The 143,553-nt window shown below is 47.7% G+C and overlaps 2 protein-coding genes across 3 annotated transcripts; both read right to left on the minus strand.

Annotated features, from left to right (window-relative positions):
• Nucleotides 1-19,712: 19,712 nt before the first annotated feature.
• LOC147662719 (uncharacterized) lies at nucleotides 19,713-63,834 on the minus strand. 2 transcript variants are annotated; one of them, XM_086950948.1, is made up of 4 exons: nucleotides 63,726-63,834; nucleotides 63,292-63,377; nucleotides 62,353-62,433; nucleotides 19,713-22,287 (listed from the first exon to the last, which is right to left on the minus strand). In XM_086950948.1, exon 4 carries the CDS (start codon nucleotides 21,593-21,595, stop codon nucleotides 20,114-20,116), a length of 1,482 nt encoding a protein of 493 aa, XP_086807074.1. In that variant the 5' UTR covers nucleotides 21,596-22,287; nucleotides 62,353-62,433; nucleotides 63,292-63,377; nucleotides 63,726-63,834; the 3' UTR covers nucleotides 19,713-20,113. The 2 variants fall into 2 exon arrangements, with proteins under 2 accessions (XP_086807074.1, XP_086807073.1); XM_086950947.1 differs by having other exon boundaries at nucleotides 62,353-62,439.
• Nucleotides 31,814-118,559, minus strand: LOC147662720 (uncharacterized). The gene is given in 6 exon segments (XM_086950934.1): nucleotides 31,814-32,073; nucleotides 32,076-32,099; nucleotides 32,102-32,566; nucleotides 99,597-100,316; nucleotides 117,206-118,082; nucleotides 118,131-118,559. Coding segments are annotated over 6 exon segments (2,748 nt in total). The 5' UTR covers nucleotides 118,533-118,559.
• Between the last annotated feature and the right edge of the window lie 24,994 nt (nucleotides 118,560-143,553).

A 143,553-nucleotide genomic window follows, 5' to 3' on the forward strand; every position in this document is an offset into this window, starting at 1 on the left:
GCCAGGCATTTAACACAATAAAGACTACGTTACCACATCATAACATCTGATATTTCAGTAAAGGAGGTATGCTTATCCTTATTCCATTTTAAATAGTCGAATTAATGGATGCTCCCGCACAGGTTTCCCATCAATAAAGTGTGGTGTATACAATGGTCGATCTACGTGTGTTCACCATTCTGTAAGACTCAGATGAAGACGATAGGTAGCTCAAGATATTTGCCAAACATACAGAGCCAAAGCATTTAACCGAGTGTGTCAATTTGACTAATTGTGAATGGGCATTGTGATCTGTAACATTTTAATAACGACATATTAGTGAATCCTCAGGCCCTTCTTTCTGCAGCGGCTGTGTCTCCTAATGATGGTGAGAAACAGATAGGATCCCAGGTGGACACTATGGGCCCGATTCACAGAATGAACTTAAGACTCAATCCTAAACTTACTACTATTTTGGTATTCACAGAATGCACTTACTCCTTTTGGCATTCACAGAATGTACCTACTACTTTTGGTATTCACAGAATTTAGGATTTTGTCTTAAGTTTGTCTTAAGACAGACTTAAGTTAGGATTTTGTCTTAAGTCTGTCTTAAGACAAAATCCTAACTTCTGTGAATACCAAAAGAAGTAAGTTCATTCTGTGAATGCCAAAAGTAGTAAGTGCATTCTGTGAATACCAAAATAGTAGTAAGTTAGGATTGAGTCTTAAGTTCATTCTGTGAATCGGGCCCAATGACGCCACAGTCAGCAGCAAACCGCACCCAACAAGCCTAGCACCAGCAAGACCCACCTAAAGTGCATCCTGCTCAACACCCGCTCCATCCACAGACACGCCATCGAACTCTGGAACCTGCTCGATACAACTTCACCAGACGTCGCCTTCCTCAAGGAAACCTGGATGAACGCCTCCTCTGCACCCGACATCGCCATCGCCATCACCATCCCAGACGGATACAAGATCACCCGGAGGGACCGCATCAACCAGACCGGAGGAGACATCGCCATCGTACACATGGCTGTTTAATCAGTGAATTTCTGCTGTTCTGGTCCAGCTAGCCCACATATGCGCCGAGACACCTTCGGGTATTTGTATGCGCAATAAAAATTCCAAAAATAAATAAATAAATAAAATAAACAAGAACACCATCCGCATCACGACCGACTCCACCGACACGTTCTCCGCCGCAGAGCACCTCCACTTCCAGTTCCACGCCGACCCAAAGACGACGCTCAGAGGCACCCTCGTCTACAGACCCCCGGGACCACGCACATAATTCAGCGACGACATCACAGACTTCATCAGCCTGCACGCCCTCCCCTCCGCTGACTACATCCTCCTAGGGGACCTCAACTTCCACCTGGAGAACAACAAGGACCGCAACACCGCCACCCTGCTGGACAACCTCGCCAACCTCGGACTCAAGCAACTTGTCAATACCCCCACCCACTACCCCGGCCACACGCTTGATCCCGTCTTCTCTTCCAGCAAGCACATAACCTTCAGCCACGCCACCGGACTCCACTGGACTGACCACAGCTGCGTCCACTTCAGCTTCAGAAGAACCACGACCCACCACCCGCAACAGGTTCCTCACAGGAGCTGGAGCAAGATCACCGCCGAGCAGCTCACCACTTCCCTCAGCCAGAACCCACCCGCCAGCACAACGGACCCCAACAAAGCAGTCCACAACTTCACGCAGTGGCTGACCACCTGCGCCGACGACCTCGCGCCGCTAAAGAAACCTCCCAGCAGACTCAGAAGCAAGAAGGCCTCCTGGTTCACCGACGAACTCAAGGACTCCAAGAAGAACTGCCGCACCCTTGAGAAAGCCTGGCTCCGCGACCAGACCACAGACAACATGACCGCCCTCAAACACGCCACCCGCAAGCACCACCAGCTTATCCGCACCACCAAGAAGAAATCTCTGAAGGAACGACTGGACAACAACTCCCACGACAGCAAGGAACTCTTCAACATCGTCAAGGAGTTCTCCGACCCCAGCACTGGCAACAACGACATCACTCCTTCACAAGATCTCTGCGACTCTATCGCCTCGTTCTTCCACCGCAAGATCGCTGACATCCACAACAGCTTCGACGCACCATCCACGCACCCTACCGTCGAACCAACGCCCCCCACCGCCACCCTCGGCACCTGGACCACGGTGACCACCGAAGACACAGCCCGCACGATGAGCACCATCCACTCCGGATCTCCAATTGACCCCTGCCCCCACAACGTCTTCATCAAGGCCGAATCCACCATCGCACCCCAACTCCGGAACATCATCAACACCTCCTTCAACACCGCCACCTTCCCGGAGAGCTGGAAGCATGCCGAGCTCAGCGCCCTACTGAAGAAACCAACAGCGGACCCCACAGACCTCAAGAACGTCCGCCCAATCTCGCTCCTCCCTTTTCCTGCCAAAGTCATTGAGAAGACCGTCAACAGACAGCTTGCCGCCTTCCTCCAGACGAACGGATCCCTCGACTCCTCGCAGTCCGGCTTCAGAGCCAACCACAGCACCGAGACTGCCCTCATCGCAGCCACCGACATCCGAGCCCTGCTCGACAACGGGGAAACAGCGGCACTCATCCTCCTGGACCTCTCTGCAGCATTCAACACTGTTTGCCACCGCACCCTAGTTCAACGCCTAAGCAACATCGGTATCCAAGAGAAGGCGCTGGAGTGGATCACCTTGTTCCTCGCCGGAAGAACACAGAGTCCGCCTCCCCCCATTTCGATCCGAGGCCACCGAAGTCATCTGCGGCATCCCGCAAGGATCATCACTCAGCCCCAACCTCTTCAACGTCTACATGAGACCGCTTGCAGCCATCGCACGCCAGCACAAACTCAACATCATCTCCTACGCCGATGACACACAGCTGATCCTCTCCCTCACCAGAGACCCAGACACCGCCAGAACTAGCCTACACCAAGGGATGAAAGACGTCGCCGAATGGATGAAGAACAGCCGCCTGAAACTGAACTCAGACAAGACGGAAGTCCTCATCCTGGGACAATCGCCCTCCGCCTGGGACGACTCCTGGTTGCCCCCCGCCCTGGGCACCACTCCCAAGCCAACAGACCACGCACGCAACCTGGGCTTCATCCTGGATTCCTCCCTCTCAATAACCAGACAAGTCAATGCCGTCTCATCGTGCTTCAACACCCTATGCATGCTCCGCAAGATCTTCCGCTGGATCCCAACCAAAACCAGGAAGACGGTCACCCAGGCACTCGTCACCAGCCGACTGGACTACGGAAACACCCTCTACGCCGGAACCACAGTCAAGCTACAGAAAAGACTCCAACGCATCCTGAACGCCTCCTCCCGACTCATCCTGGACATCCCCCGACACAGCCACATCTCCGGCCACCTGAGGGACCTGCATTGGCTCCCCGTCAGCAAGAGGATCACATTCAGGCTCCTCACCCACGCACACAAGTCTCTCCTCGACCTGGGCCCCAAGTACCTCAACGACCGTCTGACCTTCTACACGCCCACCCGGCAGCTACGTTCTACCAGCCTCGCCCTCGTACCACGTATCCGAAGAGCCAACGCCGAAGGCAGATCCTTCTCCTACCTGGCGGCCAAGACATGGAACTCCCTCCCCATCCACCTTCGGCTGACCCAGGACCATCTCGCCTTCAGGAGACAACTCAAGACCTGGCTGTTCGAGCAATAGCAGACCTCTTCCCCTAAGCGCCTTGAGACCCTTCCGGGTGAGTAGTGCGCTATACAAATGATATGATTGATTGATTGAAACAGATAGAAGCCCAGGTGGGAGGTTGACACTTTGATGTTGCTTTAAGCAGCAAGGGCATGGAGACACAATGCTTTACATAAGTCTATTTGCAGCCTAAGAGAGCTGCACACTACTTTTAAACATCCTCAGGGGGTGGCACACTGATTTTACACAACACTTGATGCAACAGCACAGCCTTGGAGAACAGCACACTGGTTTTACACAACACCTGACACAATGTTTCAAACTTCCAACCAAGGTCTCTAAGGAAGAATCTCCCCTTTCAACTGTTTTACAAATTTGGAGAAACTGTTAAAATAAGGCTCTTAAATGAAACAACAGGAATCCTTGTAGGATAAATTGGTGGACGAGGTTATCCCAGAAGGGCTAAAGAAGGTGAAGAAGAGGCCAAGAATCATAGAGAAAACCTCCTGATCCCTAATGCATGAGTAAGAGAAGAAAGCATGGCCGTGGTTCTCATGTATAATCCATCAGCAAATTGTATTAAACAGATTATAAAAATAAATTGTAGAATTTTTGAGGTTGGTGAGAAGAAGCTATCACTGTATCCATCAGTTTGAACAGAGGTCAGAACCTCAGGAATCCTCACAACAATGACAGACACACCTGGGGCCGTTGGTGTAGGTACAGACGTCCACCATACTTATGGTAGGCATTCTGACCTACTTGTTTCTCTTCAGGGACACAATGAAAAGACTGCCAGTCTCAAACAGAAAAAATCTAGGAAAAATGAGCTAGACTCCGTTGTAGAAAGCTCTCAGTGTATCTATTACATTATGTATTGTTTTTACAAAAAGCAAACTCTCACTTTAGGAGTAGTTCAGTTCAAAATGTAAGTTTATTTGGACCATTGTCCTTAAACAGATAAAACATCATAAAAACAATTTAAAAAAATAGATACATTTTTCATAAAAATGTTAAAATAATATATGACTTATATCTCACTAAAATAGAACACACGTGACTTAGACTAATCACAATTCAAATTTTGTTAAACTTTTTGCATAAAACTCCCCAAAGCACAAGCAATATCTAAATTCATCATTTCTGTTAGGAGGACACTTGTAGATAGTCTGTTATGTATACTGTATTTTTTAAAAATGAGGCATAAGATCTCTTTCCGTGGTTCTAAAAACGTTGAACAGTCCAATAAAATATGCATCCTTTCACATGTAGTTCCCAATATACACTCACAATTCCCAATGCTATCTATTGCATCCTTTATTACTCTAGTATTACAATAGCAAGGATTCAATCCAATTCTTAATCTTTGGACTTCTCTCCTCAGCCATCTATTTGGTAGTCTATCAATATAAGGAAAAGTACGTATTTTAGCCAGGATTGGGTCATAAACTGTACCGACTTTTTCTCCGCCAGATAATCTTGATCCTCAGCTCGAGATACTTAATTTCCAACATCCCTAAGTGCCCTCCTCGCTACCTCAATTTGGAGGGTCACAGGGCGTACATCCAATATCAGCAATTCGCCAACTATCCTAAGGGAATTTCTTACCCCTTTAGCCCATGATAGTTCCCTCATCATGGCTTCCCTCCTGTACCATTGCGAGACTTTATGAGCTGCCAGAATCTAACTAAGGCCATACAGACTGTTATCTTCCATGAAGTTATACATGTTTCTAACCTTACAGCTTGCACCATTGAACATTTAGGGAGTGAAAATAGATTTTTCAAAGCTTTTCCCTCCTCGGCGTCCCAACCATGTTTACCGCCCAAAAACAGTAACTCAGCCCCATATAGACATTGCGGAGGGACCATAGCTAAATATGTTTTTAAAACCGGCCTTTCAGATTTTTCTCCATAGTTTTCGTTAAATTTCTTTAGGCGGTTTATCGAGGCTGCTGACCTTATTTTTAACGCGTCAAGGTGGGTGGTCCATTTCAGGGTTTTGTGAAACCACATGCCCAGATACCTATATTTCTCTACCGTTTCCAGCTTCACAGAGCCTAAAAACCAGCTATACCTTATTTCCCTTCGCCCAAAACATAAAATCTTTGTTTTATCCAGGTTTACTACTAACTTTTTATAACTGCAGTACTCATAGAAGTTATTCAACTTTCTTTGTAACCCGATCTCTGTTTGGTCGAATATCACCAAATCGTCTGCATATAAAAGACATGCTATATGTTTCCCATTCATCTTAGGGCTTCCCCCCCCTTGCTCTACCTAAAATTGAGGGTAAGTCTGCTATAAAAAGTGAAAAGAGTTGAGGGGCCAATACACACCCTTGTCTCAACCCATTTCCAATTTGAATTTTCCCAGAGATATTCCCATCTGTGTCTAAAATAATCTGTGCCCAGTTTGCAGTGTGCAGAAGTTGTATTAGGCTCAGCAAGTCTCTAGGAATATCGTAACCTATCAACGTCTCCCACAACTTCCCATGGTCCACTAAATCAAATGCCGCACGGGAGTCCACGAAGCAACAGCACAACCTACCATTCTGCTCCATGGACTTCCCTGCAATGGACCAAAGTGCAAAACAGTGGTCGACCTTCGAATGGTCTATAATTGTTTGGAGAATTAAGGTCACCTTTTTTATGGATAGGCCTTATAATTGCGCCTCTCCAATTTTCTGGGATTTGGCCTGAGGTAAGTATCCCCTGGAACATTCTTGAAAAGAAAAAAGCCCACCACTCCGACCTCTTTTTTATCACCACGACAGGGAGATTGTCTGGGCCAGCTGCACGAGTCAAATTTAAATTAGTTATCATTTTTTTGACATTAGCAACAGAAAAATGATCCTCCATTTCTTTACTAACTCCAGACCATACTATTGAATTTAGACATTCAGTTTCTTTCCAGTCTCCATAGATTTCCCAAGTATATCGCCCACTTATTTTCAGGAATCACACATTTCAAGGCTCCCCTTACTTTACTTGAGCTCTATTGTACCAAGTTCCAAAACCCTTTCAGATCTTTAGACTCTATTGCGTTTAGCAATTTATCCCAGCAACTCTCTCTATAGCATCGTTTTCTATTCCTCACCAACATTTTATAAAGTCTCCTTTGCTTCTGGAGATTATACAACAATTCTACATTGTCTTTTATCCTTAATCTTCTTACCTGTTACCTAATAAAGGTGTTGGCTTTCTTACTTTCCTCATCAAACCATCCCCTCCCTTTCTTATATAATGTATTTTTCCTCCCACACCTGGAGTTTCCTTCTTTAATTTTTACCCTCAGACATTCCACTAGTACACTAATTGAGTTTTCAAACCAGGAACTGTCATATACGCTTGGGATATCTTCTACCAGCAACGTCTGTTGAACAGCTACTAGTTTTTCCAAATATTCCTCCCTGATCCGGGTTGTGAGTTGTCTGGAGTAATCAACATGGATCGGCAACACTGTATGCGTTTGTTTTTTCTTTAACTCACACATTTCCAATCTCAACGGGAAGTGATCGCTTCCTTCTTCACATAGCATCTCAACTTTTTTGATCAGCTCAACATTCCAAGCTTGTATATAAACATAGTCGATTGGGCAGAGTTGCTGGCCTGACTTAAAGTTTCGCTTTGCTGGTCTATCTACATCAAATCTACCATTTGCACAGACCAACCCCAAGGCCCCCAACATTTTACCTAAAGTTGAGTCATGTTCTGATATAACCCCTCTTGGAAATATTGCATTCTTAATTTTATAGAAGTGCAATAGATCCTGACACCATGGATCAATCCTCACAGGGTTTAACTTATGATTAAAATCACCCAGCACTAGCACTACATCTCTCGGATAGTTCTCAGTCAGGGTTGACAGATCTTCATTTAATTTTTCCATTTCTTCCTTGTACAACCTCTCTTCCCCCTTCTGAATGTACACATTTACAATAATAATACCTTCAAACCGAGGGTCTGGGTTCAACAATAGCACTCTACATCCTATAACCCATTTACATTTTACATTCAACAGTACCATTTTCTTGGCAATTTTGGTCAAAACCAACGTCGCTTGCCCTCCTGAGGGTCTACCCAAACGTCTTCTTACCACTACCTTTGTCTGCTTAACAAACGCTACACTTACCTGGGTATCGTTACACAGCCAGGTCTCTTGCAAGCACACAATTTTGCAGCTATCAATGATCTTTTTAAAATTTGCATGGTTATCCATTCTTTTTTTAAAATTTGTTTTTATTGTTGCATCAAGACAAAGAAAGTAGCATTATTTATACATTCGTCGGTGCAGCGTCAGCATTCAGCCCCATCCGACCGTTATCGCAACTTTTCCTTTTACTACATAACTTTCAACTCTTAGGTTCACAGATTGGATATTTAGAAGCATTCAATATATAAATTGCCGTATTTAGTTGTATCACTATAGCGGTCAAGGCCTTGCATCCCACAGTTCGCATATCTATTGCCCATGCCAGGAGAGCACGGGAGTTTCTAGAATCTTTCCGCTATTGTGTACCCCCATCTCCCTTCCCACACCTACTCCATATCCTCTTCCTCCTCTGAACTATCTATTTCTTCCTCCTCTGGCAGTGGCTCACATAGCTCCCCCATATATGTGTTCCATGGCGCCCATATTCTATTCCATTTACGTGGATTAGCTCTTTGTTGATATACCGCCCTCTCCACCATCATGAGCATATCCATGTTTCTGCAACACTGCGCTAAGGTCGGTGCCGCTGATGCCCCCCATTTTTGCGCTATGTCCCGTTTTGCTAACATCATTCCGATAACCACCCATTGCCGTCCGTGTGGTGTCAGGTTGTTCGGGCCCCATACATTCAGCAGACATACTCTAGGGTCAGGCGTGATTGGGAGTTGCAGAGTCTGGGCGACAGTGCGCGTTACGCGCCTCCAGTACTCTACCATGCTGGGACAGGACCACAGTGTATGGAACAGTGTGCCTTCTTCTCCCCAATTTCTCAAACAGTAAGGGTGATCTGCCCTTTGGATTTTATGTAGGGTAGTGCGAGTGTAGTACACCCGGTGTAGTATTTTAAATTGTACTATTCGGAATCTTGCCGAGATTCCAGCTTCTCTAGGCGACGCCATTGCAGCATTCCAATTCGTCTCATCCACCTCCCCGAACTCGTCCTCCCATTTTTCTTTCAGTTTCTGCAATGGGTCAGGCAGGTTATTTACCAGTTTGCGATATGTGAGGGAAGTGGCGCTGGCTTCCATGTAGTCTGTGAGTAGTCGATCTTCTAAAGGTGCAGACTCCAGGACTTTAGTGCCCGGCTCAATTGCAGACTAATGCATGTCTAATCTGTATGTATCGGTATGTCTCAGTAATACCCAGCTCGTATTGCTCTCTCAGGGTCTTGAACGGAACCACCCCATCCTTTGTCCACATATCACCCACCATGGAGATTCCGATGTTGTCCCATTGGGTAAAGCCCTTACTGTGTCTCAGATTACCCAGGGATTTGGAGTCCCACAAGGGTGTAAGCCGTGTAATCACACCCCCCATTTCAGTGGCGTTTGAGCTTTATGCCATAGTGTCACTGTGTGTTTAGTCGGACCGACCAGTTTTGCCGTCAATCCTTTGTTGTAGAGCGGAGCCAGAAGGGTGTTAGTGCCTGGTTGCCGTCTGTCTGCTAAATATGCCGGGTCATCTTGCGGTGCATGTACCCACTGGTTGATCACCTTGAGGTGGGCCGCCTAATAGTATAGTTCCAAGTTTGGGAGTGCTATCCCCCCACTGTACCAGTCTCGAACCATTTTCACCTGCGCGACCCTGGCCGGCCGATTTCCCCACAATAGGTCTGACAGCTGTCCTGATATCTGTCTAAAAAAGGACAATGGGACCATTGCCGGTGTGTTTTCCAAGACATAGAGGAAACGGGGCAGCGCCATCATCTTGAAAAGTGCCGCTCTGCCCAATAATGTTAACGGGAGGGTCTTCCAGTGTTGCACAACCGCTTTTAATCTGTCGAGCAGCGGCCTTAGATTCCTATCCTGGAAGGCCATGTAGTCTTGTGTGATTTGGATCCCTAAGTATCTGAAGGAGATGGTCTCCAGTAATAAAGGGCAGTCCCCGCTTAAGTGTGGTGGTGTTCCATGCAGCATGTAAAGCACCAATTTTCTCCAGTTGATTTTATAACCTGAAGCTGAACCGTGTCGCTCGCACAGCGCCAACAATACTGGAATTCCCTCTGCCGGGTCTGTTAGATATATTAACATATCGTCAGCGTATAGTGACACTCTGTCCTTCCAGTCGTCCCCGCATTAGCTGGGTGGTCCTGATGATAGTAGCCAAAGGCTCCAGTACTAAGGCGAACAGTAGCGGCGAGAGCGGGCAACCTTGTCTCGTGCCCCGCGCTAGCCGAATGTCCCTTGAGATGTGGCCATTTGCCGTCACTCGCGCCACAGGGTTTTTATACAGTAGCCTAATCCAAGCTATGAATTTTGGGCCGAAACCCATATGTTGTAGGACCGCGAAGAGGTACCGCCATTCTACCAAATCAAACGCCATCTTGGCGTCCAGCGAGAGGATTGCTGCAGATTCTGTCAATAATGGGGCCCTTGCCATCACACCATGCAGTCTTCTGAGATTCATCGCCGTACTTCTGTGTGGCATAAATCCCGACTGATCTGGATGTATTAGGTGTGTGAGGTGAGGCAATAATCTGTTGGCCAGTAGTTTCGCTAAGATTTTGCTTTCGGCATTAAGGAGGGAAATCGGCAGGAGGGAAATCGGCAGGTGGTTTGCCAGGTTTCGGGATCGCTACGATGGTAGCCATACGTTGGTCAGGCGGCAATGGTCCCTGTTGCAGACTTTCTACAAACACGTTGAGTAGGGGTGTAATAAGCGTTTCTGACATGGTTTTGTACCACTCAATCGGTATCCCATTGGGGCCCAAGGCTTTCCCTGAATGTAGCGCTGCGATAGCCGACTGCACCTCCTCAGCCGTTAGGTCTGTTTCTAGCTCTTCCACCTTGTCCTGCGGTAGGGGGCGGGTGGGCACTCCTATGAGAGCTATCTCTGCCATTTCCTGTGTAACTTCCAATTCAGGGGCACACTGTTTGGTAGTGATCTGCCAGTATTTTGACTATCAGTGAAGGACGGGTTTGCATCGCCCCCGTAGAGTCCTTCAGTTGTAGAATAGTCCTCTGCCCCTCCCGTTTCTTCTCTAGCCAAGCTAGGAGCTTGCTAGCTTTGTCCCCTAAGTCGTATATCCTGTGCGCTGTGGCCGTTATATGTTCCACTACTCTACGGCGTATAAGATCGGTATGACGTTGCTGACACAGCTGAAGCGTGTGCAGCGTGCCCCTCGTCGGATTAGCCATATGGTCTTCGTTGGCCTTAGCGAGTTTGTCTTCTAAGTCTAATAGTTCCTGTCTCTGGGTGCGCTTATACCTTGTTATAGTGGAAATAGCCTGCCCTCGAAGAACCGTTTTATAGGCTTCCCACAGGACAGAAGTGGATGACACCGAACCTTCGTTCTCAGTGAGGTAACACCTCATTGCTTTTTTAAGTGTTTTGGCCACTTGTGGTACCTTAAGGTACCCCGGGTAGATGAGTTTTTGGGACCGTTCTGGGTTGGAGAGAGTCCGTGTCAATGGGGAATGATCCGAGATGCCCCTCGGCCTAACCTGTACGTCGTCTACAGTGAGGAGCCCGTGTCCCAGTGTCAGGAAATAATCGATCCGTGATAGACTATCATGGACCGCTGAGTGGTATGTGTACTGTTGGTCGGTCGGGTGGAAGCGTCTCCAAAGGTCTATCAAACCCTGCGCTTCTAGGAAGTCATGCAGTCGGGAGTGCCCGGGAGTCTGTGTTCGTACCGGAAATCTGTCTAGGGTATTGTGTACCACCGCGTTAAAATCCCCTCCTACGATGAGATCCCCTTCCGGGAGCTCCAACAGAAATTTCCCCAGTTCTGGGAGAGCGACTGTGTGCAGTGCCGGCGGAATATACATCGAGAATACATTCAGCGGCCTCCCTTCCCACTGTCCAAGTGCCGCTGCGAAACGCCCCTGCGTGTCTATTTTCGTGGATTGAAGTATGTACCTGGAGGATCGGTGCATTAGGATCCCTGTGCCACGGGACCCCTTAGTAAATTCTGAATGAGCAATCATACGGTAGCCTTTCCTGTCTAGGGCATGTGTTGCTGTGCCTGTTAGGTGCGTTTCTTGTAGTAGGACCAGGGCCGGATGGAATCTCCTTATACTTTGTAATACCAAGCCACGTTTGACCTTGTCCCCCAGGCCTCTCGCATTCCAAGACATAAGTTGCAGAGGTGTCACTAGCCCCATCCTAGGTTCCCCCCTCCCTATGCCATTCCGTGTGGTGTGTGCCATAGCTTCTGTGGTTAAAAGTATCCACGTGCATATTAAGTGCGTTCTAGTAAATTGCCAGGATCTCGCTATACTTTGTCCTTGTGCCTCGTGAGTCCAATCTTGACTTGTGAAGCAGTCTAAAAAATGCAAAACCCCCCCCCCCCTTCCCAGCCCCCCTGCTAAACGGACTCAGAACTGCCCGCCCCCCCAACTCAGCAGAGTGCCTGACCCAAACCCAAAACACAGTACTTGCTCGCTGGGGTGAAGGACTCTCCGGAGTCGGCGGCCCCCCTCCTTGTCCACGGAGGACCTCCGCCCAGTGTCCTTGGCGGCCCGCCCGGCCAGAGTTGTATTCAGTCCACCATAATAATCACAGGAAGTCATTGTTCTTCGTTATCTTCATGTTCTTGAACCTCGCTCAGGGGTGAATGTAGATCCATTTCTCCACCGGATGCCTGGGAGCTCGGACGAAATCCATTAGTGCGGTGCTTGTTCGGTCTGTTGGAGCGGCGAGGTGGGCCCGTCGGTCTCCAACCCTCCAGCCAGTCCTGTGCAGCCTCCGGAGTGTCGAAGAACCATGTTTTACTGTCCGCCACTATCCTCAATTTGGCTGGAAAGAGCATTGCGTAAGGAATCTCTCTCGCCCTAAGTTCTTTTTTAACTTCAAAGAATGTCCTCCTCCTGCGTGCGACCTCCGCCGTGTAGTCTGGAAAGAACGCCAATGCAGAGTTTTGAATTTTAATTGGGGGTGAGTTTCTTGCCGCTTGTAAGATCGCATCCCTGTCTCTGAAATTGAAGAGCCGAGCAATGATCGGCCGTGGGGTTGCGCCTGGTGTCGGGCGTCCCCCCGGGACCCGTTGCGCTCTTTCCACTGAGAAAAAGGCGGAAAGACCCTTGGGCTTAAATACTTGTTTGATCAGTTCTTCCACATATAGGTCCATCACCCTTGTGTCTTCCGATTCCGGAACCCCTATTATGCGGATGTTGTTTCGTCTCGAGCGCCCTTCCTGCTCATCCAGCTTCTCACGCAGGTCTTTATTTTCTTTCGAGATCCGTTCCATACTGATTTGCAGCTCTGAGACATCCTCCACTAAGGATTTGGCCACTATTTCCATCGAGTTCACTTTTTCGGACATTTTGTGGAAGTCCGCTCGTATTAGTGTTATTTCCGTTGAGATCGACCCCACCGTCGCCTGCACTTGCGTCAGGTCCCGCATCACGTCCTCCAGGGTCACTTTCTTACCTCCCGCCGTGTCGGCTGCTTTGTTCGCCTGCGTTTTAGAGTCTGTTGGGGAGGATGTCGTTTTATCGTATGCGTACCTCTCGAGTCGTGACTGTGTGTTCCCTCCCTTTGGCCCTTTTCCCGCCATTTTGGTAATCGCTGCAGTGGCGTCCCGCAGCAGAATATCCGCTGTGAACAATATCCTTAGGGAGCAGAGTCTGCCGGGAAGGAGCCCCGGCGGAGGCTCGCAGCTTCTCTAGTTGCTTACGTATGTGTTTGGGCAGATGTATTGACCACCAGCCGATGTCGTTCCCTCTTCCTTCTACCAGGCCACCGGTGGGCACGACCTGCACTGTGCGTCGCTCACAGGGTGCAGACTGCTGGCGAGTCGTGCGGTAGGGGCTATATCACCGTATGATCCGCCTAGTACTCACTTTCGTTGCCGAGGCAGTGGAAGTTATCCGTGGCCAGTCCTTTGGATGTCGTCCCTGCCGTGCCCTCTTTAGTCCACTGAAAGTCGGTGCCGTCCGCGGTAGCTCCGGATCTCAGCCGGGTTCGCTCTGGCCGCCGCAGGGATGCGCCCACGGTCCGCTACTGTGAAGGAGCTTGTAGCGCTACCCAGCCGCCGTGTTCAGTGGCACAGCCGCCGGCGATGTAAACTGCCCCTCAGTAGGGTAGGATAGTGAGGCTGACTGCACCACGCTTCATTAGTAATGTTCGAATCCCTGCGTGCATGCGATGGGATGTGGGGCCATGGATGACTGGGTCCGTGCAGGATATAACGTTCGTGTAGCGGCTACTGCGCCGGAGTGTCGGTGCGCTAATGTTCGCCCCTGCGCCACTGTCCAATTTGTTGGCAAATCCCTTCGCCAGGCATCCCGTGGTCAATGACACCCTCCGACCCCCGTGTCACAATCAGGGTGCCGTGTCAAGTTATGTGGCCCTCCCGCGATACTGTGCCTCAGGCCCCTTGATGATCGGAAGTCAAGATGGCGGTTTCCGACCCGGGGTTGGTAGGTCCGTCCGCTGCCGTATGATGGCCTGGGTCGTTCCCGCTCCTCGCCGGGCAGCAGTTGACGATGTTTGGTCTCCCGACCACGGGTACCTGGATTCCGGCGTCAGCGCTGGTCTGTGGTCACGGCTTGCACTCGGAGCTCTTCCACGAGCGTTCGTTTCCGGCGCCTCTCCGCCCAGCCTGCAGCACTTCCTGTCGGCTCTCCGAGTCAGTCAGCTCCCCGGCTCCAGTTTCGCTCTGTGGCCTGTGCGGGCTTCGCAATGAACTCCACTTCCCTCCGTCGGATTTTCGTTTTGCTTTCTGCCGATTGTGCCGCCCGGTCCCGGGCCTCAGTACCTTCCCGCAGGGTGAATTTTATTGCCGGATTAGTAAACGGATCTGCTAGGAGGCCGCGTCAACCACGGACCTCGCCTTCTATGCTGCCGCCATCTCCGGCTGCTAGCCACGCCCCCGTTATCTATTCTTTTAAACCCATATATATTCCAGGATAACACTGTTAGGCTGTGCGACGACCCAGCTACCTAATCAATTTCATTTAGGCTCCTGTTTATATCATAATCAGGAAATGCCAAGGTTCTATATCTATTTCCAGCTAATATTGCTTCTTCGCCTAACTCCTGATCCCTATTTCTTATTGTGATTTCTATATCATCCTTTTCTTCCCAGCAGGCACCAATCATTCTGACCTGCCTTTGTCCCAAACCTACATGGGTTATTAGGAATGGTCTCTCCTGTGTAATTGATCCTTGCATTTCTATCTTTTTAACTAACCTAATACCTTCTTTATGTAAGTCTGGTTCCGCCCTAATTAATGCTGACTTAACTAATTCAGAATACAACAGAACCGTAGTGATTTCAGTCCCCTTAGTGTTCAAGGAAAACCCCACTTCTTTAAGATCTGCTGTGCCAATACTTCGTAAACTTTTACAATTAGCAAGAGAGAAAAGCAATTGGGATCTATTTAATGTCCTCACCTTTTCCCCCCCTTTTCCCTGGTCATTCGGCTCAAAATATAACCATAAATCTGAACTACCTCTTACATCTAACTCTCGGGGGATCCTTAATGGGTCCCTTATACTTATACTTCTCTCTTGGAGGACACCATTCTCGACATGCCCTTTGGTGCCAATACTTTCACCAACTTGCGGTCTCACTCCCTTCTTATTTACCTTTATCCCCTGTTCTGATGCCACACAATCCTTATCAGTACTATCTTTCTTGTTCTTAGGATCTCTTATGCTTTTTTTACTTCTGACTACCGTTTCAGGTTCATCAGAGACAGTTCCTTTACCTCGCTTATTTTCCATTGGCTGAGAAAACCTTACTGACTCTTTTTCACCCTCTTGTTCTTTCTCAGAAACTTCATTAATTGGTCTCTGCTGTGTAGAAGATCGAGTCCATCTAATTTTTTTCTTACCCTCCCACACTCGTGGACGTAGGATACGTAGTTTGAAACCCCTCCTCTCACTCCTTTTTTTTAATTATCATTGGGTATCCTACATACACACTAGGTTTAGACTTCTCGATCGGTATATTGGGTCACTGTCTACCCCCCTCTCGAAGTTGCTCTCCAACCGGTCTAACCATGGAAGGCATAAGATCTTTAATTTGTTTTAACTCCCCTATCATAATATTAAACTGGTCCCTTTGAGCCTTTTAAGGCTTCATTATTTAATACGGCTAGCTCGAACAGACCTTGCAAAGTATTTTGCAGTATCAACATCGCATCCAACATTGAAGCACTAGTAGTCCCCGTAACCTCAAAATTAGACACAATGTCCGGTGGAGTCAATTATTTTTTCCTGATAGGTTTCCGCTCCGTCCTCCATCTCATCCTTTTGAAGAGTGAATATTTCTTGAATACTCCTCTACCTCTATCCCCCGTTCATCCGCCTCCCTTCCTATCTTGTGGACACTCGGCGAGGCATATAGTCTTGGGGATAATCTTGGGGATGAGGACAGTCTTGGGTCCAACGATGCTCCGGAGAGATTAAAGTTTAACAGTACCCGTGAATCTTGTCCTAGACATACTGTATTTACTGAAGTTGAGCATACCATATTTGCAGAGGTTGGGCGATTTATATCCACACTTAGTTACCCGTCTTTCAGACTCTTTCCTTTGAAATGTTTCCCCACAAAGTCTTTAATTGATTTTGTAACAGAAGAACTGCCCTTTTACCTCCTTGGGCAGCACTGCTGCAGTACGGTATCCGGGGGTATTTGCTTCTTCAGTGGGGCTTTTTTACATGCTGTTGTCTTGCTATGTGCACCTTTTGTACCTCCCTTGACTAACTCTTTGTCCCTTTCTTCCAAATCCATAACTTCTCCTTCCGTTATGCTAAGATCAGGGTTTTGTATCTTTTTTTGAATGCCCTTTCGGGCTCTTGTTATGTTATGTTATGTTATGTTATTTTATTTTGTAAAGCGCACGGATGCCGCAGCCAAGAGGCGTCCCGGCGCTTGGGAGAAGGTAAAAAACACAACACGGGAGCTAGTGGCTAAAAAAGACTAAGCAGTAGAAAATAAAAAGGTCTTCAGAGCTTTTCTGAACGGGAGCAGATCAGGAATGGAGCGAAGGGAGGCAGGCAGGGAATTCCAGAGAGCTGCTGCCATCACAGCAAAAGAGCGTCCGCCCATCCTTGCTTTTTTAAAACGTGGCACTACAGCAAGATTAGTCCCTGAGGATCGGAGGGCTCTGGATGGCTCATAATGACAGATTAATTGGGACAGAATAGGGGGGGAAGCCAACTTCAAGATTTTAAAAGTTAGGCAAAGAGTTTTAAATTTAATTCTTTGCCCCACAGGCAGCCAGTGAAGATCCTGAATAGTGCGACGCACAGAAACAAACTTTGGAAGACCGACCAACATCCTGGCGGCCGCATTTTGCACCCGCTGGAGGCGCACTAGTTCAGCTTGATTGACGCCTAAGAATAAAGAGCTGGCGTAATCTAATCTAGCCAAAACTGTGGCCTGGACAATGATCTGTCTCGTGTCAGCATCAAAATACTTAAAGATGGGTCGCAGACACCTCAGGGCACCAAAACAAGTTCCGGCAACCCGTTTAGTGTGGGCGGTGAATGAAAGTTTATCATCCAACCACACCCCAAGGTTCCTAACTTCAGCCACTGGGGTGGGAGCAGGGCCTAATTCAGATGGCCACCACTGATCGCCCCAAAGCTCACTTTCCCTACCAAAAATAATAACCTCGGTTTTAGAGGCATTCAGTTGGAGGCGGTTGTTTGCCATCCAGCCCGCCACAGCTTTTAGCGCGGTCTGAAAAGAGGCAGCATCCATGTTGGTCTCTCCGTTAAGTGCCACCGCCAGCTGCGTGTCATCGGCGTATGACACCATGGAGAGACCAAAGCTATGGGCGACCTGAGCCAACGGTTGGACATACAAATTAAATAAGGTAGGGCTTAGGGCCGACCCCTGTGGGACACCCTGCAGGATCGGACGGGGAGCAGAAACAAAAGGGGGAGTGGATACTTTAAAAGTTCGATCAGTAAGAAAAGATCGAAACCACTCGAGTGCTCTCTCTCCAACTCCGGCCTCCTCAAGGCGATGGAGGAGGATCTGATGGGACACCGTGTCAAACGCGGCACTAAGATCCAATAGGATCAGTGCCGCCGTTTGACCTAGGTCCAACATTTTCCTGATGTTCTCGACCACTGCTAGAAGAGCCGTTTCGGTACTGTGACCCGCACGGAACCCATTCTGCGAATTATCCAGTATTTTCGCTTCCTGCAGATGGAGTGACAGGATGCGGTTAGCATGAGATTCTGCTAGTTTCGCTAGCCAAGGAAGCAGGGAAATCGGCCGATAATGTTCCGATTTAGTGGGGTCGAGGGCCGGTTTTTTTAAAATAGGAATGATGGTAGCCTGCTTCCAAGCACTAGGCACACAGCCGGTGTTAAAAGACAGCTCAATGAGACTGTGCATTGCCGGGTAGCAGCACTCTTGTACTCTCAAGGGCCAAAGCCTTCAATGCCCTATCCACCTTAATATATCCTTAATATCGAAAAAAGAGAACTCTGTACATGGGTCGTCTCCTTTGGTACCCCACAAAATTCAATTGGCGGTATTTTCTTTAATTTCGCCCACTCTGTAGTTTCACTCACCTCTGTTCCTCGGCTGAACGCTGCACGCTGACCGACTGCTATTTGCCAAAACAGAGTCCAAGGCTTCCTGCTTCAGTCCTTTGCTCCCCCACACTACAAACTACAAGTTCCTTTCATCGCAATTCACTATTTTCCGCGCTCTTATAAGCTTCTAGTTTTTCCGGTACCCTGCACGGTACCTCCTCGGTATTCACGGCGTTTCGCGTTTTTTTTTTTTGAAGCCTTCAACGCTGTTCTCCGCTCCACAATCCGATCTGGTCCGAGAGTGCCGGTCACGTGGTCACGTTGAGCAGCGTTGAGCAGCGTAATGCAGCGCAGCAGGGAATCAGAGCTGTAGCCTTCCCACTTTAGGAGTAAAACAAAATAATATGTTGGGCAACTGTGTGAAAAATGCCAGCAACTCAGCAAACTTTAGGTGGTTTTAGAGGACCTCCTGTTGCCCCTCTGAAGACACAGGGATAGCCAGGTCACTAAATATGGTGGACGGTAGTCCAACGGGGTAGTGGAAGTTGTTACGCCTGTTCCTCTGGCAGACTGTTGGCCACCTGTCAAACTATAAATGAGCAGGACAGTCTTCAAATGTAGCTCAAAATAGAAACATCACTAAAGAAAGACGGGCTGGATTCAGGGCACTCTATCAAAAATGCAAGAAAGCGTTATACCAGCCATAACAATGGTCCACCCACCAGCCCTCTTTAGAGTTGGAAGGATTGTCAGCCGTTGATCGGAAATCCCATTGGGTCCATCAATGGAAAACTTCTTCGAAAGAAGAAAGGGATCTTGAAGAAAACCCATCAGACATTATTAAAGCAGCGCTGTATAAGAACCCTAAAAAAAAAAGACAATATTGTATTTCACAAATTCATGTTTAAATACCTTGTATGGCAGACTGCTTTCAAGTACTCAACAGTCTGTGGTATTTTTATGGATTATTAACAAGAGGAGTGCCAGGATACAGACACATTTTAGTTTTCCTAAATTAATCAGCTATTGATTGGGTAAAAACGACTGAATTAAGTTCCTAAAACAGAAGTGAAGGCCAGATCTCAGTATTACTGGTAGTACTTCTCTCTTCATTAACACAGAAGGAGCAATAGTACCATCTCAAGCAAGCAACTGCTTCTCATTCTGAGAGATGGCATACTCGCGAGAGTTGTCCCCCCTAATACCACCTGTGCCAGACTCCCTTCTGAAAGCATACATGCTATCGAGATTTGACGGCTCGATTGCCAAATAAAGTAGGCTCCTTGCTGACATCACAAATTATCTTTATAGTTTAGGGAATTAATCACATTTAAGATCTCCTTCTATACACTCAGCAGTCAAATACCATGAATTCAAATAAATGTGTTGTTTTATTACATATCTAAAAGCATACATTTCGTATTAGTATGTAAAATCTAGTCATCACTGTGTACATTTCATAGCCTCATGATTGTTCTTGCTGTATCATAATTCAGTTCATGTTAACATTAAAGTAAATTGGGTTTGAGCCTGATACACACCTCTGAAGTCAGATTTTTTAAAGGCTCTTGGATGTCCATACATGGGTGGTGTTTGGATGTTTCGTTATGTATAATTAATACAGATCTATAAAGTATAGGGTTTCAAATTTATTATGCCACCAATGGCCGTAAAAACCACTTGTTCCTAAATATAAATTCTCCAGTTTAGAACTTGTTGCTGTTAACATGAAAGTACAGTGAGTAGGACCCTGGAGCAATTCCTTGTACTGTGTTATGTATACGGATGGGTGTGCTGAAGAGCAGTCTCATTGCGGATCCTCACTCGCTGGGTGGTGATGGTTTTTCCCGTGTGTGTTCGCTGGTGTCTTCGAAGGGTTGATAACAGACTGAAGCTCTTCACACATTCAGTGCAATGGTATGGTTTTTCCCCTGTGTGTGTTCGCTGGTGGCCCTGGAGGGTTGATAAATGACTGAATTTCTTCACACATTTATTGCAATGGTATGGTTTATCCCCAGTGTGTGTTCGATTATGTCTTTCTAGGGCTGTTGAACCACTAAAGCTCTTTACACATTCACTGCACTGGAATGGCTTTTCCCCTGTGTGAGTTCGCTGATGACTCCTGAGATTTGAGGAATCACTAAAACTACTTCCACATTCACTGCAATGGTATGGTTTTTCCCCAGTGTGTGTTCGCTGATGTTTTTGGAGATGTGATAACTGACTGAAGCTCTTCACACATTCACTGCACTTGAATGGTTTTTCCCCTGTGTGTTTCTGCTGATGAATCCTGAGAGCTGAGGAATCACTAAAACGACTTCCACATTCACTGCAATGGTATGGTTTTTCCCCAGTATGTGTTCGCTGATGTCGTTGTAGGTGTGATAACCGATGGAAGCTCTTCCCACATTCACTACACTTAAATTGTTTTTCCCCTGTGTGTGTTCGCTTATGAATCCTGAGATTTGAGGAATAATTAAAACTAGTACCACATTCATTGCAATTGTATGGTTTTTCCCCTGTGTGTGTTCGTTTATGTATTTGGAGGTCTAATAACCGACTGAATTTCTTCAGACATTCACTGCAGTGGTATGCTTTTACCCCCGTATGTGTTAGCTGATGTCTTTGGAGTTGGGATAACCTTCCGAAGCACTTCACACATTCAGTGCAATGGAATGGTTTTTCTCCTGTGTGTGTTTGCTGATGTCTTTGAAGAATTGATGACCGACTGAATGTCTTCTCACATTCATTGCAATGGTATGGTTTTTCCCCAGTGTGTGTTCGCTGATGGCTTTGGAGATGTGAAAACTGACTGAAGCTCTTCACACATTCAGTGCAATGGTATGGTTTTTCCCCAGTATGTGTTCGCTGATGTCTTTGGAGTAGTGATAACTGACTGAAGCTCTTCACACATTCAGTGCAATGGTATGGTTTTTCCCCAGTATGTGTTCGCTGATGTCTTTGGAGTAGTGATAACGGACTGAAGCTCTTCACACATTCACTGCAATGGTATGGGTTTTCCCCAGTATGTGTTCGCTGATGATCTTTTAGGAGTCCTAACTGACTAAAGTTCTTCACACATTCATTGCTATTGCACGTTGCTTCTCCTGTGGGTGTTTGCTGATGGTTCTTTAGTAGTGATGACAAACTAAAGCTCTTGCTGCATTTGTTTGATTCTTCTTCCTTGGTTAGTGTATCTGGGTCGGGTTTATATTTGTCTGCATCCCATGACTGCATTTTCTGAAGAGCTAACATGGTTGATAAAGCACTTGTGTTATTCTCACGTTCCCTGTATGTGTGTGGTATTTTGGATGCTTAAATTCAAATCTCACAATGACATTTTTTTTAACTTTTGGCGAGTAAAGATTCTTTGTAGGTGGGTATGTCTTTAGATTGCATAATGGTTTTGCATGTTTACGGGAAAAGATTAGTCTTTCTTCTGGTCGATGCAAATTGGTATAGTCTGTTGTAGATCAAATACCCTCTTTTTCCTTTATCCTTCAGTTGTCTGGCTTCACTCTATTGTGCTTTATTCTTGCTCCTGTGGTTTGGCCAGAAAGAGTTTACTATACACCTAGAGCACTGAATGGTGCTCTGCCATCATTACAGGAAGCGGAGCAATGCTGAATTCACCTCACAGCAATCCAATGATCAGAGCTGGTGTTGGACGCCTGTTTATACAGGAGGTAGTTTGTCAGTGTTGTTGCCTTAATTTTCAAGAGGTCATTCTTTATCCTGTTGTGTGGAGGTGCACAGCTCAGACTCTTGCATCCATTGAAGTTCTCTTGACTCCTTCCAGGATCTATCAGTTTATGTTCAAGTTCCTCAGTCTCTGACTGTGCAGATCTTTCCCTCAATATTGGAGCTAAGTTTTTCTAACCTCTTTTATTAGATTTGCCCAATTACTTTCATTATTCACAATCAATTGTGCATTCAAGGCTGGTTTCCTGTTGGATGTAAAGAGATTTAAAATTACTAAATGGAAATGTAAGAGAATGTGAATACACAATATTGAACTAGTTGTAAAAGACTTCTCTTCTTTACCATTTTTGAAAGTTACCAAGAGAGATTTCATCAAACACAGATATTCAACTAAATCTTCTATTGAACATGTCACTCTTTCTTACTTCAGGAAAAGAGGTGATTTTTTTTCCAGTGTTCTCAGAGTAACTTAGTACAGAAAGAGCACACATGGAGTTTCCACTCGCTAGAGGTACAGCTTTAGGAAGATGCACATGGCCAAGATTTTATTTAGGCAAGAAACAGTTCCCTTGGCCCAAATGAAATCAAAATATAATAGTCAAACGAACACTGAAATTATTTTTGTACAATATACAAGTCTACCTCATTGTTGCATTTTATTTAAATATTAAAAAGATTTTTGCAAAGAATCTTCATTCCATAATGTAAAAAGATTAAAAACACATCATATTACACAATGTATACAAAGAAAAACAATTCTCCCTTCCCACAAGTGATTCTATTGTACAGAATTATACAATAATTTCCGTAACAAATTCTAATTATGACCAGCATAAAAAGAAAAAGATAAATCGCGTGGCCATAAGGAGCAATGAGCCACGCTGCTCTATGCCGATTGTGGCTAATGCGGCCACGTGACTGTAAGGACCAATATTAAGACACAGTATTCTGTTTATAAGGAAATAGTCCGCACGACATAGGAGATCAAGATTGCCGTGCATCTGATGTCAAGTACAACGTGTTTTTCGCCAAACTAAAAGGTACAAAATAGGACATAGGTGCTAAATAATTAGAGGTAGTCAATAGAGAGAGTAAGCGCTAATATTAAGCCTCTGTATATTCGCTTGCAGATCATATAGCTAAACGACGGCCAATTTGTAAAAACCGCGCATCAGGACGCCGAAGAAACAGAGAGGGTACTTTCTTCATAGGCGCACAGGAACACGACCTAAGGTAACTTTTTTTTAGTGCCCGATAACGGGCGTCCGCCGTTTGAACAAACTATATTTTCAAACAGAGCACAACCCAGTGACACCTTTACATGGTTCTTTTTCTGACAGTTGCGACATGGTATTGACCATAGCAGGATACGAAGATTAGTAGTAATATTCCCTAAAGTGCAACCGATAAGAACGATTAATAGCATTAGGCGGACATTAATCAAATTGCAGGGCACTGATTGGAGGCCATTTTTTCCTTTCATATATCCTTCCCGATATAGATTACCAACCGATGTGGGCATATCAAGTAAAACACTGCAATTTTATAAACAACGCTGTGACCAAATTCAGAAGGTGAGAATAGGTTGTGTATAGTTTAGGTCAGGATGGATATATCAATATAGCTGTACACAGAGTACAAATGTAATATAGAGATAAGTGTGGCTAAACAATGTCTACAGAGGGAGAGGGGTGCGTTAAAGTTAAGTAGTATAAAATATGGTTCATTCCCTCTTGAACAATAATTATACAAAAGGTAAAAGTCAAGATAGTAAGAAATACTTGAGAGCCTTTGCATATGAAACCTAATATGCAATAATTGTTGGGGCAGGCCGAATGTCTAAAGGATGATGATAATATGATGGGATTGTTTTTGGTTAAAAAGGAACACAACCATGATTCTGGAAAAACGGTATGCATAAAGAACAAGGAGGGATTAAGAAAGAAGGGCACATTATTTAAACAGCTTTAGAAAGTGCCATGTATGCCCTCTTGTACCAAACCTGATCACAAAGGAATAAAGACTGCAATTGAGAGAATTGAAAGAAGCATTGTTACAGGTAACTGAATATGTAAAAAACTTTGAAGATGAAAGTTGATTGTTGGAATCATTGTCATATTATGATGGGATTTTCTGATTATATGTGTTTGTTCTGTATACGATTAAAGACATAACATTGTGGAATATAAGAACAGAAGACAAAAAGTTTTGGTCTTGATAAAGATGGCATTATAATTTGGATACCATCAAAACGCGTCGACGCTGGGGTGAACATAATTCAAGGATTGACCAAATCTAGTTGAATGTTGATGGGATCAAAACATTGACTAGGGGGTTTCAGAATCCATTTTTGAACGTGTATGAGTATTTGACAAGGGGTCACGTCATACTGTTTTGTCTCTTTTCTTTTTATGCTGGTCATAATTAGAATTTATTACAGAAATTATTGTATCATTCTTTGTGTTACAATAGGAACACTTGTGGGATGGGAGAATTGTTTCTTTGTATAAATTGTGTAACATGCTGTGTTTTTAATCTTTTTACATTATGGAATGAAGATTCTATGAAAAAAATCTTTTTAATTTTTAAATAAAATGCAATAATGAGATAGTACTTGTATACTGAACAACAATTATTTCAGTGGCACCTGATATTTTACATTGTGATCAGAGTGGCTTTGTTAAGGGCGGTCAGCTATATGAGCTGACTTATGATCTGATAGGGGCTATCGATATGGCAACAACTGATGCCCTTCCACTGGCGGTTCTCACGCTTGACGCCACCAAGGCCTTCGACAGGGTAAATTGGTTGTACCTGTCGGTGGCCTTGGCCAAGTTTAACATCGGTGAGGGTTTTCACCAGGCTGTTACCCTTTTGTACCAGAGCCCTACAGCTTGTGTCCTGGTCAATGGAGAATTATCGTACCCCTTTACCATCACAAGGGGGACACGGCAGGGGTGCCCACTCTCCCCTCTCTTATTCGATTTATATCTATAACCCTTCGCCCAGCGGTTGAGGGAGGACATAAATATTAAACCCTTTTTCTACAGGGGATGTTCTTATCTTTTCATCAGAGATAGGCACTGCGTTTCCTGCAGTAATCAAGGCAGCTCCGGATTTTGGCAAAATCTCAGGGTATGAGATTAATGCCTCAAAAAATGAGATGATGGTATGGAATGACGACGATTGTGATACTGGTATACAGTCTGGTACTAGTTTGCGCTACCTAGGCCTTAATGTTGTTAAGAACATTAATCAAATTGCCATAACTAACTTTGCTGCTGTTGCAAAGGACTGTCGCAAACTTATGCGATCATGGGCACAACTTCCTTTATCTTTATTAGGGAGAGTCAATCTGGCCAAAATGACCATTTGACCTAAAGTTTCTTTTTTATTTAATACCATTCCTCTATATTTTGATCCTTCTTTATTAGTAAAATTACAGGGGGATATTACTTCTTTTATCTGGGATAAACATATCCCTAGAATTGCATGGAAGAAACTTAGGCGGCGATGGGAGAAAGGTGGTTTAGCAGCTCCGGATCTGCAAATCTATGCATGGGCGTTCCAACTTTTCCATGCCCGAATGCTGTTAAAGATGCCTACAGACTCCGGCTTTGGGAGCATGTTTTCAGCATTGCTTAAAGGGGAAGGAGTAGCTCAGTTAGGCTTTCTGTTTAAATTTGGGGACCCCAAGTTTTTCAAGAAGGTCAAACTGAGGGTCTTCCAGGGGATGGCAAAAACTTGGGCTAAAGTAAGGACATCAATAAAGTTGGGGTACTTTTCTAGGAGTTCACCTCTTTAGGATCTTCCTGATAGTCCTGGGTGGCTAGGAGACAGCTTAGTTATTCCCTTAAAGGAAGCCAGGTTGGAGGTTTGGGGTGATCTGTTTACGGAAGGGTGCTTGCTCCCATGGGAGTGTTTAAAGAATAAAGTGGGTCCAAATCTCTCGAGGTTTAAATATATGCAGATTGGTAGCTGGGCCCATTCCTACATCTCCCGGCCCTCCCGTCCACTTGGTGGCTACAGTCAGTTGGTCTCCCTATTATTAGACAAACCTCCGGCCAAAAAGGAGATTTCCTTATGGTACAATCTGATTCAGGAAGAAGTGGATGGTGACTTTCAGCTACCCGGGTTGTGGTGGGGTTCCCTACTCATCGGGCGCACTGTACAAGATCTGTGGCTTACATCGTGCAAGGTTTTGTGGGACATCGTAAAGCCTGCATGGTTACGCAAGAACCACCTTTTTACTCTGCATAGAGCATATTACTCCCCACAATGACTGTAAAAATTCTCTCAAGGAAACCCAGTGGCTTGTGCCAGGTGTGGCTTGGTAGCTGCCTCAGATGCTCACATGTTTTTTGAATGCCCCTGTTTGGCTCCATTTTGGGACGCTATAAGTAAGACACTTACTGCTTCGTTGGGCTTTCAAGTGGTAATAGACCTCTCCCTGGTAATCTTTGGGGTCTTAGATGGAGTCCGGAGCCTGGCCAAAAGTTTGCTGTTCTCTTCCATCCTACTTCCCAGAAGGGAAATATGCAAAAAACGGAAAGACCCCCTACCACCTTCTCTTAATGATTGGCCTACCTCAGTCTTGCAGATGTCTAGGCTCGATCTGGCCAGGGCTGGAAGTCAAGATAAAAGAGCCTTCTGGTACTTGTTGAATTGGGTCCACTGAGTAGGCCGTTTGGCGCCCCCCCCACCCCCCCCCGGGTCCGATGATTAAGCAGCTATGGTTTAATCTTCCAGTAATGCCTTTTCCGGTTGGAGTTCCAGTGATTAATGGCAGTAATGGTCACCCTGCGTTATATCTCTCACCTTAGGTTTCTCTGGTGATGGCCTCTGGAGGAACGCGTCACTGCTGAGGGAAGTTTGTACTCCACGTTAGATAATCTCTGCCAGTTTTTATGCTGTGACAGCGTGTCGTGCTTCCATCGGTGCCTAATCTTGAAACCATGGTGGTAAATGAGGACCAAAAAAAAAATGTTTTTACATTTATTTCAGAGTTTGTTTGACTATTATATTTTGATTTCAATTGGGCGAAGGGAACTGTTTCTTGCCTAGGTTTAGTACCTCACTTCCCTAGACATTACTAAGGGGTCCCTCTCTCATTTTTTGACAAGATTTTATTTAAAAAAGGAGGGATTGTGGAAAAAGAGATGGATCAGGATGTGCTGCTGTCACTTCAGTTTCAGGAAATGTATAAGAACGGTAACCCTTTCAAGAACCATATGACAAAGAAAACTCTTCAGGAAGTATATAATATAGGTAATGCTTCAGGAAGTATATAACAAATGTAGCTCCATTCACACTTGACAAAACATGCCAGTTCCCACTGAAGCAGCTGAAGTTCCAACTCTTGTCTTTACTTTTCTGTTTGTTAAGTTATCTTTGCCACTTACCCGGGTTGGTTCAAGTGTTTGATGGAAGATTGCATCATTTATTACAGAGATTCCATCACAGCCAGTAATATACCTGCGAGATCTCTGCTGCCAATATGTGTCTGCTTTTTATCTTTTTTTACCTTACCATGGTATCTGACAATGTTTTGTGTTTGGTGCCAGCATGCTTCTCTGTTGTTGGGGGGAGCATTGGCAAAGTGGGACAAGATGCCTGTTGCGTGAGCCACAGCAGATCCAAGGTTCATTTGCTATCAGTCCATAATCTTAAACTAAGATTCCCTTTCCAGTGCCTCTGGGTCTACAGTTACTTCTAGGCCCCTTTCCTGTAATGCTGGTTCTCTCTGTTGCAACATTGGTTGCGGACCTGGATTGATTTGGATTTTAGCAGACTGGTTATTGCATCACAAATGTGACAGATATCCCAGTCCATCGTACTACAATTGTCACTGGATTAAATGCACTACTAATATGGTGGGCGGGATACTCGTCATGCTTGTGATGAAGTAACCTGTCCACCAAAATCTAAATGAGACCCTTGGTGTACATAGTGTCCAGTGTCTTTTAAGTGTCTGCCCAAGCAGAGACCACCATCCAACCATCCCCCTTTCAGCTAGTCACTGGTAGGTCAATTCCGAAGCCAATACCTCAGAGCAGAACCAAACTAAGCGCAGAATTCAGCTACAAGGCCTTAGGTAATGAAATGTATCTATATCTGTCTGAACTGACCAGAACTTGCAGACTCCGCTCTCAACAGGTTACCCAAAGTGCTCGACTGACCTGCCCCTGCTGTTTTTGCTGTATTTAGAGTGTTTTTGTCGTTCTGTATTGCCCGTTTTATTGTAAGTGTATTTTCCTTCCTGTATTTTGCCGCCGTTTGTCCTCCCTCCCTGCTTCCCGCCACCGCCGCTAACCCCGCCCCTTTAGCTTTCTGTACCCTCCCCGCTCCCGCCTCCCAGCTGCTCCGCCCCCCCGCGCACTTGGCCATATATGGCGACCGTGCGACGCAGGTGAGTGAGACCTAGTTCTAGGACACCCCCGCGCCGCACGGCCACCAGCTGCTGCGTGACCTGAATCCTGAAGTCAATTGGGTGGTAATGATGGAACACAACACTGCCTGGCTTCCTTGAATTTGAAATACACTCCAGGCATTTTTATCAACAGTTGGCATTAATGAGGACAATCACTTCCCTGGAGCTGCTGGGGGTTAACAGTTATTTGTGGTTTTCAGAGCTGCCTCACTCATGGTACCCTCGAGATAGAGAGCGTCAGCCTGAATCACGCTGGGTGCTTTTGTCCTAGACTCGCATTTATTTTACCTTTTCATGAGACATTCAAGAGTTTCTAATTCCATCAACGTGTCTCCTGCCGACAAAGTAGTAATGAGTGAAACTGATTTTCTTTTAGAAAGTCTGATTCATCTTCATTTGTTTTCTACAGTTTGTAATCCAGACACTATAGGTGGTCCATGGGCAGTTCCATGCAACTGCTCTGGGGCAGTCAGCCAAACCTGCTGCAGACGTGTTATGCAGCGCAGAGACTATACTGATCTGATCGAACTAACTAGATACTACCACCGGCAACCACTTCGACACCTCACAATGAAAAGGAGATATGGGATGCTTTTAACAAAGTCCATTCCAGAAGATATCTCAACATATCAATACCCTTTCATCTATGGCTGCTCAGGACCATTAACTTTAAACAGTAGACATAGTATCTCAGAATGGACGACTCAGTGCTGTAACCACCAAAGTGGGATTATGAACAAAAGAAATAGCAGAAATGGACCTGCAGAGCGATGAAAACCAAAATAGCGTGCATATCTTTCACACCTCCGAATCCATCAGACTGATTAGCACTGTGTCTCATTGCACAATGAGCTGCACACACCCCAGTCAGAGGTCCACAAACACAAAATGGAAACACTTCCCACATAGAATCAAAACAAATACAACACCCTTCCAACCACACACCCTACACATAATGTAGCTTGCTACTCATGTATGCAAGCACTTCAGTGCTCCATATAGGGGTAGTAAGCCCTCTATAAATATAACAATACAATACAATCAAGACAGCTCCAGCCCCTCATCGCCTGTCTTTTTGGCTCTGCCCCTTTAGCTCCTGCCTCCTTGCAGCCGTACATTTAGATCATCCCTTCTTGCATCTAAGCCTTTAACTCCTAAATTATTGGTTCTTATCGTCTGCATCCAACTGTTGAGTGATTACCTCCTAATCCCATCCCTTTTGCTATTTCCTCTTTTGTATCTTTCCCTTGTGTACTCGCCTTCTTGTATCCATTCCTTGATTTTACAAAACATGCTTGATTCATGTATATGATTCAGAAAAGGGGGTGGTGATGAACAGAGTGTCTGAATTAAGCAGACCACTCTTACCCAGTCCAAAGATCAGGGCTTGATCCATCACCGTTATTTATCTCACTGCACCATCCCAGCTCAGAACCTGGCTATATGCAAATCAGTCTGTCCCTGGCCCAGTGCACTCAGATGTGAGTCCCTTGCTCATTGCACCATCAGGATTCAAGCAAGCCGGGCCGAAGACGGCTGAAATGCCAGAAACCGGTCCCCGGTAGCTTGTTTCCTTCCCAGTATAAGAATTGGCTTGGTAGTTTGGTCTGCCCTGTTCCCATGATGCACTGGGCCAGGGTCAGACTAATTTGCATATAGCCAAGTTCTGAGCTGGGATGGTGCAGTGAGCTAAAAAACGGTGCTGGATCAAGCCCTGATCTTTGGACTGGGTAAGAGTGGTCTGCTTAATTCAGACACTCTGTTCATCACCACCCCCCTTTTCTGAATGATTTATGTATATTGCTGGACTGGTGATTGTTTTATTTTGCACTTTGAAAGTATTTGCCCTTTTTCCTTTGCTTTACCAACTATAGTTGCAGCCAAAGAGAGCTGCACACTACTTTTTACAGATCTAATTCAACAGCACAGCCTCAGAGGGTGGCACACTGGTTTTACACAGCACCAGACACAATGTTGCAAAATTCCAACCAAGGTCTCTAAGGAAGAATCTCCGCTTTCAACAGTTTTACAAATTTGGAGAAACTGGTCAAATAGGGCTCTTTAAAAAACAACTGGAATCCTTGAAGGATAAATTGGTGGAAGAGGTTATCCCAGAAGGACTAAAGAAGGTGAAGAAGAGGCCAAGAATCATAGACAACCTCCTGATCCCTAATGCATGAGAAAGAGATGAAAGCATGGCCGTGGTTCTCATGTATAATCCATTAGCAAATTGTACTAAACGGATTATCAAAATAAATTATAGAATTTTGAAGGTTGATGAGAAGAATCTATCACTGTAACCATCTGTTTGAACAGAGGTCAGAACCTCAACAACCCTCACAACAATGACCAACATACCTGGGGCAGTTGGTGTAAGTACATCAGACCGTCCGCCCTACTTATGGTAGGCATTCTGACCTACTTGCTTCTCTTCAGGAACATTATGTAAAGACTGGCTGTCTCAAACAGAAAAAAATAGGAAAAATGACCTAGACTCCCTTGTAGAAAGCTCTCAGCGTATCAAGTACATTATTTATTGGTTTTACAAAAAGCAAACTCTCGCTTTAGGAGTAAAACAAAAAAGTCTGCTGAGCATCTCAAGCAAAGAACCGCCTCCCACTCTGAGAGAAGGCACACTGGTGACAATAGTCTCTTCTGATACCACCTGCGACAGACTCCCTGCTGAAAGCAGTCATGCTATCAAGATTTGACCCCTCTATTGCCAAATAAACTAGGCTTCTTGCTGACATCACAAATTATCTTTATAGTTTAGGGAATTAATCACATTTAAGATCTCCTTCTATACACTCAGCAGTCAAATACCATGAATTCAAATACATTTGTTGTTTTATTACATATCTAAAAACATACATTTCTTATTAATATGTAAAATCTAGTCATCATTGTGTACATTTCATAGCATCATGATTGTTCTTGCTGTATCATAAACTAGTTCATGTTGATGTAAAAGTAAATCCTGGTACACACCTCTGTAGTGTGGTTTTTAAAGGCTTTTGTATGTCCATACATGGGTGGTGTTTGGATGTCTGGTTATGTATCATTAACCCTTTCGATGCTCATGACGAGCTCAGCTCGTCATGATGCACAGTTGAGCTGTGCTGATGACGAGCTGAGCTCGTCATGAATCATGCACTCAATCATTTTCCAGCACAGGGGGGGAAAATGCCTAGCAGCCAAGGTGTTAATACAGATCTATAAAGTATTGGGTTTCATATTTATTATGCCACTAATCGCCGTACAAACCACTTGTTCCTAAATATAAATTCTCCAGTTTAGAACTTGTTGCTATTAACGTGTAGTGTGTAACCGACTGAATTTCTTCACACATTCAGTGCAATGGTATAGTTTTTTCCCGTGTGTGTTTGCTGATGTCTCTGTAGGTTTGATAACTCACTGCACTGAAATGGCTTTTCCCCTGTGTGTCTTCGCTGAGGATTCCTGAGATTTGGGGAATCACTAAAACTACTTCCACATTCATTGCAATGGTATGGTTTTTCCCCAGTGTGTGTTGGATTATGTTTTTGTAGCTGTGATAACCCACTAAAGCTCTTTACACATTCACTGCACTGAAATGGCTTTCCCCTGTGTGTGTTCGCTGATGAATCAGAGACTTGAGGAATTACTAAAACTACTTCCACATTCATTGCAATGGTATGGTTTTTCCCCAGTATGTGTTCGCTGATGTGTTTGGAGACGTAATATTCGACTGAAGCTCTTCCCACATTCACTGCACTTGAATGGTTTTCTCCTGTGTGTTCGCTGATGAATCCTGAGACTTGAGGAATCACTAAAACTACTTCCACATTCACTGCAATGGTATGGTTTTTCCCCAGTATGTGTTCGCTGATGTGTTTGGAGACGTAATATTCGACTGAAGATCTTCCCACATTCACTGCACTTGAATGTCCCGAGAGTTGAGGAATCACTAAAACTAGTTCCAAATTCATTGCAATAGTATGGTATTTCCTCTGTGTGTGTTCGTTTATGTACTTTGAGGTCTAATAACGGACCAAATTTCTTCACACATTCACTGCAATGGTATGGTTTTTCTCCAGTATGTGTTCGCTGATGTGCTTGGAGATGTGATAACCGACTGAAGCTCTCGGCCACAGCCTCGTATACCTGTTGGGAGGACAGGCCAGGTGGCTCTCTATCGAGTCCAGTCTTGTAGGATGTGAAAGGCCTCGACACATATTTCCACTGCCTCACCCTTCATAATTATAGTCAGCTAACAGTAGTCTGGGTCACAGCCTGGCAGGCTGCTGTATTTCAAAATACACTCACTAACAACTCATAAAAAGCAAAATAAAAATAATTTATTATAGCTTAGATTCCGACCGCCACGTAAGCTGGCGCGCCACGTGCCCACGACCTCAGTTTAGCTGCATCAGTATGGCCAGCCCTCCCACGTACCATGCATGAGGCATTAGACTAACGCAGTTTAGTGTGGTGGTCCGCATCACCGCACTGAAATCCAAAGTCACTCATTATAGCGCCTTCTAAGCTGCTATAGTGCACCATGGCTGAGTGGCAATGCATGCTGTGCGCTGTTCCCCTCGCAGCTCTCTACTTTGTTACAATGTATTAGGACTGGACACACCACGGGCCGATACAACGCGGCATCACTGAGGAGTCACTACCCAATGGCTTCGCTACTTAGATACTTAAAATATAATTGTGAAGCCTTAAGACATTTTAATAAGTCGGGGGCTGACTCACGGGGTAACCCTGCAGTTCTGCCGGCCCGCACTACCCGTAGCGTTGAGAATGCGTGGCATTTCAGGAAGTGTTCACTGACACTTGTCAGTGTGTTGGGCAAATTAATGGTAGCTCAGGTCCTCTTTGCCGCTCGTACCACGGCATTGTGGATGCGGATCGATTCCCAGACCCAAAGTTGGCCACGCTTGACTTGCCATTTTGGTGAAGCTGGTCAGCATTGCGATATGCTCACCAACCAAGCGGTATGGTTTCTGTGAGTTACCATGTCACACACAGGCTGAGCCCACCAGCGCTGGCAATAGAGCTGATGCCAGTCCAAGTCAGCAGCGTGCCCCTCTGCCAGAGTGAGTACTGTCACCGCAACAAACACAAAGGAGTAGGAAAGTGGATAATAAAAGTTGGCACGTGCTCAGTGAGAAAAAACGGCCCTCACTCACAAAAAGTGACATGCTTCATCATCGGGCTTGCTTACTAACAACCTTGTGTTCTATAATGCCCTCTTGCCCCACGAGCACCTATGCTGCCTTGCATTGTATTTCTATTACCGTATTGCACTCTGTGTTACTGCTTAACCATTTATTTTGCTGCTAGAAGGGCATCTGCTTGCTTCATGTAAGGCCGCCGGCCATTTTGTTGTTGTTGTGTTGCCCTGCCCTGGTATCCACCCCGCTCCCGCCTTCCCAGCTGACCCTCCCTCCCACGAATACTACCTGCGCAGCTCTGACCATATCGCGCTGTGACCGTCCCTGCTCTCTGCAGACGAGGTCGCTCCCCCACGCTGCTACCTGACCTGCCTCGCCTCTGATTGGTATCGTAGCGCATCTCCGCTGCTTGCTGAGAGAGAAACTGACGATTAATATTGCTGCCTTGCATTGTATTTCTATTACCGTAATGCGCTGTGTGTTACTGCTTAACCATTTATTTTGCTGCTAGAAGGGCATCTGCTTGCAAGGCCGCTGGCCATTTTGTTGTTGTTGTTGTGTCGCCCTGCCCTTGTATCCACCCCGCTCCCGCCTTCCCAGCTGACGCTCCCTCGCCCCTCCCCCTCCACTATCCATTTATGACTTTGCGCGCAGCGTTCACACGCAGCGGTCGCGCCAAAGGTAAGCCCGTCTACGCCCGTCCGTGCCTGGACCGCGCCCAGCGCCTGTCCCCCTGGTCCCCGCCGCTCCCAACCCTCTAGAATCATATGATGCCGCTACTCTCCTCGCCCTCAACCCCGGACGTACACCACTATGCTGCGAAGCTACTCCAGGACGTACTCGCGGCCCATTCGCCTGCCTCTCCTTCAAGTTCAACTGCTTCAGGACCCTCACCAAATCCACATCCCCCAAACACAGCTCCGACTTTAACCGCCTAAAGTGCATCCTGCTCAACACCCGCTCGATCCACAGACACCCAACAGAACTCTGGGACCTACTCGACACTGCGTCACCTGACATCGCCTTCCTTACTGAAACATTGATGAACACCATAGCCATACCGGACACGTACAAGATTATCCGAAAAGACCGCACCAATCGAACAGGAGGAGGCATCGCCATCATCCACATGAACACCATCAAAATCACAACCAGCTCCGACGACAATCTTGCAACCGCCGAACATCTCCACTTTCAGATCCACACCGACCTTAGGACCACACTTAGAGGCACCCTCATCTACAGGCCTCCAGGTACCCGCACTCAATTCAGCGATGACATCACGGACTTCGTCAGCCCACACGCCCTCGCCTCCGAGAACTACATTCTTTTAGGAGACCTCAATTACCACCTTGAAAACAAACAAGACAGCAACACCACCACCCTTCTGGACAACCTGGCCAATCTCTGACTCAAACAACTTGTTGACACCCCCACCCACACAGCCGGACACACGCTCGACCCTATCTTCACCTCCAGCAAGCACATCTCCTTCGATCGCACTACAGCTCTCCATTGGACGGATCACAGCTGTGTTCACTTCAGCTACAAAACCACCCTGACCCACAACCGCCCACAACCTATTCCTCAGAGAAACTGGAACAAAATCACCTCCGACCAACTCCTCACATCACTCAACCAAAACCCTCCCACCCTCTCAATGGACCCAAACCAAGCGGCCACCAACCTCAGGCAATGGATTACCCACAGTGCTGACGAATTAGCACCCCTGAAAAAGCACCAGATGAAATCAGCAAGCAAAAAGGCTTCCTGTTCAATGACGAACTTAAAAAATCCAAGAAGCTATGCCACACCCTGGAAAAGATATGGAGAAAAAACCCAACCTCCGACAACATGGCCTCCCTCAAGACAGCCACCCGCAAACACCACCAACTGATTAGATCCGCCAAGAAATCAGCATTCAAGGATCGTCTCGTCAACAACACCCATAACAGCAAGGAACTCTTCAACATCGTCAAAGAATTCACCAACCCCACCGCAGCATCTAACGACATCACTCCCTCCCAAGACCTCTGCGACGCGTTATCCTCCTTCTTCTACAACAAAATTGCCGACATCCACAACAACTTCGAGAATACTCCCAGCGATCAACCCTTCCCACCCCCCTCAGATCCTACTCCGCCAACTAACAACCTCAGCGCCTGGAACCCAATCACCACTGAAGACACAATTCGCCTCATGAACTCAATCCACTCTGGCTCACCTACTGACCCCTGCCCCCACCACATCTTCAACAAAGCTGACTCCATCATGGCACCCCATCTCCGTGATGTCATCAACTGCTCGTTCAACTCTGCCACCTTTCCAGAAAGCTGGAAACACGCCAAACTCAGCGCCCTTCTGAAGAAACCCACAGCAGACCCCTCTGAACTTAAAAACTACCGACCCATATCCCTCCTCCCATTCCCGGCCAAAGTCATCGAGAAAGCCGTCAACAGACAGCTCGCCGCCTTCCTTGAATCCAACAACTCCCTTGATCCATCTCAATCCGGGTTTCGAGCCAAACACAGCACCGAAACAGCCCACATTGCAGCGACCGACGACATCCGAACACTCCTGGACAACGGAGAAACAGTGGCCCTCATCCTACTCGACCTATCCGCCGCTTTCGACACAGTCTGCCACAGCACCCTTATACATCCCCTCAGCAACATCGGCATACAAGGAAAAGCCTTGGACTGGATCATCTCATTCCTCGCTGTGAGAACTCAAAGAGTCCGACTTCCCCCATTCTACTCAGAGGCCACCGAAGTCATCTGCGGCGTACCTCAAGGATCCTCACTCAGTCCCACCCTCTTCAACGTCTACATGAGTCCTCTCGCCTCCATCGCGCGTCAACACAACCTCAACATCATCTCTTACGCCGACGACACCCAGTTAATCCTTTCCCTCACCAAAGACCCCAACACCGCCAAAACCAATCTTCACGAAGGCATGAAAGAAGTAGCCGAATGGATGAAACATAGCCGCCTAAAACTCAACTCAGACAAAACTGAGGTGCTCATCCTAGGATCTTCCCCCTCAGCTTGGGACGACTCTTGGTGGCCTTCCGTTCTGGGCACAGCACGCACACCCACAGACCATGCACGTAACCGTGGCTTCATTCTAGACTCCTCTCTCTCGATGTCCAGACAAGTCAACGCAGTCTTGTCGTCCTGCTTCAACGTACTTCGCATTCTCAAAAAGATCTTCCGCTGGATCCCCCTCGAGACAAGAAAGACTGTCACCCACGCACTGGTCACGAGTCGACTGGATTATGGTAACACTATACGCCGGAATCGCAGCAAAATTACAGAAAAAACTCCAGCGCATCCAAAACGCGTCAGCGAGACTCATATTAGACATACCTCGCCAAGATCACATCACCGGACATCTAAAAGACCTCCACTGGCTTCCCGTCAACAAAAGAATTACTTTCCGCCTTCTCACCCACGCACACAAAGCCCTCTACAATCTAGGACCCGAATGCCTCAACACTCGACTGTCCTTCTACAAACCCACCCGCCAACTAAGATCGTCCAATCAAGCCCTCGCCGCAGTCCCGTGCATCCGAAAATCCACCATGGGTGGCAGATCCTTCTCCTTCCTGGCTGCCAAGACCTGGAACTCACTCCCCACCCACCTCCGCCTTACTCAGAACCACATCTCCTTCAGAAAAGAACTTAAAACCTGGTTATTCGACAAATAATGAACCCCTTCCCCTAGCGCCTTGAGACCCTCTGGGTGAGTAGTGAGATATACAAATGCCCGAACTTGAACTGAATAAAACTAAATAATATATGAGAAATACTAACAACTATGTGGCTATAGAAAAAACTTGATGAAGGAAAACGTAGAAGAGACACGAGTTATTGCGAACCTTTGGAGTAAGAACACAGAAGTATCATTAGATGGCAGAAATACAATACAAGGTTTACTACACACTACCTAGAGGAACACCACACATTAAATGACCTATCCTGGGTGGTGCTGGACTAGCCCAGAATCAGACGATGTACAAGAGATAAAAAGATTGCTTCTAATGAGGGAACAGAAGTGGGTGTACAGACTAAAAAGCCATGTGGTGGGATTGACTGATGATATTCCTTGGAACACCCTGAATATATAAAGTTGACCACTATATAGACTCCAGTTTTGATTAGTGGCCCCCTTGGTAACTTGAGGAATAGACAAGAATGCAATAAAGTTATCTTTCCAATAACCTGTAAAAGAAATCACAGTATAGATCTGAAGATCAGACACCTGACGCCGTAGACGTTGAGATCATGTGACTCCTATGTCCCCCACGTGACCTGAACTTCTCCTGTCTTAGGGTAGGAGGAGGACCGCAACTCGCACCTCTATGGCGAGAGTTGGAGAATGTCCAGAAAGTGTACCCACCTTCAAGAAGTAAGGAGCTAGGGGTGGGGTCTGGGACGGAACATCTACAAGATGTGGACATAGATTACGGTACTGGGTGTGCAGTTACACCGACAAAGTAAATACGTGATCGCTTACTTTCATTATGACCATGTGTGGTGGTATACGCAAGTATATCGTGAACTGGAGCATTTCCACTGTAATTCAGGCATTCTTTCAACGGTTATGACCCTTACGACTGTAAGAAGTGGCACTATGAGTTGCATCCAGATTTATTGATTTTCCCTATTTATACATATCAAATAATCATGCCTATTTATAAAACCATTAGGTATGTGCTTAATCTCCTTATAGAGTTTGACTACACAGGGTCCCTCCCAACACCTCGCTAATTCAAGCGATTCGCTTGGTGAAACTCGGGGAGTGATATTTTCTTGCTCAGCATTAGTGGGTGCATTTGATTGAAATGGATTTCAGTGATGGCAAAAGCATTTTCCTGAGTGTTACGTGGTGTGAACACGGTTCCACGATGAGAATATTATACCTATAAGGTATTATGAACTTTGAGGTGGTGTGTGGATGTGGTGCAAAGAGGGAAGAAGCACCCAGGGGTTTCGATTTTCCACTCCCTATTACTTTGTGGAGGATCAAATGGTAATCTAGTAATAATTCTCTCCCCTCTGTGTGCTTTTCCCACAAATTACGAAGTGTGCGTGAAATAGGGAACCCCATGTTGGAAGGAATGCATTCCATAGATGCCCAAGCCAGGATCAGAGGGTACTATGTTTTGTGATCCGGAGTGTCCTGATGAAGGCCGAAGTGACCCAACACTGTGGGCATGAGTTAAAAGGCAGAAACATGTCAACACCATGGCAGTAAAGAGGGGTGAAGGCATCTTAATCTTCTCCTGTCACCACCTTCACATTTTAAAAACTAGCCAGATGATCCACATCCAAGCTAGTTTTAACTTTCACTAGCTGCACTTTTCTTCTATGATCCCAAATTGTCAGTGTTTGTATTGTTTTCCCCTCCCCTTTGCTCCACCCCAGGCGTTGGTCTGAAGAAGGGGTGATAGTAAGCAAGCCCAATGATGAAGCAGGTCACAATTTTAGGAGTGAGGGCAGTTTATTCTCACTGAGCATGTGCCACCTTTTATTATCCACTTCCCCACTCCATTGTGTGTGTTGCAGTCACAAATTGGGGAGGTCGGAGTAGGGATGTCACCTCTCCCCTCTTCAGGTTGTGTTAAAGTGAGTGCTGGCAGCATCAGTGTGTGTACAGTGGCACATGACCATTAGTCATGCAGGGGTGGTGTTGGTTGCACCACAGGCCCAGAAGTTTACAACGAGTTGTTGCAGGCTGGCCATGCATAGGGTCCGTCTGTTGCAGCAGCACCAGGGTTCCGAAGTAGAAGTAAGTACCTTAGAGCGAGCCAGTATTCATTAGTCTTCATTTAAACCTGTGTCATAACTGTGATTTGCTTTTAAAAGACTATCCATACATAGCTACCAAGTTTCAGATTGCTATGTGTGACATTTTCATATTTTCAGTGTAATTGTGAGTGACATTTCAATGACTATGAGGGACACTATCTCCGTCACCACTGACCAGAGTCACCGGCATGATGCAGATAGATATAAAATGAGCATTTGGGCGTGGCATTTCTTGAGACCAGTTGCGAGTAGCCCCGTAGCTTGTCCCTTTTTTCCTCAGTGAGTTGTTTGCTCTATGTTTCCTTCCATGTTCTACATTTGAATCACCTGGTATAATTCGGTCACAGAATTACATCCAGTGGCCAACCTACAGGTGGGCTTACTGGTGGGCTTTTAGTAGGGTATTTGTAACACAAAAAATAAAGGCATTTTTTGCTTCTAAAATCTTGAGTATCCCTCCAGAATCAGGTCTGTCGATATTTATGTTTCTGTTCATTGGTCAGCGCATTCTGCCATGTCGTCTTCCGTTAATTTCAACCTTCCTTGAAGCATGCCCTGGTACTTGTGTGCCCTTCCACTGTTTGGGTTGTGGGATCTATTTTTCCCTGCTCCCTTGGTGTCTGCTTACAAATCAATCACTCAATCAATCAATCAGGGAATTGTAAGTGCGCTACTCACCCGTGAGGGTCTCGAGGTGCTGAGGGGGGCGGGGGGATGGGAGCCTGCAGATCTGTTTAGCCGAAGAGCCAGGTCTTGAGGGTCTCCCTGAAGGTGTTCAGGGAGGGGCCGCGTCTGATGTCTGGCGGTAGCTCATTTCAGGTCTTGGCTGCAATGTGAGAGAAGGATCTTCCACCTGCTCTGGCTCTGTGGATAAGCGAGGTTTCTGCCAGTGCAAGGTTGGAAGATCGGAGGTTTCTTTTGGGTACGTGGAAGTTGATTCTGTCGTTGAGGATTTTGGGTCCGTTGTTGTGTAGGCATGAGTAAGGATTTTGAAAGTGACTCTTATCTCCACAGGGAGCCAGTGAAGACTTCGTAGGTATTGGCTGATGTGTTTGTGTCGGGGGTAGATGAGGAAGAGTCTGGCGGCGGTGTTCTGTATTGTCTGGAGTTTACGGATTACGGACTTGTTGATGCCAGCATAGAGTGCGTTTCCATAGTCCAGTCTGCTGGTGATGAGTGCATGGGTGACTGTCTTCCTTGACTCAGGGGGGATCCATTTGGATGAGAGATTAGTCGAGTACGATGCCAAACATCTTGGCGTGGTCTGAGGGGGTAGGTGGGCTTCCGAGGGCGGTTGGCCACCAGGTGCTGTCCCATGCAGAAGGGGTGGTACCGAGGACGAGGACTTCTGTCTTATCGGCATTGAGCTTCAGGCAGCTGTTGAACATCCAGAATTCAACGTCTTGCATTCCTTTCTGGAAGTTGATTTTGGCAGTACTGGGGTCTTTGGTGAGAGAGAGGATGAGCTGGGTGTCGTCGGCGTAAGATATGAGGTTGAGGCCGTGTTGTCGGACGATGGCAGCGAGGGGGGCCATTTAGATGTTGAAGATGGTGGGGATCAGGGATGAACCCTGTGGGACTCCGCAGGTGATTTTCGTGAGGTCGGAGAGGAAGGGTGGGAATCTGATCCTTTGGCTTCTGCTGGTGTGCAATGATCGGATCCAGTCCAGGGCTTTTCCTTGTATGCTGGTGTTGTGTAGTCTGGCGACTAGTGTGCTGTGGGAGACGGTGTTGAAGGCCGCCGATAGGTCGAGTAGGATGAGGGGTGCTGAGTGGCCTCGGTCTATGAGGGTACGGATGTCATCTGTGGGGTGAGAAAGGCAGTCTTTGTGCTGTGGTTGCTTCGGAATACGGATTGGGACCGGTTGAGGACGGCAGAACACTTTCAGCCTCACAGGCATACTCTGTGTGAATGTATTTCATTACCAGAGGCTTTTTTTTTCTCTTTTAAATACTTCATTCAATAGTTTTGTTTTAATGATATTCACGTATATATTTCAAACTTGCCTTGTAACTATGCTCTTAGCAGATGCACATCCAGACTGCATACTTTAAATAATTTGCTCAACATTTTTTGTTTATTTCTTAATTTCAATAACACGTACACTTTAAACTTTCCCTGTGAATGTATGTCATTGACAGATGCACATCCCAGACGTATACATTTCTTTCAACCATTTAAAACAAATTTCCATATTCTATATTTTTACAGACTTGAATTGCAACAGATTTCAAATAGATCTACTTACACAGCTAACTAGTCTAATAATGCTACTTCTTACCCCAACACCTGTACTACCAACCTGCCGTAAGAAAATAAAGAGCTATGACGGAGCCAGTGCTTGCCACATCATAGCACTTTTTTCTTAACTGTACTGTTTGGTTTCATTTTTTGTGAAATCGGTTGATGTTTGCATACTTTCGAGACAACAGTGTTGCGTAATACAAGTGTTTTTCAAAAACTAATAAATGGTTTCTTTGACTAACTTACGTTTATTTGACGGACTCAAAATATTTTCAGAAGCTCACAAAGTATTGCAATCTGTTTTTTCACAATCTTTTCATTTCATTATTTTAACTGACCTTACTGCTGCAAAGAGCCTGGAATATAAGTAAGGGCACTCGTGAGAGGCCCCTGCGGAGAGTGGGCCGGAGCCAGCTTTATGAAACTTAACTGATTTCAAATAGTTGTGCAGACAGTCCGTGACTGCAGAGCTCTGAGCTGTGCCACTTTCACAATTACTTTAGGAGCTCCCAGCTGTGAAGTTACTTTGTGCAGCTGCCTGCATACAGGGAAATGCAGAGCAGCCTCTCAGCTAAACTAACAGTTTCAGGCTGAATGAAGACGTGCGCTTGGCGTCCTGTGCTGCAGGAGCCAGTACGGGCATCGTAGCACGTTGAAGATGTGGTCCCTCTTCCTGCCCCAGCAGACAACAGGTCTCATGGGATTTCTAGTCTTTTTACCAGGCAGCTACAGGGGTTTGAAGTCCCGCACTGTGGGATATAGTCCAGGGCAATATAGTGTGTAGAAGATGCGATCCCTCCTACTCCCCAGCAGACAACCAGACAGCTGCAGTGGTGTGGCATCCAGCGATGCATTTGAGAGTCCGGCACTATATAGCATGTCGAAGATGTGGCCCATCCTCCTCCATCAGAGGTCAGACAGGTATCCTGGGACTTATAGTTCCTTTAGCAGGCAGTCTGTTGCCAGTGCGCGTGGCTTTTTGTTGAAAATTAAAGCTTGGCACAATGGGGTGCTCTCCAAACCAGGCCGAACAGGGCTTTTTGGGTGATCAGTCATAACTCCGATCCTGTGCTTTCCTGTCTCCTCTGATTCCGTACTCTTGCATGGACACGTACTGACTGGGATGTTACTTCTTTGTCCCTTTACCATAGGAGAGCAGAGCCACAGACAGCACAGTCCCTAGAGACCGCCCGTCCCTAGGGTCGAAAGCCAGACTAAGGTGTCAAGCACAGGAAATACATGCCTACTAAGAAACACTTTTCTTCGGGCGTTCCCACCCCTGGTCCAAGGGTTCCTTTGCTATCAGTCCACTCTCTCAAACTCAGATGCCTTTTTCAGCACCTTAAGTACTACAACTGCCTCCAGGCCTCCTACCTATCATGCTGGTTCTCTCTCTTCCTACAATGTAGGGTACAGACTTGGTATACATAACACCCTACTAAGAGTCTTTTCAGACACTGAAAGCCTCAATCTTAATAAAGACAGCATTATTCCTCCACTACTGTGATTTATAGCCATAATGCTGTCCTTGTTGATCAGAAATAAAGACTTGATAATAATTATGTGTTTGTCGGAAGACTGAGGACGTTATCCTGACAATAAATGCATACATTAAATAATGGTATACTCTAATCGTACGCTGAAACATAATGCAATGATTAATGATACACAATATAAGTTTGAGACTCTTACATTGATTCAACACAAGTATTGTCAATTAAATTAAACTATAAGAAACAGGTATAGGATTTCTATTTTAGCAAAGTTTACATTTTTTCCCTAGAAGTTAGGAATAGAAATTCATTTTTAAGATTCAAAGACCTTTTTTTAATGAGATAAATTAACAAAATGAAACTGTTCCATTTAATAGAACTTGTATCGCTACTCTAAAGAATTAGTGGATATTTAGGGATTGGGCAAAATATATTATTGTTTAAGTCAATTGCTTTATGGAGAAATATTAAATATGAATGGCTATATATCAAAACAGAGACAAATCCTGTGACAAAACATTTAGTGTCATATTTTACTAAGAAAATAATTAAATTAAATGTGCACAGGTTTAAAAGAATATCATTTAAGTGATCAATATAATCGTATGGAAATTTATTGTGAATTTATACTATATATATTTGCGATGTTATTCTTATTTACAATTGTTTTGATATCTTGAATAGTTTTCATGTTCTCTTTGAGTGTTAATTAACGTTTTAGTTATAAAATGTTTAGTTTGTGTATGTATTATGGGCTTGAAGATACGGTCTTATGTGAAGCAAGGCAAAACCTATGATAACGGTTTGTCTATCTGTCTTTTTTTGGATTGAAGATATTGTTTATGATAACCCAAAAATCGTGTAAACAATATTGCTGTGTTGCATAAATTAGGTAATATATGTCTTTGTATTTTTGGGATTGAAGATTGTTCTAAATTAAATATATGTACTTTCAGAACGCTATATATTACATTTTCCCTGAAAATTGGGCCTTGAAGCATGTAAATAAAATAAAATGCACTCCCAAAAATACTTTAGAACCTTTCTTTAGGCTCTCTTAGTAGATGTAATACTGTTTGAAACAAGACGGTAGGGTTATACTGGCTGGGTTTGTTGAAGTACATGCAGGGTCACTGGCTCTCCCAGTCTGGTTCTTTTATTTCCCTAAATAGACCATTTTAAGATTGAAATGTTAAAGACACAATACATTAGAGCGGCGGTTCTTCACCTTTTCAATTCTGAGGCCCCCACTGAATCATTTCTGCAATCCAGTCATTATTGGAAGCCAGGGACCCTCGGCCTCAGCTATTTTCTTTTACTCCGACCTCAAAACAATACTCAACAAGCAGCGGCATTGGCATAGCCAATAGGTCTAGCCTTTGGGACCATATAAGTGTTTAGCCAGAGGTATCGGCTTTGCCACCTTATTAAGTGTTTAGCCAGAGCTATCGGCTTTGCCACCTTATAAGTGTTTAGCCAGAGCTATTGGCTTTGTCACCTTATAAGTGTTTAGCCAGAGCTATTGGCTTTGCCACATTATAAGTGTTTAGCCAGAGCTATCGGCTTTGCCACCTTATAAGTGTTTAGCCAGAGCTATTGGTTTTGCCACCTTATAAGTGTTTAGCCAGACCTATCGGCTTTGCCAATTTATTTTCAGCTCTGTTGTAGAGCAGCGCGGCTGCTATGCAGCATGATGAGAAGTTATGCTAAAAAAGTGCCATAAGCATTTTTGTTATCTTATAAATAACCAATAAAACATTATGTACAACTGAACGACCCTCCTAAACCAGATTTATGGGGCGGCGTCGGAACAAGCAAAACTGACCCTTTATGCGTTGCCCCATTTCCAGTTTGAAATCTCGGAACAGGAGGCAGTTACCATACCTGGTAAATCCCTCACCCCTGGGCAATATTATTTACTATGTGTGATAAATATTCCACCCTATTCAGTACAACGTGTGGTCGGCACAAAAAAACCTGCTGGAGAATATTTCTATATTTGTCTCTTGATAACATTTAACTAAGATTATAAATGCAGTCTCTTTAGATACAATTATGCACATTAGAGAAAATAGGAACTACCAATGTTTGCCTGGTTCTTAATTTATTGTGTAAAACGTATTTATCCGACCCCTGAATACTTGCGTGTGCTCTGCCACCTCCACTGCACACTTCATGGCTCTTACGGTAATTCTAGGCAGCACTTGTAATATACAAAAGGACCGGTTGCCTCAACAAAGGTCAATTAGGAGAAGCTGCACTTTAACATATTCTATGTTTGAAAGAAGCACAAAAAAAAAAACCACAATATCAGAACACTTGCCTGGATGCGAAATCATTAAACGTAAAAGACAACAGACCACATCAACCTTCAAGTAATGCGAGACTTAGTGCAGTGGAAATGCTTGTTTAATGCCATCTGGTGAAATAATGCTGGGGAAAAACAACGTAAACCAACAAGACACTAATAACCAGGAAAAAGTCGTAACTGTAAGTAACTGGGATTTTGATCTCAGAAGTTGAGGTGTCCACAATTCCAGATTTCACACTGGATCAGGCTGAAGCAACCCCTGAGTAGAGAGACAACTGAAACATCTACACAGTGAGCTGAACACACAGACAAAGGCAGGCGGGCATCTGAAGCTCGACAGCATGGTTTCAGGAGTCAGCCAATTGAAAACATGTATGCAAATGTACAAAGAAAACTCCCATCCAGCACCTGGGCTTCAGTAGCACAAAAAGAAGGAGAAGCGAGCGCTAGACAGGTCTTGTTTTAGAAAGACTTGTAGGGGCAGATTTACAAGCCCCTTGCGTCACTTTTCCCATGTTAAAAATGACGCAAAAGTGTCGCAAGAAGCTTGTAAATCTGCCCTAGGTGTCTTAGAAATACAATTCTGGAAGGAACGGGGGATTGGTGGGGTCTGGAGGAAGTGAAAGGCCTGGTCAACCGGCAGAAGAAACAAAGAATTTGACATGAGCCTGTAAGCCAGGGCTGCGTTTACATGAGGCTGTTGCAAAAGTGTCTGTCAACACAGCAAGCAAACAGCTCGTCTGATTAAGCCAAACTCAACAATTAAAAACAACTATTAAACTGGAGAATTTCAGAAGGAACTGTTAAAAGAAGCACAAAGTTATTACATTGTTGATCAAGGTGGAATATACTGTGGGCTGACCGACAAGTCACCGCAGGGGACCCTCATAAGAGGGCGGCCCCCTTAGTGCCACGCGATGGCACACTGAGCAGCCTATTGTTCCGAGACCGCTTTAGGGTCCTGCTCATCACTTCCGGCCGGGGTGGGGCACGGGGAAAGGTATAAATTCCTCCCCGCCCACCTGGCGGCCTCTTTGTCCCCTCACCCTGACGCCGTTTGCTCCTGCTGCGTCGAGGTCGCTTGACCACGAGGTTAGTCAATGCGGGCCTTGTTTGATCCCCCCCCCTCTCCGACCTAAGTAGGGGTCTCTTAGTGCGGGCATTCCCCGTGGGGGACCCGTCCCAGCTCCTGCCCAGGCCTTGCGCAATATAGCAAGTATTGAAGGCCGTGGGTGTTCGGGGGTAGGGGAGCGAGACGGAGGTTGGGGTTGGAAGGGTTGGGTCCTGCGGGCAGCAGCTGTCGCTCATCTAGATTGACAACATGATTCTCTAGACAAAGTCACTGCCTCGCCTTCTGGGTAGGGCCCGATGTTAAAGCGCCTACTTCAAACCAGGCGACCTTGCCGCTGCGCTTTCTGGGGGCTAGGCATCCTCCCCCCGCGTCTCGGCGTACGGCAGGCCCTTACACCCTTGGGGGTGCAAGCGGGTCTCGAGGGGTCGAGTAAACAGAAACAAACACCCCCCTCTATAGCGGGTGAGACAGTCAAGGGCCTACGGGGGCATTAGCGCAGGACCGGATGCGGTATATTTGAGCAAGCTCAACAGCTAGTAGCAGGCCTCGGGACCAGCTCCCAATCGTCTGGGGCGGATGCGCTCTCCAGGCCTAGGCTACTTGGGGGCATCCGTCACGCGGCTTTCGGCCGCAGCACCTCCCCACGCGACATATCGATGGTTAAAGCGGCAGACCCTGGTGCAGTAGTCTGGCCGGGACCAGGGTTCAATTCCCGCCTCGGCGGGTCTCGGGCTCAATTTCCTCTGACCTGATAATTCTCGCCTCGGGCCTATTCTGATCATGAGCCCCACTCTGCACCTCTGGGCAATAGCTTGCTTAATCTCTATAACGGCCCCAACAACGCTGAGGATGCCTGACTTCACCTTGGGGGTGCCCAGGAGTGGGCTCCTCACAGGGAAAGGCCAGGAAGGGTTCCTCGGCAGTATTCGTACAAGCACCGAGATGCCTCCGGGTAGTCGTGCGCTATATAAGTGCGTAATTATCCTTATCCTTATGTCGCGGAACTCTTTGAGGGGTCACGTACGTCTACAGCGCATTGAAAGCAGTAGGCATACGATTTACAAAATATTAGAATAGCGCTGTTCAAATAAGGTCAATACACCTAAGCACGAATGTCACGGCTCGCGCCAATGGGGTAAGCACTTGCTACAGCACTTAGATGCCCATAAAAGGAGCGCTTTTCAATTGCTTTAGGGTAGCGCTCGTTTTAGATGACTATGTACGGCCTCGTCACCACAGCGGGAACCCATGCGGATAGGTCATGGCCCTCGCTGGGGGGCTAGGCCTCTTTCTCGCAGCACTGCGAGGCCCGTTAGGGTAGCAAATGTATTCTTAAAGTGTAGCGCGTGTCGTTAATGTCTGTTGTGTGGCCTTGTCACCACCCAGGCATCTATGAAGTGGCAGTCTCTGGGGGGCTAGGCCTCTTTTGAAGCGATTGGAGGCCCAGAAGGGCAGCGCATTTACATTGGTAAAGGTAGCGCTTGTCTGAGTATGTCTGTCTTATGGCCTCCTCACCGCAGCGCTTTGAGGTCCGTTCAGCGATTTGAGGCTCAGTTACTCAGTGTCCGAGGAAATGGAGTAACTGAGTAATTGCTCGCAATGGTGAAGTGCGGTGCACATCACAATGGCACGGAGGTAGGACAGGAAAGGGGCAGGCACGCGTGTGTCACTTTCTGCTTCGCCACTCCAAGAACAAGCGCTCATGTGTGTAGGAAGGTGGATACCTGACTATGGTTACCCCAGATTTTTTGCATAGTGTTTAGCTGGTTTTCGACTTAGTTGCCTGGGATCCTGCTAATCAGGGTCCCAGGCTATCTGCTCCTGACGACATTCGAACTCTGCTAGACAACGGAGACACAGTCGCCCTCATCCTCCTCGACCTCTCCGCAGCCTTTGACACAGTTTGTCATAGCACCTTAGTACAACGCCTCAGAAACATCGGAATCCAAGGAAAAGCACTGGAATGGATCACCTCGTTCCTTGCTGGAAGAACTCAGAGAGTCCGCCTTCCACCATTCAAATCAGAAGCTACCGAAGTCATCTGCGGCGTGCCACAAGGATCTTCACTCAGTCCCACCCTCTTCAACGTATACATGAGCCCCCTCGCGGCCATCGCACGCCAACACAACCTCAACATCATCTCCTACGCTGATGACACTCAACTGATACTATCACTCACCAAAGACCCCAACACCGCCAAAACCAACCTACATGAAGGAATGAAAGAAGTAGCCGAGTGGATGAAGTACAAACGCCTAAAACTGAACTCCGACAAAACTGAAGTCCTCATCCTTGGTACCTCCCCCTCCGCCTGGGATGACTCTTGGTGGCCAGAGGCCCTTGGAAAAGCACCCATCCCGACGGACCATGCACGGAACTTAGGTGTCATCCTGGACTTCTCACTCTCTATGAACAGACAAGTCAACGCCGTCTCATCTTCTTGCTTCAATATTCTTTGCATGCTCAAAAAAACATTCCGCTGGATCCCCACCGAAACTAGAAAAACGGTCACCCACGCACTGGTCACGAGCCGCCTGGACTACGGAAACACCCTATACGCCGGCACCACCGCAAAACTCCAGAAAAAACTCCAACGCATCCAGAACGCTTCTGCCAGGCTCATACTAGACATCCCGCGTAAAGACCACATCTCTGGACACCTGAAAAACCTCCACTGGCTCCCCGTTAACAAGAGGATTACTTTCCGCCTCCTAACCCACGCACACAAAGCACTCTACGAACTTGGACCCGAATGCCTCAACTCACGACTTTCCTTCTACACCCCCTCCCGCCACCTACGATCCTCCAACCAAGCCCTTGCAACTGTACCTCGCATCAACAAAACCACCATGGGAGGCAGATCCTTCTCCTACCTGGCAGCTAAAACCTGGAACTCACTTCCCACTCACCTTCGCCTCACTCAGAACCACCTTACATTCAGAAAGCAACTTAAAACCTGGATATTCGACAAGTAATTCCCCACCCTTCCTCAAGCGCCTTGAGACCCTCTGGGTATGTAGCGCGCTATATAAATCACTTCACTTGACTTATGAGCCCCTGTACAGTGTACTATAGGTACCCAGGGCATAGGCGCACCCAAGGCCTACCAGGGGCTGCACCATATATTTTGCCACCCCTGGCTGGCCATCCAAACTGACAACTGGCTGATCACTCAGCTGGGGCATGGTCCTGTAATCACCCCTTGCTTAGATATAGTATTCCTATATTTAACCTTATATCTAGACACATATACACCTATAAGTCACTGCTATGGCAGGCCTTAACAATCCTGGAGGCAGAGTGCTTGGTTTTATGTGAGATGAGGCTCTAGCATGAGCTGAGCCTGTCTGCAGCTTTCAGAACCATGTCCTTATAGCTGTTCTAGGATATAGCCATACCACATATGCTTAAGTGCATTATGAACCTCGCGGTTAAATGCTAACTCTGGTTTGGCTTTATCAAAACATGTTGTGTAAGGTGTCATACGCTTTGGAATACTACCCCCTCGCCAATTCTGGCGACGGGGGTAGCATTCCACCTTTCAAGAGGGAGAAGACATGTTGTTCCTACTAATCCCGGTTAAAGTTAACCAGAGCCCCAGCATCACAAAATGGATGCTGCTGCCACAGACACAAGTCTGACCTCCTGCTGCTGGGAGTCCTTCCAGCGAGGGAGGCTTGGACAATAGGTTTCCTGTCTTGGGAGGTGCTAGCACCACCCCAGACAGGCTATAGCGTATTGGGGCAGGGAGGGCTGAAAGAAATGAGACACTGCCTGGGACACACAAGGTGTCCGGGGCACACAAGGTGCCCAGCTCAAACCGGTGCTGGGGCACTCCAGCCCCAGCTCTGGCACGAAACTGGACAAAGGGAAAGGGGTGTAACCACCCCCTTCCCTGGTCCCACCCATAGGAGGGACCTAGCAGGTAATCCAGCCCCTAGATTTGGTATATAGGTAGGAGGACAGTCCCAAGACTTTAGATTAATCGTGACTGAAACTTGAAACGAAACTCTGGACCTTCGACGTTCTACTTGAAGATCAGAATACTGAAGAATCTCCCTTGTGGTCAAGGAGTGACCATCCTGCACAAGCAGGCACCATCTAGCGATCAAAGGCTTGCTTTGTCGATGCTCCCGCCGGAGCCCGAGCACAGAGCCTGACAAAAGCTACAAAGTCTGTCTTGTGATAACAAATATCCATCTTTATGTCTTTAATATTATAGTACAGAATGCAAGGAATGCACTGCTGAAGTTCAGTGGCTGCAACTTCAAAATGGATTGAACATTTCTAGTTAATTCGCCGAAATACAACGCTCGGATGATGTGCTTTCTTGTGTCAATTTACACATAGAAAACAAATGTGTCCTCAAACGAACTTCTGTCCGAAAACATCAGAATTTTGAGTCATTGCTATTTTTAATACAGGAAACAACGTCATTCAATTTAGAGCGATTCCAGTCTGGAGCCTTCAGTCCTCAAAGGCAGCTTGAAAACCAGGGGTCAAAGTTTATATGAGAGAGACTGGGACTTACATAGGATTGCTTAAGATTATGATTAAAGCCAGCAAAATCATACACTGCAAACACATTGCTTGCATTCGTTTTGCAATAAAATTACCTAAACCCTATGGTGAGAGTCCTTCATAGACTGTCAAGGGGAGCCGTCCCTATCGATTAGAGGAAATCCCAGCCTATATTCAATGTATAGAATGATTTGAAACCCACTCCTGCAGGTACAGTGTTTGGCAAGCTGTGTGTCAAAGGTGGATAAATGCCTGACCTAGGAACTTTCTCTGTCCAAATAAAAGGTAAATGATTATTATTTCCGCTCTGAGCCTAACAAGCAAACAGTGATAAAGCCAAGAAGTCTAACTTTTACCATGCACATGGAGAACTTTATTTCAATGCTTAAGGAAGAAGGGAGCAACATATATGGGCTTATGCATGTTGACATTGTTATAACTGAAGCACTGGGTTCATCGTTCAGTATGTTTTTATTGTCACCTGTAATGCAATACCTGTGAAAATGTACAAACGTACATATAAACTGAGTAAAAATAAAACAAATAGGGAGAGCGGTAGAAGGATTGAGGGGTAGTGGAGGGGCAGTGGGGTAGAAGGGTAGTATACGGGTAGAAGAGGGTTAGTTTGAGTAGAAGAGGGTTAGAGGGATAGAAGTAGGGTAGAGGTGTAGTAGAGGGGTAGTGGGGTAGAATGTTAGAGGGTTAGTCAAGGTGTAGAAGGGGGTTAGTGGGATAGTAGAAGGTTAGAGGGGTAGTGGTGGTGTAGAGGGGTAGTAGAAGGGTAGAGGGGTAGCAGAGTTAGAGGGGTAGCAGATAGTTGTAGGGGTAGAAGAGATGTAGAAGGGTAGTAGAGGTACAGAATAGGTGGACAAAGGTAGAGTGTTCGAGAGGTAATAGAGGGGTATAGGATTGTAAGTGGAGTAGAAGAAGGTTAGTAGAGGGTTAGTAGAGCGTTAGTAGAGGGATAGTAAATGTGTAGAAGGGTATTTGAGGTGTAGTACAGGGGTGGGATATGTGTAGAAGGATAGAGGTGTAGTACAGGAGTATAGGAGGGGATGAAGGATAGAGGAATAGTAGAGGTGTAGTTGAGGGGTATTGTGGTAGAAGTGTAGAATGGTGGTAGAAGAGGGCTATTAGGCTATAAGAGGCGTGGAGGGATTGAAAAGGGGGATAGAGGTGGAAGAGTGGTAGAGGGGTAGAATAGTGAAAAAAGAGGGGTAGAGGGTTAGTAGAGGGGTATAATTGGATTATAATGTTACGGAGATAGAGGGGTAGTAGATGGTTAGAGGAATATTAGATGGATTGAAGGATATAAGATTAGATGAGGTGTAGAGGGGTAGTAGAGAGTTAGAAGAGGGGTACTAGGGTAGAGGGGTATAGTGGTAGCAGAGGGGTGGAGGAGCAGGAGAGGGCAATTAAAGTGTTAATACAGGGGTAGTAGAGGGTTAATAGAGGGATAGAAAAGGTGCAGAATGGTAGTTGAGGGGTAGAAAAGGGGTAGAAGTGGGCTAGTAGGCTATAAAATATGTAGAGGGATAGAAGAGGGGTATAGAGGTAGAAGAGTGTTCGAGGGGTAGAATAGTGAAAGAAAAGGGGCATAGGGTTATTCGAGGGGTATAATAGGTGTACTGGGGTAGAGGGGTAGTAGATGGGTAGAGGGGTAGTAGATGGATAGAAGGCTAGATGAGGTGTAGAGGGGTAGTAAAGTGGTAGAAGAGGGGCAGTAAAGGGGTAATAGGGTAGAGGTGTAGAGTGAGAGCAGAGGGGTAAAGGAGTAGGAGAGAATAAATATGTTAGTACAGGGGTAATATAGGTATAAAAAAGGTGTACAATGGTAGTTGGTATATAAGAGGGGTATAGAGGTAGAAGAGTGGTAGAGGGGTGGAATCGTAGAGTAAGGGGTAGAGGGTTATTAGAGGGGTATAAAAGGTGTACAATGGTACATGGGTAGAGGGGTAGTACATGGGTAGAGTGGTAGTACATGGGTAGAAGGCTAGATGAAGTGTAGAGGGGTAGTAAAGTAGTAGAAGAGGGGTACTAGGGTTGAGGTGTAGAGTGAGAACAGAGGAGTAATAGAGTAGGAGAGACTACAAATGTTAGTACAGGGGAAGTAGAGGGTTAATATAGGGATAGAAAAGATGTAAAATGCTAGTTGAGGGTATATAGAGAGGTAGGAGATGGGTATAAGGATAGAGGTGTAGTAGGGGGTTAGAAGAGGGTTATAAGGATCGAGGGATGGTAGATGTGTAGAGTGGTACAGGTGTAGAGGGGTAGAAGGGTAGTAGATGGATAGAAGAGTATATGTGGTGTAGCCGAGGGGTAGAAGAGGACCATTATAGGGCTATTGTGGAAGAGGTTGAAAGTGGTAGCAGAGGGGTATAGTATTAGAAAAGACGTAGAAGAAAGGTAGTACAGGTTATTAGAGGGCTATTAAAGGTGTTGAAGGCTATTTGAGTGCTAGTAGAGTGGTGGGAGATGTGTTGAAGAAAATAGGTATAGAAGAGGGTTGAAAAGGTGTTGATGGATAGAGGGGTAGTAGAGGGGGTGAAGAGAGTTAGTGGTGTAGAAGAGGTTTCGAGGGATAAAAGATGGGTAGAGAGGTAGAAGAGTGTTAGAGGGGTAGACGAGGTAAAGAAGAGGGGTAGTAGAGCGGTGCTACCGGTGTTGATGTGTAGATATGCAAAAAGGTAAAGGGCTATAGGGGTAGAAAAGTATTAGAGGGGTAGTAGAGGGGTATTACAGTGGTATAGTGTTAGAATGTTAGTTGGGTATAAGGATAAAGGCGTATAGGGCTAGAAGAGGGTTAGAGTAGTATTTGAGGGGTAGTAAAGGGTTAGAGGGGTTATAGAGGGGTAAATGTGTATACGAGTAGAAGAGGTTTAGAGGGGTTGAGGGAAAGAAGAGTGTTAGTAGATGTTTAGAGGTGTAGTATAATGGAATATGGGTATTACAGTGGTAGGCTACAAGAAGAGGCATAGTAAAGGGGTAGGGTTGGAAAAGGTTTTAGGGGTAGTAGAGGGATGTTTGAGGTGTAGATGTGTAGCTAGGTAGATGGATAGAAGGGTAGAGGGTTATACGTGTAGAAGAGGGTTATAGTGGTAGTAGAGGGATAGTACAGTGTTAATATAGAGCTAAAGGGGTACAAGAAGGCTAGATGGATGTAGGTTTAGAAAAGGGTTAGCAGAGGAGTATTAGAGGGGTAGAGTGGTGAGTAGAAGAGTTTTAGAGGGGTTGAGGGGAAGAAATGGGTTAGTAGAGGTTTATAGTTGTAGTACAAGGGAAGATGGGTATTACAGAGGTAGGCTACAAGAAGAGGGGTAGTAAAGGGGTAGTGTTGGAAAAGGTTAGAGGGGTAGTAGAGGGATGTTCGCGGTGTAGATGTGTAGCTAGGTAGATGGATAGATGGATAGAAGGGTAGAGGGTTATATGGATAGAAGAGGGTTATAGTGTTAGTAGAGGGATAGTAGAGTGTTAGTATAGGGTTAAAGGGGTAAAAGAGGGATAGATGGATTTTGGTTTAGAAAAGGGTTAGTAGAGGAGTACTAGAGGGGTAGAGTGGTAGTAGTGGTGTAGTAGAGAGGTAGAGGGGTATAACTGTAGAAGGATAGTAGACAGGTAGAACAGAGGTAGTAACCTATAAGAGGTGTAGAGGGATAGAAGATGGGTAGAGAGGTATAAGAGTGTTACATGTATAGAAGAGGAAAAGAAGAGGGGTAGAGGGGTATAATAGGCGTAGAAGGGTACAGGGGTAGATGGGCAGAGGGGTACTTGATGGATATAAGGATAAAAGTGTAGATGAGGTGTAGAAAGATAGTAAATGAGTTGAATGGGGGCATTAGAAGGGTAGGTATAGTAGAGGGTTAGTAGAGGTGTAGATTAGATCTAGAAAAGTAGTGTTAGAGGAACAGTAGATGTATAGAAAAGTAGAAGAGGGGTAGTACAGGGGTAGCAGAGGGGCACTAGAGAGGTACTGGAGTAGCGTGTTAGAAGTGGAGTAGAAGAAGGTTAATACAGGGGTAGTAGAGGGTTAGTAGAGGGATAGTAAATGTTTAGCTGGGTAGTTGTGGTGTAGCCGAGGGGAAGAAGGTGGGTAGAAGAATAGGCATGTAGTAGAGGGGTAGAAGAGGTGTAGAAGGATAGAGGGTAGTAGAGTTGTATAGGTATAGGAGAGGGGTATTGGTGTAGAAGGGTAGTAGATGGGTAGAAGAGGGCTAGTAGGCTATAAGAGGTGTAGAGGGATAGAAGAAGGGAATAGAGGTCGAAGAATGGCAGAGGGGTAGAATAGTGAAAGAAGAGGTGTAGAGGGTTATTAGAGCTAGTAGAGGGGTGTAATAGGTGTAGAATAGTACAGGCTAGAGAGGTAGTATATGTGTAAAGGGGTAGTAGATGGGTAGAAGGCTTGAACGGTAGATGAGATGTCGTGGGGTAGTAAAGATGTAGAAGAGGGGCCCTAGAGGGGCACTAGGGTAGAGGGCTAGAGTGAGAGCAGAGGGATAAAGGAGTAGGATGGTAGTATAAAAACGTTAGTACAGGGGTAGTAGAGGGTTAATAGAAGGATAGAACGTTTTTGATGGGTAGTTGAGGGGTAGTAGAGAGGTATAAGGATGTAGGTGTAGTAGAGGGTTAGAAGATGGTTAGAAGGATAGAGAGGTAGTATATGTGTAGAGGGGGTACATGTGTACAGGGGTAGTAGAGGTGTAGAGGGTAGTAGATGAATAGAAGTTTATAAAGGTATATGCGGTGTTGAGAGGTAGTATAGGTGAAGAAGAGTGGCACTATAAGGGTACTGGGGTGAAGCTTAAAACGGTTAGCAGAGTGGTATGGTATTATAAAATGGGTATAATAAAGTTAGCACTGGGGTAGTTGAGTCAAGACATGTCAAGTCATAATTTATATAGCGCACTACATACCCAGAGGGTCTCAAGGCGCTTGAGGAAGGGGGGGGGGAGGTTTACTTATCGAATATCCAGGTTTTAAGCTGTTTTCTGAAGGCTAGGTGGTTATTAGAGTGATATTAAAGGTGAGGAAGGGTATTTGATGGGTAGTAGAGTGTTATTAGAAGGGCAAAATGATAGATTTTTAGTCGTGGGATTGAAGGATGTAGGGGTATTAACTGTGTAGAGGGGTAGTAGGGGGGTATTGGGATAGAATTATAGAAGGATAGTAGATGGGTACAAGAGCGGTAGTGTTGTAGAAAAGGTGTAGAGGGATACAATAGGGGTATAGAGGTATAGAGGTAGAAGAGTGGTAGAGTGGTAGAAGATGTAAAGAAGAGGGGTAGAGGTATATTAGAGGGGTGCAAAAAGGGTAGATGTGTAGATGGCTAAAAATGTAGACGGATATAGGGGTAGAATAGGATAAGAGGTGTAGGATAGGGATATTAGAGGGATGGTAGAGGGGTACAAGGTTAGATGTGTAGAATGCTAGAGGCGTATAGCGTTAGGAAAGGGTTAGATGGGTACTAGAGCTGTAGTAAAGGGCTAGAGGGGTTAGTAGATTTGTAAAAAGTAAATGTGTAGAAGAGTAGAAGAGGGGTAGAGGGGTTAAGGGTAATAAAGTGTTATTAGAGGTTTAGAGGTGTAGTGCAAGGTTAGTTGGTTATTAGAGTGTTAGCAGGGAAGAAGAGGGGTAGTAACTGAGTAGTGTTGTAAAAGTTTAGTGGGGTATTAGAGGGATGTCAGAGAGTTAGAGGTGTACCTAGATAGATGGATAGAAGGGCAGAGGTTTATAGGGGTCGAAGAGGGTTGTAGTGTTAATAGAGGGAAAGTAGAGGGTTAGTATAGGGCTAAAATGGTGAAAGAGGGCAAGATGGACTTATGTTTAGAAAAGGGATAGTAGAGGAGTATTAGAGGCTTAGAGTGGTAGTAGAGAGTTATAAGTGTAGAAGGCTAGTATGCTATAAGGTGTAGAGGGATAGAAGATGGCTAGAGAGGTATAAGCGTGGTATAGGTGTAGAAGATTGAAAGAAGAGGGGCAGAGAGGTAGTAGATGGGTAGTAGAGGGGTAGTAGAGGGGTAGAATACGTGTAGAAAGGTATAGGGTTAGAGGGTTTGGGGTTATTAGATGGATATAAGTATAGACGGTTAGATGATTTGTAGAGAGGTAGTAAAGGGGTAGAACAGTGGGATTACTGGGCTAGGTATAGTAGAGGGGTATTAGAGGTGTAGAAGTGTAGAGTGTTAGAGGGGCAGTAGATGGATAGAAGGGTAGAAGATGTGTAGAGGTGTACTAGAGGGTTAGCAGAGGGGCACTAGAGGGGTACTGGAGTATAGTGTTAGCAGAGGGGTATAGGATTAGAAGTGGAGTAGAAGAAGATTAGCACAGGGGTATTAGCGGGTTAAGAGAGGGGTAGAGGGGTTTAAGTGTAGAAGGGTAGTATACCGTTATTACAGGTAGTAGGGCATAAGAGATGTAGATAGATAGAAGTTAGTTACAGAGGTTTAAGAGTGGTAGAGGTGTAGAAGAGGGAAAGAAGAGGGGTAGAGAGCTAGTGAAGGTGTAACATAGGTGTAGAAGGGTACATGGGTAGAGGGTTTGAGGGGTAGTAGATGTATGGAAGGATACAAGGGTAGATGAGGTGTAGATGTGTAGTAAAGGGTAGAAATGGGGCAGTTGAGAGGTAGTGTTGTAGAGTGGTAGACTGTTGTCAGAGGGGTATAGTGGTATTAAAGTAGTAGAAGAAGGTTAGTTCAGGGTTAGTAGAGGGATAGCAAAGGTGTACAAGGTTATTTGATGTTTATTAGAGGGTTAGGATATGTTTTGAAAAATAGTGGTGTATTAGAGGGTTAGACGATGGGTAGAAGGATAGAGGGTTAGTAGAGGTGTAGCGGGGTAGTAGAGGGCGTTTGCGATAGAATGGTAGAAGGCTATTACATGGATAGAAGAGTGGTAGTGGTGTAGAAGAGGAGTAGAGGGATAGAAAAGGGGTAGAGAGGTTAATTGGTGTTACAGGGGTAGAAGAATGAAAGAATATGGGTAGTAGAGGGGTGGTAGAGGGCAGAGGGATATTAGAGAGGTGCTACAAGGGTAGATGTGTAGATGGCTAAATAGGTAGAAAGTTATAGGGGTAGAACGGGATAATAGGTGTAGGATAGGGATATTAGAGGGGTGGTAGAGGGGTACAGGTTAGATGGCTAGAATGCTAGAGGCGTATAGGGCTAGAAAAGGGTTAGATGGGTGTTAGAGGTGTAGTAAAGGGCTAGAGGGGTAGTAGAGTTGTAGAGGGGTAAATGTGTATAAGTGTGGTAGAGTGGTTAAGGGTAATAAGAGTGTTATTTGTGGTTTAGAGGTGTAGTACAAGGTTAGTTATTAGACTGTTAGAAGGGAAGAAGAGGGGTATTAACTGAGTAGTGTTGTAAAATTTGAGGGGTAGTAGAGGGATGTTCGAGGCTTAGAGCTGTAGCGACATCAATGGATAGAAGGGCATGGTGTTATAGGGGTAGAAGCGGGTTGCAGTGGTCATAGACACAGTCTCCCACCGCACCCTAATACGCAGACTCTACAACGCAGGAATCCAGGACAAGGCCCTCGACTGGATCTGCCCCTTCCTCTTCGGCAGGACGCAACGGGTCAGACTCCCCCCTTTCCTCTCAGACCCCACACCTACCGAGTCCCCCAGGGCTCCTCACTCAGCCTGACGCTCTTCAACGTCTACATGGCTCTACTTGCCCCCATCGTCATAACCTACGGACTCAACATCGTGTCATACGCAGACGACACCCAGCTCATCCTCTCCATATCCAACGAGCCCAACACCGCCAGACGCAACTTTCGAGAAGGCATGGAAGCCGTCGCCAAATAGATGAAAAACATCTGCCTACAACTAAACACCAACAAAACAGAAGTACTCATCATGGGCCCAAACCCCAACGCCTGGAGGGACACCTGGTGGCCCACCGCCCTCGGAAACCCGCCAACCCCCACAGACCACGCAGGCAACCTGGGAATCATCCTGGACTCCGAGCTCAAAATGGACCGCCAGATCAACTCTGTCTCATCTTCCTGCTTCCACACCCTCCGCCTCCTTCGCAAGACCTTCAAATGGATCCCCCTCGAACACCGAAAGACAGTCACTCACGCCCTGGTCACCAGCAGACTCGACTACGGCAACGCACTCTACACCGGAATAAACAAAAACCTCATCCGCAAGCTACAGAACATCCAGAACGCCGCAGCAAGACTGGTCCTCAACCTGCCAAAACACTGCCACATCTCCCAGCACCTGCGCACACTGCACTGGCTCCCCGTCGAGGCGAGAATCACCTTTAAGATGCTCACCCACGCACACAAGGCCCTCCACGGCACTGGACCAGCATACCTGAACAGCCAACTCAAATTCCACGCAACCCAAAGGACCCTACGATCAGCCCAGCTCTCCTACGCCGAGGTCCCCCGCACGAGAAAGACCAGATCAGGAGGCCGCTCCTTCTCCTTCCTCGCGGCCAAAGCATGGAACGCCCTTCCGCTCCACCTCAGACAGACAACATCGTTCCCCATCTTCGCAAGAAACCTCAAAACCTGGCTCTTCGACAGACCCCCTCCTTGATGGAATGGAACCTGTACCCCCCCCACCTCTAGCGCCTTGAGACCCTTACGGGTGAGTAGTTGCGCTTTAACAAACTCCTGATTGATTGAGGTATAGTAGATAGTAGAGGGTTAGTATAGGGCTAAAGGTGTGAAAGAGGGCAAGATGGAGTTAGGTTTAGAAAAGGGGTAGTAGAGGAGTATTAGAGGGTTAGAGTGGTAGTAGAGGTGTAGTAGAGGGGTATAAGTGTAGAAGGGTAGTAGAAGACTAGAACTGGGGTAGTAGGCTATAATAGGTGTAGAGGGATAGAAGATGGTTAGAGGGGTATAAGAGTGGTAGAGGTGTAGAAGATGGAAAGAAGAGTAGTAGAGGGGTAGAATAGGTGTAGAAGGGTAGCTGATTTGTAGAGAGGTAGTAAAGTGGTAGAAGAGGGGGGATTAGAGGGCTAGGTATAGTAGAGGGGTGTTAGAGGTGTACAATAGGTGTAGAGATGTAGAGTGTTAGAGGGGCAGTAGATGGATAGAAGGGTAGAAGATGTGTAGAGGTGTAGTAGAGGGGTAGCAGAGGGGCACTAGAGGGGTACAGGAGTAGAGTGTTATCAGAGGGGTATATGATTAGAAATTGAGTAGAAGAAGATGTGTACAGGGGTAGTAGAGGTTTAGGAGAGGGGTAGAGGGGTATAAGTGTAGAAGGGTAGTATACCGGTATTACAGGTTAGTAGGCTATAAGAGGTGTAGATAGATAGAAGATGGTTAGAGAGGTTTAAGAGTGGTAGAGGTGTAGAAGAGGGAAAGAAGAGGGGTAGAGGGAGAGTAAAGGTGTAAAATAGGTGTAGAAGGATACAGGGGTTAGAGTGTTTGAAGGGTAGTAGATGGATAGAAGGGTAGATGAGGTATAGAGGTATAGTAAAGGGGTAGAAGAGGGCCAGTAGAGGGGTACTGGTGTAGAGTGGTGACTGTTACCAGAGGGGTATAGTAGTATTAGAGTCGTAGAAGAAGGTTAGTTCAGGGTTAGTAGCGGGATACCAAAGGTGTACAAGGTTATTTGATGTTTATTAGAGGGGTAGGATATGTTTAGAAAGATAGTGGTGTATTAAAGATAGTAAATAGAGTATCTTCACGCATGGTATACATTGCATTAAATATACATGTTTAAAAGCATTTAGCTAAAGCGCGTTCAGTTACAGACCCTTTAAAAAAAACAGAATAACTATAGTGGCGCAGTCAGCAGTGGCAGTTAGTATAGCTCCTAACGCGTTTAATTTAAAAAAAAGTTGCTTCCCTTAGTCGGTAAGTATTTCCTTAAATGAGAATAAAAAAAATGCAACATGCAATGGCAGTCCAACGTCATTGAAGTAAAATGTGTGACATAAAGTAGATTAAAAGTGACATTTTGTAAACAGTCCGTCTGAATAGTTGTACATTATTAGGCTAAGCTGATGTAGTAATATCTTAGGACGTGGCTGCGGGGGTTATAAAAAGGTGTATTTCACTGTTCTGTCTTTTTTCGCTCATTTTTGAAATACATGTGAAATGCATCTGCGGCGCCATCTTGAAAAGTCTCTTTTTGTGCACATAAAAAACTGCTTTTAAAGCGGAAATAAAGCGGGCAGCTGCAGTATTAAAAATGCCATTTCATGTATGCGCATTTCCGTTATTTACTGCGTTAAATAAAGGGGTGGGGTGCGTGTAATTCCCACAGCTCGGATGGAAGGGGCGGTGTCTGTCGCTGGCACTTTGGCAGAGTGGTAGGTGGGTTTAGGGGGGGCTCCATGGCAGAGTGAAGGTGGGTTTGGGGGTCGGTGTCTGTTGCTGGCTCCATGGCAGAGTGGGAGGTGGGTTTGGGGGGTGGGGGTGGCGGCGGTGTCTGTCGCTGGCTCCATGGCAGAGTGGGAGGTGGGTTTGGGGGGGCTCCATGGCAAAGTGGGAGGTGGGTGGGGGCGGTGTCTATCGCTTGCTCCATGGCAGAGTGGAGGTGGGTTTGGGGGGTGGGGGGGCGGTGTCTGTCGCTGGCTCCATGGCAGGGTGGGAGGTGTGTTTGGGGGTGTGGGGGCGGTGTCTGGTGCTGGCTCCATGGCAGAGTGGTGGTGGGTTTGGGGATTCTCCATGGCAGAGTGGAGGTGGGATTAGGGGGGGGTTGCATTTTGCCAGCATTATTCTTTTGCAGAGCTGAGGGGTGCGACACTTGGCGTGTATATCGAGGCTGGGGCAGAAGAGAATAAACTGAGCCCTGAGAGCAAACACCCTGGGGTTCCTTTGCAAACGGGGTTTGTGGAAAACATTTGTAAATCGGTGTAAACATTTGTTATCGTGAAAAGCGAAACCTTAGAAACGAAGCATCGTAAATACAGCGGGGCTCATATATGAAGGCCGTGCGCCGCCGGTGCGTCACTTTCCCATGTTAAAAGTGACTCACCAGCGGCGCCAGACCCTCATAAATAAGGCCCTGTATCCCTCCGCACGGTATACATTGCAGTAAATATGCAGGTTGAAAATCCTTCAGCTAAAGCGCGTTCACTCAGACCCTTGAAAATAAAGGGCCCGAAGCCCTGTAGAGGCGCAGACAGCGGCGGGAATAGGATCCTTCAGGTTGTGTCAATGACCGACCTTTGCTTATTTCCCTTCTTAGTTAAGTATTTTTTGAAGTGAGAAAAAAATAAGGCAACATGCAATGCCATGTTAAGGTTAATAAAGTAAACAAGTGACATGACTATGTGAAATATTTAGGAAAAGTACTCACTCGATGTTACAAATGCCCGATGGGACTCCTGTCACGATTGTCCGGTGTAACAGGTGTATAAGGCGTCCAAAGATGTTCTTTCTGTACCTTTGTAAAGAATATATGTGTTACCGTAAATAACAAATATTATGTTATGAGGCTCTAGCTTTAACTCAGATGTTGGTGGTTGAATAAGCAAAAACGCAGGGTTTTGTATAAATACGGGCTTTGTGCAAAGCAGTATAAATTCGGTGCAACCGGTATTTAAAAGGCAACTTTTGGCTTGTAAATATTGTATATTAAACCTGACATGGTTTCGCACAGGATCTGTAATATAGTAAATTAGCATGTTGAACTGCATTGCGCAGCTAAGCGTCCCGTTCAACACCGGTTCTAAAAAAAAACATTAATATCTATAGGTGCGCTGGCAGCAGCGTCCATTTGCCAATAGGTATAAACAGTGCAATCTGTGGGGGCACTTTGCAGGCTTTGCACTTTGCAGAGCTGAGAGGTGCGAGAGACAGAGACTTGCCATGTATCCGCGAGGTCTCAGGAGGAGGCAGGAAGGACGAGACAGACCCGTGAGGGGCCAAAGAAGGTTGTTTCCCCCACAGTCGAAATCCCATTATATTGGTAAATTCCAACTTTGAAATATAACCTAGTAAATATGTTTTTCCAACGTTATATATTGTATTAAATGGGCATGTGTAAAAGCACTTTGCAAAATCGCGTTCAGTTAAGCACCGTTTCAAATGAAGCCCCTGGATATTTAGCGTCGCTCCAGCAGTGTATAAATAATGCTCTCGTTTACTGATTATAAGAAACAAGATTCGCGTGTTAGCTTTAAGAGGACATTTTAGCTTCACAGGATAAAAATGCAAAGAAACCTCTTATGGAGGTCAAACTCCAAATAAGTAAACATTTAAATTACGGACAGAAAAATGTAGCTCCTGTACTTACACAGCAAAAACTCGTCCGATAGTAGCTTGTATCGATTCTTCACAGTAACAGGTGAGAAGTGTTGCCAAACGAAGTTATTTCAGTACCTGTTAACGAAAATAAAATGGAGTGATGTTATAAGGGACCACCTTTGACACATATGTTGGCTGTTTCGATGAGAAAAAGGCACGGGGTTTATGTAAACACTGGTTTGGGGCAAAGCATTTTAAAAGCAGGGCAAACATGTTGTTCCTATACACCTTTTTCTTGCAAATATGTTAAATAAACCATGGCATGGTTGTGCACCATATATTGTCGATTAAATGTGCACGTTTAAATGCATTTCTCAGATAAGCGTCCCGTCCCATAACCAAGCCCCAGAATACCTTTAGGGCGCAGCCAGCACCGTAAATTGTTCCCTTTTGTAGCCGTAATGTACATTTTCTCTCTCTCACCTTGGATTCTTTCAGAGTCGCGCGCAGCCACAGTCTGCAGCAGGACCAGGCACGAGGAATGGTGGACTCCACGCGCGACGGGAGGGGCGGGGAGCGCGCGGCGCGTAACGCGTCACACTGGCTGGCTACGGCGAGGGCTGTCCCAAGATGTCCTTCCAGGGCGGTCATTGGTTGCGCTCGTGCGCCTCGCGCAGCTACCACTGATTGACGGTCCTGGAGGACTAGTGTGCGCGCGGCTGGGAGGTGGGGTTCACTGATTTGATCGATTTCAAACCGATGTATTACTTTGCATCAAGCACTGATGCCTCAATCACTCTAACATTCTTGGGGTTCACTGTGTAGAGAAGAAGGGTCACACCTATCCAAGGCAGCGGCAAGGTTCCTCATCCGGGTCACAGTAAGGCTGCACTTACCTGGTGGGTTCCCTCTCTCTTTCTTATAGTTTACATCCGGGTCACAGTAAGGCTGCACTTACCTGGTGGATTCCCTCTCTCTTTCTTATAGTTTACATCCGGGTCACCTTTGTTTCTTTTCTTGCCTTCCTTCCTGTTGCTGATTCTCTCTGATGTTCCTCACTCCGCTCCATTCATCCTAGAGACGCAGCCCTCCTTGGATTCATCTTTTGGTCAAAGCTGCATCAGAAACTTTTCCATGTGTGCACTTCTGTCACAGAGAATGCGCCATGTGAACGCACCCACACCTGACCCCTTTATGTGAACATGCAAATTCATCCACGTGAGCACAACCGCACGTGATCCCCTTCATGGCCTCCTTTCAAGCACAAATCTGTGTTATATGACGTGATGGCCTCCTCCTATTGCCCCGCACTTGTTTAGTATTTAATCCACCTTGTGGATGGTGACTTTTGCAATGTAGCAGTAAATGAACTCGAAATGTTGCGTTCATCACCTGAGAGTTGCCAGTGCATGATTGTTTTATTATGTGTAAAGCGCTGCCGCGCCCCGCCGCCCTACAGTCACTGTCACACGCCGCAACGGACCTCGCCCTTCAGTCAGTGACAGTCAGTGCCGGCCTGCCCGCCCGCGCAGCCGCCTCAGAAAAGGTGCCGCCGGGGGCCGACCGCCCCCCTCCCCCCCCACACCCCCTAGCTACGCAGCTGTTCAGAGCTGAGCTGCCCGTCCTGGTCTGCTTCTAAGCGCTGTACAGTTGATGATAGGTGTACACAGGTGCACTGTGCACAGTGCATGCTTCACAGCTGAGCTGTGCGTCCTGGTCTGCTTCTAAGCGCTGTACAGTTGATGACAGGTGCACGGATGACACATTGCACTGTGGACTGAGCCGTCCACACGGTGCCTGGTCGCTCTTTCTGCACAGTGCAGGCTTCAGAGCTGAGCTGCCCGTCCTGCTCTGCTTCTAAGCGCTGTACAGTTGATGACAGGTGCACGGATGACACATTGCACTGTGGACTGAGCCGTCCACACGGTGCCTGGTCGCTATTTCTGCACAGTGCAGGCTTCTGAGCTGAGCTGTCCATCCTGGTCTGCTTCTAAGCGCTGTACAGTTGATGATAGGTGTACACAGGCTCACTGTGCACAGGTGCAGGATTCAGAGCTGAGCTGCCCATCCTGGTCTGCTTCTAGGCGCTTTACAGTTGATGATAGGTGTGCACAGGTGCACGTGGTAGTATTTGCTGTAGCTTCTGGAGCAGGTCTCCTGGGGGTGAGGGGGCACCTCCCTGTACAGAAGGAAGAGAGGAGACTGGGTAAGACCAGGCCCCCTCCTCCACCGCCCGCTCAATGCTAGTCCCCTGGCAGGTGGACTGAAAGGACCCCACCCGCAGGCACTCCAGGTGCCAACATCTGCATATGAAGGACTCGTGAAATGGCCCCTGAGCGCGGCTGTCATAGTCCTGGGGGTGGAGGGAATCAGTAAATTATCAGATGCCCCCAGTGTCATGAAGACACTTCCTTACATCGAGTAGAAACCAATGGCCATTAGTTGGCGAAACCAATGGGGTGGAAGCGGAATTCACGGGCACGGAATGTTAATTCCTTGTTTACGAAATGTAGTTAACGCAGGATGAATGCACTGGAATGTTTAACTGCTGTACCAGACATATAGGCCAACCATTCCTATTTACTGGTACTATCTCCTTTTGGCCAAACTATTTTAATATGAATGACCTTTCATTTCTCCCTTCTCCTCGAATGGAATAATGCCTTCTCCTTTCCAACCCTTCACCTTCCAAAGGCAGGAATGTCTGTATTTTTCTTAAATTGCTGCCCTTTTCTCTTCTTACTATTTGTTTTAATTGCTTCGTTTAAAAGCCAGCTTTAAGGCAGTTGACACCCCAGAGTTCAAGGGGACTCGTCCGAAGCCGCCATCTGCATTTAACAAGGATGTATGACGTTACAACGCATACTTTTACCACGCATACCTTTACAACGCGGTTTTTACCACGCATACCATTACAACGCATAGCGCTTTGGGGTGCTGGATAGTGAATAGTTTAATTTACTATTCCAACTCCAGTCCCCGTGGACACTAGGGAAGGTGTTGGATAGTAAATTAAACTTATTCCCTATCCTAGAGCGCCCCCCAGCGCAATGCGTTGTAATGGTTTGCGTGGTAATGGTCGCGTTGTAATGGTAGTGCGTTGTAAAAGTTTTGTTGTAACGGTTGTATACCATTTAACAAGCATTTGCAATGCAATAGGTCTCGCATTAATTAAGTTTGAGCTATTGGCATTGCTAAATATTGCAACACCAATTGCAAAAAAAGTCTATTAATTGTAGGCCAAAAAAATGTGTTTTTATTTTTGTAGCAATGGTCATGCTGCACTTTAGATGAATATGTTTAAAAGTAAAGTGCGCCATACTGCGATTGCTACAATAGTTAATTGTGGATGCGTTAACAATTGATGTGTGCACTGATGGCTGGTGGTGTGTGTGTGTGCCTGGTGAAAGCGTGCACTGGCGGCTGGTGGTGTGTGCCTGGTGGAAGTGTGCACTGCCGGCTGGTGGTGTGTGTGCCTGGTGGAAGTGTGCACTGCCAGCTGGTGGTGTGTGTGCCTGGTGCCCGTAGACTGTGCAACATAGAAACAGATATCTGGGCTCTCAAAGGAACCTAATAATTTCAAAGCATTTATAGTTGATCAAATTTTATATTTTAAAAGGATGGGCTTTTGATAAAATTTCCTTAAAAATATATAACATTTACAAAATAATAAAAAGTGACAGCAGCTCTGTTTTGACATATTATCACATGGACACTTCTCGCTAGAGCTTTCCCCCATTACGGAGAAGGCCACGAGGTGGTGTGCAATTCCCAACCTAAGGCGTGTTAATACAAATCGATGTGAAGGTCTTGACACATCTACCAAGTAAGCTTGGAGCCCACTTCTAAGTTCAAGTTTCCTATAAAAGACGAACGTCTTTTGAGTCCTGATTAGTTTAACTCGCTCCTCCCTCTTGTAAAAAAGAAATGAGTCTTTTATCTCCTTCTTGGAAAATGGTATTATATATTCAGACTCCTTAGAAATGTTCAAATCAAATAATAAGCTGTTCAGCGATTGCTACAATAGTTAATTGTGGATGCGTTAACAATTAATATGTGCACTGATGGCTGGTGGTGTGTGTGCCTGGTGGAAGTGTGCACTGGTGGTGTGTGTGTGTGTTAGACGGGGACCCGGAGGGTCGGCCGAGGACAAGGGAGAGGCCTCCGGTGAGGACCGTCTCCAGCGATCGTACAGACAAGTAACTTCCCCCCCACAGACGGACACCACACAAGGATAAGGTCAACACTCTTTATATATGATTCTTGAAGAAAGGTTATCAGCGATACAGTGAGGTCGGGACACGAGGGTCCTCTCAATTCTAGTCTCTTGAAGGGGAAAGGGTAGCGGGACAGTCTTGGTACCGGTCTGGTACTGTGGTGGCAAGATGGGTAGCTCACAATCCTCGAGCTCGGAGTTCTGGAAGGTCGGGCCGCGGCAACGCCAGCAGGCTAGGATGATAAGTCTCACTTGAGAGGGGCCGCGGCAGCGCCAGCAGGCAAAGGCGATGGTTCACACAAGGATGGGCTGCGGTAGCGCCAGCAGGTCCCGACGAGGATGTAGGTTGCAGAGGGCCGCGGCAGCGCCAGCAGGCAGGAACGATGGTTCACAAGGATGGGCCGCGGCAGCGCCAGCAGGTCCCGACGAGGATGTAGGATGCAGAGGGCCGCGGCAGCGCCAGCAGGCAGGAACGATGGTTCACGAGGATGGGCCGCGGCAGCGCCAGCAGGTCCCGACGAAGGTGCAGGTTACAGAGGGCCATGGCAGCGCCAGCAGGCAGGAACGATGATTCTCAAGGCAGGGCTGCGGCAGCGCCAGCTGTCCGTCAAGGATGAGTTCTTCCAGGTGTCTCTCGACTCCAGGATACAACTGCCTTCCTGCCTTGGAGCTGCCCCAGTTATAGGTCTGGCCTCCTTTGATGTCCGGACCCTCGCTCTTGGAGGTCGGGAGGTCCGGGATGAGGGAGTCCAGACACCCAGCAGGGGGGTGGAGCCAGCGCCCAGGGAGGCTGGGGGCGATCGGCACCTGGTGGGGGAGAGCCATCGACACTCCTCTCTCCCATTGACCTGCCAAGTGGTCCGTTCACCTCCTGGGTGGATGGTGGTGCCTCGATGTCGGGCCTGGCCAGGCCCAGGTTTGGGGTCGAGCTGAGGCCACGCGGCCTCGTGGTGCAGTGTCCAAGATGGCGGCTGGGCCGGGGCAATGCTGCTGATTGTGGCCCGGGCCGGCCGATGTTGTGGTGTTCGGGAGCAGGCGTCCCGTTGGGGACGGGTTGCGGGTTTGCTTCTGTGGGTTGCCGGGGTGGTTCTTCTGGTGACACCGGGAGAGCCGGTGTTCGGGTCTTATTATGCGGGGAGGGAGCGGCCCCTTCACGAGGCCTGTCTAACAGTGTGCCTGGTGGAAGCGTGCACTGACGGCTGGTGGTGTGTGTCTGGTGAAAGCGTGCACTGATGGCTGGTGGTGTGTGTGCCTGGTGAAAGCGTGCACTGACGGCTGGTGGTGTGTGTGTGCCTGGTGGAAGTGTGCACTGACGGCTGGTGGTGTGTGCCTGGTGGAAGTGTGCACTGCCGGCTGGTGGTGTGTGTGCCTGCTGAAAGCGTGCACTGACGGCTGGTGGTGTGTGTGTGCCTGATGAACGTGTGCACTGACGACTGATGGTGTCTGTGCCTGGTGAAAGTGTGCACGGATGGTGTGGTTGTGTGTGTGTGGTTGTGTATGTGTGGTTGTCTGTGTGGTTGTGGTTTTGTGGTTGTGTGTGTGGCTGTATGTGTGGTTGTGGTTTTGTGGTTGTGTGTGTGGTTGTGTGTGTGTGTGGTTGTGTGTCTGTGGTTGTGTGTGTGGTTGTGTGTGTGGTTGTTTGTGGTTGTGTGTGTGTGTGGTTGTGTGTGTGGTGTGTGTGCTTGTGGTTGTGGTTGTGTGTGCGGTTTTGTGTGTGGTTGTGTGTGTGTGTGTGTGGTTGTGTGTGTGTTGTGGAGTGTGTGTGGTTGTGTGTTTGTGTGGTTGTGTGTGTGGTTGTGTGTGTGGTTGTGTGGGTGCTTGTGTGGGTGCTTGTGGTTGTGTGTGATTGGGTGTGAGTGTGGTTGTGTGTGTGTGTGCGCGTGTGTGTGTGTGTATGTATGCGTGCGTGTGTGTGTAAAAAGAGCCCGATGACTGGTGGGGTGAGGGAAAGTGAAAGTAAGCAGCAGGCTTGCAGTGGAGACAGGAGATGGGTGTGCAAGCGTGCGTTTCAGTCTGAGCGCGGCCCGCACCGATCCGATTCCAGAGCCTGCGCGTGCCCATCTCCTGTCTCCTGGGAAGCACAGCCGCTGACAATAGGTCTCTGGCGAGACCGCGCTTTCGCGCGGTAATCGCCACGAGACCTAAAAAACCCAAAAGGACCACACCAATGCTACCCGGGGTCATGGGATCACATTCCATTTTACTTAGTATACAGTGTACTAGCCGCGGGGTCTTGAAATTCAAGATCACGCAATCCCCTGGTACATCTTTTACACCTCTCCCCACCCAACTAACCCTTCTTGCAATTTTAAACTCGGCAAAAAGTCTATCCGTTTCTCCTGTCCTAGTCCCTAACCAAGCTAATGCCTTATTTCTCAGCGCGTGCCATGGTTCATGGGAACCAAGGCGCAGCTTAGGTACGTTAGTTAAAATCACTGTATATGGAGTAGCAGCAGGTGGTAAGTCTAATGAAGGGGCGGACTGTTCTTGATCTCGGTTTCTGGCTGGATCTACATTACTCCGATTTATACCTTCAATGCCATCTATTTGATTACTCCTCATAATTTGCCTACAATTTATATGATTAATAGTATTATCTGGGGGGGCTAAAACATGATCACCGGTATGCATAGAATTCACATGCGAATACCCCAAATTTGATGTAACCTTTGTCGGATCATTATTAGTCCAGGAAGAAGTTGAGCTAGGAAGTAATCTTGGAACCTCAGAAGGTTTAAGAATTTTAGAATAGTTTAGTAATGACTCTTCAATCACTCCGAGGCTGTTCATAATGTTACATATGAAATCTCTAAGGAATTTGTCCACCACATCAATTTTGGCTTTTAGTATCACCAATTCTTTCTGTATGGGTGCCTGAATAGGAGTTAAATCAGTTCCTCGATTCGTTTTTTTCGAATTCATGGTAGGCTTCTTAGCACTCTTTTTTGGTACCTTCTGTGTAACTGCCTTAGCCCTCACAGTATCTCCTACTCGTGTATCTTGATCAGGGTCAGGATTTCTCGTACGTTTAGTGGGTGGTTGTAACTCTACATCCTGGTCGGTAAAGGAAACATGGTCTGAGATATTCAACACACATCCATTACTTTCTACATTTAAATAATAAACTCTTTGTTTAGTCGTGTTCGGGGGAAGGTCACCTGGACCAACGGTGACCGCCGTGTTATCGTGGGAGATTGCTTCTTCCACAGACACGATTTGCTCTTCCAGGGCGCCCATTGCCCCTGTTAAATAATTCAATATAGAAACACAGGGACCCTCCCCCGATTTAGGCGCCTTCTTTGACTGTGAGCTAGAAGCCTTTCTTTTCACCATTGTAAAGATTTACACAGTAACTTGAAGTCAACACCGCTACAGTGTACAGCAAATACTAATCCGCTCAAAAGGATTCTTAATACTTGAGTAGTGTCCAACCAAGTGTTGCCCATTCAATTGCCAGGAAATTTATCAATAACATGTACCATAAACACTAAACTCAATAATCAAAAATATCAGAAGCAAACTGGTCCACCGCAGCCTACAAGTCCAGTGAATTATCATATGTCAAATGAGTTAATATGCTTGAACAATAGTACCTTAGAGGACGCCAGTCCAAGTTGTCGAGTTAAAATGCCAAAGTCCATGGCCCAGTCCAGTCTACTCCTGGCTACGACGGGCTAAGACCGTCCCGTCTTGGCCCTGGCACGTCCCGCGCTGCGGGACCTCGTCGCTGGTGATAAGGGCTCAGCCAGGGGGCCGTAACCAAAGTGCAAGTGCGGCTGAAGGTGTCCAGGGGCTGAAGGTGCCCAGGGCTGCGCAAAATGCGCTAGCTGGCTCCGCTCCACGGATGTCTCCCGTGCTGCGGGACCTCATCGCTGGTGATGAGGGCTCCGCCAGAGGCCGTAACCAAAGTGCAAGTGCGGCTGAAGGTGCCCAGGGGTTGTGCAAAATGTGCTAGCTGGCTCCGCTCCACTTAAGTCTAAAAATGGTCTTTGAGAGTACTTAAGAGGCTTACCCAGACTTACAATGATGAAACTGGGCATCCACGCTTGAATTCCTGGCTCTGCAACTCAAGCAGTCTGCAGTCTGCGTTCAACTGTGAGACATGTGAAACATGGATTGAACTCACAGCCTCGCATGAATCAGGATTCTGTCTGTAGGCGCTGAGGCACAACAGGCTCCTGCAGCTCCTGTGGGTCTAGTGGCAAAGCTCCTCACTGTCGCCGGCACTGGTGCTGGCGCTGGAGGGCGCTGGTGGGTGCGGGCTGCAGTTGAGCTGCAACTGCTCGTAAAAGGCTCATAAAACGGCTGCTGGTCTGTACCATAGCACTCTGTCCCCCACCGCTGGAGCCGCTTTGTGTCCGTAGTCCGTATCCCACTGCCTTGTATTTTACCTGCGGGCCGCCACCCGACTCGCTATCAAAACCCCAGTGCGAGGAGGTAAGCGAGGGATCAGCGGGTGGAACCGGGCCAGTGGTGAGTGCAGGGAAGTAAGGGGCTTCAGCAGGTTTTGTTGTCCCGCTCGCACCCTTGCATCCTCCTCCTGCTCCTGCGGCCAAAGCAAAGATGCGGCGACTGGATCCGTGGAGTATGCTCGAGTGTGGAGTGAAATATAAGTTCACCACACCCTATCATCCACAATGCAATGGTCTGGTGGAGAGATTCAACAAGACCTTAAAGGGCATGATCAAGGGTTTACCTGAAAAGCTTAGGCGAAGATGGGACATCCTTCTGCCCTGCCTTTTGTTTGCTTATAGAGAGGTCCCACAGAAGGGGGTTAGCCAACATCCCTCCCCCTTCTCCCTCCTTTGTTGACCCCCAATGTCCCCCTCCCAAGGGAGAACTCACCACCCTCCCCCCCATAACTAAGGAATCTCTGACCTCCTTAGTACCCTTGGTCAAATCTGGCTCTCCACTTGACCCCTGTCCTGCCCACATTCTCCGCCATATTTTTGTCACCTGCCCAGACCGCCCCCCCTCATCTCCTCAACAGCTCTCTTGCTTAAGGTGTGGTACCGAACCCCTTGAAGTCCGCGGTTATTGTGCCTATCCTGAAAAAACCCGGGGCAGACCCCTCTGTCCCTGCCAATTTCCGCACCATCTCCCTCCTGCCATTTCTGGCAAAGGTGCTCGAGCGCCATGTCACCTGCGCTCTGAGCTCCTTTGTGGAGATGCAAGGAGCTCTTGCCCCCCGCCAGGCCGGCTTCCACCCCGCACACTCTACGGAGTCCGTTGTCATCTCGGTCTTGGACAACCTCAGGGAGAGTATGGATACCAACCAGCGCCAGGCCCTAGTGCTCCTCGATCTCTCAGCCGCCTTTGACACGGTGGATCATACCATCTTACTTTCCCATGTCAAGGCGGCGGGGATCGGCGGGACCGCTCTGGTCTGGCTATCCTCCTTCCTGAGTGACCGCACCCAGGCCGTTCGCCTGGGTGATTTCACAGCGGACGTCCGGAAAGTTCAGTGCGGGGTTCCCCAAGGCTCTTCCCTTTCCCCCTCCTGTTTAATCAGTATGTCGCCCCTCTTATCTTTTCTCTTCAACAAATGGAGGTCGCCGTATTTAATTATGTGGATGACCTCCAGCTTGTTTTCAATCTGTCCTCTTCCCCCTCTTCTGTTCTAAACTTCCAATCTGTCATGCTACATATCCGGGACTGGATGAACCACAATCACTTGAAACTCAACCCCGATAAGACCGAGCTGGTGTTGACGGGTGGTTCATCCAGCCCCTGGTCCTCTCTTTTCTGGCCCCCCTCTCTTGGCCCCTCTCCTGTACCCTCTACCTCTGTCAAAACTCTAGGCATAAAACTCAATTCTTAACTCACCCTTCACTCCCAGGTTAGCTCTGTGGTATCAAAAAGCAGAATATAATGATGGACCCTTCTTGAAGTCAGCACCTGACTTATTTTCTCCCCGTGAAGTTCGTTTAGCCCTTAAATTAATTAGGGGAATTGTGTGCACACTGGATGGCACCCATCATCACTGTGCCTAACCCCTGAGGGATTTTAATACAGGAAAAACTACCGCAAAGGTGCACCACACAGCAAGAGATAACAAAAAGATCAGTGCAGATGATATATAAGCACAATGAAAAAATATTTTTCAAAGAGATGTTGTTGATCTTCTTTAAATCTTTATTTTCAGTTATCAGTGAAACATATACAGCCGACGCGTTTCGTCCCAAGCTGGGACTTCTTCAGGGCTGTCGGTAAAAAACACATATGTACAATCAATTTTCTATATACACAAAACAGTATCCAAACAAACAACATATACAACAAATGACTTGTTAAAAACAATACAACGATAGACATGGAGCTTATGTGTTCATTGATCTACAAGTGACAGCCTACAGACATTCTGTTTGCTGGAAAATACATATAAGCCCAGGGATATGTACAAGTGTGTAGACAGATTATACAATTAAAAATACGTGATATTTACAATAAAAAGGGATCAAAACATAAACTGTTTGGCTTTCCAACAAGCAAATTCATTGAGCGGGAAACGGATTAAATTACCAACAATTGATTTCATTATTTTGGGGGACAGATATGTACACACAGCACGTGGTGTGCTAGGCCTATGTGTGTACATGTGGCACATGAAAAAAGGGCGTAACCGGAATAAGTAAGAAGAGAGGGAAAGAACGAATAGGGAGAGCATATCAAAAGAAAAACCCTGTATAGAGGTTGGGCTAGTTCCATGTTAGAAGCTTAGTATTTTTTTTTTTTTTTTTTTTTGAAAACCTTTATTTAGCACTGTTCATAATACAAATACGGGCCTACAACCATCCGGCCGGCCACGACACTTCTGAGGCTTGATAGCAAATTATACGTCCACTCAGTAGCACGTCAGCACATGAAAGCATACAACATACATTACAGTAATTCCACGTGCACCAAGTGTCAGGAGATATTAAGGTTAATTTAAAATTTTCATATAAGGAGATACAGAAACTAGAACGGATCAGTGTACAGCACATGTATTCAAGTAATAACTGGGCAACGTTCAACAGGAGAGTCCACTAACAATAACATATCTAAAATGGCGGCACAAATCTAAGATACCAGGATAGTGAAACGAAACGAAGCGTGCCCCCTAACCGTCACCCCCCTACCAGCAGCTCCACCCACTGACCCAAGAAAGCACAGGAAAAAGAGGAGCAGAAAAAGAGAAAAAGAGGCACCATAGAAAATAAAAAACGAATCGAAGAAGACCCCCCACCCTACACGCATGCCGAGGCTATGGCCTGCCCCCCCCCCCCTAGCAGTGTGTCTGTCGCCCCAAAGGAAAACCCGAAATATAGGAGCAAGTAGAGAAAGAAAAGGGAAGGATAATAAACTGCTTATATAAAGGGATACAGAAACTAAAACGGATCAGTGTACAGCACATGTAGTCAAATAATAAATGGGCAACGTTCACCAGGAGAGTCCACTAACAGTAACATATCTAAAATGGCGGCACAAATCTAAGATACCAGGATAGCGAAACGAAACGAAGCGTGCCCACCTAACCGTCACCCTCCTACCAGCAGCTCCACCCACTGACCCAAGAAAGCACAGAAGAAGGAGGAACAGAAAAAGAGAAAAAGAGGCCCAAAGAAAATAAAAAACGATTCGAAGAAGACCCCCCACCCTACACGCATGCCGAGGCTATGGCCTACCCCCCCCCTAGCAGTGTGTCTGTCGCCCCAAAGGAACCCGAAATATAGGAGCAAGCAGAGAAAGAAAAAGGAAAAGTAATAAATTCACGGTTGAACCCGGGGAGAGAGAGAAGAATAAACTACCCCACAACTCCCGGAAAAAGGAAAAGCGGGGAGGAGCCCACCCAGCAACCGAGCTCCCGGCCTCCCTCGCCGTCACTGCATCCCGCGCCACACACAACGCAATGCCATCAAACGGTATACACCGGTAAACCAGAATCAGTAGTATTCAGTCCCTCAGTCCAACACAAGCCCACACCCCATCAGGATAGGTAAATATCAAAAGGAAGCAACAGTGACGTGCAACAGATAAACAGGACAGTCAAAATTACTCAGCCAGTAGCATTAAATGCGATACAGTCCAGGTCCCCGCCGGTCAATCCAATCAGTGCAACATCAGTCAGTCCATCAGCCCTGTCCGGATCGGCAGAAAGTCTTCAGGCCTGTCCACTGCTGCGAGCCACATCCATCCAGGACAAAGAAGCAAGATGGCCGCTCACGGGGGAGGGGAACAAGAAAGACTCCCCGTGTCCCAGGGTCTCCAACACAGCAGGAACATGGTGCAGGGACTACAGCGAGAAAGGCAGCAAGGGGGACACACGACAGGGAAAGCAAGTAGCCGGGCAAAGTAGAGGGCGCCGCTGCAACTGTATCCGTGATGGCGGGCAAACGTGTAACAATGTAGCCAGGAAAGCGCCTCACCTCCGTCCCTTCATCCGGTAACAATGTATCCCCTTCAGGATCGAGCAAGGGCGGCGGGGGACCCTCCTGCCGGGCTCGCCCCACAGCAGACATTGCACCATCAATTCTCCGGACCAGTGCCCGGGCAGAGCTCCGCATTACCGCCCTCAATTCCACGAGGGCGGCCAGGATGTCACCGCGGGTCGGGTCCGCTCCTTCCCACTGCTACCCCGTTTCGGCCAGCATCCCAGGGGCATATGTGTTCGCCTGCCCTGCAAACCCGGGAACAGCGAGAGTCTTGGCAGAGAGCGCTGGCGCCGTGTTCTCCCCGCTGCCGGACGGCAGTGGAAAAGCGGGGACAATCACTGAAGTCCACAAGGCAAGGATGCAGTCGCCGGGAGAAAACTCCGAACGCAATTCGGGAGCTGATCAGGATAGGAACCCGCCACGAGTTCTGCATACGCTGTCCGTCCACTGCAGGGAAACGCTACAAGATGGAGGATGCCCGCCCCTCATCAAAACGACAACGAAGGAGGGCTGCCCGCGGGGGATCCCAGCGACACCACAACGCCATCCAAGTCCAGCCCGGATAAAGGGACCGTCTCCAGCCACACGGGCAGCGCTCCATACACCCGTAATAGTTGGCGGCGCCCCAGCCCGTCTCTCTGTCCGTCCCTCAATGTCCAGCAGCGATCGTCCACGCCGGGTTCAGGGGGAGCTCCGGAGGCAGAAGGAAACCACCGAATCCACCATCAAATCCGCCGGGAAAGGTACCAGGAGAACGCCAATCCTGCTCACACCGGCGTCCCACGGCGACAGAGCGGCGCAGATCAGGATAGATGACCAGGATTATCGAAAAAAGCCAGGCGGCTTACGGAGCCGGGAGCTCAAGCATCCGTCCCGTCCGCCATCTTGGCTCCTCTAGAAGCTTAGTATTGGCTATTATCTCTGAAGCAGATTCAGTTAAAAAGAGAGGGGGAGAAAAGGACCAAGAGAAACTAGGGTCCAAATGACTCTAGCTTTAAATAACTACATTGCACAAAAGCCAATTTCCATTTACCTTTGGATTTAAGATACGTCGCTTATGCAGGGGAATAAGGGAGGAACCGGGATACAAGGAACGCCTTCCCGGATAATGTAATCCTCTTGATTAATAGTATAATCCAATGTGATTTAAGCAGAGCTGGACCTTTGTAGGGACATGAAAATGAAAAGATGACCATCCTGAATTTTGTCATAGTATTTGTATTCTTAAGCAACTGAAATACCGATGCTTGAAATAACTTTGCAGCTGGTAAACAAGGTGGAGGGGAAAAGCGGCATAAGAGTCCCTGTTATGAAATCAAGCAGTCTTTTGATAATATCTACTTACTGTAAGCGTGCTAATACGCAATGAATGCAGTGCTTGTAGGCAATCCTGGGTGGTGAAAAAACGGTCTTATCACTTTAGTATTCGTCTCAAATCGTTAACTGAAAAATATTAAGATAGGATAGCAGAGTAACATCCTATGTGAGGCATAATGGTTTAAAACTAACAGAATTACAAACATCTCCTGGCTAACAGAGAGTGGGAAACAGGAAATGGATAATGCGACGAAATTAAATTACCTGAGTAGATATAGAAATTAGTAGTGGACTGAATGTCCTGTTTGTCCAAGGGAGGAGGGAGTGGGCACTGTGTTATCCAGCAGGCCTGTCAAGTAAAGAACGAGTAGAAAGTGGTCTTATAATTGAAAGAAACTGATAGTACATAAGGAAACGTCATCTGCAACATTTGCATGGTTGTATGCGACCATTGAATACCACCCTAAGTGTATATACAGTCCCCGGTTGTGGGTCCGAGTGCTTAAACTATATTCATAAAAATTCGTCCTTGGCAGCGTAGGAGTTTATAAAGTCCAGGGCAACTTGTCAAGATAATGTACAGGTCCCCTTAAAAAATACAATACAAAGTTGGGCAGTAATGACTTAAATCTAAAGCGAGAAATAACTTTGCTGGTAAAGTAAACCAGGGAGGGACCTTGTGCTGGGGGCCATCACTGCAAAGGAAACCAACAGAGCGGATAACCCGATTGCGAGGGGGAATTCCAAAACTCACCGTTCCTGCTAAAACGGCCGGCACCCATCCACGTCCCTCGTCCCGATATAGCACCCGCGGCGACGTCGTGTTCAAGTGTAGTGAACACATCCCGTCTGTTATATAGCCAGAGTGATTATGCCGAGGGTCCACACCTGTGAAAAACACACCAATGCACCCACGCAAATTCGCTGTGCATTGGAAATGCGCGATGTCAACCAGTGTCAAAGCGGCGGCCATATTGGAATGGCTAAGAAGAACGTGTGTGTTTGTACCCCTCAATGCCTAATTCCCATGTTATAAATGGAGAAATAAATTTCTAAAGAGCCAGGTGTAGCGAAATAGCTGCTATAACCAGCCATCTATATTAGAAACGCTGTGGCGTGAGAGACCTGCAGATAAAAACGACTAGGTTAGAAAAGCAAAAAAAATCGGACGTGATGCTAATGACATTATTTATGTGCTGAACAAGGACGAAAAATTAATAATTAGTTAAAACGAAAAGACGAAAGTCTGTTATAGAAATGTACATATATTGTAATGTAAATGCTGGGAGGAACGACGAAAGTACGGCGGCCATCTTTGCCTGTATTCCCCCTATGAGTATGACGAGCGAGTAATGCTATGCAAGGGAGAAACAAAACTCTCGGCAGCAGCACATGGACATAAATTGTGTGATGTCATTCGGCTTGACCAGATAAACACGGATTAATAAACCATTTGAATAAAGATAAGGATCTGGAAACCAAAGCGCAAATAGTCTGAATAACGAACACCTGTTCGGGTGTGCTGTCTCAAGTTCGAAGGAGATATGACCGACTTGATCCTGGTAAGGTTAGCAATGATCCAAGCCTATTTGGCTTATGGCCATGGTGCCCGAATAAGTGAGGAGCGTCTAATTGCTGCAAGATAATAAGGCAATGGCAGATAGCAAGGTGCAGAAAGACAGAGAAGAGATAGCATTGGCATGCAACATTGTTTGAGACCTAATCAGCGCCCGCATCAATGAGTCAGAAGTGAGCCCAAAAGCCAATGTACAAAGGGGCCATTTGCAAGTCTTCTTTTGTTAGCTCTGTGGTATCTTCTTCTTTCCTTTCACTGCGCACTATACGCAGGGTGTCCCGTTTCTTTACTTTCTCTGCTCTCAAACTTATCATCTTGGCCATGGTGGTGTCCCGCCTGGATTACGGCAACGCCCTATATGCAGGTATTCCTGCATATAGCTTACGGCGTTTGCAGCAGATACAAAACCAGGCGGCCCGCCTGGTCTTCAAACTTCCGAAATTCCACCACTCCACCCCCTCTTGAAATCTTTACACTGGCTCCCTGTGCGAGCCCGGGTCCAATTCAAGCTCGCCTTCATCACCTTCTTGGCCCGACTGGGCTTGGCACCGGCGTTCATCTCTTCCGAGATCACCCCCTACGTTCCCACCAGGGAACTACGCTCGTCCTCCCAGTCCCTCCTCACCATCCCATGCTACTGGAGAAAGAAGTGGGGAGGCTCGAAATTTGCCACCCTTGCCCCGATCCTTTGGAACTCCCTTCCCCTTGAAATCCGAACCATCACTCTGTACCCACAATTTCGTAAACGCCTCAAGGCCCATCTGTTCACGAAGTCCTTTGACTAAAACCCCCGCAGCTTCCCCTGTCTTCTAGCCCCGGATGTTGTTAGCTGTAGCGCCAAGAAACCGCTGATGTTTGCGCGCTTTACAAGTAATTTAAAAAAAAAAAAAAAAAAGCTACAGCCCTTTTGAAATTCTGTTTGGGCATCCTGTAAGAGGACCCCTTTTTCTGGTGAAGGAAGGATGGGAGTTACCTCTCAAAAAGCCTAAACAAGACATTGTGGATTATGTATTTGGTCTCTGCTCCCGGATGGCTGAGTATAAGAAAAAGCCATCTAAAGACCTTGAGGCTAGCCAGGAACTCCAAAAAGCCTGGCATGATCAAAAGGCTGTACTGACTGTTTACCAGTCAGGACAGAAAGTGTGGGTGTTGGAGCCAGTGGCCCCAGCAGCACTCCAAGACAAGTGGTCTGGACCCCATACTATTGTTGAGCAAAAGGAAGAGGTAACCTACCTGGTTGACCTTGGAACTCCCAGGAGCCCCCACAGGGTGCTTCATGTAAACAGATTGAAACCATATGTTGACAGGGCAGACGTGGGCTTGCTCATGGCTACAGATGAGGGACAGGAGGAGGAGAGTGACCCTCTCACAGACCTGCTTTCTCAGAACCATGATGATGGTTCAGTTTATGGTGGTGCCTTGGCAGGAAGCCTCACTGACCAACAGCAGCAGGACTGCAGACACGTTCTACAGTCCTACAGACATATGTTTTCTCTGACTCCAAGTCAGACAAGCTGGTGCACCCATGAGGTGGACACTGGTGACAGTCTGCCTGTCAAGAGTGAAATCTACAGGTACCCTGACCATGTCAGGGACTGTATCAGGACAGTGGTCCAGAATATGTTGGAGTTGGGAGTTATTGAGCCCTCAGAGAGCACTGGGCCAGTCCTGCAGTCCTAGTGCCTAAACCTCACACCCAAGATGGTAAGAGAGAGATGAGGTTTTGTGTGGACTAAAGAGGTCTCAATGCTGTCACTAGGACAGATGCCCACCCAATACCAAGGGCAGATGAGCTCATTGACAGATTGGCTTCTGCCAAGTTTTTGAGCACATTTGACTTGACAGCTGGCTACTGGCAAATCAGAATAGCCGAGGATGCAAAAGCCAAACCAGCATTCTCAACCTCAGGAGGTCATTATCAATTTGTGGTAATGCCCTTTGGTCTGAAGGATGCACCTGCCACATTCCAAAGGTTGGTGAACCAAGTCCTCTCAGGTCTGGATGACTACTGTGGAGCTTATCTAGATGATATTGCTGTCTTTAGCTCCACTTGGGAAGATCACCTGATCCACCTGAAGAATGTTTTGGAGGCCCTGCAGAAGGCAGGCCTAACTATCAAGGCTACCAAGTGCCAGATAGGGCAGAGTAAAGTTGTATACCTGGGCCACCTTGTAGGTGGGGGTCAGGTTCAACCACTGGAGAGCAAGATCCAGACCATACAGGACTGGACTCCTCCCACCACCCAGACACAGAGCTTTCTTAGGCCTGTTTGGTTACTACAGGAAGTTTGTTAAGAACTATGGGTCCATTGTGACTCCTCTTAATGACCTCACCTCAAAGAAAATGCCTAAGAAAGTTCAGTAGACAGTTAGCTGTCAAAAGGCATTTGATGACATGAAGCAGGCCATGTGCACTGCACCTATTATGCAAAGTCCAGATTACTCCAAAGAATTCATTGTCCAAACAGATACTTCAGAATTGGGTGTGGGTGCTGTTCTTTCGCAATTGAATAAAGATGGTCAAGACCAGCCCATTGCTTTTATTAGCAGAAGGCTGACCCCCTAGAGAGAAACGTTGGTCAGCTATTGAGAGGGAGGCCTTTGGTGTGGTTTGGGCCCTGAAGAAGCTGAGGCCATACTTATTTGGTACTCACTTCAAGATTCAGACAGACCATAAGCCCCTCTTGTGGCTAAATCAGATTAAGGGTGAAAATCCCAAACTGCTTAGGTGGTCCATTTCCCTACAGGGGATGGACTTTACAGTGGAACATAGACCTGGTACTGATCATGGCAATGCCGATGGGCTCTCCAGATATTTCCACTTAGAACATGAAGACTCAACTGGTCAAGGTTAGTTTAATGTCCCTGCGTTTGGGGGGGAGGGGTTGTGTAGGAGAGTAGGGTCTGCATGGTCACCCACACTTTTTGCTGTGATTTACAGTTTTTTCGACTTTAGTGTGGCTGTGGGCCTGCTAATCAGAACCACAGCCCAGCTGTGCTCTCTCTAAATTGATACCATGTACTTTAGGTACATACCTAGTTGGGTATTGGGTCACCTTTGTGAGCCCCTGTATAGTGTACCATAGGTACCCAGGACATAGGTGCATCCAAGGCCTACCAGTGGCTGCAGCATGTATTATGCCACCCCTGGCTGGCCATCCAAACTGACACCACAGGCTGATCATTCAGCTGGGGCAAGGTGGTGTAATCACCCCTTACTTAGATATAGCATATCTATATCTACCTTATATATAGACACATAGTAACCTATAAGTCACTCCTATGGCAGGCCTTAACAATCCTGGAGGCAGAGTGCTTGGTTTCATGTGAGAGGGAGCTCTAGCATGAACTGAGCCTCTCTGCAGCTTTCGGAACCATGTCCTTATAGCTGTTTTATGATATTGCCATACCATATACTCTTAAGTGCATAATAATCCTCACGGTTAATGCTAACTTTGGTTTGGCTTTATTAAAACATGTTGTGTAATGTGTCAAACACTTTGGAATACTACCCCCCGTCAATTTTGGTGGCCGGGGTAGCATACCACCCTTCTAGATGGAGAAGACATGTTGGTTACTGCTTTATTCGGTTAAAGTTAAACAGAGCCTCAGCATCACAGAATGGATGCTGCTGCCACAGACACGCGTCTGACCTCCTGCTGCTGGACGAAACTCCAGCAAGGGAGGCCTGGACAATAGGTTTCCAGCCTTGGGAGGTGCTAGCACCTCCCCAGACAGGCTTTTGGTGTATTGGGGCAGGGAGGGCTGCAAAATGAGACACTGCCTGGAGCACACAAGGTGCTCCATGCATAGCCCAGTTCAAACCAGTTGCTGGGGCACTCCAGCCCCACTCTGGCGTGAACGTGGACAAAGGGAAAGGGGTGTAACCACCCCCTTCTCAGGGTCCACCAATAGGAGGGACCTAGCAAGTAATCCAGCCCCTTAGTTTAGTATAAAGATAGGAGCTGTGTCTGGAGACATTAGATTATCCTGGAACGAAACTCTGAAACGGAACTCTTGGACTTCTATGCTGACTAGAAAACTGAAGATATCTCCCTTGTGGTCAAGGAGTGACCACCCTGTTCAAACAGACACCACCAGTAACTTGCTGGTTTGCTTTGTGGACGCACCCGACGGAACCCGACGACTCAGCTACTCAGGACTGGACTTCCAGACTTCTTGGACTCCGACCCACATCCACAGCAAAGCTGAGACCCGTGGGGGACACAAGAGAAGTGGGACCAGGCTCCCTGGACATCCTGCAAATTGCTAACTGCATCGACTCCTGAGGTAACTCGCAGTTGTGCATTGGGGCACGAGAAGCCCCAGACCCGAGCAACATCTGCACCAGAGCTCAGCCCTCCACACTCCACGAGTGCCGCGTGGGGCCCGCTCCTGCATTTCAGCTCGACGCGTCTTCCCGGTTGCTAGCCCATTGGCTAGTGAGCCCTCTGAAGATGATCCTTTGAATTTCCAACGCTTGCCTGGTTGCTCTGGGCTTACTTCAGCTTCCTTCCAAAAGAGAAGTGCCTCAGACCTTGCTGGTCAAAATACAGGCACTTCAAAATGGAAGGGACACACTTGTTGCGAGATCGCCTTCAGGCCGGTAATTTGATGGTCGGACTGGATTTAAAAGATGCATATCGGATTATTCCCATATTCATCCCACACCATCGTTTTCTTCAGTTTCAAAGGGGAAACGAGTGATTTCAATTCAAACTTCTTCCTTTTGGGATCATTGGTGTTTCACAAAAAAACAAGGCTTTGTGGAACGTCTAGGGATACACAGAGTGTGTCTTATTGTATATCTAGATGACATTATCATACTGACTTGGTAGCCAATCAAAGTCATGCAACATTTGTCTTGGGTGATTTGCTTGTTTCAGTACCTCGTGTTTGTCATAAACTCAGAGAAATTGATTCTGTCCACAATACAATTCACATGGGCAGATTTACAAGCCCCTTGCGCCTCTTTTCCCCGTCGTTGCATAACTTTTGTGAAGCCCTGTGCAAGAAGAAGGCGTTCCTGGGCAGGGGGAGGGGGGATGTTTAGGCGCTGGAACGCCTCCTAAAAGAGGCTGATTGAAATCTACCAGATTTCACTCAGTCACTTTTGGGTCCTTGCTGCTTCAAAACCCTGCGCCTGCTTGAAGCAGGCGTAAATATTGATGCAGCATTCTTCAGATAGGCCCCTGGGACGGGGCGGGCCTTCCAGATAGCGTCTCGAAGGCAAGGACCTCCCCTAGAGGGTTTTCATCGTGTGACCCCCCCTCCTATCTTTTCAGCCATCCCCGCCTCAGGTCACGACAGGACCGGTCGAATGGTATAGCTGTGACGAAGAAGACAGCGTGGACTGGCCCTTTAACTGGCAGAGACCCAAGGAGGAGGAGGAACCTCGACAAGCAGTTAATACGGAAGTGCAGAAGAGCCAAGAGTGCTTGTTCACCGGCGTGCAGGTTGGAGTGGAGGAAGCTGAGCGGAGAGGAGAGTGGTGGAGAGAACGGAGAGACGACGCGGAGGAAAAAGAAGGACCCGGAATACCATCTGTGGGAGTGGAGGAGGAGGTACGAGACCTGTTGACGGCGCGGGAGCCAGGAGGCCAACGGCATCACGAGCCGCCCAGCCACACGCGTCCTGGAGGCGTGTGGCTCACAGAGGTACGTGACCGTATCTCGGGTTGGGTGACAAGGCGAGGGAACCGAGTCTAGTGTAAATACCCTATCCCTTCCGTTTTCCCCGGGACCCCTTCCAGCACTCCTTTTCTTCCCCGTTCACCGCCTGCTTATTAGGAAGCACCTGGGGGTCCCTCACTCCTTTTTCCCTCACTAGTGTGTAATTGCCAAAGACTGAGACGCTCTTTCTTGTCCCTTCCTCCGAGGCGGATCAAGGCTTAAAGACGGAGACCGATCAAGTGGAAACGCGACGGAGCCCGATAAGGAAGAAGACAGAGGCTACCCGCAGGAAACAGCGACCAGAAAGAAGCCGATCCCCGAGGCGACCCCACCAACGCAAAACTTGTACAGATATCCTGCTCCATCGAATAAAGCCTGTCCGTACAAAAACCCGTTTATTGCCCTTTACTGAGCACCCCGCTACAGTGGTGGAGAACGCGGGCAACCCTACCATCGGAGTAACAGAGATAGATTTGGTGGTACAACAACTCGTGAAGGGCCAGGAGAGACTCGAATGGGCCATAGATCACCAGCTACGCGCCGCCGAGGCCGACAGAGAGATCATGAAAGCAGCCATGACGGCCAGACAAACAGACCCTACCACTAAAAGCTGGCCGATGACAGGAGGGGGCAACCAGCACATGAGCGGCGTGTCCCTGCAGAAGTATCAACCCGGAGAGGATCCGGACTCCTTCCTTCTAAATTTTGAGAGGGCAGCTCGTGCTTGCGGCTGGCCTGTAGCCAAATGGCCGTTTTTTCTAGCTCCGTTGTTAGTAGGAGAAGCCCAGGCGGCTTACCAGGTTGCCAACCCTACGGGGAGTACTCCATATGATGAAATTAAGAAGATTATCCTAGACCATTTGGGTCTAGACCCCGAAGCATATAGGATCCGGCTCCGGAAAGAAAGGGGAGTACCGGCGAGAGACTCCTAAGACTTTGTTCGTCCGGCTCAAAATGGCAGCCGACAAATGGTTAACCCCTTCCGTGAGTAGCAAGGAGGAGATAATGGACCGAGTGTATCTCGAGCAGTTTCTCGAGGCTCTCCCCTTCACCACTCAAAAATGGTTACGGCAACATCCACACCTAACGACCGCGCAGGCTGTTGATATGGCCACCACATTTGCCCGAGCGCAGCCCCGGTTGCTCCCCTACGAGACTGATGAAGCCTTTAAACCCGGACCCAGACTGGAAAAGAGACCGGTAAAAGTTCCGGAACCCGTAAAACCCAAAACCTGGAGAAACGAACCGCCGATGACAGGGGCCCCCCAATGCTTCGAGTGTGGGAACTGGGGACACATCGCACGTCTCTGCCCCAGAAGAAAACAATCCGAAGAGCCCATGGAGGTCGGCTACCTCCCCCGAACTGTATTATACTATGCAGAAATGGGACACGCATTTCCAGTGAGTGTGCATCTGAATGGCTCCCTGATTAAAGCATTGTTAGATTCGGGCTGCCGTCAGTCCGGGGTCCAGGCCCAGCATGTACTGAGACACCAGTTCATACCTCAAGAACAGGTTTACATACGATGTGTGCATGGGGATGTAAAGCCTTACCCTGTAGCAAACCTTTCCCTGATGCCCTTAATAGGAGGCCCCCAGGTAATCAGAGTAGGTGTATTGCCCTCCCTACCCGAAGACCTCATAATAGGGACAGACAACTCCTCTTTCATCACGATGTTTAAAAAAAGCCTGGGGGAGGAGACACGACCGGGACATACACGACAGAGTAGCAATTTTGCAGAGCCAGCATTTGTATCAAGAGAACCCTGGGTCCTTGACAGAAGTTTTAGGTTTGCTCAGGCCAATGACAACACGTTGTTCAATGCTTGGGAGCAAGCCCATCAAACCATAGACCAGGACCCCCAACGATACCCCCGTTTCTTGATAAAGGATGACCTCCTGTACAGACAGGGACAAAAGACGACCCGAGCAGTTACTGGTACCCGTCCCCTTTCGAGAACAAGTATTGTTCTACTCACACGCGCATTTAGTGGCTGGACACACGGTCGCCGAGAAAACTACCCAGTCCATTTTGAGGCACTTCTATTGGCCGGGAATCTACAAAGACGCTATAACATACTGCCAACGCTGTGAAATCTGTCAAAAAAGAAATATGACCCGACCTCCCGCCGTGTCTCTGCAGCCGCTGCCCATAATCGGAGTACCATTTGAGAGGGTCGGAATGGACTTGATAGGGCCTCTTCCTAAAACGAGTAAAGGAAACCAGCATGTGCTAGTGATAGTCGATTATGCGACGAGATTTACTGAGGCCTTTCCGTTGACCACGACCACCACGAAACAAATAGCGGATCGGATGTTGGAACTGTTTTCCCACGTGGGATTCCCAAAAGAAATCCTCACGGACCAGGGCACCCCATTCATGTCCCGCTTAATGAAGGAAGTATGCCAGCTGCTGAACATACACCAGATCAGAACCTCGGTGTACCACCCCCAGACTGATGGGTTGGTGGAGAGGTATAACCGGACACTGAAAACCACGCTACGGAAAATGCTAGCGATCAACGGGACTGACTGGGATAGGATACTACCATTGGCTCTATATGTGATTATAAGTCAAAAACAGATCAGCCTAGGGGTATCACCGTTTGAGTTACTATACGGAAGACAACCTCGCTCCCTGCTGGATATGACGAAGGAGGCGTGGATAAACGAAGTACCCGAAGAAACCATGCAGACATTAGAACACGCCCGAAACTTGAGGTCGAAGTTGGGGAAGTTATGTGACCTGGCGTACACGAATATAGAGAGGAGCCAAAAGAAACAAAAAGAGATCTACGACAAGGGGAAGAGGTGGAGACGGTTGGAAAAAGATGACTGGGCACTTGTTCTGTTGCCGTCTTCTACGCAAAAATTCAAGGCCGAATGGGGAGGACCCTACAGAGTCGTCGGCACGATCGGGAAGACCAGCTACAAGTTGCAAATTACCCCCAGGAAGACGCAAACGTACCACATTAACATGCTGAAGAAGTGGATAGGCCCTCCCCCGAAGGAGGCCCACCTGGCAAAGAGAAACCCATTACCAACCACGAGTACTCTGAACCAACTGGTGATTAACGATGAATTGAGGGAAGCGGAAATACAAGACCTCCAGAACATACTACAACAACATGCTTCAGTATTTTCAGATAAACCCGGAAGGACTGATTTGGCAGAGCACCAGATAATAACTCCCCCAGGAAAGGTCATAAGAATCAGACCATACCGGATACCAGAAGCCCGAAGACGAGACATACGACAGGAAGTCCAGGACATGCTCGAGCTCGGAGTAATCAGACCCTCAAAGAGCAATTAGTCTAGGCCAATTGTGATGATACCGAAACCAGACGGCACGCGGAGGTTTTGTATGGATTTTAGTGCGCTCAACGAAATATCATCTTTTGACGCCTACCCGATCCCATGCACCGATGAACTAATAGAGAAGCTGGGAGATGCGAAGTACATTTCCACCACTGATTTAACTAAGGGGTACTGGCAGGTACCGCTTAGAGAAGAAGACCGCCAGAAAACGGCTTTCTCAACGGAGGAGGGGCATTATGAGTTCACCGTCTTGCCGTTCGGGCTGCACGGTGCCCCAGCCACTTTCCAAAGACTAATGAACCAAGTACTGAAAAACATAAGCACTTTTACGTCGGCATACCTCGATGACATAGTAGTTTTCAGCCCAGACTGGAACACGCACCTGATACATCTGCAAAAACTATTCGAGACACTGGAAGGTGCCGGGCTACGAATCAACTCCTAGAAATCAAGATTAGCTTATCAGAAAGTGAAGTACTTGGGATACGTGCTGGGGCACGGACTGATTGAGCCTCAAATAGAGAAAGTGAGAGCAATTGCAGAAACCCCGTTCCCAGGCAACAAGAAAAAGATGAGAGCCTTTTTAGGCCTCATCGGGTATTATAGAAGGTTTATACCCCAGTTTGCCCAACTAGCGGCCCCTCTGACTGACACCCTCAGAACGCAGGTTAAAGCAGCTGTACTGGCCTCCCCGACTGTAGCTATGCTAGATGCGTTCCATGGGCTGAAAAGACTGATCACCTCTAACCCCATATTGTCCTCCCCAGACTTTACACGTCCCTTTTCTTTACACACTGACGCCTCCGAGTATGGGGTGGGGGCGGTGTTATCTCAGGAGGGGGCTGACGGGAAGGATCACCCTATCTTATTTGTTAGCAGGAAACTGTTTCCACGCAAACTAAAATATCCCACCGTGGAAAAGGAGTGCCTGGCGGTGAAATGGGCAGTTGAAAAACTAGCGTATTATCTAGAAGGCCATCCGTTTCACCTCTACACTGATCACGCCCTGTTGCTGTGGATGGCCCGAAACAAGTCGAACAATGCGAGGGTCATGCGATGGTTCCTGGCTCTCCAGCCATATGTCTCTACCATCCACCATCGCACGGGTATTGACAATACCGGGGCGGACTACCTGTCAAGACATCCTCTTCCCGATCGGTAGAGTCCAGGGGGGGAGGTGTGTGACGAGGCGGGCCTTCCAGATAGCGTCTTGAAGGCAAGGACCTCCCCTAGAGGGTTTTCATCGTGTGACCCCCCCGCCTATCTTTTCAGCCCTCCCCACCTCAGGTCACGACAGGACCGGTCGAATGGTATAGCTGTGACGAAGAAGAAACAAGTCGAACAATGCAAGGGTCATGCGATGGTTCCTGGCTCTCCAGCCATATGTCTCTACCATCCACTATCGCAAGGGTATTGACAATACCGGGGCGGACTACCTGTCAAGACATCCTCTTCCCGATCGGAAGAGTCCAGGGGGGGAGGTGTGTGACGAGGTGGGCCTTCCAGATAGCGTCTCGAAGGCAAGGACCTCCCCTAGAGGGTTTTCATCGTGTGACCCCCCGCCTATCTTTTCAGCCATCCCCGCCTCAGGTCACGACAGGACCGGCCGAATGGTATAGCTGTGACGAAGAAGACAGCATGGACTGGCCCTTTAACTGGCAGAGACCAAAGGAGGAGGAGGAGCCTCGACAAGCAGTAAATACGGAAGTGCAGAAGAGCCAAGAGTGCTTGTTCACCGGCGTGCAGGTTGGAGTGGAGGATGCTGAGCGGAGAGGAGAGTGGTGGAGAGAACGGAGAGACGACGCGGAGGAAAAAGAAGGACCCGGAATACCATCTGTGGGAGTGGAGGAGGAGGTACGACACCCGTTGACGGAGCGGGAGCCAGGAGGCCAACGGCATCACGAGCCGCCCAGCCGCACGCGACCTGGAGGCGTGTGGCTCACAGAGGTACGTGACCGTATCTCGGGTTGGGTGACAAGACGAGGGAACCGAGTCTAGTGTAAATTCCCTATCCCTTCCGTTTTCCCCGGGACCCCTTCCAGCACTCCTTCCCTTCCCCATTCACCGACCGCTTATTAGGAAGCACCTGGGGGGTCCCCTCACTCCTTTTTCCCTCACTAGTGTGCAATTGCCAAAGACTGAGATGCTCTTTCTTATCCCTTCCTCCGAGGAGGATCAAGGCTTAAAGACGGAGACCGATCAAGTGGAAACGCGACAGAGCCCGATAAGGAAGAAGACAGCGGCTACCCGCAGGAAACAGCGACCAGAGAGAAGCCGATCCCCGAGGCGACCCCACCAACGCAAAACTTGTACAGATATCCTGTTGCATCAAATAAAGCCTGTCCGTACAAAAACCCGTTTATTGCCCTTTACTGAGCACCCCGCTACAGCCCCCCAGAGCATTGCTGGAGCTGCGTCGCGCTTGCAACGCAACTCCATCAATGTGCCGCCTTTACGGCACAGATGCGTCATGCATCTGTGCCGTTTTTGCCCCATGGTGCGGCGCATTGTAAATGTGGCGCATCCATGGTGGCGGAGCCGCAACGCACAATAACTGCCGGGATGCGCCAGTTATTGTAAGTCTGCCCCACAGAGTTTTGGGGCTTTTATGTGGATTCACTGACGGCCCAATTACCCCTTCACACCCACAAACTAAAATCTAAGAGGGAACTCCAGTTTGCACTGAGCAGACAGACAATATCCCTGCCTCTCGTGGCCAGGCATAATCCAATCGTGTCCCATTATTGATCGAATCTAGGATGAAACTGACATAGTTGCGTGGGCACATGGAAGCGTGGTTTGGCAGGGAGATCATTGGATGCCTTCCAAAGGTCACGATAGAGTCTGATGTCAGACGCTGGGGAAGAGGAGCCCGATGTGGGACCCTATCCACAGGGGGCTGGTGGACCACCGAGGAATTGAAAATGCATATCAGCTCCCTGGTACTGTTGGTGGGCTCATGTGCGATCAAGAAGTTGCACCCAACAAAGTGAGTTGCTACATTTTATTGAGGATGGAAGACGTTTCAGCTTTCTATTATAATCAAAACATTAGGCGGCACGAAATTGTGAACGTTTGTAGAGATAGCCAAGGTGTTATGGCGCTTCTGCCTTCAGCAAGGCATTTAAGTGATAGAGGAACATCTGGACGCGCCACCAGAAGTCAGTGGGTGCTTGGCATTCCAGACATCTGATGGACTTCAGCGCCTGGATGTTGGATGCACGAATTTTCCAGGAGCTCAATTACCACCGAGGTCCATGTCTCATGGACATGCGTGCATCAAGATTGAATCAACAACTGAAAGAATTTTTCAGATGGAGCCTGGATCCAGACGCCCTAGCGACTGATGCATTCCTTCCATTGATGAGGATTCTGAGGGTATTCTCTCAGGTGAGGAGGCAGGAGGCAGAGTTAATTCTGGTGACAACTGCTTGGAAGACAGGTATCTTTCCCATTCCTTCTACAGCTGTCCTGCGACTCGCTAGTTGTTCTTCCACTTTGTCCCATGTTGCTGCAGGACACATCCACTGGTGCAGTCCATTCGTCTGTGGCTCGTGGCTTGGAGAATTTCAGGACTAGATTGCAAGTGGCAGGACATTCTGAACAGTCTTCTGTCTTCATCCAGTGTGCCCAGAAGATATCCTTCAGCCTAGTCTTGACGGTTAACTTGGTGTGTCGAGTGGAAGCACCTATAACCATGGTGGTAAATTTCCTACCTGAACTGGCGACTTGTGGTCTCCCTTATCAGACCATCAGCACCTGTCAGTCTGTCGTTTCTGCCGGACATTGTCCCGGTGGGGCAAATCCTTCGGTCAGTAAACTGTTAAGGGCAATTAGATTTCCAATCCCTCTTGACCACGATATTAATTTATGTGGGATGTGAACGTGGTTTTAAAGTTCTTGGAACATTAGTCTGACAACTCTGATCTTTCAGGCAAACAAGTACTGGCCGTGTTGGCCATGTTGTTATGTCTCATCTCATGCAAGAAGCGGTAGAATGTTCAAAATTGGATATTACAAGTAGAGTGATTTTTCACGTGTCTGAACTTAATATCAGAACTATAAATTATCCTGCATTTCCTAACAACTAGAAGTTGTGTGTGGTTGGTTGTCTCAAGTAATATATGAAGATATTGCCAGAACGAATAGACAGGATTCTGCGGGGCAGCGGCTGATTACATTTCAGAAACCCTTTTGACCCGTCTCTTCCACCAGGTTGCCAGATTACAGAAGTGGCTGCCTTTGCACTCTGGAATGGATGTTTCTGTGTTTGGAGCTCCTTCAGTACCAGGAGCTACGCTTTCTGTAGGTTCACGACTGGAAGAGATCACAAAAGCTGCAGATTTGTTTGCGGAGTCTACTTTTTGTACCTTTTATCATGAGCACGTTGTTGATGTGGCTTCTGAAACAGTGGGACAGCTTTGAGCGAGCATAATCTCAGCCTCTGGTCCCGACATAGAATGAAAAACCTTTTAACTATTGCGTTAAATTCTATTAAGGACATGGAGGCGAGGATTATCCCACTTGATAAGGTACATTTCATATATTATGTAGTGTGTTTTGCCCTCTTGATTGTGTTTCCACACTTGCTGTTGACGCATAGTCATATTTTGCTCCTTTGCTTTGTCTTCGGGAGACAGAGTTTACCAAAGGTTTTTCTTTTCTATCTGGAGAACAGAAGCAAGAGTGAGCAGTCCTACTTCTGGTAGATTCGGATTTTCTGGAATGCAATTCTGTTCATCTGAATGACTTTTTATACAACTAATGTAGTTTTCCAGGTTAGACAAAGAAGGCAATCCCATCTAGGACCCGGATATTGTGGATGAACTGTTAGAAACTGAGCATACTCAAAGACGAGGCAGTAAGATGGTGCTGGCCATACTTGAGGAGCAATGATTGGTGGATTGTGGTTGCTGACATCATGGGAAATGTAGTTTTTAGGTTTACTGTTGATTGGTTGCTTGCAAATTCAGTAAAAGAAAAAGAAGCATTCTTCTTACCCATATGTGCTTAATACATTTTTTAATTCTTGATGTGATCGCTCAAAAAAAAATTCGCTCAACACATACATACAGATACATAAACATTAGGCCTGGGCGGTGAACTCCACTTTGTTCGTGGACTTTGTGGAGTTTTCCGCACTCCGCAGAGCACTCGGAGTTCTGAATAACATTTCCTTGCTCGAGCTCACCAACGTTCAATTGGCTAGTGCGAGCAAGGAAAATCCAGCACTAGACCATCTCCCAGCAAGATTTCTCAATGAGGGTGCCCGGGGATTTGCACTAGCACTCATGTTGAGAAACCTTCCATTCGCGTTGAGGAAGCTGCCGCTCTAGTAGAACTTCTACTGAAGCGGCGGAAAGATGCAGCGCCCTCTTGAACTGTGCGTGGTGCCGTTCACACTGATTTTACCGCGCGGGACAAACTCTGGTGCAAAAGAATCTGTGCCAAAGGCTTAGCGTGTTGCACTCCACCACTTACGGAACTCAGCATAGCGTGGTGGAGATTTTGTCACTTCTCAGAGTCCTGCATAGCAGAACTCGCAGAACTCAGCCCAGGCCAAATATGCATTAGGCAATACATCAAAAAAATGTAAAATGTAGACACGGACATCCCTGGGATGATCAGCAATGAAATCCTCACTTACATTAGCACAATAAAAGTTAATAACTGAAGTGGCTGCCAATCCCTGTATGCACCGCAGCTACCACCACTGTGTAAATACGTTATGCCTACAATAAAGGCCTAGAAGTTAATTTGCTTCAAAAGAAATTGGATTTCCCAAGGGGAGGCACTTGCACCGTTCTGACACTTCTTTATGCGGAAGACGCTGTCCTATTACCAGCCCCTCAATACCCTCATGGGTGAGAAGCCGTGCTCTGCAAATCTGAGAATTATTATTAATATTATTAACTAGGACCGCAATGAGCCTTCAAAAAGCCCTGGATACCTTTGTGGAGTCTCTGACATCCCAAGATTTGCAGTTAATCAACAGAAGTCATTTGTACTACTCTGTGGGACAAGGAAATGTATATTTAAAACTGTTATCATTGAGGGAACACCAGTTACCAAAGTAGAGAGTTTTAGGTTGAGACTAGAGTCAGCGCACAAGCGCAGCTCTGGGGATGATCTGTGGTAGTTCAGTACAGAAGAGAAGCCCCGCTCATATTTGTCATTGGCTGATGTCTTTGTCCTTTGTAAATGCTGTCTTCTGATTCATTATGAGGATTGTTAGTCCCTCCTTAGAACGGCCATGTCGTCATTTGTAACCTCCATGGTACTGGCCCCTTTACATGGTTGTTACAAGTATGTGTACTTTTTTATTTATTGTGTTTCTTCTATATTAGACGTCACAACCTGCTTGCACTGCTGCAATGCTTTGCCCGGATCTCTCCTGTTTTCTTTCCTGGTGCTGGCTGGGGGCTCGGGCTAGCCTCGCATGCCGGTGCCCGGGTTGCTTGCAATGGTAATCTGTGGCGTAAAAGTGACTGTGTGCTTCGGGAGGACCTGGGGGATGGTACCCTACAGGTCTCCAGCCTCATCCAGCAGGCCGTGGCCCACTAAAGGAAGGCTATTGCGAAGGGGAGTCCGGGAGCGCTGGGGAGTACAAAATGGCGCTGCCCGGGGCGGGTGAGGGGGAGGGCCGGCAGATCACTTCGGGGAGAGCAGTGAAGCCCCAGGACATGCTCTCCGCTGCTGTCCTGGTATTCAAGGAGAGGCAGGGGCGCTTGGAAGCCCCCACAATGTTTTCTTTATGATAGAGGGCAACAAAAACACACAATAAAAGGCCAATACCGTAGAGCACATATGCAACGCGATACAGGATCCCAGTACATGTATAAATGTATGCTTTGAATCTACACGTGCACATTATGTGCCAGTGAACCTTCCCACACTGGCAAGCAGTGGGTTATTGGGGGCAAGAGATCATGAAAGTTGCTGAAAACCTACAAAATTGCTTGCTTGTTGGTATTCACAAATGTTTATAAGGAACATTCCCACCTTCTATATGACAGTAGAAATATGTGCACGGGGGCTGCCAACTCATGGTTGCAGTGTTTAAAAGTTAATATACTAACTGCGATATGAGTGTAATGGGGCAGTGTCAAAGGCATGGCTAAAAACATCACAACATCCTGTAAATATTGTGTAGACCTCTCATCTACAGGTAACAGGAGATCAAATATTTCTTACAACTACACACTTAAAGATCATATCTTATGTGATTAGACGGTTGACATTGAAAGAGAATATTTTAGGTGATTGCTAAAGAATAGATTGTTGACCTTGAAAGGCATCCTCAATATGGGTGAAGGTAGTCATTTCCGTTCACCTGTCACAGTTTGTTCGGCTGTCGGGTCTCTGCTGTGAGAGATATCGTAGCAGGATCGGAATTTGTGACATAGTGGCAAGGCAAACATCTCTGCTCTTTGTGCGAAGCCCAACTAATCTGTCTCTCTATGATTGGAGCCTGTGGCCGAAATGCAGGGGCGCTGGAATTATGTGGCAGGAGAGCACCAAGCTATGCGGCGGTGTTGAGTAAATTATGCAGCAAGAAAAGGCAAATTATGGGGCATCATTGTTTCCTCATTTTTAGATGGAGCCTGGGCAGCACATGCGCTTCTCTGCGGCATGCTGTATTGGGGCATGGAATTGAAGCCCATATTTGTCATAGGCTTGTGTCATTGCTCTTCGTAAATGCTGGCTTCTGATTCGTTAATAGGCTTGTTAGTCCCTCCTTAGTACGACGATGTCTTCATTTGTAACCTCCCAGGAGAACTTGCCCTTTTACTTCGGTTGTTACACAGTATGTCTTTTTTTAGTCTGTAAGCACTATTTTCTTTAGTCAGTTTCTCCTACTGCAAGCACCACATGCTTTCCTGCAACATTCAGTGCGCCATGCACGCTTTAACCTTCCGAGTAGCCCAGAACAATGGCGGACGCTTCTTTGAATAGGTCTCGCATTTACTAGAGTTTGAGCTGTAGGCATCATAAATGACAATGTCTTTTATTTATGTGTTAATTAGCAAAACAAATAAATAAAAGGTAATGTCATTTATAATGCCAATAGCTTAAACTCTCGCGAATGTGAAACCTATTGCATTTCAAATGCTTGTTGTTTTTTGGGCCTGCCCTTCAATCGACAAACTAACTGAGAGTTCTTGATGGTACAACAAACTAACAGAACCGTGGAAGCCATGTTTCACTTCTCAGCACAGTTCGGTCATAGGCCAGTGAGGGAAATGATCACTTTATATAAAGCAAAGTGTCTTTCGATAGCTTCGTATGGGGCGGTGTTTGGGGGATGTGTGATAGCTGTAGACTCCAAACAGCAGAGGACCGTTTTCTTTGAAGACTCTTGATGATGCCACAGGGCACGCCAATTTTATTCTGTCACTAGGGAGTGGGCTTACATTTTGTGTGGCATATCCTGGGTCTGGCCCCACTGTTATTATGGTTAAAAATTTAGCAAACTCTGGCGCTAAGATTCTCTAAATGCATTCTTCAGGAATGCCTGACCTTGGATAATTCTGATTATTCCTTAACCCCATGGCTGCTAGGCGTTTTCCCGTCCTGCGCTGGGTTTTATTGTTTTATATTGTTTTATGACGAGCTGGCCTTGTCATCCGCGCACGGCAGGTAAGCGCCATGACGAGGCCAGCTCGTCATTAGCCTCGAAGGGGTTAAGTAGGGTATTTTAAGCACTCTTAGTAGGCTGGGAGCTTTAGAGCTTTTTAAGAACCCCAACCAATTTGCCCGCTCAGCTAGACATCAGATAAAGCCACCATTTTAGGACCAGGCGCAGCGTATGCACAGCAACAAGCCGCTAAGCTTCCCTCTCTGGCAAATGACCTTGCTTTAACATCTGGCAACGAGCTGGGATTTTACTTCTCTTGTATTAAAAGGCCCAACATAGGTTTTATTTGAGCAGGCTGTGATTGTGGTCCCTGCATTTTCTCTTTGCTTTCCCACATCAAGGGGTTTGGTTTGAGAACCTTCCTCCTGCCCTTAGTTACGGCAACGCACATTGGCCTTTCTGCTTTTCTGAGCACTTTATAAATCAGTGAGAAAGCTTTGTTTTATTTCCTCATAGTTTTACTTCTTTTCAGGGAGGTTTTAGATTGCTGCAGCACCTTGACCCACCTGAGACTTGCTTTGTTGTGATCAGTTTCATTAAAGGGTCACTTATAATTAGGAAAAGATACTGCTAATGGGTTGGGCTTTGGTCTTGGTCGTGGGATTTAAGTTATCGACATTTTATACCATATTTATATTTGTTGAGATCCTGAATGTGTTTATGTGTTTCAGAAATTGAAATTTGAGTCTAATATGCTTGTAACTTGTACTTTTATGGCCTGTGTAACCCAAATAAAGTTTTATGTCTGGTTGATATGCCGTAAATGTGCCAACGCAGCTGTAACAATCTTGTGACCCGCTGGCTTGCTCGTGACAGTAATCCAGTATCACAGCTTCAGCTGAGGCCCCCAATTCCTAGTCTCATCATTCACTTAGCACCCAGGGCGTCTCATCACTGCACACACATACATGCCATCATTACCACTTAGTACATTACTAGAGACCCACACATGTCACTGCAGATCCAGGGCTTGCTACCAGCCACAGCAAGCTCCAGCACAAGGCCAAATGTCGGTGGCGACCTGGGCACTGGAGTATGAATGACCCCAGAGGAGCCTCGTACAAAGCCTAGCACCAGGCATCCACCTGTCTGTCCCTTGCTTCATGGTCACTAATGACCACGGGTGGATCTTGTGGGGGACACACAGCATTCCCCAGGATGCTTCACGACTCCATACACTAGTGCTGTTGCTTCCATATAATGGTTTGGAGGCACGCCTTGTGCGCTCACAGATGGCACAGGGTCCAGAGTCATCAGACTATTTTAAGTCAATCAATACGCTCAGTGAAGGAAAAGGTCCAAGAGACAAACGTATTCCCAAAGCAATTACACTATTAAACGTCAAAAATTGTCTTTCGAAACATCAACAGTGCAAATTGTACTTGTAACGCCTGCACTACTCTAATAAATACAGTGATGAAGCGAACTACACCCTGGAATGCCTCACATCTGAGGGGCTGGTGGTGGGAGGGCTGCAGGGAGGCGTAAGTTCCTCTCCACCCTCTTCCAGGACAGACTAATCACCAAGATTGAAAACAGACACTCTGAACATACTGATGAGTTTGAAGTATCTCCCGTCTCACCGCCACATGAAACAAGCAGGCAGATTGGTTTATTAGCAAAGTTTTATTGCAGAAATAAGACATTCTTGGCAAACAGCTCACAGCGATAGTGTCTTTTTTCTAGTTGTCAATCTCACCCCTCACACTTGAACAGGAAACAACTGACCTCACAAAACACATCACAACATGCAAAGAAATACTCCTTACAGTGTCTTTATCAGACAATCTGCTTTGTTTTGTAATGTATGTGAACGTTAGTTTTTGGGTATTTAATTCTCACCAGAATAGCGGCCAAACTCGGGCCGACTTCTACCATATGGTCTAGCTTTGCCCAGGCCATGACCTATTCTGATCCGAGGTGGAAACTGAGCTCACACAGACCATGGGTTGGCAGGTTCCACACAATCCCTTACATCTTCACCTGGGTGTATTTGATGGTTTGGACGGCTCTAGAGCGCGCAAACATTTTCTGGGAACGTCGGTCGGTGTGGCTAAACGAGATATTGCAGCAGGCTGGCCCAGCCCAACCCCCCTACCCTGCGAAAGTGGCGCCGGGGAGTGGATTGGTGCGCGGCCCAGGAGGAACCCCTCTTTGAGACACATGGTTGTCCCGCGAGGTTCCAGAGTTTGGGGCAATTGGCTGAACCTACTCTTTTAAATTGCCAGCTTTGGCTCTCCCATGTAACAGGGTGCTGCTTTCCAGCTTGGGCGGCTTGCATAAATACTCCCACCTTAACAGTGGGGTTTTTTATTGTCTGTTGGCTTTACTGTGTAAGATGTATGATGTCTTTTTGTTTGTTTGTTTTTCAAAATGATAAAATTGATTATCAAAAAAAAACCAAAAAAATAATTCTCACCAGAATAAACCATCTCAAAACATTATGAATTGTGTAACGGTCTCAGCAGTTGAAACAGAAGAATGATATGGTTGGTGCCACCTTTGTAAGTTGTTAGAATCTAAACAGCCATGAATCCTCTTTTGATCTCTCAGCCGGGATGGGTTGTACAGAATATTTACACAGCCGGTCTGAAGATACTGATAGGGAGTAGATGTTCCTGCTTTAGTGATGGAAGTAGTTTATACTTTTTGTCCTCCAGTGGTTTTGATTCCCATTTCTTCTCCTAGTTTCTTTTTCCCATGTGCTCAGGTCTTTCAATAATTTTTTTTTCAATCCTAGAAGTTATGTCTATCAGGATAGTTTATAATCCACAGTTGGTAACATGTCCTCAAAACTGCACACATTTCATGGGAGTCGGACAGGTTTAATTCGCAGTGAAGCAGCCTCTGTGAAGTACGTTGCTTGGTGAAATGACGTTAGTGACGTTGAAGAACCTACATTCTGTTTGGAGACGCTGCGAACGTTTGTCCTTTAACTCAAAGCTCTTCTGACATTCAGAGGAAAGGGAGGATCTCAGCCCGGAAGGATTGTTAGATGTCATAGGAGGTTTAACTTCAGCTGTAGATTCTTAGATGATGTAAAAGATCACATTTCTTTTTTTAAATGAAGGTTTTTTGGCAGCGCTTCGAGAAGGCTTCCATCTTGTATGTGTTACTTGAGGTTGCTGAGCACCACCTTTTGTTTACAGCTGTTTTTATATCCCGTGTGGTGTCATGGCTGTCGCAGGTGTGTTCGTTGATGGCGTACAAGGGCTGCCTTAAGATCAAAGCTCTTGCTACACTCAGTGCAGTGATAAAGCCTCTTTGTTGTGTGTACGCTTTGATGCCGTACAAGGGCCTCCTTCCGAGAAAACCTCTTGGAACACACAGTGCAGTGATAAGGCCTCTCTCCTGTGTGTGTTCTTTGATGCCGTACAAGGGTCTCCTTCTGAGAAAACCTCTTGGAACACACAGTGCAGTGATAAGGCCTCTCTCCTGTGTGAGTTCTTTGATGCATTACAAGGTTTGCCTTCTGAGAAAAGGGTTTGGAACACACAGTGCAGTGATAAGGCTTCTCTCCTGTGTGTATTCTTTGATGTTTTAGAAGATTTCCCTTCTGAGTAAAACTTTTCTCACAGATATTGCAGTGAAAAGGCAGCTCTCCACTGTGAGTTTTTTCATGTGTTGCCTTATCCGCAAACATCATTTCATGATCAGTGTAGGGATACCGATCTGTGTGTGTTTGTTCGTGCAGTAAAAGATGCGTCTTTCCAGTAAATGTCTTCTTACACTCAGCACAGGCATAAGCTCTTAGGCCGTTGCGTATTCTTTTCTGCCTTTCAAGTAGTGTTTTATTGTTAAAATTCTCCCTCCTCTGTATTCCTTGGTGTTTTCTTTCATTCGTTTTATAAGCAAAATTCGTCCTTCCTCCGGAAGCTTTACGTTTCTCTTTCCCATTCATACTTTCTGTCTGCGACTGCTGTGCTGCAGAATGAAAAGGACACTGAAAATTATACATGGGAAATATTTCTTGAAAGAAATGCACGGTTATAATATGAGAAAGGTGGACAGTAATATCTAGGAAGGAAGGAAAATGTTACTACCTGTAAACAATCATTTGCTGCTTGTAGTTCTACAGTTCACATGTGGTGACCTCTCATGGGTTGGGTTCTGACTACTAAAAAAAATGTAATTTAAAGATTGAGTTTTGATCTGGAGAACAACTCGTAATCCCATAGCAGAAAGGTATAATGCATTAACGCGCAGACTCCAACTTCAATTATTGTGTTGTTTTCTCCCTCGGAGTACAACTGCTTATATGTGTAAAATCAAAAAAATAAACTGCTTAATCTGAGCAACCTGTATACTTTCCAAGCATACAGCAAGTGGGTGATGCATGTGAGCCAGCAACATGACAAGCTGATAGTATTTGCAAGAGAGTAACATTTTCAGTTTGCAGCATGCTGTGGCACATCACAGGTTGTGCAATAACTTTAAAGAATCTGTAAGGTCCAGATCGCCTCAGCCAGGCTCATTCTGGGAACACCTCACCACGAACATATGACCCACAACCTACGAAGCCTCCACTGGCTCCCCGTCGAGAAGAGGATCACCTTCAAACTCCTCAACCATGCCTAAAAACCCCTCAACAACATCAGACCCACATACCTCAACGACCGAATATGTTTCCACGTACCCAAGAGGAACCTCTGCTCGACTGACCTCGCCCTTGCAGAGGTTCCCCGCATCTGCAGAGACAGATCCCATGGGAGAGCCTTCTCCTGCATCGCAGCCAAATCCTGGAACTAACACCCGGTCAACATCAGAAGCTCCCCAACCCTCCACATTTTCAGAAAGGTCCTCAAGTCCTGGCTTTTCAACTGACCCGGAGCTGCTCCCCCCTCTGCGTCTTGAGACCCTCGCGGATGACTAGCGCGCTCTGTAAACCGATGATTGACTGATTGAAAGGAAAGAATGGCTAATTGAGTTACTAATATGCTTAGAACAATTAAGTACTTCTGGGCTTCTTCCTTGCATTGATGTCACCAGAGAAATATTTTATGAAGGGATGCACAGAACCACATGTTTCTGCTTTACAAATATCTACTAGAGGTATGTTGGGTAGAAAAGCCATTATTGCATTTTTATCAGACGTGGACTCAGCCTATGGTAGTTCTATGTGGTGTCTCCGCTAGGCCTGAGCGGTAAATTCAGTTCCGCTTGTGGAATTTGGGTAATTTCGCATTCCGCGGAGAACGTGGAATTGCCAAAACCTCCCCGATCCACTGCTTCGCACAATTTTTTGGTTGTTCATGCTTTCAAAATGTGTGTTCACAAGATATTTCCCCCGAGCACGCAAACAACGTTCGCGAACAGGAACAAAGCATTGTGAACAGGCAGAACATGCAATTCCGCATGTTCGCAGAATTCTGCGTGCTCGCTGAGATTATTTTCGCTGAGCTTTGCGTAACATGACTACGCAAATTCCACCCACCCCTAGTCTCCGCACGAGTAGAAAACCATATGCCAAATTGTGCCGGTGCACAAAACGGTCTTATTTTTCATACATTTTCAATTTCGATAATGTAGAGCATGAGTGCATGTTTAACACTGGATGCATATTTAACTTTGTCTTTGTAAACTTGCAGGAACTGTTCATCTACTGATGGGGCGTATCGTTTTCTAACTGTTTGAGGAAGTGACTGCTGTTAGGTACACAACTATCTACAGTAAGGCTTGCAGTGATGTAGTGGCTTAAAAGGTGGACTTGTTTCTCTTGATAAGACAACATTAAAATCTTAACTGGATGCCAGGGGTGCTCTGGTGGGATAACCATTCTCAACTCTCCCATGAACATTTTCACAAGAGTTTTTCCAAAAGTTTTCAAACGTTAGTGTAGGCTAGGCCAGCTTCTTTATGTATGGATCTATATGTTATTTCTATACTGCAAACCTAGCCTGAAGCTAAGGCCAAAGATGAGCATAAATTATTTTTTAAGAAGGAAGTCCTCAACTCTTTCCTAAACGGGAGCAATGTCGGGCAGTCCTGATGGACACAGGGATGTTGTTCCAGATCATGAGTTCATAGATGGAAATGGCCTGCTAACTTGTTTTTTTTGTTACAGTTCTAAGTCTGCAGTCTGATGGAGTTCTCCAACCTCGCATTTGTTGCACTTGAAACTAAGAGCTGAACTTAAGGACAACGAGAATGATGAACAAGTGATAAGAAAGAGGTAATAGCTACAAAAGAGGACATTTTAAAGGGAAAAGCAAGATCACTGTCCTGGAAGAATCTTAAACTTTATAAGATGATACGAATAAGTAAGGAGAGCAGTAAAAATTACATTGACACAAAGACGACATGAACTTCTGACAGAGGAATCAAGCTCAGAAGGTGACTCAGACGACTCTGTTAGCAACTAACTAGGAAAAAAAAACCTATTTGCCACTTTTTTCGCTGAGTACGGGTTACTGAGACAAGGACGGACAAAGGAATATCATAAAAAAGGAAAAACAAAAGCAAGAGGCACAAACAGAGGAAGAGAAAGACAGGAAGCAATGGAAAGACAAAAAGATAACTCACCACATAGGAAGAGAAAAGGTGATAGAGCAAGGCGAGATATGAATTAAATCTCCATTATCAACTCATCACAACATTAACTGACAATGGATGAACTAAATATCCAGAACCTTGGCTTACAATTTTGCCCCAGGAGGGACTTAGATTACAGTTCATTTAGAATTGACATATTTCAGTTTCTAAGATATCAACATAAAGTCAGACCCAAGCCAATGAACATGAGAAAAGGTGGCTGCTGTCTGGGGCGGCTCTCCTCCTGGACTGCTGGGCTCTCCCTTCACTCTGGGAGCCTCGCTGCTCTGGCGGCCGGTGCTCCTTGCTGACGGCTGCAGGGGCGGGGAGCACACGGTGGACCGGCGATGTGCGGCACGGTTTCTGCAGGCACACGCAGGAGCGCGGTGTAGGCTCCTGTGGCTTCCTGCTTACGGTTTCTGGTGGAAGCACTTCAGATCGTCGCAGGCAGCGCAGCGGCCCGGAGGAGGGAGGACGGGGGGGGGTGGAAACAGCTCACGGAAGAAATCTGGGGGTTATTCAAACGATGCACAAGTCCCGAGCGGGGTGGGCACCCGCTAGGGATTAGTAAAGTATAATAACACGGGGTAGGCTCCCATTGTCTACATAAAAATGAAACACGGCAATGAGCGGGGTGGGCACCCGCGCCGATGATCGAAGGCAGGGGATCCCCATGCCGGGGAATCCCTTAGAAAGGTGATCGCAGCTCCGGGCTGCCGTTATAAGTAGGAGTGCTTCCAGCACTCAGGATGCAGCGCCCGTGAAAGAAGGAACAAGGCTCTTTTCAGGCAAAGTCCAGCCAAGTCCAGCAAAGTTCTTAGGAAGGCAGGGGGGGCGCAAAGGCTGGGCCCAGGGGCCAGCTCACATGGCCCTCCAGACAGAGAGGCAGTCCCAGTGGCGGTATCCTCCTGGCGCCCAGCAGCAGCAGGCCCCCCTCTTCAGGTCAGCAACAAGAGAACATTTTGTAAGGGGTCACAGCCCCTTTTTATATACACAAATCCTTTGTCTGTGTCTGCAGGGTGGGGGTAAAACCAGTCACAGCTGGTTTTGGAGCACTCTGATGTGCTCAGCCCCTCTCACTATTCACTGGCCAGGCTAGGGTCATCAGTCGCACCACAGGGGACGGAGCAAGCATTGTGTGGGGAAAGCCCAGCCCTTTTCAGGTCCCAGGTGCACTCCTCCCTCACATCACTCATGCAGATCTCTCCACTCACCACCGGGGCAGACCCATCCTGACTTCTGGAGCCAGGCTCACCAGCCAGCTCCAGCCAATCACAAGCCAGGCAGCCAATTCACATAATTTACACAGACATGCCAACTTCTAGAAGTGGCACTCCACACTAGACACAATAACGCCGCACACAACATCGCGAAGCATTTAATCACACGAGTCCGCACATACCAAACTCGCATCTGCACTCCCCATGCATCAGGAACTACCAGGGACACAATCATTCCCCATGCATTCCTATGGGAGGGCAGGCCAACCTCACTACACGCACGCACTTTACCCTGGGACACAGTGGTAAAGTGCGCAGAAGCCAAAAGTCACTAACACCAAGTCACAATTAAAAGCAAAAAGTTTAGGGGTGAACCTGCCAGAAGGGCCAAGTCCAACAAAACCCCCTTTCAGGCAAAACGCAGGGTAGACCAATCCCCACCGTGATGAGCTTCCCTGCTTGGGGCGATAGAACACGGATGCGGGCCCGCAACTGCAGGGACACCCTCCTGTTCTACGCCACGGTGAACCCATGGGGTTCTTTCTAAAAACGCTGTCTGGAACAAATGGGCAACCCCACTGGTACTCCCAAGCTGTCCGCGGCCAGGACCAGGCCCTGGGCCACCAAGGTGCCACTGGTCCCTGCCTATTCGCAGAGCAGGGGGTAGGAACCCCTGGTACATAGTAGCCATTCTCCACTCTTCCTCTCTGCAGGACAGGGCTAGACTGCCACTGGTTCTCCAGCCTAGGGTCTAAACCCTCAGGCGGACCAGGCGGACCAGGGAAGGCTCTCCTCCCCCTACCTCTCCTTCTTGGGTTCCGCCCTCTCCTCCTTCGAGGGGTACCCATAGAACACCATTCTCCCAACCTAGAGTTTAACCCCTCAGGTTGCACCAGGGTCAGAGGCGGGCTCTCCCACCCTCTGCACCCCCTTTCAGAGGTCTGCAGCCTCCCAACTGGAGCGGTACCCCTGGAAGATGAACCGGTCAGGACGCTGGTTACAGACGTCGTACCCTTCAGTTCAGGCAAATCCTGAACCTGGCCTTCCAACCTCTGGTCTAGAACCTTTGGAGGAATAACTGCCTGGCACTCCAGGACTTCTGGGGATTCACACACCATCCCCCTGAGGCTGACACATGACCCATATGTCTGTCTGGCGCATATCTCCCGTCCCCTGTCCATCTGACAGTGCACGAAGACCCCTCAGAACAGAAGTGGTGTCACCCGGGTCCCCCCAAGGGAATCTAGCCCAACTGGCTAGTCCCTGGTCCATTGGTTCTTCCACTGGGGAACTCATTCCCCAATCACTCCTCACTTGGGACTCCTGTGCCCTCCCAACCGGACACTAGAACCATGGGAGCTCTATTTACAGACGCTCCAGGTTCTCTAGACCCTAGGTGATCCTCCTCAAATAGACTAACAGGACAGGTCCCCAACCTGGTGTTCTCTTAAGAAACCATCCAGGCTCTGAGGCAGGGCAACGGGCGTCTGGGGACTCTTGGTAACCCACTCACTCCCGTTCCACTGACACCAGTCGTTAGCCCCTACACCCCCCTCACTATACTGAGACCTAGCTGGGCTACTCTGAACCTCTTCCACCACGCTGGGCTGGAAGATACCTGAACCACTACTTTTGGAATCACTCACCAATGACTCTTCAGAACCTCTAGCACTTTCCAAGCGGTCTGCTTCCCTTGCCAGGAGCCCTGGATCAGTAAACCCACATTCCAACAGGTGTTGGCGCAACCCTGGCAAACAACTACTGAGCAGGTGCTCTCTAAAACCCTGGCAAACAACCACTGAGCAGGTGCTCTCTGAGAACCATATCGAACAGTATGTCAAAATCAGATTCCGCGTGAACCCATACCCATTCAGACAGTGTTCCATAACATTCATCCACAAAATCCTCCCAAGACTGGTGAGACAGTTTCCTACTGCCCCTGAATTTTAACCTATACTCCTCTTCTTGGGAAACAGGTACCATACTTTGAGAACTGGGAATGGGACTTCTTGCCCTGGGCTCTGTATAGCTGCCACCACTGGACTCAACCATCCCTGGGGAGTCCAGAAAACTACAACTGTGCTCAGGGAACAATCTACCCTCCTGAGCTAATTTCTCCCTGGCAAAGGCCCTCTCAGCCCCCTCCATCCTCTCCTGCACACCCAGCTGCGCTATTTCCTTGGCATGCTCTAACCTGAGCTTCTCCAAAGCCAGCTGGTGCTCCCTTCCTTCCTTCCTATCTTCCCACTCCTCTGGGGACAGGGACCGGGAAAGGGATGAGGCGCTGCCCCTTACACTGGACGCAGCAAGGGACTCCCTATCTATGGGGTCTTCACTATCTGCTGGCATCCATGCACTGTCATCTTCTCCCTCCTCACTGCGCTCAAGATCCCATTGATCCTTTTGCCATAGGATCAGGCTGTTCCTAAGTTCGGACTGGGTGTCTGACTAACCCACCTCTATGTTTCTCTCTTCACAGAACCTTACCAACTCTAACATACTGTATCTAAACAGACCATAGAAATCAAAAACAGGCTCCATTTTGGCAGACGTTCTTGAGAAAAGTTTAACACGAGGAACCTAAGTGTCTGAGCTAAAACAGGAGTACACAATTCACAAGGGACACCTTTAGGAGAAGAAATAATGGAACTTTAAAAAAACAATAATCCCCAAAATGTGATTATCTAAAATGCAGAGTTTTGTGGTGCAGCCAGTTGCCGCTGTGCTACAGCGCAAACACAAATCCGGATCCCTTCCGCTGCCACCAATGTTAGAAATGGGATTTCCGGTTGGCTAAGGCTTGCGCCAAAGCCAGGCAGAAACCACCACTCTAGTCAGGGCAAGGGAGTTACACGCCAAAGATAACCCCTGCTCACCCTCTAGGTAACGTGACACGAGCAGTAAGGCTAATCCCGGAGCAATGTAGGTTACGTATTTGCGCACGCACCCAGCAACAACACTAAGTATGAGCGGAAAATCCATTCCGCTCGCGGATTTTGCGAATTTTCGGTAAATTCGCGATCCGCGAACTCCCGCGAATTTACCGAGAATTCGCAAATCCGCGAGCGGCGGATTTTTCCGGGGGCAAAAGTTGAAGCCTGGCTGTAACTATTTTACGATGGCGCCGGCAAGCTGCCAGCGCCATCCTAAAATAGTTACTAAGTTAGCTTCAACAGGAAGCTCTAATAGATAAAATAAAGCAGGTGCTCGATTTTATCTATTAGAGCTTCCTGTTGAAGCTAATTTAGTAAGTATTTTAGGATGGCGCTGGCAGCTTGCCGGCGCCATTCTAAAATATTTACCATGCCCTTCCTGTGACTCATTCATCAGCCCAAAAACAATTGTTAGCGTCGCCGAGGCAGGTGTGCCTTCTTCCCAACTCTACCGTGGAAAATCAGCTGTGATGCTGGATAGAGGCTTTTGCATCCGTGACTTTCACGAGCGCAATACCCGTGCTGTTTCTGTGACCAGGAGCGTATTTCTCATCATCTGCTGAACTGATCTTTCTCTGACCTTTTATACACACTAGCAGCATGTGTGAACTTGCATGGTAGCCCTGCCCGTTTGGCCCCGCCCACACACTCGCGGTTTGCACCGTCTTCCCGCCATTCACCCACTATGATGGACAGCTCACTCAATGGACCCCTGCGCCCTTCGGGGCGATTGCATAGTAACACACACATGGTCGCTCGAACTAGTTGATGCTCAAATTCAGTGACTCATTCATTAGCCCAAAAACAATTGTGAGCGTCGTCGAGGCTGGACAGGTGTGCCTTCTTCCCAACTCTACCGTGGAAAATCAGCTGTGATGCTGGATAGAGGCTTTTGCATCCGTGACTTTCACGAGCGCAATACCCGTGCTGTTTCTGTGACCAGGGGCGTATTTCTCATCATCTGCTGAACTGATCTTTCTCTGACCTTTTATACACACTAGCAGCATGTGTGAACTCGCATGGTAGCCCTGCCCGTTTGGCCCCGCCCACACTCTCGCGGTTTGCACCGTCTTCCCGCCATTCACCCACTATGATGGATAGCTCACTCAATGGACCCCTGCGCCCTTCGGGGCGATTGCGTAGTAACACACACATGGTCGCTCGAACTAGTTGATGCTCAAATTCAGTGACTCACTCATTAGCCCAAAAACAATCGTGAGCGTCGTCGAGGCAGGTGTGCCTTCTTCCCAACTCTACCGTGGAAAATCAGCTGTGATGCTGGATAGAGGCTTTTGCATCCGTGACTTTCACGAGCGCAATACCCGTGCTGTTTCTGTGACCAGGAGCGTATTTCTCTTCATCTGCTGAACTGATCTTTCTCTGACCTTTTATACACACAAGAAGCATGTGCACTCTCATGGAAGCCCCGCCCCAAATCCGCGGATCCGCAAATCCGCAAAATCCGCGGATCCACGATCAGTAACCACTGGTAAAAGGTAAGTACCACCTATGCAATCCTAAACACCTTAGGCAAATATCACACAGGGAACCATGAAATCACTAGCATCACCTATACTAGGAAAATAACCTCCTAAGCAGGAAAACACATTCAGAGGTATAGGCAAGAAGCTTTGTACATGATGCATGAAAACACATTCAGAGGTATAGGCAAGCAGCTTGGCACATGATGCATAAAGACACATTCAGAGGGGTAGGTAAGTATCACAGTTGCGCAAAAATCACATAAGGCATAAACATGTACCCCACGCAAGGGCACAACACATGAACTGTCCCCAGGCCAACTGGCCTCTCCGGGGCTGAAATGCCCTGTGTCCACAATGTCAGGGCAGGCTGCGCAGGCAGCCAAAGCAGAAGGATGCGCAAGGGTTCAGGGCCTAAACGAAGCAGCTGCCCACTAAGTGCTGGGCAGCTGGAGGAACTGAGCCTGGCACCAGCATACCTCCTGGCTCTCTTCTGTGGCCCTAAAATGAACAATAGAGCCAAAAACGATGTGGGAGCCTTGCAGGCTCTAAAACAAACAACTGTGCCTCCAGGAACCTCGTGGGCTCTCAGCAAAATGCCTCCACACTGGGGGAGCGGCCCACTGCCAACCGGGGCCACTCTACCCTCTAACAATGCCTTAAATCACGTTGGAGTCCCACTCGGGGGACTCAGGAAAACAATGGCCCCATTGAGCCTTGTGGCTCTGATTAATGAAATGCCCCCGAATTGGTGGCGCCTCTCAGGCTCGAAATAATAATGGTGCCCAAAAACGTCGGAGTCCCTCGATGGGGGAATCAGAGAACAATGGCCCCCTCAACAAAGTTAGCCCAGCTGGGGGGGGTGCAGCAGCCCGCTCTCCTGCGGGGCTGCTGCCGGACACAGGCTCTGCCTCCTGGGCTGATGGTAGAACTACTGGGTGGTGGAGTGGGGGGGGGACCGGCAATGTGCCCCGACCCTCCCCTCTCTCCCCCCAAGAACACAACGGGCCCGCACTCACCCGGACCTGTGGCGGGGGCTCCTCCTCCGGTGCTGCTGTCTGGGGCGGCTCTCCTCCTGGACTGCGGGGCTCTCCCTTCACTCGGGGAGCCTCGCTGCTCTGGCGGATGGTGCTTCTCACTGATGACTGCGGGGGAAGGGAGCACTGCCGGTCTCCCTCTCCACACTGGGGACCGGCGATGTGTGGCACGGTTTCTGCAGGCACACGCAGGAGCGGGGTAGGCTCCCAGGGCTTCCTGCTTTCGGTTTCAGGTGGAAGCACTTCCGGGTCGTCGCAGGCAGCGTGGCGGCCCGGAGGGGGGGGGGGGGGGTGGAAACAGCTCACAAAAGAAATCTGGGGAAGGCTCCCCAAACGATGCACAAGTCCCTAGCGGGGTGGGCACCCGCTAGCGATTAGTATAGTATAATAACACAGGGTAGGCTCCCGCTGTCTACATAAAAAGGAAACACGGCAATGAGCGGGATGAGCACCCTCGCCAATGATTGAAGGCAGGGGATCCCCACGCCGGAGAATCCCTTAAAAAGGTGATCGCAGCTCTGGGCTGCCGTTATAAGTAGGAGTACTCCAGCAATCAGGACCTAGCGCCCCTGAAAGTAGGAACAAGGCACTTTTGAGGCAAAGTCCAGCCAAGTCCTCAAAGTTCTTAGGAAGGCAGGGGGGGGGGGAAGGCAGGGAGGCAGTCCCAGTGGCGGTATCCTCCTGGCGCCCAGCAGCAGCAGGCCCCCCTCTTCAGGTCAGCAAAAAGAGAACATTTTGTAAGGGGTCACAGCCCCTTTTTATATACACAAACCCTTTGTCTGTGTCTGCAGGGTGGGGGAAAACCAGTCGCAGCTGGTTTTGGAGCACTCTGTTGTGCTCAGTCCCTCTCACTATTCACGGGCCAGGCTAGGGTCATCAGTCGCACCACAGGGGGCGGAGCAGCATTGTGTGGGGAAAGCCCAGCCCAATTCAGGTCCCAGGTGCACTCCTCCCTCACATCTCTCATGCAGATCTTTCCACTCACCACCGGGGTAGACCCATCCTGACTCCTGGAGCCAGAGTCACCAGCCAGCTCCAGCCACTCACAAGCCAGACAGCCAATTCACATAAATTACACAGACATGCCAACTTCTAGAAGTCTACTCGTTTCGAACTCTAATGGATTTTGAGAGTTCTCATCAGGACCAAGAAAACACGAGCTGTGGGAAAAAGAATAACCTCTATTAATCTTGTTGTTCTGGTTAGCCTGTCAAACCTCTCTTTAAGACATAGGCAACTCTTACCTGTCTACACTTGTCAATGACCCAATTGTGTCAGTCGCAAGACACTGTAAAGGAAACCACAAACTGTGCGTTAACACCTCAAAAAACAACAGCAGACCGAATCATTCCAAACACTTCCTTAGTGTTGTTCACATTCACACAAGCAGGAAAGACTTACATTGAGCTTTGAGGGTTAGAAGTTCTATCTATGTGTGTCGGGATGGTCTGGGTCTTTAGTACCTGTGGTCAAACAGACGTTTCAGAACAGCCGTTCTGCTTTTGTGTTTTTCAGTACATTCGAGCGCTATCGATTTGACTTCATAGACGCTGAGACTAGGATGGCCGCCTGAGTAAGTGCCAGATCCTTTGTTTTTTTCCCTCTCTTGTCCTCCCGCCCCTTGTGATATTGCCAAGAAGAGTGCACAATCACATTTTTTATTTATTTGACCAAGTATTAAAGATCCAGACCATCCCCGAGGTTGCCTAATGCTTTGGTCATTTTGCCTCACCCGTAGGCCCACGGGTATGGGAAGTATGCCTACTCTGATGCGTGCCATGTTGGTTCTGTATAGGGGATGCCGTTATGCCTAATGTCCTTCAGCGATGTGTTTGCCCCAGGTATACACCACTGTGTTCAGGCCCATGCAGGTCCCGGGCCTAGTGTCTTCATGTTACCTATTTAGGCGGAGTGTGCTTTTGAGCCCCTGGTAATGGTTTCCCCCCATGATGCAGATCCTGAGGGCTATGGTTATGCTAATGCTTATGCCCCCATGTTGATGTGCCCTGCTCCAGGAGGCGCATATGTCTAATAACCCTGGAATACTGTCTGGATGAACCGGTCTAGGCTTGCTGTTAATGTTATATGCCTTGTGTTCCTTTTTGCAGGAGACGCCAATGCAGGTCATACTGTGTTCTTCCCCCTAATGTTTGGTTCTAGGCTGATGCCTAGTGTTCCTATGCAGGTCATACCGTGTTCTTCCCCCTAATGTTTGATTCTAGGCTGATGCCTAGTGTTCCAATGCAGGTCATACTGTGTTCTTCCCTCTAATGTTTGGTTCTAGGCTGATGCCTAGTGTTCCAATGCAGGTCATACTGTGTTCTTCCCCCTAATGTTTGGTTCTAGGCTGATGCCTAGTGTTCCTTTCCCTCATATTGACAGTGCTATGTTTCATGTCACGTGATAACGCCTTGTCTTTATTTCAGCCCTGGAAACTACCGGACATACCTTTTTATTCTTTTTCTGATTACCCCTGTAAATAATCCCCCTGGTATCCATTGCCCTGGCGTTCATTGGTGCCCCATTGTGATTACTGTGCCTTACTTTTGCAGGTTGGAGACAATACATGAGTTATTCTTTTACATCCAAACCGGTGTTGTGTCTCTTTTGTGGTGTGCCTGGTGTTTCGTCTGTGCGTACTGCGTGGATGTTATGTTATGTTATGTTATGCGTTTTTATTTGGCGCACAGATGCTCCAGCTAAGGAGCGTCCTGGCGCCCGACAAGGCAGCTGCACAACACAACTAAAACAAAAAACAAACAGTGTAGACAAACTAAGGGAATAAAAAGGTTTTCACCGCACGGCGAAAGGAATGCAGATCTCTCAAAGCACGAATCGCCGGGGGCAGGGAGTTCCACAGGACCGCCGCGCGCACTCGGAACGAACGTCCTCCTCCTGGATGCTTCACACATGTCCTCAGAAGTTTGGCCTGCCCGCTCTGTACCATGCTACCTCCGTAGAATTGGTAACCCCATTTCTAACAGGGGCACAGATAGTGCAGGGAAGCCTAACTCGCTTCAAAAAGCAAGCTGCATATAACTCCAACTTGCCTCATGATAATCTGGATGTCTTTAGTGACTTAGTCGCCAAAGACTTGTTCAAATAAATTGTTCACCAGTTAAGGCAAGAAGGGAAGAATCAGATCCAACTTGAGTCATGGACAAAGGGAGGCCATTAACACATTCCGTAATGACAACATAAGTACCAATGTCATCCGATAAGGGGCAAGAATGTGGTTTTAATGATTGTTTGCAATTATGAACAAAAGGCTTTTCAATAATTATTAAATACGGATTGTTGTGAAAAGGGAATGGCAAAATTTTAATTTGTGTAAAACACTACCCTCAACTGTACCATGCGTTTACCTTCTAACAAATGTATGCAAGAACAAGGGGGGCGTATAGTGCCCTCCAACAATAGCTCACTGGAAAGCACAGCCATAAACTAAAACCATTTAATGCTGATTCTTGTGGAGAGCCTCCCATCATATTGTATAGATAGAGAGAATTTTATACAAAAGATATACACAGGAGACAATCATATTGGACAATTAACTAGCATGTGATCTTGCTAATCATGTGTACAACACACGCAAGGTCTAAGAGCCTACGAAAATGCTTTTTGCAATAGACCAATATCAATATGACTATCCATGGATGCTTGGGACTATGACTTTTGCCAAAATAACAATATTTTCATATTTAAAGATAGATATTACAGACAAATCTCAGGGACAGCAATGGGCACCTACTCTCCCAGCTATGCAAATGTATTTGTGGTCTGGTAGAAGGACCAGGTGTGTTGTGTAGTTCCCACTAATCCGTAGGACCTGCACGTTTGTTGGACAACATAAACTTTGGATGGGGTGCCTAGACTGGCTCGGGGCAACTCCGCAGGATGAGTTGGCCTAGAGACCAGCTAGCTCACAGTGCCACCATAAGACCCCCTAACCTTACCAGGAAGCAAATGGTTTCTGGCAACCCCTGAACAGGGCAACCCTGACCCCACAGGGATCTTGGAAACAGAACAGAACCTTTCGCTCAGTCACTCAAGCTTACTTGCTCTCAGAGAATACAATGTGGGACGTTTTCAATATATTTATTGAACCAACGTTATTCTTGTATAGAATACATAAGCTGCAATAATCAGTAGACCGAAGCAGCTGAAAGCGATTACAAGCACGGAAATAGTAGATATAGTTCTACCATGGTGCTAAAACAATGCATATATGCAGGCATATAAGCAAGGCAGCAATATAATATAATCCACATTTGTAAAGTGCACAATCACCCGTAAGGGTCTATAGGCACTGGGGGGCGTCGAGAAGATTAGGCAAGCTATTGCCCAGATTCACATGGTGCTGGGCTAATCTGCCGTTGGTGCCGGGGATCGAACCGTGATCCCCAGATTCCGGAGGCAGTCGCCCTAGCCACGGCGTACTCCTACTATGCACTTCCTACTCTGCGTGTACCTAGAGTGTGTGTGGGTGTGAAGCCAAGAATCCCCACTAAGGGACATGACAGGAAAGAATGCAGGTCACAAAGTGGTTACAAACTGAACACCCCCCACGGAGATGCCAGTCCGCTGCATAGTGAAGTCTCAGCCCGCACGGACCCTGGGTGTCAGCTGTAGCGCCTCCTCTATTAATCTTTCGGGATGCTCATTATTTATAATAGAAAGCATCTTGTGATGTACGTACAGGTTAGACAATGTTATAGATACGTAGATAGCCCTGTCACCCTGTGGATACGGCATTTGTACATAGTGCATCAAGGGGCCTTGTACTTAGTGTTCAAGGCATCGTGACAATGTTGTGTGAAGCTAGATGTGTAAACAAAGTAGTTTTAGAGAAACAAATCCAACATTATCATGCATGCAAATATGTGCAAAAGGTCACGGCAGAAATGATCCTGTAAAAAATTGGACAATATATGAAATGAGCCACTTCGCTACATGGGCCTAACCCGGGCACATAACAGGTGGTCTGGACATCACAAACCATACGCTGATTTGGATCTGGGATATAGATGACCTTACCCTGCTGTTGGACGGAAGTAGGGAAATGTCTAAAAGATTAATCCAGAGACAGACAAAAACTGATCTCCACCAAAAATTCACTCATTAGATCAGAAATAAACCTATAAATGACCTGGCTAAGTCATCCTTATGTGCGACCAAGTTCAGAATATGAACTGACAATCAACCTTTTTTGAATGGTAATAATGTGAACACCAGCAGGCTACTGCCAGGTTAGTGAGGTTAAGTTTGAAACTTTTGAAACATAATTTTGAGGTTGAACACACTGCAGGAGAGAGGAACAAAAGTACTGATTGCTTGCCTCAACTGCCCTGAGGGCAGGAAGATGTGGAACATGAGAACAAAGAGAATGACTGCGAAGATGTGGAATGTACTGCAGCAAGTATGTGCTGGGTAGAGAGTGAGTGAGCGAGTGAGTGAGTGAGTGAGTGAGTGAGTGTGTGAGTGTGTGAGTGTGTGAGTGAGTGTGTGAGTGAGTGTGTGAGTGAGTGTGTGAGTGAGTGAGTTTGAGTGTGAGTGTGAGTGTGAGTGTAAGAGTGAGCGTACGCGTGAGCGTGAGAGTGAGAGTGAGCGTGTGCGTGTGTGTGTGTTTGTGTAAAAGTAGAGAAAGACATTGGATGAAGATTCTATTTTATTGAAAGTGATTCATTTCATGAGGAAAGAATGGCCAAAAGAAAAACGATTTGTTGTGTGAACTGCAGACCGATAGCCAAGTTTATTCTGTCTGAGGTGAGCCATGAAGGACATTTAGGTGTGATATCTAGCAGCAAATGACTGACAATGCAATACTGGTGGCCTGACATGGAGCGGGATGTGGAAAAACTCATTAGAGAGAGCTACCAGTTGTTTGCAAAATGATAAAAGGATGATATACAGAGTTCTGCTTATGACAGAAGTGGGTTTTCCTGACAGAGTGCGGGGCAATAAATGTAATGATTTTTTAGGTCTGTTTCAGATGCTTCCTGTGCATCAGAAATTTGCCATTGTGCTTGTGGAGTACATGGCAAATTGAATGAAAGTATGATTTGTACATGGAAGTGAGGGTTTTCTTTGTGAATTGGTATCGGATAATGGTGAACAATTTATCTTGAGGGAAATAAAGCAGTATTTGGATGGAACCAGTTTCAAGATAAATTTGCTAGTCGTCATCACCCACAGAGTAATGGCCAAGCAGAGAGGATGAACAGATTGGTCAATCAGGATTTTTCATGGCCGGTATCAAAGTGGAAGATGCTGCAAGGGCTATGCTTTCAGCTTATTGCAACACACTGCATTGCACCATTTTGTGCAGAGAGGCAGAAATTTGCATGATTTGGTCCTTGTAATGTGCACTGAAATGTCTAAGAGGGCCTCAGACACAATAACTATAGGAAGAAAGATGAATTGGGCTTCAAAAGATACATATGATGCTGTAAAGCTATTGTTCGCACAGACATGATCACAGAGCCAATAATCTTATGTAATCATAGTACACTGGAATTACTGGGGGAATCAGATGCCAAATCTCCACAGTAATTCCACATATCTCAGAGCAATCACCATTTACTTCACCCACCCTCCAGCAGAGTTTCTGTAATTGCTGATATTGCTGACTTAGAGGGAGAAAAAATTGAGGGAAATGTAACAGGAGACATTATGGAGACACAACTGAGGCCTTATAATGGGGCCCATATTAGATAAAATAAACAGGAGAAAATATATCACCCTATCCTGTATACTGTAATACAACTAACCCAGCTTGATATTCAGACCACCGTGTACTGTGCACCTAACCCTACAGACCACACTTAATCTTGAACCTCCCTTGACCTTGTACGTTGTTCTACATGATGTAGTATGCTATAATACAGTTAGCCTTCTTTGACCTACAGGTCCCCCAGTTCTATGCACATGTACCTACACACGTCAGAAAAACGACCACTTCTTATCAAAGGCTCAGGGTGCCGCGGGTCTTACCCTACCCATTCCACCACTACAGACCTGAATTACAGATCAGTTGTTCTCTTCACACTGCCTTCCTTCCCTTCTAAGCGTCAGACCCTGACTGACCCAGAAATCCTCTTATATTCTGAACACTCGAACATCACAAAGACCCAGTCCCATCTCTAAAGTGCTTTCGTGTGCACTAGCAACAAAAAAGGGCAATGCTACTCTCGGTGAATAACACCTCACTTCCATCTCACACTTAGGGGATGGTGAGTATCGAGGTGCTTGGATTGAAATCACAGATTCTGCCACATAATTCCTCAGAGTTCCTGTGCCCGGAATGGGGCGTCTCATGCACAGACCAGAATTCAGGTAATTTTTCATGTGCAGAGTCCCAATTCTTAGCCTATCACATAACGGGAAGGAGAAACTCCTTTGCGAAAATAAAGGAGATACTAGGTACATAACCTCTTCTGGTGTACTCAAGGCCCCCACAAAGATGCCACTCCACAAAACTCAGATTAGGCCCCCTGCAGGTCTTACTAAAAATATGGAAACATCCACTTTGGAGATATTTTACACTACATTCCCTCAGAACTGTACAAGTTACTCAACATTCTGGATGTTAATTCAGTACGAACCAAATACCTGGGATGGCTTTGAGCAGCAATCCATCTGCGTCTGTATTTCCTCTATCCAGTGGGTCTCTTGCGATAGCTCCTCCAGTATCAGGAGCATTCTGTGGCAGGAATGATGAGGCTCCACATAGGCCCTGCGCTTCAGCACATGTGGGTTGTGGGTCAGAGTTCTCATCTCGGTTCTCAGGGTGCAGTGGTTCTTGCTTGTAGTTCTGATCGTAGTCCTCAGGAGTCGGTGGTTCTAGCTTATAGCCGCGATCTGTACTGAGTGTCTCAAGGCGCATTGGTTCGGTCTTGCAGTTCTGATGTGATTCATGTGCACCAGAAAGAACCTGCAGGCATGTGTTGAGCTGCAGACTCTGGTCTTCTTGAAATGCTGGTTGTCTGCAGACGTTTTGCCGTTTACCCTCACCATCAAACCACAACAACTTTTGCTTTAGGAGTTCACTTGTTCCCTCCCCATCTGGGAGCATTGGTTGTGTGCAGTGGATTTGCTGTAGCTCATGTCCCTCGTGAAACAGTGGCTGCAGGCAGACGTTCTGTTGTGGGCCCCAACTATCTGCATACAGTGGTTCTTTCTTCACGTGCTCCTCTTGTTCCTGTTCAACTGGGAAAACTAGTTGTATGCACTGGTCCTGCTGTGGTTCCGGTCCATCATCAAACACTGGCACAAGACGAAGGCTTGGCTCACCTGGGATGACTTGAACATCCGGAGGAGGGCACCTGGAGACAGTACCGTCCTGCTGTGGTCCAGGGCCAGCCGGAGACAGAGTTTGGGGGCACTGTCTCTGCTTTGGTTCATGCCCATGAGGAGACAGAGGTTGGGGGCACTGGCTCTGCTTTGGTTCATGCCCATGAGGAGACGTAGGTTGAAGACACTGTTTTGGCTGTGGATCACGACCAGGTAAAGATGTAGATTGAAGGCATGGGTTCACCTCCTTGGCCCTGACTGAAAGATTGATCGGAGGGGACCTGCTGAGAGGACAATCTCTAACCACCACCGGACTGACCCTCTCCAAAGACACCCCCCCATTTTCAAGGTGATCCAGACCCTTTGCTATCCAGATTTGCTCCATGAGCCCAGCGACTCTTGACGGCACGTCCTCTAGGGTATTCTGCAAGTTATCCAGTTTGGCTTCCATCTGCTCCAACATAGATAAAAGGATCATGTTAGGCAGGTTCCCTGATAGCGCTTCCATCTCACAGTCCCTCTGAGCATCAGTTTGGGATCTTGAAGAAGGCCCACTATGGATAGGAGAAGATGGGAGTGTGGATCTTACGGGTTCAGGTGAACACTGCACTTCTCCTTTTTGTCTTGGAACCTGCCTTTTCTCCATTCTGAAATTCTGATGTTCAAGTCCTCAGGTGTCTGTGAAGGGGAATAAAATAGAAAAGACAACACATTATCACAGGACAATTAGGTCAAAATACTCCTTCCTGTCTCACCACACGTTGTTTAAGCTTTAAGTAAAAATTATTCAGTCCAGCTAATGGCTCGAAAGAACTAAATTGTCACAAGAGCTGATGAGAATATACCCTGCTCAAGGTCAAGCCTGTCCTCGAGGACATCAGGAGTTACCCTGCTACACATCTAAACCCGCTCAGTGCTGCCCTCACGTGATATGGTGAGATTTCATGCAGGTCCGCTCTGCCCTGTCAGAGAGGACTCCCTATCCAGAGCTGATCTGTTAAGCTTCAAAATATATCAGTATGACCTCATCAAACCTAACCCTAGAATTTAACGGACTTATTACGTTTTTGTAATTCCTTTTTTTTTTAAATTAAAATATGGTAAGCATTACCATAATAGATATTGTCTATGAAATTGAGCCGTGAGAAATAATAGATTTAAATTCCCAGATAAAAATACACATTTTCTGGTCAGGAATTGAGCTACCTAGGTCACGTAATCTCTGCTGATGGGGTCTGCCCCAAAGGTGAATCAATTAAAGCCACACAGGAAATACCTAGACCCATAAAGAAAGAAGAGGCACTCGCGTTTTTGGTGAGAAACTTTCTATTCTCAGTTTGTACCTAATTTACTTGTGCCATGTGAGCCCCGCTGAGGAAGGGTGCAGACTACGTGTGGAGTAGGGAATGCGAGAAGAATTTGCAGATGTTAAGGAGAGTCTTGTGAATGCTCACAGTCTGCATAGTTTTACCCCATTGCGTTGTTTCGGACGCCAGAGACAAGGGCCTAGGAGTGGAACTGAAACAGCGGCATGATCGGAAAGAAAGTCATGATTGCCTTTGCATCTAGGGCTTTGCCGGAGGCTGAATGTAGACATTCCACTACTGAGAAGGAGGCGTTGGCCATGCTTTGGGCTCTCAAATAAACATTCTTGTGGAGTGTAAGAAACTGTAAGTAGAGGATGTTCGACTAGTCCAAACTGGACCCAATCTATGCAGCTGCTACAAGGTGCCTGCTTTCTAGTGTCAAATAAGAGGCAATCTCTTTCTGGCGTTTAATATGATACATGGACAATGACACGACTGACAGAACTTGCCAGACCGAGAAAGAACTGTTGATCTTTACTTTCAAGCTCTACACATTTTGAGCAAAGAGTGGAAGAGTGCCCATCTCCGAAGGCTAGTAGGCATCGAGCCATTAGTCATTATGGCCATTAACAAGCAGAACTTCTGTCTTTGCTACATTTCACTTTAGTTTATTGCAACCCAGCCACTGCCATAGGACAGGCATTGTTTGGTGGAATGTGCGTCGAGAAGCGAGTTAATAGTCTAGACAAAGCAAGATCTGGGTGTCGTCAGAACACATAAATGCTCTAACACCTTTCTCAAGTAAAGCTTCAGCAAGTGGGATTACATAGCTGGTGAACAAATGGGGCGAGATTGAGGAACCACGAGTCACTCTGAAATTGCATGCAATGTGTTGGGCGAAAAGTTGCCCAATCTTAAGATACCTTCAGCCTGTAAAGAATGATATGAACCTCTTTAGGGCCTAGCACCCGATGGACAAAGCCTCAACATGGTTCACCAAGTTGGAGTACTCAACTGTGCGAAGACAGCAGAGAGATCTTATGAGAACAAAGCATTGGCTCCTGCTCCCATTTCAGCTCATCCATAATAGGGAGAAGCACTGTCTTTATATTGTGTGATGGCCGAAATCCTGCCCTAGTGTTCTTGAGAAAGTAGTTTTTCTACAAACTTTTCCACCAGCTAAGAGCAAAAGAAAGTAACAATATCGGTAATAACTTTTTTTAAACTAAGGAATCTGCTCCTGGCTTCCAGAACAAGGGATTTGCTGTGGTGTCTTTAAGAGCGGCAGGAACCATACCATTAACAACTAAGTGGGGAGTAACGGCAGAGGTACTGGTCCAACTTAGAGATTCAGTTGTTTGAAATTTGTTACAGGATTGACGTTGTTCAGCTAGCCAGATCTAGTCACCCCAAAAGAAAGTTGCAGAAGTCTCAGGGTATAAAGTGGAGAACTCCCTGTGTCAAATAATTCTAGGTGCTGAAGTGGTCTCTACCGGGGAAAGGTACGTGAATCAATCTCCCCCATCAAGGTTTTAATTTTGTTGTGTCGCACAGTTAGTGCAACAGTGTGAGAGTGAATTATACATTGAAAGTTTCTGTGAAGCTGACATGCAAAGGGACACGGATGAGTTGGATGACAAGATGAAGTCATTGTAGGAGGCGACAAACAAACAGATTCTTTGAGCGAGAGCAATAACCCCGCCACATAACTTAGTTGGGGAAAATATATCATATTTCGGTAAAGGAGGAGGACTTAGAGAAGAGGTCCTGAAGGAATAACATCAGGATCGAGGAGTATATATGCGCGAAGAAGGGGAAGACAAGTAAACATGTTAGCGAAATGTTGCATACAGTCCTTGACTAGAGATGAAAAGTCCTGGGAATGACCAGGCTATGACATTATGAACGGCTGGAGACAACTGCTTATCATCATGCGGAAAGGACCTTTTAACGAACCCTAAAAGAAAGACCTGAGATTTCTTAGCTATTCTGCATAAAGGTTTCTATCCTATTAAGGACACAGATGTAAGGAGTAGGCATTTCTCTCTTCGTATTATCCAAGAAGTCCCATGCTCAGAAAAAAACAGCCCTTGCTTTCCACGTAAAACAAGCACAAGGCGAAGCACTTCCTCTTTATTTGTGCAAAATCCCCTCTCCTTTGTCATTCCTCCACTGGTAATAATGTTTCCGGTCAGAGCTTGAAAGGAAAACCCCTTGTGAGTCACGTCATTCGTTGACCCTGTGCCACCGTGGAATCGTCCATATTGCTCAAAGTATGTCTTACGCTCATCAATAGAATGGGAGCAGATTTGTCAAGATCGCTCAGTACTAAAGAAGGGTACCTATCCTCAATGAGCTTCCATTCTCCTTCTTGAGTGGGTGCAGTATTAGTTGTGCGTAGGGTGGGAAAATTCTCGCCTCCGTGACATTAATAGAGTTTAATTTTCTTTCATGACAGCTCTGAAATTTGGTTATGTTATGTTACCACAACTTGTAAAGCACAACAGCTGCCCCAGCGAAGGGGCGTCCCGGTGTTGACAGCAGAGCAACTGACATGTAAGAGTGGAACTGAGGTAAGGACTATGGTGCCGGGAAGAGGTGAGTTTTAATGGCCTTCCTGAATTCTAGATAGTTGTTAAGGCCACAGATGTGAGCTGGAAGTGCATTCCAGAGGAGGGCCGCTCTGCTGCGAAAAGAGCGGCCTCCAGCACAGACTTTCTGTGTTGGGGGGACCACTACCAGGTGTTGACTCTGTGAGCGAAGACGGCGTGAGGGAACATAAGGCAAGAGGAGGCTGGCCAAGATGTTAGGGGAAGACAGGTTCAAGGCTTTAAAGGCAATGCATAAAGCCTTGAATTCAATTCGCCTTGTCTACAGGCAACCAGTGAAGGCGCTGGATAGAGTAGGAAACCGGGCAGGTCCTGCAAAGACCTAGCAGGGTCCTTGCTGCTGCGTTCTGTGCCCTTTATAGCCTCAGAATTTCAGCCTTTTTGGACCCTAGATACAGAGAGCAGGCATAGTCCAGTCTTGACATTACAGATGCCTGAATGATGATCTGTCGTGTGGGTGCATCGAAGAAACCCAATAGGGGTCGAAGCCCCCAAAGTAGTCCAAAGCAGGTTCCTGCCACTTTTTTGGTTTGGGTTCGGAAGTTAAGAGATGAGTCTATCCACACCCCTAGATTTTTCACAACCTGCTTGGTGGGTGGGGGGCACTATCAAGGCTTGAGGGCCACCAGCGTTCACTCCACTGACCATGGTCCTTGCCCACCAGCAGTACCTCCGACTTGCTGTCATTCGGCTGGAGCCAGTTGATGGTCATCCATTCAGCAACTACTGCTAGGTCGTCCTGAAACTGGAGGGCGTCCCGCTCGGTGTTCTTCGAGAGCGCCACTACCAACTGTGTATCGTCGGCGTAGAGAACCATTGTCAGTCTTCTGCTTTTCGCTACTGCCGCCAGGGGTTGGACGTAAAGATTGAATAGCAGGGGGATGGGGGAGGAACCCTGTAGCACCCCTTGTTTGATGGGGTGTTCACATGAGGCATATGGAGGGACTATTACCACGAACGACCTCTCATGAAGAAAAGAGGCAAGCCACTCCAGTGCCGGACCAGTGATTCCTGCCTCCTCCAGGCGGCGCAGCAGTATGGGATGGGACACCATGTCAAACGCGGCGCACAGATCCGGCAGGAACAGCGCCAACGTTTGACCAGCGACTAGTGTGGACCAGAGATGTTCTGTCACAGCCAGCAGAGCAGACTCCATGCTCTGACCTGGTCGGAAGCCATTTTGGGAGGGGTCCAGCATGTTATTCCTGATCAGAAAGTCAGATAGGAGGGAGTTAACATAGGCCTCAGTGATCTTTGCCACCCAGGGGAGCAAGGAAATAGGACGATAGTTCTCTGGCTTGGCAGGGTCGAGGGAAGGTTTTTTAAGCAGGGGTATCACTTTGGTCTGTTTCCATGCCCTCAGCACAGTGGCTGAGGCAAGTGACCCGTTTATCACCTGACCCATGGAGGATAAGATAGTAGGAAGCACTTTCCTGAATTGGTCTGGTTTGAGCGTGTCTGCTGGAGATCCAGACTTGACTTTATTACACAGTGTTCGCAGCTGGTCGGCGGGGATAGGTGGAAAGATGTCTAAGGTATTCGCCTTTTTAGGGCCCGTGCCGCTTGCTTGCTACTATGTGTTGTTGGGAAGGACCTACAGATGTTATCCACCTTCCTAACAAAGAAGGTGGCAAGGTCCTCACACTGCTCATTGGACTTGATGGTTGGCCCAGCGGCAGTCTGCTGGGATTGAAGGCTAGAGAGTATTGAGAACACACTCTTTGCAGGGTTATCACGTTCGCGGATTTTATTGACGTAAAATGCCGCTCAGGCCAATTGAATGGCCTTGTGGTACCTCTTAATCGGCGCCTGGTAAATGCCCTTCGCGGCGGGATTGTAATCCCTTCTCCATATACGCTCCAGCCGCTTGCAGCTTTTGCGCATATTGGCCAAGTCGCCTTTGTACCATGGCCTAGTTTTAGATTTGCGGTTAATAGACCATTTCTCAGGGATTAGGTTGTCTAACAGAGATCTGATCCAGTCGGAGAATACCCTGTATGCCTTGTTGGCGTCAACCGGCAGCCTCAGGCAGGTAACCGAGAGGCATGCGTCGAATTGTTCCCAGTTCAATTTGTGCCACGGACGTTTGAGGGAGACCGAACGATCCGTACTCCATACCGAGGTTACACCCTGGAGTGGCATATGGACTAGGTAGTGGTCTGACCTTCCCATGGGGATGGGCGTGTGCACTGTAAGTGACTGTATGCTCGTGAAGACTGGGTCTAACAGGTGGCCGGCAATGTTCGTCGGACCCGATACCAGTTGCACAAGCTAACAAGCCGCCAGATCAGCTACAAAGTTAGCTATGTCAATGTCATCATAATTGTTAGATTTGGAGGTCTCTGGTAGGCAGAGGTAGATACTTCTCACCAAACAGGGACCCACCTCCTCTAAGGAGGGTACACAGTTAGCCCCGCGCATTAACATTACTGAGCACTTTAGTCTGATCTTTAGATGAGAGAGTGACGCATTTATGGTCATGCACAGTAAGGTCTCACCACACTACAAATGGACACCACACCAGTTGTATATAAAAATAGGGGGTTCTTTATATAACATTGATCACTAGGTCAATTAGGGAAAGGTGTACACACTACAATGAGGCTGGGGAAGGAGGCGACCCCATGCGCGTTGTCGAGAGGAACCTGTTGCCCATGGCTGTCCTGGGATCCAGAGGCCCCACAATGTCGATCCCCATTCGCTCAAAGGAGGTACTGACCACCGGGAAGGGCTGGAGGGGAGCCTTGCACTTTCACCCACTCTTTCCACTTGCTTGGCAAGTCTGACAGGATTTGCAGTGGGTTTCTACGTTTTGGCGCATCCAGGGCCAATAGAAATGGGTGACAAGCCGGTGGTAGGTCTTATCTTTCCCAAGGTGCCCAGCTAAAGGCACGTCATGAGCCAGGCCCAGTAGGAAGTCTCTGAAGCGTAGGGGTACCACCAACATACGGGCTGCACCTAGCTCAGCAGACTTAGGCTCACTATATAAGAGGCCATTCTCCCAGTAGATCCAGTGGGACCCGGACTGGTCGCCGGCCGCATGTGGGGGCGCATGTGAGGGCGGCTTGCTGCCGCTAGCCTATGAGGGAGGGGCAGATGTTCTGTTCCTGAAGAACTCTTCCCTGGAAGGCCCACCCTCTTGTCGTCACTGGGCCAGCTCAGGTTGGTTACCCCGTTCTGCGATCTGTTCTCCGGTAGGTCCCAGGGCTCCCTCTCAGGGTTTGTCTCCTGGGCCACGGGGCTGGAGGGGTCCGGCTGCCTGTACTCCCCTCCTCTCCTCTCTAAGGCGGGGATCTGGGCTGCTCTCTCAGGCTCCAGGTCCTCTTGAGCACCCATCTTGGCTGGCATGGACCGAGTGGTGACGCACACCCACTCGGGCAGTCCTTACATTTCCAGGTGAGCCTTCCGCTCCACCTGCGTCCATGGTGAGCTCTCCAAATCGTTGCCCAGTAAACAATCCACAGGCATGGCGGGTCTGACAGCTACCTGCAAGGTGCCTGACAACCCCCCCCCCACTCAAAGGAAATTTGGGCCATTTTGCAGAGACTCTCAGAGTTGTCAGCCGCAATAACTGGACAGAAGGCGTGAGGTACAATTTGCCCCTCAGAGACCAGATGACAGCTGACAGCCGTGACACTAGCACCGGTGTCACAGAGGGCCCCTACCCGGTGCCGATTGATGGTCACCCACTGCTGGTATTTTTTAGTGTTGGCCGGCAGCTGGGTCCTGGGGACCATTTCTCCATCTCCTAGGGAGACCAGGGACATTGCTATGGGTTCCCACTCCTCTGGAGCCTCTAACTCCTCCCCTAAGGCGACACTGGCTACCTGGCGGGTTGGGACACCAGAGGTGACTGGCTTTTTGTAAAGGGGACACTGGGTATCACTGGCATAGTGGCCTGGTTGCTGGCATCTATAACAAGATATGGCGCTCCTGAGCCCAGGCCTACCTGGAGGGGCTCCGGGGCTTGTTACCGGGGAGGCTGGGAACTTTGCTGCTGGTTCCCTCGGAGGCTACGTTGGGGCCCTGGCTGAAATTCCTGCTACCTACCTTGGCTTCCCCGTCCTCGCTGTCGGGGACTCTGCCCATTCTTGGCATAGTCTCCCACCGGGCCCCTGGGGACCCGGGTGTTCACCCAGCGGTCTGCCTCCACAGCAAGCCTTCTAGGGTTAGTAAGCTTGCTGTCAAGTAGGTGCTGGCGCAGTTCCACAAAGCAATTTAATGACAGGTGCTCCCAGGCTATCAAATCAAATAATTCTTCAAAAGTGGTGACCTTGCTGCCCTTGATCCAACCTTCTAAGGCTCTGCTGTAAAAGTTAACATTCTCCACCCAAGTGGTACCAGGGAGCTTCTTTCAATCCCTGAATCACTGTCTGTACGTCTCTGGGGTGAGCCCATATCTAGATACCAGGGCCTCCTTCATGTGTCTGTAGGAATTCAGTATAGTGGAGGGTAGGTCTAGCAAGGTATCCCTGCCCTCACTCAGGAACCGCCCCCACAACCCGGCCCCCCAATCCTTCTCAGGGACCTGGTGGGAGGTCATGGCTACCTCATGCTTTAAACCATTGTTGAATGTCATCATTCCTATAGTATTCCTTTACTACGTCCTTGGGGATGTGTAAATGGCTTCTACAGGGGGAGGGGCCCCTCCGTTCCCCGGGGGCACCGCTTCCTCATTCCTAGCCTTGAGCTCGAGCTCCCTCAAACTCCGTTCATGCTCTAACTGGAGTTTTCTGCCCTCATGCTCCCGCTGTAGCTTTTTCTCTTCCAACTCCCCTTGTAATCCCAATTCTTCCATAGCTAACTTTCTCTCTGCTAGTTTCAGTTCTCCTTCGATTTTGAGCTTAGCTAACTCTAACTCGTGGGCCCTGCTTTTCTCTCTGTCCGCCAGCTCCTCTGGGGACAGGCCTCTCTCTGACACGCTGCTATGTGCAGGGGAGACTGCTCTCTGTCTCTCCCTTGAACCCCGGGTTCGTTCGGCTGCCCATCCCCGACGCAGTTTCCTTCTACATGGGGGGGGGGCTCTGTACTCTCTCAAGGCCCTCAGGGCCTTTTGGAAATCTTCCTTGGTGCTTAGCCCAGTGGTAGCCAGTGGTAGAAATGTTAAAGTCTTTACAGAATTGTTTCAACTCCCTATGGGCGTAACTTTCCAGTTGGTCTTCCTGAAAGGCTGGGCTTACGTTGGGTCCGGTAAGACTCATGGTTGTCGGGGGATGAGACTCTTCCTCAACCAGTTCTGGGAATAGTCGGTCAAAAAAGACTTTGTTTCACAACCTAAGAGCTCTGTCAGGGCCTGCCCTCGCTAGGTAGTAGGTCAGCAACTCACTGTACAGTAACCATAAATGCCATTTCGAATCCTTCCGTTGCTTCCAGTGTTAGATTTGGAGGTCTCTGGGTGGCAGAGGTAGATACTTCTGACCAAACAGAGACCCACCTCCTCTAGGGTGGGTAGACAGTTACCCCTCCTCAGTAACGTTTCCGAGCACTTTAGTCTGATCCTCAGATGAGAGGGTCACCCATTTGTTGTCATGCACAGTAAGGTCTCACCACACTACAAATGGACACCACACCAGTTGTATATATAAATAGGGGGTTCTTTATATAACATTTATCACTAGGTCAATTAGGGAAAGGGGTGCACACTACAATGAGGTTGGGAATGGAGGCGACCCCATGCGCGTTGTCGCGAGGAACAGTTCGGTCTGGGTTGGAGTCGTGGTGGCGACTCAGGTACTCGCAGTCAACTGGGAGGGGGGCTTCGATCCACGGGTATGAGGCGTACGGCAGTCCGGGTCTGTTCTGGGGAACCGCGATGAGTAGCTGTGGGGTTGCAGAGGGAGGTACGAGGCATACCTGGCGTCCGGCTCGCTGGTCACGAGCCGCATTGAAAGGGTGCTGCGCTGTGGGTACGAGGCATACCAGGCGTCCGGCTCGATGGTCACGAGCCGCATTGAAAAGCTGCTGCGCTGTGGGGTAAGGAGCGTACCCGCCGTCCTGCTCGCTGGTCACGAGCCACGTTGAAAGGCTGCTGCTCTCAGAGGCAGGGGACGAGGCGTACTTGCGTATGAGTCGAGCCGCGACCAAGTCAGCAGGGCTCGAGCTGTTGCAAACGAAGCGTACTCGTGTATGAGTTGAGCCGCGACCAAGTCAGCAGGGCTCGAGCTGTTGCAAACGAAGCGTCCTTGAATATGCGTGGAGCTGCGACCAGGTCAGCAGGGCTCGAGGTGTTGCAAACGAAGCGTCCTTGAATACGCATCGAGCCACGACCAGGTCAGCAGGGCTCGAGCTGTTGAAAATGAAGCATCCTTGAATACGCATCGAGCCGAGCTGTTGCAAACGGAGCGTACTCGTGTATGAGTTGAGCCGCGACCAAGTCAGCAGGGCTCGAGCTGTTGCAAACGAAGCGTCCTTGAATATGCGTGGAGCTGCGACCAGGTCAGCAGGGCTCGAGGTGTTGCAAACGAAGCGTCCTTGAATACGCATCGAGCCACGACCAGGTCAGCAGGGCTCGAGCTGTTGAAAATGAAGCATCCTTGAATAGGCATCGAGCCGTTACCAGGTCAGCAGGGCTCGAGCTGTTGAAAATGAAGGGCCTTGAATATGCATCGAGCCGCACCCAGGTCAGCAGGGCTTGAGCTGTTGAAAATAAAGCGTCCTTGAATTTGAGTCGAGCCACGAACAGGTCAGCAGGGCGCGAGCTGTTGAAAATGAAGCGTTCTTGAATGTGAGTCGAGCCGTGATCAGGTCAGCAGGGCTCGGGATACCGGGGATGAAACGTACTTGAGGTACGGGTCGGACGAACCGCGATAAAGTCAGCAGGGCTCTCTGGTTCCAAAAGTCATCTGACTGGGAGCAGACAAGGGACCTCCAGATATAGTGCCTGATGTCTCTGAAGTCCTTTGATCTGGCAGAGGGTTCCCTGGTGTCTCTGCCCTGATTGCGGGGGCTTCCTGCCAGGTTCCTTTCAAAGTCGGCGGCAGGGTCGTTAGACGGCCAGCGGGGAGTGGGGCCGGCCCCTGGGGGAGGCAGGACGCTCGACAGAAACTACTGCCCCCCTCTCACTTAGAGGCTGCCCGATAACACCAGGCTCGGGAGACAACTTGGCATGATGTTTTAGACCTCCACGTTTCTCATGGCCCGAAGTACGGTTTGTGGATAAAGAGTCAGGGATTTTAAGAAAAAGGGCTATTTCTACACTGGGGATTTCTACAAGTCTTCGCTACACGTATGTCTCATGAACCCTGGAGATGGGGGGGTGCTACTCTGGAGTTTCTGTTGTCTCCCCGGGGTCATAGGGAATCTGTGAAGTCAGAGGTCAAATTATCATTAGAAGCCTCACACGGGGCTATTGTGTGGAGCATGAACGAGTCCAGCCTGAAGAATGGGTCATACACGTGGGAGGCTTAGGGGAGAGAATGCAAGGAGACCCACGCCAAGGATGCCAGGTCTAACAATAATTATCCAGATGGAGGTTCAAATCCCCAGTGACGGTAAAGTTAGTGGCGTTAACTGCTAATACGCTGACCGTCTCCATGAGGGTATTCCTAAAGTCAGTAGATGGCCCTGGTGGCCGGTATACCAGGAGCCCCGACATCGTGTAGTTGGGGCTCAGTGAGATCTTAAAGTGTGCACATTCACATCACGTGACGACCTGTTTTACAAAAGTACATGCATAGCAAGATTTAAAAATATACGCGATGCCCCCACCTCTGGACTCCCTATTTAAAGTAAGGATGCAGTAGCCAGAAGGGAGCGCAAGGACTGGCTCGGCTATCATGGCATCAGAGAGCCACGTCTCGGTAAGGAAGAGCACATCAGGGGAGGTGTCCTCTAATAGGTCATGCGATCATAGGTCAAACATCAGCGAAGTGTTTGGCTAAGGAGCGACAGTTCAGATTGAGGATGCTAAGATGCTTACTGGGATGGGGGAGGTAGCAGAGTGGGGTCAGGGCTAGTACAGTACTGAAGCCGCACTGTATACAGCAGAAAGGGCCCTCAATGGCGTCCCCATAGGAATGTCTACAATTGCTCACCGAGTGCCCGATTCAAAGAACTAACTTAAGACAAAATCCTTAACTTACTACTTTTGGTATTCACAGAAGTTAGGATTTTGTCTTAAGACAGACTTAAGACAGACTTAAGACAGACTTAAGTAAGGATTCTGTCTTAAGTTAGTTCTGTGAATCGGGCCCCTAATTCTTGATTTTTAGGAGGTCATTCCGAGCGTAGAAGAGCGTATCTCTAGTGGGGAGGCAGCATGTCTGGCGTGGACGGGCGCAGACAGCCTTGCCTTTGGCGCGCCCGTTGCGTGCTTCCACAACATCGGCCCCTTTTCACTGGGCTGGTGCCGAGTTTTGAGCAACTAGACCGTCTCCTCACCCAAAATGACAGAGGAGCGCGGCACACCGGAAGTGGATATCGCCACTCTCAACTCCCTCCACACAAACAGCCCGCTAATGGCTGGTGGTGGACCGGGGAGGGATTGGCGGATTTTAAGACCTAGATACGGTGAGTGCAGCTAGGAAGAAAGCAGCGACTAATTTGTGCAATTTGCATACGTTTTTAAAAGACCGATTATGGCAGCGAAAAAATATAGGTGACGCACAGACTCTGATGCAAAAGTGCTCAAGGTCACACACACACAAGGTAAAACAGCACAGCTTCCTGCAACCGGGCAGGACTGTAGACTCTGATTATGCAAGTTTAACGCTTATTAACCACCAGTGGTGCCACCACCCTCACTGGTTTGAAGCAGAATTTCTTAAAAGGTGGAGTCCAAGGACCAGGCTGCCGCCCTCAAACTATCCTCAAGACGGCTACACGAGGTATAGGCCTTTGAGGCAATCGAACCCCTCACAGAGTGCAACCAAAAGATGGAGACACTGATTCCATCCTTGGCCATAATCCACCGAAACCATTGTGCATTTTTTGCCGGGGGAACCGGCTTGAATGGTTTCTTGATTGCAGTGAGCAGCTGCTTTGTCCCAGGGAGTCTCACCTCCACTGTTATGGTCTCATAACCTCGTAAACAACATACCATGCACAAGTTATGCACAATTAAGGCTTGCCTGGCAATCCCAGATATTCAACTATCCTAGTGTGCGATTTGGAATTTCTTGACACTGTGAAGGTAACTCCTTCCAGTGTGTACACTCTGAACTAAATATCCAGGGCTCTGACATCAGAGACCTATTTACCTGATATAAGACATGACAACGTAGCTATTTTACTCAACAATTCCTTTCTGGAAAGAAATTGGTTGTCCTGCCAAGATTCCAAAAAGTGCAGAACCACATCCATGTCCTACAATTGTGAATATCTAGGTTTGGGAGGAATTGAAAGTCTGATTTCTCTGAGAAGTCTACATACCCGAGGATGCGTCCCATGTAACCCTCATTGCCATGAAGTGGAGAATAGCCTTCTCTACCAAGAGGTGGCAGTTTCCTTGGACATCCATAAGAATGTTTTGAGTTTGGGGAACACGGATTGGAGAATCCAAAGAAAGGTCAAGAAGAACTGGAAGCCAAGCTTGCAATCTCAAAACCAGTGTCCATAACTGTGAGAAGTTGGCCTGATATATGATGCTCACTAGTTCTAGTGATCACCTTGTATCAGTCCAAACAACCCTTATGGTGATTGGTTGTAAAGTCAACCTTATAGACCAGCTATCCTAATGGTAGCATGGACAAAGCAGCCTTAGGCTAAACTCTTTTGGCATGTGAAGCCAGCTGTTTTACCACATATAACCCTTTGAATACCAAGTGAAAGGACACCACACAGGTTATTATGAAAATAAACAGTATATTTATTGACTAACATACACCTCTGAACTCTTTATGAGATCAGAGGGCTAAGCACATGACAAACTCTTAGGAAAAATACGTTTAAGTTGCACAATTACGACGTTGACCTAGGGGCGCGACAAACCATATACTAAGTAAGTGGAATGTGAAAGTCAATAGAAGGAATGGAGCTGTCCAGAGGCTGTAGGATCGCTGGGACCACGCTATACTAACTTGAGGTAAGTACTAGGAGGCCCACGGAGCGCATGTGCAGAGTGTGAACTCACTCGCGAGATGCGTACAAACGTCTATGGACAGTACAGTTTAGTAAAAAGGTGAGTACGGACGTTCCTGACTAGATAGGACAAAAACGACAATGGAACTGGACACTAGGAGAGTCAAGCTACCCTTGAGCACCGAAATGCTCTTGTTACCTCACCCAAGGGCTGAGGGTGCATAGGTGTCAAAGTGTGTCGGGTTTCCGCGTCGAAGTCTATGGAGCCTTGAAGAAAGATGCTGCAGGCGACCAGGAGGAAGATGTCCGGTGCGATCCAAGAGTGGATCGGTGAAGAGAAGAACCTGAAAGCAGAGGGGACAATGTTCAAAGTCACTAGCCAGTGACTGGAGTGGAACCAGGAGTGGAACCAGATGTCGTCGTCGTGATCAGGTGAGGATGGACGCTTGTCTCTGCAGCCACGTGGACCAGGTGGTGTCTTCGACGACCAGGATGGAGGCACGAGCTGTCCCACGCAGGTTCTCGCTGTCGGCGGTGTCAGATCCGGGATCGGAGTCAACAGGCCTTGGCAAAGGCAACCCACGCGGTGAGTGGAAACGGCGTCTGGAGTGGACCAGGAGGGTCCGGGGTTCCCCTCTTTTGGAAGGGAGCAAGGGCCAGTCTGGAGCAACCAGACCAGCAGTGTTGATTTCGTGGATCGTCGTCTAGGAGGCCACAAGCCAGCCGGCAAGTGACCAGACAGCGCGTCGAGCAGCAGACAAGCAGAAGGGCCCCACGCAGATCTCGTGGAGGCTGGAGGGCTGATCTTCAATACAGGAGCTGCTCGGGGCTGGGGCTTCTCAATCCCCAAAGCACTTCGTCGAGGTTACCTTCAAAGTCGTGCTGGAAGCGAAGTGCAGTTTCGTTCAAGATGGCCGGTCCCACGTGTCTCGTCGCACCCACGGGTCTCAGCTGTGCTGCAGATGTAGGTAGAGGTCGGAGAGCTCTGGGAATCGGTCTCGTCGGGCTCTGAAGTCTGGATCCTCGAGGGAAGACGACAAAGTGAAGCTGCTGGACGCTTGATGGTGCCTGCAGTTGCAGGGTGGACACTCCTTGCCCACAAGGGAGATTTCTTCAGTCTTCTGGGGAGTAGAAAGTCGAAGTCCAGAGTTTCTTCTTGTAAAGTTGTTCAGGATAATCTAATTTGGAATGGGATCAGCTCCTACCTTTATCCGGCTAAAGGGGGCTGTACTCTGGGTGGGACCAGGAAGGGGGGTGGTTACACCCCCTATCCTTTGTCCGGTATTGCGCCAGCTCTGGGGCTGGAGTGCCCCAGGAACTGGTTTAGACCGGTGTATGCACAGGGACACCTTGTGAGCCCCAGGCATGTCTCATTCCTTTCAGCCCTTTCCTACCCAATACACAAAATCCTGTCTGGGGTGGTGCTAACACCTCCCAAGGCAGGAAACCCTTTGTCCAAGCCTCCCTCGCTGGAAGGACTCCTAGCAGCAGGAGGTCAGACTTGTGTCTGTGGTGGCAGCATCCATTTTGTGATGCTGAGGCTCGTGTTAACTTTAACCGGGGTTCACAGGTACATACATGTCGTGTCCCTCTAGAAGGGTGGAATGCTACCCCCCGTCGCCAGAATTGGCGAGGGGGTAGTATTCCAATTCGTATGACACCTTACTCGACATGTTTTGATAATGCTATCCCAAAGTTAGCAATAACCGCGAGGATTATAATGCACTTAAGAGTATATGGTATAGCATTATCATGGAAACAGCTAAAGGACTTGGTTCCGAAAGCTGCAGACAGGCTCAGCTCATGCTAGAGCACCATCTCACATAATTCCACGCACTCTGCCTTCAGGATTGATAAGGCCTGCCATAGGAGTGACTGATAGGAGGATATGTGTCCATTTTAGGGTTAGATATAGGGATACTATAACTAAAGCAAAGGGTGATTACACCACCTTGCCCCAGCTGACGGATCAGCCAGTTGTGTCAGATTTGGATGGCCAGCCAGGGGTGGCATAATACATGCTGCAGCCCCTGGTTGGCCCTGAGTGCACCTATGCCCTGGGTACCTAAGGTACACTGTACAGGGACTGATAAAGTGACTCAGCCCAATTGGATATGCACCTAAGGTACATGGATGTCAATTTAGAGAGAGACAGCTAGGCTGTGGGTCTGATTAGCAGGCCCAGAGCCAGGGAAAGTCGTAAACCAGTTGAAGCAAAAAGCAAAAATCGGGGGTGACCATAGGATTGCAGACCCCACTCTCCTACAATAACGACAGGTTCATCTTCTGTCTCATGACCTGTGCCATAAGCTTCACGAGCATAGAGAACAGGGGACATGCACAATTGAGCGCCTGCCTCCAGTCTTCACAGAACACATCAGTTGCCTCTGCTAAAGGGTCCAGTCTGCAGCTTAAAAATCGAGGAACAGGTGATCTAGTCTTGATGTAAACAGGCCTATGTGGCATGGTCTCCACCTGGTCATTATCAAGTGATCGAAATACAGAGGGGCCTCGATCAGCAACGGATGCGCCGGGCCCTGGCTGTGCTGTGATCCAACGATGGCCCAAATACACTGGAGCCCCTTTACAGTAGGAGCAAATAAGAGAACTGTCAGTGTGGAGGGCACCCTGGGCTCCGGGCCTCTCCGCTCAGGTACCAGATGGGCAGACCGAACTCGAGCAAGCATGCAGACCCGATCCCTAGAGGCCTGGGCCAGCCCTGGAGTCTGGCTACCAGCGGGCCCTGAACAAGCAACGTGTGCCACTCATCACCTGCCCCTCATCAAACCACGATAAGCAGTGAGTGCAGCGCGTCTGTAAGGCTGTGTATTGCGCCCATCGTATCTAGAACTGCATCTGCCCAATAAAATACGGGTACAAATAAAAGGAACCCCCCTGAGCATACACCACAGAACTGGCACCAGCGCACTCCAAAAGTAGTGGTGACTCGTGAGTAAAGCCCCACCACCCTATGGAAACCTTGTTGCTTTTTTCTGGGGACTATCCGGCAACTTACCTCACAATGCTTGCAAGGTGCAAAGACGCTGAGAATTACATGTGAAAGAAGGTGACACTGACCTAAAAGATAAATCACCTCTTCAATCACACCCTTGCATAACCAAAGATGGGCCGTACAGGGGGGGAACAACCAGACCCACTAGCATCGGGGGAAGCAGAACATAACGAGCAGGACGGCGCGTTCCAAGTACCTGATCCAGACTGCCTTCCGCCAACAGCCGCCGAAGACCCTGAAGATAAACTAGATATTATCCTACAGGAAGTCCGGGAATCAAGGAAGGTGATTGAGCAACAAATGAGCACACTAGCAACATGCTTTGCACTCCTAATGGCGGATCATGACAAAACAGCTACGACTGTGAAAAACAATAAAATGCTCCTCACTGAAATGGTATCACAACACAAAGCCCGCGCTCATGGCAGAACAATGTGAGAATAGTGGATCTTCCAGAACGAAGCGGAGAAACAAACCCAATGCAATTCGTCGAACAGTCGCTACAAGACACGATCGCCCCGAGTGACTAACCGAATCCTTCAACGTGGAAAGGGCACACAGAGTCCCCAAGAGACCACCGATAGCTGGGGCACCACCCAGGCCAATAATAGTGTGAATACTTAATTATAAAGATCAGGACACTTTACTTAGAGCTGCCAGGGAGAAGGCCTCAATTCAATTTGAGAACAAACAAATCTCGCTACACCCGGACTTTACGTTGGCAGTTCAGCACCAAAGAGCCTCCTTCCAGGAGGTCAAAAAGACACTTACAGCTCACAATCTCAAATATGCCCTCCTATTCCCGGCCCAACTAAAAGTGATATATGAACAGAATTCTTATTTCTTTGAAAACACAGAGGAGGCTGTGGAATGGAAGTAGGTCATACTGGCTCCAGACACATTGCAGGGGTCGGCACAACAAAAGTTGCCTAAATCACGTTCAGAAAGATCAGGCCGCAGAAAACCATTCCGTACAGACAAAAGAAAAGCCCATCTTCAGAACAAGCAATAGAAAGCCAAAAGACAGCACTAATGGCAGCACTTGACGACCAAGATACTCTCTCCCTGGCTGAGTCAATTGAATCATCCGAAGATACTAACCTGCATTCGGACTCTGAGAACAGTATGGCTCTTTTCCCATCCATCACCCCACAATTAGTAAATGATTACCTTGGATGAATACCTTGACTCAAGGTCAATCAGGCCTTAGAAAAATAACCTAAGATAGACGAGACACTGAGCTATATGCCCTCTTGGCCTTGCAATGCATACGCAACATTACAAAAGGCCTGCGTCCGGCCAGCTGTATGGCAGCTGAGAGAACTCCGCCCATAGAAACATGTCAGACTATTGTACCCATCTCCCCCACTGAGACTGCACCAAAGTTCAAGTTGTATTATAATCAACCTTGCTTTGTAGTTTGGTCCACCATAGTTCTTCGGACAGACCTTCTATTGAGTAATGTTAAGGGTACTTAAACAGTTAGCTCACTCCTAGGCAAGTCCGCCATGTATACAAGCTGTCAAGGAATGACAAGTCGTAAGACAATATATACAGAAACGTATAGCTATGTTAGGAAAGTACACAATACCAACCTGGAATGTTAGATGAAAGGGATCTGTGCAGAAGCGTCACAGAATATATGCCAAATGGATCAGAAACGGCACTCCCTTCAAATATACCATACAACATACTCTGCCTTTGCAAGGGGAGCTGCTATACGGATCAGAAACGGCACTCCCTTCAAATATACCATACAACATACTCTGCCTTTGCAAGGGGAGCTGCTATATGGATCAGAAACAGCACTCCCTTCAAATATACCATACAACATACTCTGCCTTTGCAAGGGGAGCTGCTATACGGATCAGAAACGGCACTCCCTTCAAATATACCATACAACATACTCTGCCTTTGCAAGGGGAGCTGCTGTATGGATCAGAAACGGCACTCCCTTCAAATATACCATACAACATACTCTGCCTTTGCAAGGGGAGCTGCTATACGGATCAGAAACGGCACTCCCTTCAAATATACCATACAACATACTCTGCCTTTGCAAGGGGAGCTGCAATGTGGATCAGAAACGGCACTCCCTTCAAATATACCATACAACATACTCTGCCTTTGCAGGGAAGCTGCTGTATGGATCAGAAACAGCACTCCCTTTGTTGCATTAGACCAAAGAGTGGCTGTGAACGGTAGATATGTATTGATCCACGGTACACTAGACGATATGCATATAGTGATTGGCAGCATATATGCCCCAAATGCAGAGCAGGATACATTCTTAGGTACCCGTAACAATATCCTAGCTGATTGGGTAGAATACCCCTGGCTTCTGGGAGGGGATTACAATGCAGTCCTTGATATAGACTTCGATTGCTCTCACCCTCCATTGCAGGGAACAGGGGCCAAGAAACAAGCAGCCTCTCTGCATAGAAGGGCAAAGGGTTGGGCACTAACTGATGCTTGGCGCACTAAAAACCAGAGCGGCTGGGAGTATTCATTTTACTCTCCCCCACATATGTTACATACACGAATAGATAGGATATTTTCCTCTTAGCCCCTGGTTGCACAAATTTCCTAAACCACATACCGCGGGAAAATGCTGTCAGACCACAACCCCCTAGAGGTAACATTTTCCTGGAGGAAGATTCCAACTCCAATCCCAACATGGAGACTGCAGCCCCAAACACTAGAAGACTCTGTATTTCGCAACACCCTAGCCACAGCTATTTCTAATTATTTTTCTGAAAATACAGATACTACAGCAACACAAGAAGTAGAATGGGAAGGCATTTGAGACAGTTATTAGAGGTGTAGCTATCAGCACAATAGTGGGAGCCCGACAAACGATTAATAGAGAGCTAAAAGAAATATAAAGTAGACTGGATCAGACAACAATCACTGAGACCTCAAGGGAACCGGCCCCACAAGAGGCTCGCATCACACACGCTGGACTCTTGAAGTGACTACGAGTCATAGATTATCGAACATAGACACAAAAACAACATGCAGAGGCAGATCAGGCTGGCTCTCTCCTGGGCAGGACTTTGTAAGATGCTCCATCCTCCACCCTCATACAAGAGAGCAATACGATTGAGGGAACCACAGTAAACACGCAATCGGATATAAATACAGCATTTATGAAGTATTATGAAACCATGAAATGATATGCATCACCTAGCGATCCCAAGGAAGATGCATTGGAGGCGTTCCTATATGGTCTCGTATTACCCCAATTACTGGAAGTACACCAAAAAGAGGTAGCAGAACCCATTTAAAAATAATTTATTACAGAAACGATAAAAGAACATCCCAAGAAACAAAACCCGGGCCTGGACGGCCTCCCAGTAGAGTTTTATGAGATATTCTCGGCGGCATTGGACCCCCAATGATGGCGCCTGTGTCAGGAATCACTAGACACAGGGTCCCTCCCTCCTACTACACGGCAGGCACTGGTCACTTTCCTCCCAAAACCAGGCAGGAACCCCAGGGACATGTCCAGATACCGACCTCTCTCTTTATTAAACACCGAATATAAAATATTAAGAAAAATAGTATCCCGTAGACTACTTCAATATTTGCCAAAACTAATAAACATAGATCAATGCTGTTTCATGCCTGTCCATAACACCTCCCTCAGTATTAGGCGACTATACCGCGTATTGACTTCTACAACTGGAGTTGGTTGAATCTCCCTAGACCTGAGGCAAGCTTTTGACACACTAAGCTGGAAATACATGCTAACTGCCCGTTCGAAATTTGTTATCCAGCGGCAGTTTGTGAGATGGGTTAACTTATTATACACGGCACCTACTGCACGGGCCCGCACGGGTGCCCACATTTCACAGTCATATGCGGTAGCCTGTGGCACGCGTCAGGGATGCCCGCTGTCTCTGCTTTTGTTCATATTAGCACTCGAACCATTAGCCATCAAACTACGCTCCGTTGCAACAGAAAAGGGTATTAAGATCGGAAACACCAACCATATTCCCTCATCATACGCAGAGGATATTATTCTTTATTTAAACAACCTACAGGGTGATCTTGAGCCCATCTCAAGTATATTTGTTCCCTTCCAAAGTCTTTCAGGCCTTTCCATGAATGAGTCCAAATCGTATGCCTACTATTTCAATGACACAGCACGGGTACAGCCGATCCGCTTTGGCCCCTGGGCATTCCCAGTTGAGCCTACTACTTTCAAATACCTCGGCATACAAATATATAGGGGAATGCAGGAACTACTGGACGGTAAGCTATTACGTTCAACCAAGGCACTTAAAATCAGATCGCATTCTGGACCTCATTACCACTTTCGGTGGCGGAGAGCTGCCATTTCAAAAATGGTTATGCTCCGAAGACTGCTATATTATTTCACAAATCTGCCCATAGTAGTAGTACCAAAAACCATCTTCAAGACCTTGAACATGCTGCTTTTAGAATTAATATGGGGTGGGGCCGCAGGAGAGTGGGGCTCTTGAAAATTCAGGTGAGTACTGACCAGAGAGGCTTGGGGGTCCCGGACTTTAAGGCACACTGCCATGCGAGTCAACTTCAATAGCTATCAGACTGGACTGCAGGTCATAACCACCAGGAGACAGGGATGACGCAACAGACACCAGAGCAGAGGACCCTCCATGAGACAGGGACGACGCAACAGACACCAGAGCAGAGGACCCTCCATGAGCCAGGGATGACGCAACAGACACCAGAGCAGAGGACCCTCCATGAGCCAGGGATGACGCAACAGACACCAGAGCAGAGGACCCTCCATGAGACAGGGATGACGCAACAGACACCAGACCAGAGGACCCTCCATGAGACAGGGATGACGCAACAGACACCAGACCAGAGGACCCCCCATGAGACAGGGACGACGCAACAGACACCAGAGCAGAGGACCCTCCATGAGACAGGGATGACGCAACAGACACCAGACCAGAGGACCCTCCATGAGACAGGGATGACGCAACAGACACCAGACCAGAGGACCCTCCATGAGACAGGGATGACGCAACAGACACCAGAGCAGAGGACCCTCCATGAGACAGGGATGACGCAACAGACAAGACCAGAGGGCCCTCCATGAGACAGGGATGACGCAACAGACACCAGAGCAGAGGACCCTCCATGAGACAGGGATGACGCAACAGACAAGACCAGAGGGCCCTCCATGAGACGGGGATGGCGCAACAGACACCAGAGCAGAGGACCCTCCATGAGACAGGGACGACGCAACAGACACCAGAGCAGAGGACCCTCCATGAGACAGGGATGACGCAACAGACACCAGAGCAGAGGACCCTCCATGAGACAGGGATGACGCAACAGACACCAGACCAGAGGACCCTCCATGAGACGGGGACGATGCAACAGACACCAGAGCAGAGGACCCTCCATGAGACAGGGATGACGCAACAGACACCAGAGCAGAGGACCCTCCATGAGACAGGGATGACGCAACAGACACCAGACCAGAGGACCCTCCATGAGACGGGGATGACGCAACAGACACCAGACCAAAGGACCCCCCATGAGACAGGGACGACGCAACAGACACCAGAGCAGAGGACCCTCCATGAGACAGGGATGACGCAACAGACACCAGACCAGAGGACCCTCCATGAGACGGGGATGACGCAACAGACACCAGACCAAAGGACCCCCCATGAGACAGGGACGACGCAACAGACACCAGAGCAGAGGACCCCCCATGAGACAGGGACGACGCAACAGACACCAGAGCAGAGGACCCTCCATGAGACAGGGATGACGCAACAGACACCAGAGCAGAGGACCCTCCATGAGACAGGGATGACGCAACAGACACCAGACCAGAGGACCCTCCATGAGACGGGGATGACGCAACAGACACCAGACCAAAGGACCCCCCATGAGACAGGGACGACGCAACAGACACCAGAGCAGAGGACCCTCCATGAGACAGGGATGACGCAACAGACACCAGAGCAGAGGACCCTCCATGAGACGGGGACGACGCAACAGACACCAGAGCAGAGGACCCTCCATGAGACGGGGACGACGCAACAGACACCAGAGCAGAGGACCCTCCATGAGACAGGGATGACGCAACAGACACCAGAGCAGAGAACCCTCCATGAGACAGGGATGATGCAACAGACACAAGAGCAGAGGACCCTCCATGAGACAGGGATGACGCAACAGACACCAGAGCAGAGGACCCTCCATTAGACAGGGACGACGCAACAGACACCAGGGCAGAGGACCCTCCATGAGACAGGGATGATGCAACAGACACCAGAGCAGAGAACCCTCCATGAGACAGGGATGACGCAACAGACACCAGAGCAGAGGACCCTCCATTAGACAGGGATGACGCAACAGACAGCAGAGCAGAGGACCCTCCGTGAGACAGGGACGACGCAACAGACACCAGGGCAGAGGACCCTCCATGAGACAGGGACGACGCAACAGACACCAGGGCAGCGGACCTTCCATGAGACAGGGACGACGCAACAGACACCAGACCAGAGGACCCTCCATGAGACAGGGATGACGCAACAGACACCAGAGCAGAGGACCCTCCATGAGACAGGGACGACGCAACAGACACCAGAGCAGAGGACCCTCCATGAGACAGGGACGACGCAATAGACACCAGAGCAGAGGACCCTCCATGCCCTGTTATTGCCTGGAGGAAGGACCCCATAGTGGCTCCCCCTTTGCTGAAAACCGCCCTCAGGTATTGAAAAAAAACAATCCAATACACTAAGAGGTTACTCCCCTGCGCCCCTAATGTTCCATGGTCAGGGATCCCAACACAAACAAGAGTAATAAAAACTAGAAGCATCTCCAGATGGACAGGAGAAGGTGTTAACACTGTGGTGATGCTGTTCACTTTCAGTGTTTTATTAGACCATGAGAACTTTGTTAGAAAGCAAGGGGTACCAAATTCCATTTACATTCTACATGCGGCATCAGTAGGTACATTAGACGGAACTGGACAGCAGATAGCAAAGAGCCCCCCACACACAATTTAGTACATACATTACACCTTATGGGCAATGGAAGGCATTTAACCCTATGGCTGTACAAGGGAATTCACTCCCACGTGCAGTTTCACTGGAGGCGCTCAGAGAAAAGTGGAGCACTGATATAGGTAAAGAAACAATTGACAAAGAATGGGACATCACATTAGAATACCCCAAAGAGGTATCCTGCAATGACAAATTAAGACTTTTTCAACACATGGTGTTACATAGGGCCTAGCTTACACCGCACCGATTTAAAAAAGATGTACCCGGAGGTGGGGGATCACTGTCCCCAATGCTTTTCACAGACTGCTGATCTGCTATATATGTTCTGGGCTTGTCCTCGATGGTCCCCTTCTGGGCAAATGTGATGAAGGTCTAAGGAACTGTTACGAACATAATAGGGACACACACCGCAGAATACTGTGAACTAGGACTGCGCCATAAACGCAGGAAACAAACAGTGCAACCCGATGTGCGAACTTAGCCCTAATATGGGAAAAACCCTCAATTACTATGAGGTGGAAATCCGCATTGCCCCCTGCAGTGCTCACCTGGCATGGAGAAGGAGTCAGATGGGGAAGGGCAGAGAGCATGGCAATAAGGAGGGAGGAAACCAGGGGATTAAGAAAGACCCCTATTTCACAAGAATGGGCCGCAGTGCGTGAACTCTTTATATCCTCTGAAGCTTCATCACATTAAGACGTTTAGATACTCACCTACCAATAAAAAACGTAGAAAACCAAAAGCAGACCCCCCCAGACATTAACAAACCAGATACACGCACAGCTGTAAACCAATTCATTGGAAATATACATACGAACAGGGACTAAACCAATTATTTATCTGCTCATGGGAGGACAGGAGGGAGTCTAGGGAAGGGAGGGGTGGGAATGTTTATGTTGTAAGTTATAGGAAGGCGGGGGTATGTTAAGTTGATGTAGATTGAATGAACATACCAGTGACACCAGCACTGCTACTACGAGTTACAACACTGTCACTGCATCTTCTACGGTGGTAACACCTCTTTACAGAATAGAAGTAAGTTGTAATAATCGCCCTCTGATTACAGTAGGAAACTCCGATATGTATTTTGTTACATATGATTCGCTGTCTCGCTGGATTGTTTAACATAAAAATCAATGAAATATGTTTTTTTAAAACAGAGAAGCATGGGAACTTTTGATAGTACATTTGCGATGACGGTTGTCTGGCTTAAGAATATTATAAACTAATTCCTTTCCTGCATTACATAGTAAACACATGACATGTGGCCTCGGAGAGTCCTAGAGATGGAGGGGTATCATACATGCATCTTAAACAGGAAGCTGGTCACGCTCACTGGAGTGCATGCCGTAATTGAACATTTAAAGGGCTTTCTGTGAGTTGAAACTGTTCATGTGCTGGGAGTGTACAACGTAACAGAAGATTTAGAAGGATAAAAGGTTTAGCAAGTTTTGTGTCAAGAACTATCAATTCTATTAACTATACGATGGTGAGGATTATGCTCCTCAATCTTTGCTGCAATATTCGCAGCCGCCATTAAGACAGTCAAACACAAAAACTACATTTACCATCAATTCAGTGACTAATCAGCGCATACATGTCCCTTTATCAATCAGAGGCACCAAAACTATTCCTCTCTCTAGGCTCAATTGACCAAAAGATCAACAACTTGGAACTTCACTTCCAGAAGAACGAA

The sequence above is a fragment of the Lissotriton vulgaris genome, unplaced genomic scaffold (genome assembly GCF_964263255.1).
Source record: "Lissotriton vulgaris unplaced genomic scaffold, aLisVul1.2 SCAFFOLD_211, whole genome shotgun sequence".
Taxonomy (NCBI): domain Eukaryota; kingdom Metazoa; phylum Chordata; class Amphibia; order Caudata; family Salamandridae; genus Lissotriton; species Lissotriton vulgaris.

Coding starts and splice junctions, on each gene's coding strand:
- LOC147662719 (XM_086950948.1), bottom strand. CDS start 21,595: ATGTTAGCTCTTCAGAAAATGCAGTCATGGGATGCAGACAAATATAAA.